This window comes from Manacus vitellinus, unplaced genomic scaffold (assembly GCF_001715985.3).
Source record: "Manacus vitellinus isolate BGI_N305 unplaced genomic scaffold, ASM171598v3 scaffold_4_pilon, whole genome shotgun sequence".
Taxonomy (NCBI): Eukaryota; Metazoa; Chordata; class Aves; order Passeriformes; family Pipridae; genus Manacus; species Manacus vitellinus.
In genome coordinates this window covers 4935696-5079874 of record NW_021940604.1, presented here as the reverse complement: position 1 = coordinate 5079874, position 144179 = coordinate 4935696, and the positions used below count along the sequence as shown (strand labels likewise).

At 39.7% G+C, this 144179-nt stretch overlaps 1 protein-coding gene across 2 annotated transcripts; it reads left to right on the top strand.

Moving 5' to 3' along the window:
• Positions 1 to 38961: 38961 nt before the first annotated feature.
• On the top strand, positions 38962 to 96868 carry CNKSR3 (CNKSR family member 3). Of its 2 annotated transcripts, none has more exons than XM_029962713.1 (13): positions 38962 to 39105; positions 69726 to 69889; positions 77291 to 77493; positions 78817 to 78904; positions 82063 to 82104; positions 83936 to 84055; positions 85768 to 85827; positions 88487 to 88555; positions 89309 to 89455; positions 91124 to 91248; positions 93614 to 93822; positions 94292 to 94381; positions 95881 to 96868. In XM_029962713.1, exons 1-13 carry the CDS (start codon positions 38964 to 38966, stop codon positions 96177 to 96179), a joined length of 1758 nt encoding a protein of 585 aa, XP_029818573.1. In that variant the 5' UTR covers positions 38962 to 38963; the 3' UTR covers positions 96180 to 96868. The 2 variants fall into 2 exon arrangements, with proteins under 2 accessions (XP_029818573.1, XP_017933568.1); XM_018078079.1 differs by lacking the exon at positions 38962 to 39105 and adding an exon at positions 39413 to 39473.
• Positions 96869 to 144179: the final 47311 nt, after the last annotated feature.

Here is a 144179-nt window from a genome sequence, read left to right as displayed (position 1 = left end):
TAGTCCCTCCCACTAGAGGTTGCAAAATTCGTGTTTGCCTACACAACTGAAAAGCTTCATGCAATTTCTGTCCCAGACAAGGAGACTAACTTTTTGTGAGGTTGAGCTGGGAGGCACTCATAGAATTTAGGAGGCACAGAGCTGTCTGAAAACCGGCAACCTCCTTTCTGTAAATGAAAACATCAAAACAGGGACATCAACTTCCTTGGGAGAAATGTCAAGCATTCATAAGTGTTGCTGATCTCCATGGAGATGGCAAAGGTCTTGGCAGTTCTTGTACAACTGTTTGGTAGAAATAATCTGCATATATTTCAAATGGCTCCAATGGTCCAACCATCATGCACAGAGTCTCAGGTCTTGGGAAAATCCAAGTGCATGTCACTAACAGGACAGAGGAATGTACCAGGAAAAGACAAAGAGAGAAATAACTGTACTTGTTCCTGTGGTAGTACATAGAACTGTGGTCAGCACTCTGGAGTAGTTAGTCTTGACTTCATCTTTGGAAAACTTTTTTTTTTTTATTTCAAGACAAACCCAACAAATTCTAAAAGGTGGCAGCAGTGGAGTCACACCTGTCCTCACCCTCACTGTGTAGTGTGTTGGTTCACACCATGCTGATTCCTCTTCACACACCCTATGTTGCTGACACCTGCAAAAGCTTCTTTTCTAGGACAATAATCCATGATGTAATCACAGTGGATTGTCATTTTAATAACCGAATGACAGACGAATAGAAACACCTCTTCATGCCTTCCTTTTCCAGCTGGTAGGAGAAGACATAGTCTTCTCCTGAACTTCTCACCCTTTAAGAAGAGGAAATATTTTTTTTCTTCTCCTGCCTAAAGGCTACAGTAAGAGATCTCTCTTTTTCCCTAGTGAATTTGTGGACATCCAGAAAGGTGACCTCTTTTTGTCTCCCATTAACGCTCCCTTTGGGAGACCTCATCCCTCTCGGGGGAACCCTACGTGCTCCCAGTTTCAGATTACATCTCAACTTTCCTGCTTACCAGCAGGGTTAACTCAACAGGCCTAACTGGATTTGGCACATACACACCCTTTATTTCTGTTGTGACAGTAGTTAATTGAAGTGACTCAGAAAACAGCTTCTCCAAAACAAAGTCATATTTATTTGGCAAAAGAGTACCCAAAGAAGTGGCCTAAGCAACAAAGAGCCATAGCTTAGCTTGACCTGCTTGTAGGTCTGGCTCTGCCCCAGCTTGGTAGGGAAGCCTGATACCTGCTACACTGCCTGATTGCTGAGAGCTCCTCTCTGGTCACTGTTGGTGGCAGCTCATCCTCCTTCTTGCCTAGTCAGCATCTTTAATGTGTAAAATCCACTTTGACCTCAGCTCTTGGCCTGAAGAAGCACCAGTGCTCTCTGCCTGAAAGGAGTAAGCCTGGAGTAGACCTCTTTTCTTCAGAGGCACTCACATTGCACCTTCTTTCTTACTCACTTATTAACAGCTTAATTGCATTTTAGTTTCTGGTGCAGAGCAAGAATAAGATACTTCAGACAAAATAAGACCTACATGATACATGCAAAACTGTACATATCTTTCTTATTCAACCCAGCCATGTAAGAAAAAAAGGCAATGCCTCTCTTTCTTACTTTTAAGATAGGTTGAAAGATGTAAAAACCACCATGTAAACAACAAAAACTCTTGAAACTGAACCTCTTTATACTTATATTCCTGTAAATACCATGGAGCCAGATGAACTCTCTCTTTGTACCGTCCTTTAGATCTGTAAAAGGTCTGTACAAGTTTGCTAACATAGCAGCTGGTCCTGGGAAATCCCCAGTAAGTAGCATTTCCACTCACACAGCATTGACACTCATGGGACCACAGCAAGAAGAGTTATGACTAAATCAGAGTCACCCAGGAGCGTGAACTTACTCACAGGTATTTACAAGATAAAAATCACCCTTCTGTATTTAAGGTTTCTCTAAAAGACTTTCATGTTAGTGATGGCCACAGCCTCTAATTCTGTGTATTTGACTGCCACACTTGTGGCTATCACGGATAAGCATAGAAACTGAAAAGAAACATCCCCTATTAATTAGGAAGTTAGGGTGCCATTCCTAATCGCTGTACAAATAAAACTAATCATAGTACAAAAAATGCAGTTGCTAAAAGAAAACATACCATTTCCTCCACATGGAGAAATTAGGTCTGAAAAGTCATACAGGTACTGTTGAAACTGCTTTGACAATTGTTACTTCCACACATTGTGAAGTAAGCAGGTCAGAGGCTGTGGCTTAAAAAAAAAAAAAGCAGGTTCACTAAGTTCTTCTTGCAATGCCTATCTAGACCTGTGAAGCTTTGGGACAGAAGTCTGTAGGACCAAACTTTAGAAATATTTCTGAATTTATAAAAGGAAAGGTAAGACTTGTGTTTTCTGCTCTGTTTATTCAGTAGGATAACCAAACATGATGCGTGAAGGAAGTAGAAACAGAGACAACAGGTAAACCAAAATCCTTCAGGTGACTGAGAAAGAAACACTACAGGCATGTAGCAACTTACTGGTGATAACACATTTGAGGTTCCAAAACTATTTCTATGCTTTACAGATAGTTGATGCATGTTAATGAATTAATAAGTCATTAAGAAACTGTTCTCTTTGTCCTTCTTTTACATAGTTTCCTTGGATACTTGGCTCATAATTTTTTTTGAGAGAATGCTTCATCATATTAAAAACCTTATTTCAATTATTAAAAGGAAAAGCATTTTTCAGCATTTGCCTTTTCATTCATTTATTGTTCTTGGCATATTTTCATTGCTTACACTTTTTAAGCATTAAGGCCAGATTACGAAAGCAAATATTCTTTTTATATTCCAGTAGTTTAAAAAATGCTGTTTATTTTCTTCCTTTTCATTATTGTTTTTTTCATTATTTGGTTTTGGGCACAGAATATATGAAAACATTTAGTTGAGTATCTAAGGCATTTTAGCGTTCCTGATACAGTTGTTATATAGACAGAGTATAATTCTGTATGCCCACTATTAAAAAAAATTAGTATTTGCAACATTCACATACTACTTCCCTGAAATTGTGACACTAGGAATGCTTGAGTCATGATTTTTTTTGGTAATGCTTCCACCCTTGGTCCCTCGAAAGTCTAAAAACCCCTACTTTATTGAGGTATTAGGGGATGCTCAGAATTTTCTTGAGCCCCAGTGGCAACTAAAACCCACTGGGGATATGATAACACTCTAAGAATAGATAAGTTTAAGAAGAAAAAACCACAGTGGAATAATAATTTTTGACTGTGAAAGAGATTGCATACCTTGACTTGTAGACAGCAATTGCTCTATACCAAGTTTACTCTGCTTGTTTGGAACCTCAGAGCAGTATTTGCTTATGGGGGAATGAAGCATGTTGCAGGATCTTGGGCTAATTTCAGCTTTAGTCTCTGAAGCAAGGCTTTAAGTAATTAGCTTGTAACTGAAGTTTATAGGTTTTGGAAAACAATGTTTTAATCTATTTTTTTACAGTTTGCTTTCCTACTAAAATGTAACTAAAACTTGTACCCTAAGGGAGCACTGTTGAATATTAGCTCCTGATTGCCCTCTGGTTCTAAGGAAATTACCTCAGGACTCTGCTGGCATTTTAAATCACTTATGAGGTGATGTAATTTGTCTGAGAAGAAAATAATTCTTACCTGAAATGTGACATGGGAAGTGCTGCTCCTGGAAAATTATAATTTTAATGTATGGACTTTATTTTCATGTTGATTTTTTAAAAAAGAAGAAAGTAAAGACAGAAATAACAAATAAAACAATTATTTATTTTATAGTTCATAAGAAATAGCTTTCCTAGAAATTGAATGCAAAATTGAAAGTGTGATATGGTGATCAGCAAAGGCTGATTCTTAAATGACCCCACCCTAAAAAAAACAAAAAAAAAATCGAAGCAGAATAAGAATTGTTTAAATGCCTTAACTAAAATTTTATCTTAAAATGATCAAAATTTAGTTTATCTTTTTGACAGAGAAAGAAGACGCCCTTCCTCAGTATCTTGTGATGCACACATTTCATGTCAGGACAGCTTCCCTGTGTAGGTCAGTGTACAGCATGCATTATTCTCAGCATGTAGATAAGATGAAGGTAAGTTAAGAGACTTGCTACATCTTAAAAACATCTAAAAGTGAAATCAGGAATACATTTCATAAAGAGATGAGATGTCCTGATCTCCGTTTTCTGCTTCCCTGTTTCCGAGCAACTGCACAATCATTTAGGCTTCCTGATTGCCCAAACGTTAACTACAAACCTGTAGCAAAGCTGTTGAGATTTAAGCATTTTAGACATCTATTGAGATATCTAGACTCCTATACAATTCCACTCTAGCATAGAAGTCCCATGCTTAGACAAGAAAACGACAAGGGGGATAAGATGGGAAGTATGCAGCAGCAAATCAACCTCTTTTCAAATATTCTTCATAGTTTTCAGTGATGAGTGTTACTCAGTTTGTGTTCATGTGGATGTGCTTGCATGTTCATGAGTTTGTATCTATGTACACATTAGATATTATTTATATATTAAATATTTCTCACTTTGCTATAATGTGCAGTCCCAAATCAGTACAGTACAGAATTTTTCTTTCAGAATTTATTGATACTCTGAAACCATTATTGGTAATTGGAGGAAGATGCCATTCTCCCATTCCTTACAGTTGTCCTTTACAGTCTGCAGTGGATTAAATTTGTTATGGTAGTGGCCTGATAGCTAAATTCTATACTTAATCATTTAATATTAAATTTTTTGTCAGACAGTTACAGTTTTAAAAAGGTTTCCTTCCCTCCTTGTGTCAGGAAACTTCTCTGTCAATAATTTTAAATACCATTTCTGAAATAGAGTGTAAGCAAAATATCATGTTTGCAGTAGAAGACCTAACAGTTGATCTTAGCAGATGTTTCTTATGAAAGTTTTCTGTTTGCCAATTTCAAACTCTCCTTCTAGAAGATAGCACTGGGACAACATCTCAGTGATATTTCAGTTTTTGGTTGGATTGTTTATTTATTTACTTGCTTTCTCTGTACAGAAAAAAATACAGCGAATTCTGGTTTGCAGAAATATAATTTAAAGAAAATGCTTTTTTTCCCCTTATCACTTTAGAAGTAAACCAATTTTAATTATCCATTATTATTTGTAAATCATAATAGTAATCAGAAGATCAATCTTCAGAAATTAGTTATTTTATGTGATAAAGTTACAGAAAACTGTTTGGGTTTACTGGTCTTTCAGTAAATGTGTCAGAACTGGCTTGTAAGAGCTGCTGTTCATTGTCTCACAAGGGATATGAGAAATATTTTTCTAGCAATTTACATTCACTCCTAATGTAAGAATTATGCCAACAATAACTCCTTTTTCCCCGAGAAAAATTCCTCTGCCTCAATTCCAGCTAATATTCCAGCGGTGTTAGCACCGGTGGCAGTAACAGAAACCAAGTTCAGATGGTTTCCAGTGCTTAACTTAAAACATTGCCAATATGTTGTCTAGATGGGCAGCTCATCACTTGTAAATAATTCTTCTTTCATGACTGTTAAGTAACAGAATTGTATGTTGTAAGCATCACAGAATCATAGAATATGCCAAGTTGGATCACTGAGTCCAACCCGTAGCCTTTGCGCAGTACCATCCCCAAGAGCCACACCATGTGTCTGACAGTATCATATCCATGTTGTAATGATCTAAGCCTGGTTATGCTTTGCTATGACATTTTCAGGGACAGAATTTAGAGCATTTTAGATATTGATCCAACCTGGTTAGAAAACTGTGACATTTTGCATCTTCAGTTAGTGCCTCGCCTGTGCATCTGTCATATGCATGGTCTCCAAAGGCCTGCTTATGCCACTTGGTAACGTAGGGATCTTGACTGGCAAGGGAAGAATTAGGGACATACTACAAACTTTGCAATATATAAGACTTAAAGCTGATCATGTAGTGTTCTTAAATTTAGAATAATAAGATTACTGCATATTTACCGCAATAATCCGTTTACCATAAGATTAGGTAACTACCAAAAATGTAGGGAAGCATTTGCAGGGCAAAGAGGGTGGCTGAGTTATCTCTGGGAGACTCTGAGGACATCACCTTGCTACAGTTCCAGCTCTAAGGCACATAGGTTTGTCCTGGTCTTCAGGTATCTCTCACAACACAGAGAAAATATTTCCATTTCCAGGGAACTGATCAGCCCCATTGTTTCTGTCAACAGATGTGAATTGGTGGGATTTAACCATGTGCTGCAGTACAGTTTGTACTGTAAACTTCTTGTTTCTAGGGTTCAACAGTAATGACAACGCATGTTTATGCTTTGCTGTCTTTATGGAAGCTTGAAAATATATTACAAAAGACATGTCACAACCTTTACAAAATACTCAAGTGTATTATTATTGCACTAGCAATAATGTCCCTGTGCCAGCCTGTACTTGTCAAGTGATGGTGAGAAGTGTCAAAAACCTGAGAGGTCTCAGAGTGCTCTCAGCATTTGAGTGGCTCCAAGCTGTCCCCCAGAAGGCAGGAGTCTGGATTTGATCTGATAGATGGAGTTAACTGCGCTGTCAGGGGGAAATTTCCTTGCTGAAAGCATTTTTTAAAATAAAATCTATTGTAATTTGTGACTCTTTGGTTTACCACTGAAAAAAGTGCCTACTCAAGGATGGTGGAATGGACCACCAGCCCCACCCTGCAATTTGTTCTATACCTTCACCTGCAAAGACATATTGGGGAGTACAGTGGGGACATCTGCAAATCCTAGAAAGACAAAGCAAAATGCAGTGAGTCAGACTTGTGCTATAGTGCAATGTGGAGACTCCAGGCAATTGGAATCACCAGTTTTACAATATTCACTCCTATTCTCAATATGCCAGTGCACAAAGAAGTATTTCCCACGGTTGAGTGAGATATTAATATCTGTGAGGAAGAGCAAGACATTGTGGGAAAATATGCATCGTGTCACACACCTAATACTTGGCAAGTCTGAGGTAATAGTTATGCCTAAGATAACAGCAGCTAGCACAGTGGAAATAGGTTGAGCATGCAAAATATTCACTATACCCTGAGGTCCTTGAATGCTCTCGTGATTAGATACGCCTACCCTCAGATCAAGTAAGGATTAAAGGAAAGGTGTAGCTGGCACATGTATCAAAAAGGAAAAAAACAAAAAAAACCAAAAAATCCCAAAAAACCAAACCAAAACACAACCCCCCCCGTCCTTAACCTACTGGGTTCACAAGCATTGGGGAATAAAAACAGCAAACTGAAACTCTTCCAAAAAGGACAGGTGTGTGAATAGTTCCTGCTGAAGGGAGGTATAATGTTGTTTACATTACTGCTCTTCAGCAAGACTTCACTTCGGCACCTCCCAGAGCATAAATATTGAGATTTTTAACAAAAGCAGCTGCAGGACATCTAATAACAAGAATAGTATCTTTGGATCAGAATATATTGACACAGGCTATGTTAATCCTGTTAAGTCAGGAACAATTAGTGAAGTAATCTACTTTTTCTATTTCTGTACTCAACAGAAGAGTTTACTGAGGCAGAAACATTTTAGATTTTTTTCCCTCTACATTCTGATACCTTAAAATATATGCAAATACATAGTGACTAATGTGGGTCAAAATGTCCAGCTGAACAATTTGGCAAAGCTTGCTTTTAGTTAGGTCCTTCTCCCTCCAATTTGGAGGAATCTTCTGGAGAAAATAATGGCAACAAGCTAGTTGCTGTAAGCTCAGTAAGGACTCTGGTTAATCAAACATGAATAATGTCTTGAAGAGAAACCTCTTAGGAAAACAGTCTCTGTGTTGAGAAGCTGGAGTTTTATGCAGAGAATGCGACAGGAAATTGCATTTGTAAATAAACAAATACAGTGAACTTGTAAAACCAGAAAAATTAATTTCTGTACATCTTCATCCACTGTTTACAAGGTGTAATATCCAGAATAACACTATAATATCCAGAATAATACCATAGAATACAGTTCATAGATGAAGCAATTTAGTAACCGATATTGTGGTTGAATTCTACCAAGTTGCTTACGGAACCTGCTGTCCCAACCAGTCGCAGCCCATCCTTCTTCCCAGGGAGGTGTCCAGTGCCCGAGCCTGGAGCTGTCCTGGTGCCTCTGGATGCTTGCTCCTGGCTGGGGCAATGGGATGGGTCCTGACTGCTGAGTCCTGCATGGCCTCCCCTATGGGGAGCTGCCAAGGTTCTGGACACCCAGCTCCTGTGAAACTCCTTGGTGCTGGAGTAGTGCTACACTTATTATGAAAGAAAGGAACAAACAAAATAACTTATCACGAGATACCAGAAATGTCCAAGAGAGATGAAAAACTACTGCACTTCCAGTCCCATGCAAACTAGACAGCCATCTCCATTAGTTGTAGCCTAACAGCTGTTCCCTTGTCAGTGGCAACAACTATGTTGTATCAGACACTTCCAATTATCCTCTAGTGCTAACTATGGAAATCTTTTAAATAAAACAGAGTGCTTGAGAAGGTATGAAAATAAACCCTGGAATTTTATTGAATTACCTTTATTAGTTCTTGAGGGAATGAAATGCTTGTGCTGATCATTTTGGATCAGTTGTCAATGATGATCAGTTGTCAGTGATGAACGAGTACTCCCTTGTTTACACGCACCACTATAGAGCTGGCATTAGCAGGGCAGAAGAGGACTTGACTTCATGTAAAGCAGATCATACAGATCTGACAAGAGATTGATAAATGCTAATTATTAGGCAAGAAGGACCTGTGACTGCACCCACTAAAGCATGGCCTATTTCTTAATCTAAGATGCATACTTACCTTTTCTTTACCACAGGAAAAAAAATAGACTATGTAAGCTAAACTAATATTGAAATCAAACAGAAGTACTTGCTTCCTTATGTACCCTGAAGGCAAGGCATAGGCACTGTCTTATGGTGTAGCTGCCTGGGGTACCTGACAAGCATAAACTATACTTCAGTTAAAAAATGATGTAACTGCATTTTGTTTTTCTTAAGAACTACATGTTAATATAATTTTTAAGGTGAGGGCATGAACCAGGTGGGACATTTAAACTCAAGTCTTCCAATTTCAACGAAACTATTACCTTTTCCTTTTTTTTCTTTTGTGTATTTTTTAATAACATTCTAAAACTTTCGAGCCATTTCAGACACTTTGAAAAAAAGGCATAAAGATCTCAGAGGTATGAAACTTCTACACGTTTAAGGAAAGCCAGTGTTTGGAGAGTGGAATAAGACTGGGAGGGGTGTCCCTGTTGAGGAAAAGGAGCATAAGCATGTCTATTGACTAATAGTGATGTGGGTAGCAGCTGGTAGGCCAGCACAGAGACAGCTCAGACCAGACATGATACTCCTGCCCCTCTACACCTATTAGAGGCAGAGCATGGTTTTTGAGATGGTGGGTAAGTTAAATGGTAACATAAAGGCTAAGCTGTAAAAAGTTGTCTTGGAAAAATGCAAATTTAAAAAGAAAAAATGTGATTCAGCTATTTTCTCTTAATGAAATCCTTACTTTTTGGTATTCAAAAATATTACAGTGCAGGAATTATTAAAAAATTGCTCTATCTGACAGTGTAGCACATTATCAGACAAAGTTACCATGCTGCCTGAGCTAGCAAAAAAAGTACTTTTTGAATGACTGGAAGTTTCAGAGGACCATGATTCACACTGAATTACAGTTCAATTTCTTTTTGAAAGGAGCCTTTCTCACAAGATTCCTGGCACTTCTTGGGTACAGCTGGATTAGAAATAAAATACAAATAGCCTCTCTTTGAATTCAGTGTTTCTTCCCTGGCCACAACATCAAATAGGAAGTCAGCAAGGATGTGTACGTGTGTGGGTAGATAAATGAATAAGTAAGATTACTTTAGTTATTCCCATAGCTGCCACCTTTGTGACAATGACACTAAACATCTATTTCCAACCTCTCCCACTTTCATATATAATACTAGACATGTCACTGATGTCTTCCTCAATCAAATCTCCTTTATCTCAGCTCTTCCCTCACCCCACCTGGGCTCTTGCCAGGTCACATAGCTTCATAAAAATCCTGAAATCCATTCCCACAGCCACTGATATGATTCATCCTGTGACTCGTTTTTATCTCGGCTGTTGCAGATCCTTTTTCCCTATTTGCAGTCTGTAAAGCCTGCATTTGCACACTTAGTCATGTTATTTATAGGCATTAGAAACATCCTATCCTTTCACTGACAGATGAGAAGGGAATTGAGTGCAATGAAATTGCCAGTTTATTCTTTTTTCACCTTTGAGAATCTAGTCAATTTTATTGACTTGATTTTCTTAATTAATGCAGCTCAGGGGGACAGAACATGAACAAGCTGATGTAGCCTCTTCATATTTTTATAACATCAGGTCCGTTGTGGGAGGCTCAGATTTACTTCCCATCCAATGGCAATAGCTTGTGCAGCTCTAAATACCTCTTTGATTGACAGAGGATAGAAGACAGGATTCAGGGGTGCTATGCTTGATACTGTATTTCTTTAAGGAAGAAAAGGGGTTTCATTTATACTCACCCTCCAACTATCTAATAACTCTCTTTTTTTCCCTTGCTGGGCACCTACAAAAGGAAAGCAAAAAGCATATTCACTCAGATACTCCTCACTGAAATGATAAACACTCATATCCAATAGAGAGTCTTCAATATGTTTCTTTAAGTGGTGTTCGGGAACTGCTAGCAAAATAGTTAATATACATTGTACAGTATTTCCTGAAGATGCTAATGAAGACCATTTTGTGTTCAACAGTGTTCACACGTCCAGTATCTCCAACGAACCTGTCATCTGAATAGCCAAATCAGATAGAAAGACAAGGAGCTGAAGGGCACTGCTGAGTTAGGCACACCCCATGGTTGACAGTTCGGATGAGGAAAACCATGATCACCCAAATCTCAGTTCCTAGCTTTTCTACTGGCCCATTGTAATTGACAGATGATATGGTTTACAAATCCCTTTAAAAAATAGAGAGAGACAGATGGAAATTGCATTTCAAAACAAGCCCATAATGGCATTTTCAGTCATCCTTCCAATTGTCCTGTGATACTTGTGGGGTTAAAAGACAAGAAAAAAAAATACACTAAGAGACAAATCCTAGTATTTATTTTCAGCTGAGGATTTTGGGTAGAGCTCAGGACACAGACCTCAACTTGCCAGGTTGTGAATGAACCTATTTTTTTCATGCCTGTTTCCTGCAGCAGAGCACAGGGAGTGGGATAGCAAACCATAGAGTGTGCAAACCTTGGACTCAAGCATAGCACTTCCAAGTGCCTTTTTTATGTGGAAGTGTCTCATTGCTTTGAAAGGGTTATAGTCCTCTGCAGACATTGAACCCAAAGACTTGGCTTGGCCATAGATCAAGCACGTGAAGAACTTGTGACCTTCTCAACACAAAAAAACCTTTGTTGTGAAGTGAACTCAAGTAGCAACACAGAAAGTTATACTGGGAATAACTAGAGCCTCCCTGCTCCTCCCATGAAGAGATACGTGGTTCAGCCACTGTTTGCAAGTGGGAAAAGAAGAAGATCTCACAGACAATTGTTACTTTTTTAACCTAAATTTTCCAGGGTTCTTCTTGAGTCCATGGGGTGAACAGTTATCACCACATAATGAGAGGACATTCAATTGTTCTCAAACATAGGGCCAAGGGAGGAATTCACTGTTTCTTATTGCTTCATCTGCTTCCATAGGCAGGCTCTCCCCTCGGTGATTGAGATAATAAAGTGTTGTAAAATCATCATTTGAAAGCGTAAGGGCAAAAATCTTATTACTTGAATCATCCTCTCTGACCCCTCCAATGCAACTGTTAACATCTGGATGTAATTTTTTGCCTCTTTAATGAGACAGGTTCTGCAAAGGAGAAGGATTTCGATGCTGTGATAATACTGACCTGCAAAAGGTCTGTATGAAAAGCTTCTGCATGAAATTCTAAAACCTTATAAACATTAATGAAAAGTATTTCACAACTTTCTTGTCAGGGAAGTAGCTGTTGTCATCATTTGATGTCTGCAAGAACCGGGACAGAGACTACAAGAGCTGCTCAAAGTTAAGTCGCAGAGCTGAGAACAGCATCCGGCTCCCTATGTCACAAATATATAAAATGTGGCTGATTCCTAATCCATTTATTTCACAAACAAAACTTATAAATGTAAAGATGAGGAATAGAAAAATCAATTTTAATCTTAATGGTGACATGGATAACATTTTTTTTTCAGTAGGAACTGTATGAGAATGCTTCAGAGAAGCCACAGCTGATACAATGGGTGATGTGTCTTGTACAGTGCCCTTGTGTAAGTGAGAACACTGAGACACTGGGCTTCTGTTTCTACATCCTGTGTTGATCTTCTGGTGAAAGCCTGTGCTTATCTGTGCAAGGGTGCACTAGTCTAACTATTGTTGATCCTTGCAATTGCTTAAAGTCTCTGCTGCACAGAAGTACCTTTCTGGCCTTTAAACACAAAGCAGTTACTGGGCTGGATGTTCTTCTCCGTCTTCCTGTGCATCAGCATGTTGACATTTCACTGATGACATGAATTTTCCATGTGACTTCTATTTGATCATTAAAACCTGCCTGCATATAACTGTTTCAACATTATCTGCTCTTAGAATCATTATTATGCTTTAAAATGCTTGCAACTGTGAAAACCCATAGACAGATGTTTCCTCACGAACAGTGTGTGCCGTGGCCAGTTGCCTGCGAACAGCAGAAATATGAACTTTTCAAAACAATACGCATTTTGTGGTTGAGTTTCTCCAAAATAGTGTACCCACCAATAGATGTTTCCTGGCAGAACATAAGGGTACGGCAGCTGTTTGAATGAAAAACAACCCACCTTGTTGCTGGGATGGTTTTGTATCTCCTCAATAGATTTTTTTTTTTTAAACTACCCAAATTGACACTGGGAATTGACAGGTAACATGCAGAAAAGGATCCTTCATGTGCATTAGGTACAGAACATCACTGCATTTCTGGTGTCTTTATTTCTGTATGCCACAGGCTTCTTCTTTGGGAAGCTGAGTGAAAAGTTACTTGTCTAGGAGTCAGGTACATTTATCAGAGGAAAAGATGCTTTTCTGAGTCCATAGTTCCTTAACAGAGTAAGCCTGACTTACCTGAAGGACCACGTATATTCAGATGTCATTAAATGAACTAGAAATATTCAGCTTCTCAGCTATTTCTTTCTAAAAAGCAAAATAACCAGAGGTGTCAATTTCAGTCAGAGGTATATTTTTTCACAAACAATTTTTGTTTGGGTGCTTTTAGATATCATTATTATATAAAAGAATGTTAAAATTCATTTCACCTATCGTTAATTATGGTCTTTGCCTATGTGTTTGTCTTAGCTTCTGTATTTATCTCAAAACATTGATAAAGTCAGTGTATTACATGGGATGCTTCACTGATCATCAGTACTTTCCTATTATTAATTAATTTTATTTTCTTATGGGAAAGAGCAAAAGGCATACACTATGTTGGTACTATGATGTTCTAAAACACTGGCTGAAGGCATTCCCTTTACATATACCGGAATTTTACATATTTCTAGGGTTCTTGGAATAGAGAGGCTTTGGAATTTTTTTTTTCAGAAGAAGGGAAAGATATGTATTTGTTTGTCTTCTGTAGTCTATGATGAACCTAATAAGGAAAACAGATTGAAAAAATAATCATTATGCCTCCAAATATATTTAATATGTATGTATTTGGATACATATTATTCACTTTTATATTTGGTTTATTACTTGTTTTCCAGAACAAAGAAACTCATGAAGATGCAAGCCAAGGAAATAGCATGTACGAGTGTATGTGTCTGCATAGAATAATTTATATACTGACTACATTATGTAGTAATACTAACCATCTAGCCAGCCATGTTCCCCTGCTTCATTACACTGTGCACAGAAAAATTGAGCTTTATGCTAGAGATCTTGTTGTATTCATTGCCCTCTGAATCTTATGCCTCTTTCATTGTTCTGCTCATCTCAATTTAAAACACAGTTCTGATTTTGATCTCAGAGTACTTTAAATCCAAAATAAATCCAACAACTTCAAAGAAGTTTATTTCTGTTTTACATACTTATAACTAAGATAAAAATCTGGCCCATAGGCATATTCATTTTATAGCTAGTTAAAACGTGCCCTTACTTTTGGCAAGTCCTTAAGGTTAACAGATATACATGTGCTGCTAGAATAGCAGCTATGGTGCTGCCTTTCTTTTTTCTTTTTTTTTTTTGCATCCAGAGCTATTTTTGGTTCCTTCCCCTTTGACATACATTCCTGGTAACAACTAAAAGCAGCTCTTCTTAGTACAAAATAAAGTTGATAGCTGAACCCTTTATGTATCAAATACATTTTCTGTTTAGCTGATGATTGTCATACATGGAATAGAAAAGGGAGGTCTGATTGCTCTTTTTCTTACAGTGACGTAAAACAGCAGAGCGAAAGATGGATAGAAAAAAATATTCTGGGGTTCTACTCATGTTTGATGCTTGGCTATCAAAAGAAGAAAGTGATGCAGAAACAGGGATTGCTTGTGCCTTTGTGGGCTCTGAATGATCCCTGTCCCTGCTTGTGGAAAGTCTACTTGGAAGGAAAAGCAATGCACAAAGTCATTCACAGCTTTCCCCTCTGAAGGAGCCAGAGCTGACACCACAGGACATTGCACTAATGGCATTTGCCTTGACCTAGTTGGTGTTGTGAGACTTGCTGTGAAAGGCTGCTACCATTGTCCCTACAGACTATCACAGTGGAGTTACAGGTCCTGTCTGCCCTTTGACACAGCTGTTGTCCTTGCAGATTGAGACAGACTTGCTATCTGCTCTGTCTATGGATAGACTCTACACCAAAGGTGAAAGGAGAAGAGGATGACCTTGTCCACCACAAATTCCCACAGCCTTAACCCCCAGGTGCCCTCACTGACGTAAACTACTGATTGCCCCTGCATCTGACTGATTTCCTCCAGGAACTCAGGGAAGGTGTTTCAACCTTTTTTGGTGTCAATCTCAGGGACTCGGAGCATCCCTCCTTTCATAAGACCTGGGCTAGCCCATAATATTTCCTGGGATGATTCTAGCCTTACTCCTCATGTTTCAATGCCAGGTGCTGCAACAGAAGGTTCTTAGTGGAAAGTCCCTGGGGTGTTAACTCATTTCGTCTTTTTTACCATTAGGGTCCAAATTTTCTGACTTTCAGTGTGCACAGCCAGAAATACTTAATTTCACACTTCTTATGCCAGCATTCCTGGCAAAATGCCAGGACTTTATTTTATCAGTGGGTGGGGTTGGCAGATGGTGACATGGGGCTGGATTTTTGCCATCAGTTGGCAATTTCATTTGTTTGTTTTTCTTTAACTGTGCACTCTCCCTACACATGGCATTATGATAATGGGGGAGAATAGCCACAAATAGTGATGAAGGGGGTCAGCTTCTAAGAAGACCTCCGTTATGGTGAAAGGATGTTAAACTCACAGCCTATAGTCATCTGCAGGGACTCTATGCAGCCTATTAACCCAGCTCAACATTTTAAGTTAGTCAAAGTATCAAACCCCTGCTCAGGAAAGGTTTCCCTTCAAGGACAGTATGAAGGCTTTAAATTTAAGTCAGTGGAGTTTAAGCATATGGTTGTTTTCTGAAGTGGGACTTTGCTAAGTTTCATTCCTTCTACCTAAGCCACAGCATTGCTGTCTAGTCTTCAGAAAGAAAATGCAACCAGTTTTCAATGAGATTAGCTCTTGCACCCGGAGTCACTGGGTTTCCAAGCAGACATTTGGAAATGGCCAAAACCAGGGGGGAAGAGACCTATTTCCAGTGTGGTTGCTTGGAAAAATGCTGACAGTGTGGTCACCAAAGGATGAAGAAGACTTGCTGTCCCCTCATGATGTTTTGCCAAACACACACTTCAGTGTAAGAGCATAGGTGCTGTATAGTAAAGACTATAAGAATAATTAACGTGTTCCTATAATAAAGACTAGATTAGTTGTAGGCAGGGAACAGTGTGCAACGAAAAGTTTCATTCCATGTCAGTAAAAGAATGGCTGGGCCTTAAAAGCAGTATCTAGAAGATGGGAAATGCCACCTGTATCACACACTTCTATGTCATTTATCCTCTTGTGACATTGCCTGAAATTGCTCAAGTGTCTGCAAGCTTACAACACTCCAGGAGACTGGGGTGTGTACAGCAGCATTGCATAGAAAATGATGTGACATCTGCCCAGGATGCAAAAGGCTGCAACTGATGTTTCTTAAAATGCCATCAATGCCTTTATCAGGGCTACCTTTTTAGGATAACATATTATTGTATAAAGTTGTTTGTTAGAAAAACTCACAAGGGAAAAGCTTCAACTCAGCCTTGAAAGGGCAGACTCATGTGACCATTATTGTCATATGTGACAGTCTGTGTTTGAATCTCAGAAACTTCATGGTTGTTTTTTCTGAGTGTTGCAGGAGCTCTGATCATAATTCCTGTAATACTCCAGCCCATAAACACTCAGTATGGTATGTAACCAACACAGTTTGGTGCAGCTGAACCTTGTGTTTGCCTCATGATAGTTGACATTCATTCCATTTTGAAGGGCCAAACTTTCTAATTAAGTTATACCTCTCAGGACAAACTCTGTACAAGTGAATTCTATGAAGCACCATGTCATACAGTCAGGTAATGGCTGTTTTGCATCACTGAAGATGTAAAACCTCAGCATCCAGCACAGACCTAAGACAGCAAGGTTCTTGGTCTAGAGTTCATATGAGGCAATTTGCTATAGGAAGGAAAAACAGTTTAGCTAACTGACTTAAAATGAAACATCTCAAGTCAGTTCAACAACTCAAAATACTATTTTCCCCCAAAATTATATTTAAATATAGTTTTCCTCTGGAAAGCAACAGTTTTACGGGAACTGCATTTTCTGTTGGTAAAGTATTGAGAGTACAATGTACAGTGAGAGATCCTTGATCAGCTCTAATAATTTAAGCACTGTAGCTTTATGGGGTATTACTGATTCCGGAAAGTAAGAAAATATGTCCTTTGCTCCTTTTTTATTTTTAATTTTTTTTTTTTTTACCTGCGGTGCCCTCCTTTCCCTTCATCTGCTCCCAATGCATTGGACCTAAAACATTGACTAGACAAACAGATCTCCTGACCTCACCCAGCTAGTTATTTTTCAGCTAATTACTTTGTGCTCCCAACCCCCAAGCAATTTTCATGTAAACATGTTTCAGGAAATATGTTTCATTGTGGGTAATTCCCTTGCCACCCTCAAGTTCAGGCAGGTGTTTTATTTGTTTTTGTACAGGTTCTTATTCTCTATCATTAGTCTTTGTAAGTCATAATTTTTGTTTTAACAGCTTTGATCTATTCACTAACTTCAAACTAGCCTAAGTAAAAGTTGACTCCTGTGTGTTTTCATTGATTGATTTTCATGTTATATTAACGCTGCTAAACACAGTTTAGTTTCATTCAGCTTTTCATCTGTGCTCAAATAAATGAGACTTCTGCCACAAAATAGGACCCACAGACCTTTCTTTCCCAGAAGAAGAAATAGAGATTATCACATAGCAACAGCTCTCAGGTAAAACTTCAGCCTACACCTCACTGAGGATGCATGTACTGTGGAGAACTGCAGGAGAACTCCTGTGGCTCTGCAGGGTATTCAACTGTGGCAGGTCACACTGCAGAGGTCCAGATGCTTCAGAATAATACCGAAGATATCCAGAATGACAGCCCCACTCCCAGTGGCAACCTTCAGCTTGCATGGTGGAGAGAAATGAGCTCAGGCGAAGCAAATTTATGTCCTGAAATCTTACTTACCTCTGATTTCTGCCTTTCATCTCTCATCTCTAGCTGTGACTGAGTTTGGCTTACCTTTAAAATAGGTGATGTTACTTGATGATTATATTGATGTATGTAATTATCATTCATTATTCTCCAGCAGATGACTCACAGTCATGCTCCTGTTTTCTTATAAGTAATTGAAAAAATCACACAATCTTAGAGGAAAGGCAGGGTCTCTCCTCAGGAAGGATATTGAGGTCCTGGAACAGGTCTAGAGGAGGGCAACTAGGCTGGTGAAGGGACTCAAGCACAAGTCCTGTGAGGAGAGGCTGAGGGAGCTGGGGCTGTTCAGCCTGCAGAAGAGGATGCTCATCACTCTCTACAACTAACTGAAGGGAGGTTGTAGCCAGGTGGGAGTTGGTCTCTTTTCCCAGGCAACTATCAGCAAGACAAGAGGGCATGGTCTCAAGTTGTGCCAGGGGAGGTTTAGGTTAGATATTAGAAAGAATTTCTTTACAGAGAGGGTGATCAGACATTGGAATGGGGTGCCCAGGGAAGTGGTGGATTCACCATCCCTGGAGATTTTTAAAAAGAGACTGGATGTGGCACTTAGTGCCATGGCCTAGTAACCGCAGTGGTAGTGGATCAAGGGTTGGACTTGATGATCTCAGAGGTCCCTTCCAACCCAACTGATTCTATGATTCTCTTGATATACACATCTTATGAAGAAGAGCAGGTGAATATGCTGCCTAAAAATGAGTTATCAGGTATCAAATCAAAAGACAAAATAGTCTACAGGGCAGTAGTTTTTTGAGGTAGCCAGTGAACATCGAGGCTTCTCTTTCAACAAGTTGAAAGCTGAGATGTGTCAGAGCACTTCTGAATTAATTGGAATTTTGTGTTTGATTTACCCAAAGTCCCTCTAAAACCAGAAATAAAATAGTATTTGTTTCTTTAAAACTGCTGAAGGGAAGGTGTCAAGCTAAAATATTCCCAACTTTTATTGTATTTAGTGAAGAACATAAAGAAAGGATGCACAATCACTGAGAGAAATCATAGTATCTATCTAAAGCCTTTCATCTCTACACCTGGTCTAATCAGGTATACATGAACCTGTATCAATGCCATTGTGCTTGTTCTTCCTGAAATGAGATAGGTGGCTTTTCCCTGTTTGTAAGACAGAAGTACAGGAGAATGCTTAGAATAAGAGTTGCCCATCATAACTTATACTGGTAACATCTTCCTTGAGCCCTGGTGGGAAGTCCCTTCAATCCATTGCGGAAATCCTGTTGGCTTCAGGGGGCGCCCCAGACATTGCAGGTTTCCTAGATGCAGCTGCCAAATACAGCTAGCAGAAAGCTATAATTTAGAATTTCCTCTCTAGGGTTTCTCGGTACAGAATCTAAATTCAGAGTGTGGTTTAGGGAACCCACATTCTCCCCAGGGAGATAAAACAAACACACCCAATAGTCAAAAAATAATCTGTTCTCATAGTATTTCTTTCTTGTTTTCAAACCAGCTGGGATTTCCATGCTGTGAAACTTGGATCCATATGCAAATGACTGTATATACTACTCTGACCCTAATTTTACTTTCAAACTTTAGAGTTTTGTCCACCTCAGGGAATAATGCAAATGGAATCAGGGTGAACCTGGAGAAATAAACAAATTTGTGCAACACATTTGACTTCACAGTTAGGCATTCTTGCTGCTAAAGTTAGTCAACAAGTCATTCATGGTTTTCATGGGAATTTTTGCTTCTTGGTGCAAAGCTAAATAGATGCAAATATTTTTTCCTTCCCAGAAACAGAAGTTATGTGGGCATGAATTGACTTGACAGCAAAAATAGTGCTGACCTAGCTATACCACTGGGGTCTAATGGGCTAAAATTTTAATTCACTAAACCACCATGTCAGCCTGGCCTTTTCCTTTCCAGCTGTCGTGAAGATAGAACTACTCTTCTAATTTCTTATGCCAGCCTGGTCAATGTGTCCTTTGTATGAATGTAGTGGACTCCAAGGCAGACTGGTACATATTTTGTTGTCACCATCTTCAGATTAGTTAAAAAATGGAATTTGATGTCTTTTTTCTTTTGTCTTGATGCTATACAGCGTGTCAATGTAGGTTCTGACTTTCTTGCTGTAGGATGCAGGTGGATCTTTTACAGGTAAGCATAATAACTGTCTTTTCAAAGCATAATAGAGAGTATTGCCAATGTTGTTTGTTAGTATAGGAGTAGCAACAATATATTACTAGAGCTATGATAGTTGCAGATATGAGAGGGTACTTTCCCAAGTGCTTTGGAAGCTTTGGAAGGGCTTTGGAAGTAGGTCCTCTACCTACATCACACAAATTAATCTTTTCCTGCAATGCTTACTCATGTTTGTTAGTAACCTTACTGAAAATGTCTACATAAATTCCTCTCTATCTAGGATTTTAGTTTACTCCCCTTTCTTAGGCTCCTGAAACTAATTAGGACTTAACTAATTATTAAATACGGGAACTCTTTACTTCCCCCTCCACTTGCAAATCTGGAAACAGATTTGGCTCAGTGCAATCTGTAATATTACTTACTTTCATTATCCCTTTTTTTCCCTTGAAATCTAGTTCCCTAGGGCTTACAAATCTGGAACAAATTGTCTGATGATATTTTTCAATTATTTTTTGATGGAAATGGGTGCAAACTGATCCATGTAACTGAGTAAATTTTAACATAAGTCTTCTATGACATGCAAAGACCTGTTTTGTCTTCACAAAATTAGCTTGTTCTTGTAAATAGGCAGTACTTAAGAGAACACAAAGAATTTTAGTATTTAGTATTATAATGTAGTGTTGTAAGGTCATAGCATCAGAGAGTTGCTTGAACTTACTCCAGATGTTGCTACAAAAAAACCTCAAACTGATTTTTTGGCAGATGATTGAAAATAAAATATTGACCAAGACAGGTAAGTACTTTTGAAAATGCAAGTCTCTGTTATAAAGTTCTCATCTACGTGCAAAGTCTCTTTGAAGTTATTTGGTACAGCAGAGGAAAATTTGCTCCCCTATTAAGGGTAGTTTCTATAAATGAGCTCAACTGTAATACCAACCACTAGAAAATGCCACATGGGAGACAGATGATGGAAATTCAGAACTGCTCTGATCAGACACTGGTTACAGAGGAAATAAATCACATGTCATACACAGACAAAAGAAACTGATCTTCACAGCTCCTGCTACCAACTAATCTCTGATTTAAATGAACTGTGTTGCATGTATCACATGTAGAAATTTTATTTTGATAAAAACAGAACACAAGTGGAAAGTTTAGACTGAAGCTTAGAGCAAGACAGTTGTATGGGATGCTAGGAATCTAGAACACTATTTAGCCCATTTTTCATTGTTTTTTTTTTAACTGTATGAAACCTATAGAGCACCCTGTGAGGCACTTCTGGGACTGACACTATCATCAGTTTCCATGTTTCCAGTCTTCACTTAAGGCTCTGACAGATGCCTTGCACTGAATAAATCTGTTTCCCCTTTTGTCCCCCCATCAGCCATCCACTACACCTTTCTAGAGCTTATCTAATCTGCTGCAAAGTTGCCATGCCTCCTGAGTGCTTGTGCCTGGGCTGTTCCAGAGTGAACAAGGCTTGAACTAGGGCTGAGATGCACTTCAACGTCCTAATTTAAACCATTGCCTATAGTCATCAGCAGATGGTGGCCACTCTCATGAAATAAAGATGATTTGTCTTCTTTGGTCTCTTGAAGTCATGACTGTGTCTGGATGAGGCCGGAGCCTGAAGCTTTTTTTTTGCTGACTGAATGGGTGCAGAAGTCTGTTGCGGTGCAAGGTTCATGAAGTTCCCTAGCAAATTAAGTTAGATCATGATTCAGAAACGTGCTTAGGTATTTTCCTCTACTTTGAGCACCTGATGTTCAGAACAAACTTTCACACTGAAACCAGACATAATCTCCAGTGTGTTCGTGAATCAGCAACATGGTTGTTGCTGCAGCCAGAAAATGTGAGCTCTGTGCCTTTCTCTGCTATTGATTTTTGAATGGTTGTGCATGAATCAGTCAATCACTCTCTCTACTCTCTGAGACTCATTTAGTTATTTGTGAACTTCCTTCAACTCCTTGGATGAAACTCTATGCAAGGATAAACAGATCAAAATACAGTATCATTCACCAATTCAGTGAAAGGAACTGAAAGTGATTCCTTCTGCCACTCAGTTATTTGTGAACTTCCTCGAGCTCCTCAGGTGAAAGTCTATGCAAGGACAAATCAAAATGCAGTATGGTGATATAATTCAGTGAAAAGGACATATTCTTTCAGCTTACCTTTGCCTCACAAGATCATCATTATATTTTTTCTTTCCTTTGGAAACCAAACTTTTGCTAATGTCAGTGAGACCTCAAAGTGCTTTTTGCAATAATGCTTTTGAAATATCTTTTAGCAATAAAAATAATAAAGTTGATGTTCTGCTGAAAGGATTGATTTCAGCAGATGATCTTCATGTTTGTAATGTCAGAATAAAACAGATGAACCAAAGTCCTCTTTCTTCTTACTAAAATATATGTGACATTGTGATTATATGAATCTTCTTTCTTCTCTGCTGATATACATGTGATACAGATGTCCATCTCAACTTGTTGGATAAGAATTTGCCTGCTCAGTTTCCATTAGCATAAGGAATTCCATGTATTTATTTGGCAGTACAGATTTTGGTCTGCGTCAACACTGCTAATGCATTTTGAGAGAAAAAAAGTGGATAAAAGCCATTGTCTTTCTATTTAAACTTAGACCACATTCTGTCTTGCATCAAATGACAAAGCTAATTATATTTCACAGGGTTGCTGAGCCCAATATGACAAAATTACCTCTGAGAAAAAACTGAATATAGACAAATGTTCAAGGATAATGACAAACATTATTCTATTATCTACTTTATCAAAAAGCAAATTCTCCCTGTGGTTCTTTTCCTTCCTTTCTCTGTAAATTTTTTTTTCATACATTTTTAGAATTATGAGATGTAATCCAAATGGCTAACTTGCTCACTCCTCATACTCATGAGTCATATACATGAGTGGGAGCTTTCTAGAGACTTTTGTATTATCTTTGCTTGAGATTTGGAGGACAAAGGGCAGCTATTGGGAGATATGGAAATTTAAGTTGTCAAAAAGCAGGCATTGCAGGGCCCAGGTGCCCTATTATAGGTGTTATTAATTTACTCTGCAGTATTTGTGATTTTATTTACATGCTTTTTATTTGCACTCTTTAATGCGTTGACCCTGCTGCTCTTTTTCCTAGAGTTTCTCCATTCCTCTCTCCTGCTGTCCCTGGCAACCAGAACACCCTTTTACAGTGATCACCAACCCCATGAGCCTTCATTTCCTTCTCTAAAACACACAAATGTTACCAGGTACCAGTACCAGCTCCAGTGTACTAACCTAAACTGAAAAATCCTGCCTTCTTCTTTGGACACCTCCACCCTCAGGAAAACATAACTTCTCTACTGCAATGCTAGGCAAGTTCTTGCAGTTTGGTGGTTATCTTGGTCTGGTTAGAAGAATACCTTGAGGCACAGGGTAACCTTAGGCTATCTGTATCAGCCCAAATACACCACTGGCACATAGCACCATGTAATAAAAGTAACACCAGCCCACAAAAATCAGGAACTATTATGGTGTTACAATCTTTTCAAGCTGCAGGTTACAAAAGTAAAGTGCTTAAGGAATTGTGAGTCATATTGAAGGAAGAGGAATAAGTCAAGTTGAACTGATTTTTAACATGTATGGAGAAAATATATAAAAAATGAATATAAATTCATCCAGCTCCTCAAAGCTGAGTACAGATTGCATATACATTGCTTGCCCTGACTGACTCATTGAAATACTTTGGCTGCCTCAAGTTCTTTCTTTTTCTTTCTCTGAAGTGTGTGAATAGCCAGATATTTAGACAAATAAAAACAGATCAATCCTTTACAGACTTCCAGATAAGAAGAACATATCAGGACTGCACAGGAACTGTCTGGTTAGAGATACTGTCACTTATATTTAACTCCTAAAAAAGATCTGCCATGTCCCTGCTGAAGCCACCAAGAAGACTGAGGTAATTATTGTCACCTCCCGTTTTAAGCAAACTCTGTCATGGCTAGGCTTCGTGAACAAAGATTTGAGAAAGGCTCTATCCACATTTGTCACAAGCACGCTGGTGGCTAATAAGGCCAATATGAGATAGACATGTCCGATTGCAAAAGGCACAGCAGAAAGACTCCTTAGGTGGTATATTCTGCAAGGCACGATTCTTTCTGCGTTGTCTTTTCTCCTCAAGAGTGATCCTGCGTCCTTTCTCAAAGGAAGTAGCAGCATTATAGATAGTGTGTCTCCAGGCCTCCCAATTTGAGGCCAGAGTGGACCAGTTATGTTGATCAATATGGCCAAGGCTGAGATGTTGTTTCAGGGAGTCCTTGTATCTTCTCTTCGGGGCTCCTCTCATGAGGCAGCCGGTGGCAAGTTCACCATAAAGCAAGATCTTAGGGAGGCAGTGGTCCTTCATCCTGGAGACGTGCCCTGCCCAGCGCAGCTGTGTTCTCAGCAACATGGCCTCAATACTTGTGACTGCTGCTTGTTCTAGAACAGATGTATTGGTCACATAATCTGACCAGTGGATGTTTAGGATTGTACGGAGGTAGCATTGATGGAAGCATTCTAAGAGTTGCAGGTGGTGGTGGTAGATGACCCATGATTCAAAACCATATAAAAGAGTAGACAGCACAATGGCTCTGTAAACACTGATCTTTGTACTTTTCTCCAAGTGTTTATTACGCCATACTGTTTTATGGAGTTTTCTGAAAGCTCTGTATGCCTTTGCTAACCTGTTGTCTATCTCTCCGTCAATCTTACCATCCGAGGAGATGAGGCTACCTAGGTAATTAAACTGCTGGACTGATTTGAGCTCTGATTGGCCAATGGTGATGTGGGGATGATGGAAGACTTCCTGAGGTGCTGGTTGATAGAGAACTTCTGTCTTCTTTAAGCTGACTTCCAGCCTGAAGAGTTCAGCAGCGTCTGCAAAGCAGGATGTTAAACGCTGCAGAGCTGCTTCTGTGTGGGCGACAAGGGCAGTGTCATCAGCATAAAGCAGCTCTTGGACAAGATGATTTAAGGTCTCAGTGTGGGCCTTCAGTCGCCTTAGGTTGAAAAGGCTTCCATCAGTACGAATGTAGATACCGTCCTGATCATCAAGGTTTGCCATGGCCCTTTGGAGCATCATGCTGAAAAAGATTGTGAATAGAAGCAAACTCTCTACCACAGTTAAAACCACAAAAGTAATACATCACAGGCAAAGTGAAATCAAAATCTCAATAGATTTGGAAGGTTTTAATATCAGTTATTGGCCAGCTATCAGAAGACTAAAGAGTTAAATGGGGAAGATAAATAGGTGTGAAATCCATAAAGATAATTAACCAATGATAGCTAAAGATTCCCAAAATATTCAGAGGCTCCATTTAGTTCACAATATAAACTCTTAATAACTTGGTTATTTGGCTATAACTACCTTTTGAAGTCCAAATTGCTCAATTTAATTTTATTTATTTTGAAATCAGTGAGAGATCATTCACTGATTTTCTATACAAAACACTCTTTTGTGTCATCAGAGACTACCATGAAATATCCTTACTTCAGCATTTGAAATACTGATGTATGCACTATCCCAAATTGTGACAGCAAATGTCACAATCACTACTTACAACTTTGACTAAGTTTCAGCAGATTTTGACAAATACCAAGACCAACATGGGATATCTGAGATTAGCACCAAATGTGGCTTAGTTAATTTAAAGGGATCCAAATAAGGCCATTGATCTTCAGAAACAGTATTGCTTAGTATTTTAACAAGGGTCTGTATACCCAGGATAGTCTTAACAGGGATCTAGATACCCCAAGGACTCTACATAGAAGTTGCCATAAACCACATATGATATTTCAAAACTGCCTGTACAAGCACAAGAACACTGAATGTTTAAATGGACTATGGGAAAATTCAATGTAGTGGTATATATTTGGGGAAGAGTCATCTGAGTTTCAGCAGATTTCATCATATTTCTGTTAGATCGATCAGTTAAATGCATCAACAAGAAGTCACTCAAAGGTTCCAAATGTCTTAAAGACTCCATAGGTTCACTTATAAACAAATCTTCTGAAGTAGAATTTTAGAAGGTAATAAAAAAAAATAAGTAAAGAACTGAAGAGAGTAGGGGAAAAAAAGAAAAAAGAAATAAAATGCTATTGCTCTGCTGCCATAAAAAGAAAGGATAAATTAAACTCAAAATGCCACTAGCTCCACGGACACATTCCTGTACTTTTGGGTTTTTTTAGAGAGGTTTGTGAAAAATAGCCCCAAATTACAGCCATTAGAGACTTTGGTTTACTTGGCAGAGGAAGACAGTATTACTTAAACAGGCAGCTTTCTCTTTGGTTTGTTTTGGGGGGTTTTTTTGTTCCATTTTGTGTTTATTGTTATTGTTGCTGTTGTTCATCTGCATTTTTTGTTCCTGCAGCTACAATGTTAGGAAGAGCTACCTGTTGTAAATGGCATTCATGGAAAAAACACACAGTCAGAAAGAGCTGGGAATGCATTACCTGTTTTTGTTTCTGAAATATTTCTATAGAAAAATAAATACTAAGAGTAAAATGCCCTCTCGAGCCTTATCAATTTCGTAAACATTCTCAAATGTAGTGCTAAGAATTGTTTACACAAGTTATGCCAGCTGCTTAATAGATAAGATGGTTAAAGACTTTACCTTTCTTCACACTGAAGCAGCAGAGAAGACAAGATATAGAGGAGGAACTTGCAATTAGGAGTAACATAATAGAACATCTAAAGACCATCTGAAAAATTTACCTGCCAATGGACAAACTGCTGATGAAGGCTTCAGGGTGTTTAGCACCTAACACCCAACACTACACTATGTTTACAGAATTCATGGACTTAAGGGCAAATTATCTGGCATCGATACTTTCTGCTTGGCCTTCTGTGTCACTTAAAGCCATGAACTTACATTTCCAGAATTGTTTGTTCACCTGAAGTTAGATAAATTCATTAATCAACCATGAGAGAGACTTCCCTTGAGAAGTTAATAAGATATCTCTAATTTACATTGGTCATGTTTTAATTCTGCTTATGGGGTTGAATCCTCTTACACCTTGTATTAATGATATTACTGAGGTTTGTGCTTCCTGACTTACAACTGTATGGTCAACTAAGAGAAGTTCATCTTTGGAATTTTAATAAAAGCTACTGTTTGATGATTTATCAGGAAGTGGGAATATTTTTCACATATATGATGTTTTCCCTTAAATGAGTCACCTCGGTTTAATCCACAGATTTAGGTTTGGTTTCACAAAGTACTTACACACAAGAGTAACTTTAAAGGTATGACTAGTGATACTGTTTCAAAAATAGCTCCATCTGTCACGCCCCCAAATTTACAAATGCTGAGACCTTGTTGAATCAGCAGCTTCAGCAAAATTAGCAGACTTGTGATGCTCTGGATCACATTTAGTTTTCTTTTTTTTTTTTTTTAAAGCATAGGTCTTCAAAACAAGAAAATCAGTGGGAAAACTCCATGATTCAACTGACAGGAAACAGAGGGCTTAGTCATAAACAGCCAAATATATGGTACTGTGAAACTCTGTCTATTAGTAGATAATTAAAGAGATAGAAAAAACCTCAAGCCTCACCAGTCAAGTGGTCCATTTCTAAACCTATTTTGTTCAAAAACATTAAGCAGCCTTAACTACAGATTGAGATACCAAACATATAATAGTGCAATAAAACCAGAGCAATCGATCACAATAAAGCTAGAATTTTATCAAAAAATAGAAAAATTTTGCTATATAAAAGAATTTTTCAGTACAGTGACACTGAATGAAAAGGGAGTCACGAAGCCTTTGGGATATGTGTTTTATTTGTCCATTGAATTTGGCTCCTTTCAGAACATAAACAAAGGATGCACAGCGCAGCCTGCGTCTCTTCTGCTTTTTCAGGGAAAAAGGTTTCTGTTGATTGCCTTCATGTGCAGTATCTGTGTTCACCTTTTTAAGAAGAGGTTTGTGTTTTGACGCACCCACTGCAGAGGAAATTGCCAGGGTTCCAGAGGAGGCAGGCTTCATACAAACCTGCTGTAGGCAGTGAATTAAGAATCTATTCATGTTAGTGTCTATTAGGCCTTTATAGGGCAAATTCTAACCACGCAAAGGGTCAGTGACTGGGAGAAGCTGCTCCTGGCCTCCATATCCAGAACTGACCCTGGAAAGCTAATGGGAATCCTGCAAGGAAATATGCTCTTTCCACTTCTAGTGCTTAAATCTGGTAGTATCTTTTTGATCATGGTTAAAATTACCTCTGATTTGGTCCCAGGGGAACTGAAGGTGTTCACCTTTGAGATATCTGTTCACTCTTTCTATTTGCAGTCATGGAGGACAGAATAAACAACATAGAGGAACATCAGCTTCACTTTCTTCTTACACAAATTTTTATCAAAATCTCTTTAGTTCTCCCTTGAAACCATCAGAAAATGTCCCAAATTGAGCTGTAAATTAAAGAGAAGTATTTCAAGAACACTGGAAGGTCTTAAGTGAACAAATTTTGCTAATTGTTGACAGGAACTATGCATATAAACCAGTGGAGGAGGAATTCATTCCACTCCCTTTCAAACAACACTTTTGCAAGCTGGTGATCTCTCCCCTTGACTTCAGAAAGAGAGGGGAGCCATGAAGAAAAGCTGACCATAGGTGAGATCAGTCTTTCTCTTGGACTTCTTTTGAATACTGATGTTCAGATGCTCACATAAGATTTGGTAATAAAATGAGCATCTCCCAGTGGCTGGATCAATTCCCCTCTGTTTCCTTGAAATGGTATATCATTTTGGGAAAAACATAAGCAGAGGCCTTTACAAATAATTGTCTGTACATTGCAGGGCTGTTGTGCTTTGGCAAGGCTGTGTAAGGAAAACAGCTTTGACGTGAACCTGTGACAAAGGCTCCCACTGTGCTCATCACACCATATCTTTCTGTGCTTCACTCGGTTAGGGCTTTTGGTCTCTACATCTTCCCATGACCGTGAAAAATATATAGTTTCATAAGCTAAACCCAAATCACAATAAAAAAAGTAGGCTCCAAACTAGTATGTTGCAAATAGCTCTGTCTGTGTGTGAGGGATGAAAAACTGAGAGACAAATTCAGATTCTTGTAGTGCTGTTTCCCTTTCAAGGAGCATGTGAGAGGTGCCAGACTTCCAACAAAACACTAAATTCCTAAAAACAACAACCCCACTCATCTAGTGTCTGGGTTTGAAGAACACACATCAGCCCATTTTCTGGTTTCTGACATCATCTTGTACACACAGAAAGCCAAATAATTTTGTGGCCTCAGGCATAAACAACAAACAATGTATATTTGATGTACTGGCCTAATTTCTGTCCACTGAATCTGCTGTTTTAAAGCTGCTTCCATGACTTCTGGTTTTTTTTGGTTATGTTCAAATTTTCATATGCCCTGGTGTCTTTTTTTATACCTTTCTCAAGTCTTCCAGCTTCATGTATAGGATGCCGTTACTGAGGAAGAGGTGAACAAAGTTCTCTTTTAGTAAAAGATGACTATAGGCATGATTCTCGCAGAAACACTATTGCCATATAGTTGCTTTAACCTTTCTCATATAATTTATAAGGTCTTCCAACACTTGTGGTACCAACATTTGTGACTTTTATTGCTTTCAGAGCAGTTACTAATTCAAAGGACAGACCTACTATTTGGTCTCTGAAAGCCATATTTTCAGGGGATTAAATGACCTCTTTTTCCTCTCCATTCCTCATTTCTTCTTTTCCCTGAGGCTTCATTGTGCACCCCAGGCTCAACACAACCAATGAGTCAACTCTTTACAGAAGCAAGAGTAATATACAGTCTAAGGAAGCATTATACATAATGCAGTAATTTATTAAAGGAACAAGCTTGTGGTGAATGTACAGGAAATATTTCAATGCTGTTCCTTGATGAAGGAATGACAGGTATACACTTCTCAGCAATGATGATAAAAAAGCTGTAATTTTCAAAGCAAATTGTTGAGTGTGATTTACCATTTCATTTTCAATCTGTGATTTAAAATAGCGGTACTTTGCCAGTACCAACAGCACTTGCTGAAAGGGCAAGGGTCACAGAGGCATGTGCTTTCTCCTCAGATTGCACAGACAACATGTGAGGGAAGCTGGCCACATACAGGCTATAAGCCACGGAATCTAGAAAACTTTGGGAGAACTAGCTGAGCCAGTCTTTTAAGAGATATTGCTAGGGCTAGACCGGGGAGGTGAAACCTATAACTATAAACGGGCCCTGGAAGCAAATCAAAATCCTGTGGGGCAAAGCAGGGAGCTGAACTGAGATGCCCCACAGCCTGGGTGAGGTTGCGGCTCACCCAGTTGGTGGATGAAGCCCCAACATTTTCACCTAACTGGTTTGATCAGACCTACTCTGAATATGCCTATTAATTCAGAATCCCCACGTGCCACAGGGAAGTGAACAAAGTTAGCACCTGAACTCAGAAAAGCTCTTGGTCAAAAGACAGTCATTACTCTGTAGAGCTTAGTCAAGCCTGGACGGAGGGCCTGGGCAGATGTGTGACAAGACACCTGTGGCAGTAGTTAAACAGTCATGCTTTATGATATTATTGCTCTCCCTCCTACCCCTGCTCTGTTTCTTCCAGCACATCCTCTGCCACAGATCCTTCCTCTGCAAGGAAGTATGTGGAATTATTTTTGGAAGCTCCTCAGGTGCTCCAATGGACAGTTGGGGATGAGGCTATTAGCAGCTGCAGGAGGGTTGTTTGGACTTCGAACCCAAAGGTACCCTTAAATCCCCTTAATCTGAAAACATTTAAGCATGTTCTTCTCACTATATTTATCAGAATTAGTCTCATGCCTAATCATAAAGCACTTCAGGATCAGAGTCTTTCTTAGTCTTGCATGAGCTGGGCTATGACAGAGCAAGGCTTTGAACCTCTTTCTTTTGAAATTGTGTTGTGCTGTCTTAACCACAAGACCACAGGTATTTTGTGAGACTGCTTACTAATGTTTGCAGTGTATTTTAAGATCTGAAGATTTGAGAATTCTATGAAAGATACTACAACAGTAGCTTGCTTTTCAGCTTTCTAGAGAAACTGTTGCTCAAGTTACTGGGGTCTTTCATTCCTGATTAGGTGGATTTTCTTAACTACAGTAACCAACTGTGATACTGCTGCCAATTCTACTTAAAAGTTTTAAATACATGATACCTAAAAAAATAAATAAATAAAAATCAAACCTTCTGTTCAGATTTCAGGTATTATATTTAAAGTTAAGCAGATATTCAAATTAATTGTTTATTTCCTATTACTCTTTTTGTCTTCCAAAAACTAGTTTCTATTTGCAAGTAGAGCTCTAGTAAATAGAGCTATTACACCTTTCTTACATTTCAGAGTCCGCAGACAAATTTAGGCTATTAAGAAAAAAGGTCAGATTCAAATATTTGTGTACCTAGTATCCTTGAAAAAGAAGAAGCAAGAGGAAGACTGCAAAAGGGAGCAAGAAATTCTATCTTCTTGTTAAGGCCACATAGCTTTTAAAGAAAAATGCTTCTAGTTCGTGGTTCCACTGCTGCATGTGCACATTCAGCCAGCCTGGCTTTAAATCCCTTTGACTATTTGTCCTAGTTAGAACAGCTGAGACCAGTTCATCACTGGATGGGTGTAACCCAAAACTGTGTATTCTATAGCCTTCCATGCTATTTCCCAGAAACTGTTATCAATGAACCATTTACACCATCTGCACATAGAGCCTGACTCTTCAGGCTACAAACTAGGTGTTAAGAGGCCTTCGAGATAGGAGGATGCTCTTGTCCTCACACCCTTTGTGGAGCTCCCCGCCCTGAGGGAAGTGCTGGGCATTCCTGCCTGAACTGGAGAATATATAATCTTGGAGTCTTGGAACTTTTTTAACCACTCGTGGGATCCAGAGGAAGACTGCAGACCACCACTCTCAACCAAACTGGAGACCACCACTCTCGACTGGACTGCAACCACCACTTTTCAACCAGGCTGCAACCATCACTCTCGACCGGACTGCAGTCACCACTTTTGACCAGACTGCAACAGCACTCTCACCAACAGGTTTTCCCCTCTCCTTTTCCTTTGGACTCAGGGGGCCCAAAGAACACCACTCTGTTCATGCCCCGGGGTGCTGGGTTATATATTTGGGTTTTATGGGTTAAAACCAATTGTTTGTCTGTATAATCGTACTTATTGTATTATTTTATTAAATTGTTATTCTGACTTATAATCTCTCTTTTGAGTTGAGTTCATTTCCCCTGCTGGTTTACCTTTAAACCAGCACACTATTGCTTCCTCATGTCTCAAGATTAAAGTAAGAGGGTGAGGAAGAGTTAGTGTGATTTAGGCAGAACATAGGCTTCTTGAATCAGGGTCTTTAAACAGGACATACAAAGAAGTATCAGCATGCTCTGTGTAGGAATAACTCTGGTTTTCCTTCTGTAAATTCATAGCTCTTAGACCTTATTTTGAGCAAGTTTCCAGGTGAATGTGGAATAGGCTGTAAGGACGCCACTACTTACATATGAGAGACAGTCTTGCCTGCCTTGGCCCACATGTAGCCCTTCAGCAGGAGGAGGAGGAGGTTTCCACTATCCTTATGTGACTTCAGGAATGGTAGGGACATCCCGTCTGCTCTGGTACCCCTTCTCCTTCTGTACCACCTGCTGTCGCAGCTTCCCTCCTCACTCTTCCTCAGCCTGGAGTAGTGTGGTGCTTGAATGGTGCTTCAGCCTCTTCCTCTACTCCTGAACCAGGAATTTGGCTCTGCCATGTCTACTGCACCACATCTCTCTCTCTCCACCTTTCTAGGTATCAGGCAACAATGGGTCTGATTCTGCTTCTGTGTCCTTCTGTAACCTGGGACATAGCTCCGGTGGGTGGTAGTAAGTCTGGCAACAGGTAGATTGTGATTCAGCAGCCACAGGACACAAGCAGTAACTGATGTGAAGACAGAACTCAGTCCAAACTCACTAAACTCTAAACTGTTCAAGGAATTTTGATGTGTTCTCACTGCATCAGCAGTGCTAGATCAGCCATAGTCTCTCACCCTCATGCTAGTTTAAAATTTGAATACCATCCTTGTTGTCCACTTTGGTTAATTTGTCAAGAATGTGACCACCTATCTGTCAAGCAAAATTTGGATCTAAGCTGGTGAGCTGGTGGCACACAGATTTGGTACTGAAAACTATGAACTATGGCCTAAGAGGCAGGGTGAACCAGACTATGTGTGCCTGTGATAAATGACAGCTGGACAAACATCCGCAGCTGGTGGGGCAGATGCTGCTTCTGCGAATTTTGCAAAGTGCTTTCCCTGCTCTACTAGCATAAACTTCTCCTTGCTAGTGCTAAACTCACAGCAGTTGTTTGGGAGTGTAAATCTTCTGTATCTGACCAAACTGTTCAAGACAAATCTTTCCTCTTGTATGCCATTTGGACAGCGAAATTAGGACCAGGTAAAATCATTTCTCAATTTCTCTATACCCAAATATTGTCATTTGAGTTTAAGTTTCACTTTATACATTGATACTGGTGAGTTTTGTAATTTCACACAAATCACTTCTGTGCTTTGCTTACCTTAGAGTCAGATAGTTTCCTAGCCAGGTAAAGGGACCTGAGGCAGGTAAAAATCAATTTATAACCTAATTTCTATTAATTATAAAATACATTTTTAATTCATTTATATTTTGCAAATGGTTTGCAATCCTCTTCTAAAACATGCTACCTTAGCACAAGGTGCAGTAGAGGAAATGATTTCTGTGCAGTGATTTGAGATTCACTTAATAAAATCACGTAGTAGATTAAAAGCAAAAATATATGGCAATTCAGGTCCTATTTCTTCATTCTTAAAGGAAGAAAATATACTCCTTAAAGTTTATAGGATTTTGCTTTGAGGAAAAACTTCAGAAGACCTTTCTCCTTATGGCCTGTCTCAGTTTAGCAAAGTGTGATCAATGTACATATATACAAACATATACCTATATGTAGACATATATATATATATATACACACTAATAGCAGCAGGCAGTGGCAACTTTCACCCAACTAGGAACTTTTTGTAGGTTGTTTTAAAGCTGAATGGAAGAAAACAGGGACAATTCAAGTACAGGATTCAATACAGCTCTATTCTTAGGAAATAAGTAGTGCAGGAACCTTATTATGGGGAAAAATAATAAATATACAATAAATCTGATAGAGATATTATAAATAGAGCAATATATGGAGGTCTTCTTAACATAGCTTTGGTTACTGATAAACCAACCATAACCATAGCCCTCTTTATTCAGTATGTGTTGTATTATGACCAGCTGTAGATACACATAAAGTTAAATGAATTTAGCTAAGTCATTAGAATCACTTTGCATCTGACTCTTTGCATCTGTCTCTTCATCTATTTTTTTCTTACTCCTTTCTACCTAAAAATATTCCAGGGCTTAGAAGTATTTTCAGTAACTTGAGCTGGCAATTTATTTTTATTACTATAGCTATTTCAGTTATTTCAAAAGGATAGATATATTGGGTAAATAAAAGTAGGGTATTTGTCACCAATGTAAGATTATTAAGCTTTGTCTGGTGAAGAGATGAAAATACAGAGATTAAAATATTTGATCCAGGTCACCAAGGGAACTAGCACAAACACTGGGGCCTGAATTTATACCTTTCTCATGTTTCCTTTTCTTGGCAACCAGTATTTCATCTAGGGCAAGACTTTTTATATACTTAGTCCGATCTGAAATTACTGTTTTTGTTTTACTGAAGGGGAAATTTAATTGTTTTATCAAAATCATCCTGAATTCATTAGAGTATTACATCAAATGACACTACACCTTGGTCAGTCTATTCTCTCTAGCACACAGTTGGAAGCCATGGCCAGTACACTGTTTTACCAAAGTAAGTGCTCAAGCCAGGAAGACCCCCCTCAGCTATTCTCCTTACCCAATCCACTGAAAAATACTCCCTTTGAATACATTGTATTCAAAATAGGATTAGGCAGACCTATTTCTCTCATCAGGCTACATCAAGATCTCCCACGCTGTCATATATTGAAGAGATCCATCACTAACAATACCAGTATCAAGGAGAGAAGTAGGGTGTTGATTCTTGTGCAACAAAAGTTTTTCATTAGTGTGAATTTTTTAATTACATGCTGATAGAACCAAACCCAGTTCTGAACCTGACTCACTCTGACTCAGTTAAGTTAACTGTTGCAATTTCCAAAAGAACTTTAGTACTCACTGACCTTACTGGGAAGCTTTCAGTTAGTTATGTGGGGTAAAATTCTCTTGCTATTGTCTAAAACGTCCTATTGACTTCTGTGCCCTGTGTGTGTGACTAAAGTAATGCTTGGAAATTCATATGTAAATCTTAAATTCTTTTGTAATGAAAGTAGTACTGATGGACTCTGAAGAATGGTTAGTTACAAAAAGGCAGGGATGATGGCCTAACTGCTCATCTGTGGATTGTCAATAGAGTTAAACGGTGGATTTTCAAGCATATACTGGCTTTTGTTCCTCGTACTTTAAATTTGTCAATTTTTACAGCTTTCATCTGCTAATATTAAATAATAAATCTTAAGCCTTTCATGAATGATGTAATGAAAATGTAATGTAATGTAAAACTTTCTTAGACCATGTTTTGCCAAACAGCATAATCATCCCTTCCACTCAAAAATATGAACTGCAATATGCTGACCCCTCTAAAAAAATTGATTCAGTAATAAAAATAACTTTTTGTGGCCCTGAACAGAAACCACACTTTTTGAACTTGGTATGTGACCTTTGGCTAAACACTTGTTTATTCATCCCTCTAGAGATGAGTAACAGCAGTTACCTCTCAGAGAAAGAGGCTTAAGACTCAAACCTGCGTTCATGCAGGCAGGGAGCTCTGCAGCTGTGCAGTGCTGCTGCTGCCTGTGCAAATATGTACAATGCCATGGGACCTGGGCCATAGCTCTGGTGGGTGGTAGTAAGTCTGGCAACAGGCAGACTGCAATGCAGTAGCCAGGAGACACATGCAGCAATGGATGTGAAGAGATAATCCAGTCCAAACTCACTAAACTCTAAACTGTTCAAGGAATTTTGGTGTGTTTGCTCTGTATCAGCAGGTTTTGGGCTAGATCAACCATAATCTCTCACCCTCATGCTAGTTTAAAATTTGTTGTCCACTTTGGTTACTTTGTCAAGAATGTGACCATCTATCTATCAAGCGAAATTTGGATCTATGCGATGAGCTGGTGATATTGAAATCTAAGGTCTAAGAAAAGGGGTCAACAAGACTGTGTTTAAATAAAATGGTAAATGCAGTGTTAAGCCAGACTAGAGTCAATCCAGCTGCTGAAATGAATCTAAGTCTTTCCAATGATTCAAATACACTTTTAAAATTTTTTTTTCTTGAAAGGATAATTTATGCCAGCAGACTTTCTGTTATAAAGAATCATCTGACCTCCTTTTGTTAATCAGCTGCCAGGATAGAAACCTGAAGGTGACAAACACTGTGTAACTTCCTCTACCAGCCTGACAGGGTATGGCTGTGGATTTATGAACACTTTGTCATTCTGCTGGGGTGATGGGAAAGTGCAGGGTGCTGCATCTATGACTCTGAAACCATGATCCTGGTCCATGGTGAGCTCTGTGTTGTCAGGTTGCCCGTGCAAACTAGCCTGATAGCCCTTTGAAAACCTGACCTGAAAGAGGAAATAAAGAGAAGGAAAAAAACCAAAATAGGGAATCAACAAACAATTGGTCTGAATCTCCTTATCAAATCACTTTTATCACTATAAAATTGTAACAAAAGAAAAACTAACTCACAGAGCATCTAAAGACTTGCAAAGGAGCAGTGTTATTTTTTGATTTGGCGTTGCTAGAAATCAGACAGAGGTTTTTTTTTATTATTATTGCTTTTGTCAATGAGTATTTTTTTTAACAAAAATACCTTATTCTGTAAACAGAACTTCTAATTGCATTATTCCAATTGACTACTAGTTAATCTCATCTCAAATAGACAAGTTCGAGATGAAGAAATCACGAGAAAAATCAACTCAAAGGCAGTTGCAATCTGGGTTTGGAAAAAGTAGCACAGGTAAGCAATATGGCTGCAAATCCCTTTGAGTAACCATTGACACATTGCCTTCCCCAGTCAGTCCCATTTTATGTGTCCAGAGCAGGCTGTAAAGCAGTTGGTATGGGAGGATATCATGTAATAAAAGAACAGAGAGTCACTGCAATGTTGTCTTGCTTAAAAAAATAAATGGATTTGTCATTTAGAAAATTACAAAAAATATTAAGAATTAATAATGGAATTGTTGGATTGGCAATTTGCTAGCAAGTGACCATCTCAGCATGCCTTACTCACTAAATATGGTACTTATCTGATCCAAATCAGGCAGAGGGACTGGCCCAAGATGTGTGACAGAGAAGGATGACAGCAGATGACTGCTCCAAACACCAACCGGGAGAGACATTTGCTTTCCAGCCCGCACTGTTGGGAAGTGTCATGTGTAGTTAAGACTGAAGCGTTGTTACATTAACCCTTGTGAAACCATTAGCAGGGCACATAGCAAGGTCCATCTGTTTACTCAGGCCTCTAAGAGGGGGGAGAGTTGCTTTTCGGGTGTTCTTTAAGCATGAACGGCACACAGTTCAATGAGGAATTAGGAAACTTCTGGTTGTTGTACCAATATTAAAGCTGTGAGGAATTGCATTTTAATCTTTCAAGTAGGCAGAGAGGTTAGCTGATAGGCTTTATACTTCACAAACTAAAAAGTAAATAAATAAATCAGCTAAAATGAGTTGACCTTATAATAAAGAACTAAAACTACACTTTCAATCACTATGTAACAAAAAGAATGAACAAATTATTATTTTTTAGATATACATGCAAAGAGATAATTTTTTTTAAACTACTGATTCCCAAAACTAGAACTAGAATTAAAACTCTTCCTGATTCCATGCAGGAGCCTGCAGCAGTGTGTGTGTCAGAAGGCAGCTGTTTGTGCCATGGTGGGAAAGCTGGGTGCTGCACCTCTGGGTGCTGCACAGCCATGCACAAAACTGACAGCCGCTGTCCCAAAGAGCTTACATTTCAAGTACATGAGTAGGGATAACAGATGGATAGAGATGAGAAATGATGAAAACAATGGGATACTGGAAAGGCTGAAATCCCAGCTGCTTCCTCGGTCTCTAATATTGCCAAGTTAAAATTTCACAGTCTTATTGTCACAGCAGAGTTTACTCTGTTTTTTCCCACTGAGGAAGAGGAGCAGTAAGACCTTCGTGCATGTTACAAAAGGGCTTCAGGCTGGAATTTGCTGCTGAACCAGATAGTATTGTGATAGACCCAATAAAAACTGGTTTCTCCACGTCTCCTGTCGCTGCTTTGTTAATGGAAAAGTGGTTGTAGGCAGAGTTACATGCTCAGTGGTACAGAACGGTGGAGGTTGGTGTGCTGGGTACACAGTTTGGAAGTCAGCCCTTTAATCTCTGAGCAGGGGCTAGCTTTCAGTGGAAGCTTACATGGGCTTCAGGAGGCAGACAGGACACAGTGACACATTTCCCTTGAGGAAAGCGAGCCTGAGATACAGCTGATGGCTTAATACAGCTCCCAGCCAAGAGCAGCATGGCAGAAGTAACCTCTTACGGTGAAACGGCCTCCACACCCAAAGACGCTTTAAGAGAGGGATTCAGAAATAAAAACCCCAAATGCCAACACTGGGACAAGTGTGGTTGAAGGCAGTCCTCAGTTGCTGCTAAGCTTGCCACAAGGTTGTGACTCAGAGCCACCACTGAGGCGGGGTGAAGCGCCCGGCCGCCGCTCCACCACACGGGTCGGCCGCCGCTCCCAGGCAGGATGCTGGGAAAGCTTCCGAACCGCCGCTCCTCTCCGGACCTGTTGGAGCGGGAAGCCCAGGAAGTTTCTCCTCGGCACTTTCCCAAGCAAAGAGCCGGCTCGGGGCGGGCGGGGTCACAGGCACTTGGGGGGCGAGCGGCCAGCGGGGCGGGCCGCGGCCCGGGCCGGCGGGAGGAGGGGACCGGGAGGGGGCGGCCGGAGCGGCCGCCGCCGGGATGGGAGAGTGGCGGGGGGCGAGTCCGCGGCCGGAGGAGCCTGGCTGCGGGTCGGTCGTGGGGGCTGCTGCTGGAGGGGCTGAGCCCGCCATGGAGCCGGTGACCAGGTGGAGCCCGAAGCAAGTGGGTGACTGGACTAAGGGTAAGAGGGCGCCGGCCCTGGGCGCCGGGGGAACTTTCCGGCGATTGGCTCGGGGGTGCCCCGGTGCCGCCGCGGCTGCTCTGCCCGGCGGGCCAGCGGGCCAGCGGGGCCTCGGCCAGCGCTAGCCCCAGCGCCAGCCCCAGCCCCGGCTGCGCGGCCGCGCCCCCGGCTGAGCCCCGGGACTGCCCGGCGTGGCGCTCGGGAGTCGGCGGCTTTCCGCGCCCTCCTGCCTTGGCTCCCTACCTGTTCGTGCGCTTGTGCCTGCTTCGCCTTGTGGTTTTGTTGTTGTTAAGTTTTGGTTTTGTTTTTTACATGGGAAAAGGGGAAGGTTTTGAAGCGAGTTTTGCAAGGAGGATGGCTGACTCGAGGTACGCGTATATACACTGGGGTCCTAACTCATGGCTCGGTCCCCTTCTCCTGTGCTTATGCTGGCCAGCTTGCTTGCATAGACAGGGGGTAACTGTGCTCCTTCAGGCAGGTAAAATCGCGGAATCGTAGAGGCGTTTAGGTCTGAAAAGCCCCACGTAAGTCAGCTTTCAGCTTCTCAAGGAAAACCCATTCACGGTTCGAAAAAACTTCAGGTTTGCAAGTTAAGCTAAAAGTTTATAAAGTAGCTCAAGGAAGCGAGGACTCTTAATACTGTTTAACGGTGCTGGGATTGAAACGCAAGACTCCCGCTCGGAGAGTTAAATAGCGGCCCCTTCGTCCGTTTGTCCGCCCGTCCATCCTTCCCACCCCTCATCTCTCGCATGTATGCTTGTGTCTCTCCCTCCCCCGCCTACTAAAACTTCCTCCTCTGCTTCGAGGTTTGTTCACAGTGTTGACGTAGCTGCGAAAGCCTCAGCGAGACCGAGGTGTGGAGCCTGCCCGCCCCTGCGCCCGGGCCCCGGGGTCTCTGATGGGACGGAGGCGGCGGGACCAGGGGTCTTCGCTCCTGCCGTGGGGATTTCGGCAGCGTTGGGTGTTATCGGGTCTCTCTTTGAAGGCAGATTAATCCTCCTGCTGTCAGTTCTGGTTGGACCCTGCTAGTGCTTTCCGAATGACGATTGGGGTATTGCTGTTGCAGTTCCCGCTCTACTGGGAATGAACCAAAAGGGAAATAAAGCTATGAATTAGGTGAGGGATTTATGACTTCTGAAGTGTACGTCTCCTTTTCTTGTAGGACTAGATTTAGCGTGATCCTCTTATGTTACACAAAGTATTTTCACAGGCGTCGTTGGAGTTGAAGTTGATGAGAAGTTAGGAATGTTTTCAGAGGTGAAAGTTTCCTCGCATAAGAAGCGGCATTTACTTACAGCAGCCATTACTGCTCTGTCTCAGGACCATAATGCTGATTGGAGTGCATGCCTGTGGTCAGCACTTGGCAGTAGTGCGGCTCAAAACTGAGGCAAATTTGGAAAGCAGACTCATGTCTTCAGACAGAGAGAGATGGATACTCCCAGCCCTCCTGAGAACGTGAACATGTGCGTGAAGGAGCCGGTGCCAGTGAGGGACCTTCCAAGTAGCCTTTGTGAGGAGAGAATTCCACACAAACGTGCTGTGAAGTTATGCGTTAACATATAAATAACTTCCAGAGAAAGATCTCTCTCCTTTTTCCTTTATGCTTGGTATTGGTTTAAACAGGAGTGCATTGTTCCAATGTAATAAGCCTTTTGCTTTGGTATGTGCAATATTTATATAAAGCTTTTCCCTCATTGTATTTTTTTCTCTTGGGTGCTGAAAGTTGGTTAGCTTGCCAGATCAAAGAGTAAACCTGCTAATCATTTTAAAAGCCTTTATTATACTTAAGCATGCTTGGCTTCCTTTCTTGCATAATTTATTTTACTCGCAGGTTCCTTGAACAGGTAACTCTTTAGCTGGACCCTAAATTAGTGTTATGGAAAATGATTTGAGGGCTGGCCGTAGTTGGGAGGTGGGTCTTCTGACTAATGGAAACACGTGTCCTTTGAAATGTAAAGAAATAAATTGAAGACTGCTGATGACTTTTGTTTGTGCTGTTGTTTTTCAGTTTCTGGGTAAGCTTTCGACCTCTTTGGTGCACAGAGTCATTTTATGTCACTCCCTGCATGACAAGACTGTAATAAAGAAATGAGATGTGGAAAGTTTTTCTTTATGGTTCTGCTTTCATCTCTGCACATTAAAATAGACACTTTAATAGTTAACTAACAGCCTTATTAGCACAATGTTTCATAGTTTATTTTTAATCTGAAATAGCTTTTTACTGTGTAGTTCACAACCACTGGATTTCATGTTTGACCAAGACCAATATTCTGTATTTTACCTTATGAATACTACATTTAATTCTGAAGGTTGGTTTTATAAAACAAGCGGTTGGAGGGGAGCTTATGCCATTTGCTTTCTTGCACATATCATCTCTGAAGAGTGATACCGTGATCTTCACTGAACTGGTCAAACTCTAGGGTAAGGTATTTGGCTGGTGATATCCACTACCAGTAGTTAGTGCTGTGGTACCATGGAGATCTTTTTTAGGGGCATGACGTAAATAACTGTGGTGGGATATGCCAGCTCTCAGTAGGGAGATTGGTTTTGCAGATAATGATTCTTGCTTATCATACAATGATAAAAATATCTTGGAGAAATATAGAGGGTGGTGAAAATTAGTGGTCTCAATCTGTTTTAATGTTCATCGTGAAACTGAGAATATTTGTCTAGGACCTGTTTTTTCCCTCCCTTCCAAATCTTTTTACAGTCAAACTTTGATAAATTATTTTTAATAACTTTTCCAAACCAGAAAAAATATGGAAATTTCCCCCTGTTCATAAAACAAATCCCTGAAAGTAAAATCCTAAAGTAGGCTGTATAACTACTTCTGGACAGCTTATTTGCTCTTGGTCAACTTACCTTTTTTTTTTTTTTTGTTTAGTCATTTGGAACTAACTTTTTTTTTAACAAGGTAATTCTTATTCTGATGAGTTTTGCTCTGTGATTTTGAGCTGTTCACTCCTTGGTAAATACTGTAAATAGCATTTATGTAGAATTTAAAATAGAACCTATCAAAAGTTAGTAAGCAGAACATAAGTATATATTTGTAGTCAGGTTTAAAATAAAAAGTGCTCTGTTCATTGCTACCAACAAGAACTGATACAAAACACAGTTGCTTGTTTTCTCTTGCTAACTCAGACTAGAGTGCTGCTATTTTTTGTGAACAAGGGTGTTTTTTCTGGCACGGTGCACTGTATTGTCACTAGTGGGCTGTGCAACTGGTCTAGTTAAATTGAAGCTGCAGAGGAAGAGTTGTGCTTTTATTGCTAGCAATTTTCTTTGTACATGAAGCATTTATCAAGCTTTGACCAAGGATGTCATAACTTTTTAGCTACAGCATCAATGTTTGAAAACTATACCTGATTTTTTTTTTTTTCTTAAACACCACCTCAATTTCTGTCTGGAAGGAGTGATGATGTAGTTTTAGGTTTCTCTTCCAGTGCAACAAATTCAGATAGTATTTAGAGGTCATATTTAGCCTTGAAAAGGTACATATTTGGCTAGGATGCTGTGATGATTTACTTCTGGCTGGATTTATGCTCTTTAAACAATATTGTCTGCACTGTTTTCCTGACTATACTGAGAAGATGTGTTTGGGTCTTGATTTTTTTTTTTTTTGAGTTGGTGGTTCTTGTTGAGGTATAAGCTAACATCTGGATGGTGTTGCAGTTGACCTGTGGTCTTGCTTCTGTGCAGTCTAAGATGCCTGGGGGCTCAAAGCCCTCACCTGTATCTTGCAGCACTCCCTTGAGTGCCCACAAGCCTGAATTCCTCCAGAACTCCTCTAGAGGTATTCCAGGAGTTATTCAGGTGGTTGTGGAGCAGGTGAGTGGCCATGGAAGTTGTAGGACATCTGTAGTACACTGCACAAAAGTGACTTAGTTTTACTGGTGCAGCAGCAATTTGAAGGAGACAGAGGGATCTGATGATGCAGAGAAACTTTTTCAGGCCTCGGAGTCCCCTGGCTGCTGGAAACCCCTCAGCTACAATCATCCCTCAAAAGATGTGAGGAAGACGAAAGCTGCATTTGGCATAGAGGCTCCTGTGTGAGAAATGTCACCCTTGCTAGGGAACATCACTGTGCCTCCTCTTTGTTTGCTGTAGCCTGATCTGTCTCTTCCCCCTACTCTCAAGCCTCACATACTTATGTGAGTTGTAACTTCAAGCCAAATTTTACACGGTAAGAACAGTTTGACGCGCTTGTGGTTTAGAAGCCTCTGTTGTTGTGAGGCTCCATTACACTCTGGCCCTTGTCGCTGTAGCTGTAGTCTCGGCTGGCTGGGGATCACGCGTCTGCTTTGGCCTCCTTATTGCACTCCAGGTTCAGTTATTCCCTTTCTTAGTAGTTCAGGAACATTACTTATTCCTGCATCTGTTATGTCATGAAATGCTCAGATTTCCATTCCTGGTAAAGCTGTTGGACAACTACACTTATAGGTATGCCTGGGAGAAGAGGGAAAAATATGCTAATTTATTAATAGTTAGCAATTAATCGTGAGGGTCTGGTGTTCTTTTTTTAGAGCTATCTTGCTTATCCAGGGAGATTTCAGCAAGGTCAGTTGTGTTAACTGTGTGGGCTGGGAGCTGCAAACCATAGGTGGATTTTAGAAACAGCTATGGGTGATGCTTAGGATTGGAGTTATTTTTTTAGCCTTCCTTTTTTTTTTTTTTTTAGGCACTCTCAAATTAATGCTATGGGGTTAAAATTATTTGGGAAAATCTAACACTAAGAAACCTCCTGGTTATTTTTTAATACAGGAGTATTTTCCTTTCAGTGGGGAACAGCAGGGAGAGCTGCCCATAACTGGGGCAACAGAAGAATCCCTTTCATCTGTTTTCTTGGTTACTCAAAAAATACTCTATATGAGTGTTTGTTAAATAGAACAGAAAATAGTATTGAATAACCACTCTTTGCAGATCTGAGCTGAAATTCTGAATCTAGCTGGCCCATAATGTTCTACTAGCAGAAGGTGAATATACTACATACATCTATTTATACTTATTTGTGGGCTGAAACAAAGTAAAAACTTGCACAACAAGCTTGTATTACTGCAGTCTTAAAATTATTCTTGCGTTGTCATTAAGATCAGTGAATGCATATGAAAAAATAAATCAAAGTTGGCCGCTGTGTTCACGTGTTTAGATCATGATTTCGTGGTTTTTGCTGTGTTGCACTTTCTTGAGCTGCTTGTGGGTTGTGATTTTTTTCCCCCCCCCCTTGATCTTTTCATGTTCACAGTCAGCTCTGTTTATTTGCCATTAAGTTGCTGTTCAAACTACTTTAACTAAACATCAGAAAGTCTAAAAGTTGAATGCTGTCAGGATAATATCTGGAAAAGCAACATTTTAAATGCTAAAATCACAATGGGCATTAGTGGAAAATTGATTGCAACTTTATAGAAGAATGTAGTGAAACTGATAATAAATTTTAGGTATGCAGTGTTCAGAGCAGAGATGCCTGCTCAGGATTAACCAACAAAAGCTGTAAAATGGTATGCTCATGAAGAGACATTTCTTCTAACTGCTTATCCAAAGGTGCAGAGATTGGCCAGTGGGTAGGTTACTTTTTTCCTTCTTTCTTTAAAACCTTTCCTTGAGGGACAGGAAGTAATTTGTATCTGTTGTTGGAGATTTCTGTAGAAAAAGCCTCATGTTTGATGAAATATTGCTCCAGATTTTCAGAACTCTTGTTATGTGTTCATTCCTTGTACTTCCACCTGGGACCCCATGTTTTCAGCATGTAAATCTTCTTGAAAGCAAATCATGCCTTCCCGTTTTTTTGCTGTTTAGCACACTGCAAGAGCTAAGGAAAGGCAAAGTGCAGGACACTGGATGAAAACTATGTTGAAATTTGTAATGATGTTTTGTTTTCTTAAGTAAAAGACCTAAGCAAAAAGCTGTTACCCAACACGTGGTACTCAATGATTTGCAATTATGAGTGATGTATGTCTATAGCCTGTTTTCAAGTATTCAGAAGTATGTGGGTTTTTTTGGGTAGTGTTTGTTTGTTCCTTTTGATTTCTTAAATCTAAATTTTTGGATTGCTTGATTTAAGTAATAGAGCTACTTCTATGGATGTCAGACACATGATGACTAGTGGCAGGAAATTGCAGAAGAGGTGGCAAAACTGCTCAGTCTTCGGTTTGCTGTATCAACTTAGAACAACATTTTCACTGATAGGGAAGCTTCACACAGAAGGTGTGTTCATGAATAAGTCTAAACAGTACCTCTGTGAATTAAGTTGAAAAAGTTGATTATAGTTGTATTTTTTTCCATAGAAGTGATGATAGTGGTTTTCCTAATGGTGTCACACCATGGTGACACACAATGGTGCCTTGTCTTCCACATACCCAAAATATATAAGTGCTGTCAAAAGGAGGAGTTAGTGGAGCACTGATGATTGCAAGGCACAGTTGAGGAGTTAATAGAACTGGGGCCTCTACAGCAACCTCTCACATACTTATGGTAGTTCTTCAGCACCCAGTTGCTTGTTGTTGTGAGATTGCCCAAGACAACACACTAAAATCAGTAAGAGATAGGAGATTAAAATAAAAATGCTGTTTGACCGTGTATCTCTGACTGATGTTAGGCATAGTATACAATCCTTCTGTCATTTGAGCTCTCATTACATGATTGAGATGGCTTTGGAGTCTTAGCCTTTCATTCAGATCCCTGGGCCATGCTTCCTCTGCATGAGGAAATTGCCTGTAGGTTTCCATATGCCCGCCTCCAACTTTTCAGAGTACAAGCAATAACATTTTACAGCTTGGAGGATCTGCAGGAGGTACTTTGAATCAGCCTGATCTGTTTCACTGGCTTTAAACATTCACTACCTATTAAAATAGATATTTGATGAAAATTAGCTGCATTTCATAATACCATAAATATCACACACACCGGACAAAACCAAGCATCTGTTTTTAATTTGGTGAGATCAAGTCGCTGACCTTCAACTTTGGTCTAAAGTCATGCATTCAGCATCTGTCTGAATTCTGTTATAATACTGCATCCGTGTTGTGTTAAAGTAGTTTCTTACATGTGTTTCTCTGAAATACCCTTTTATATGAAGAATGTTTTTTATCACTGTAATGACAATCTTTTTTTTTTGACTGTTTCTTATACTAGTAGTTAGGTGTAGGTAAGCAAGGTGTATGGTGTGCTGTTGCAATCAAAGCTCTGTGGCATAAGTGTGATCTTATCTTGCTCTTTGATCAAAGGGAAGAACTTAATTAGTGCTCATTAAGAGCTAAGGCTTCTGCTAAAGCAAGTGTTGGTACATGCTTCTAGGCTAATCATCCTGATGCCTCTGTCTTGTGTGTGCAAAATGAATGTTGCTTAGGTTGCCGTCCTTTTATCGTTATCTTTCTTTATCTCACAGAGTCTTGTTCATTTAAAATGAAGTTCGTTGGGTGAATGCTTTATGAAAAGGTCTGCAATATGCCCATTTTGTCATTAAATAAAAGATACCTCATCTGATACAGGTGATTTCCAAGCCAGAAGAGAAAGACAGGGCTCAAGGTCTTGATTCCTTTGGATATATTACAAGTCTAGTGGGCCAGTGAGGCAGACTGGTTTAAGGGCTTCTGTTGGGCTTTCTAGCTTCTGTAGCTTGTAAAAGACCCTATCTAATAAGAGAGTATTTCTGCCTTCTGTTGTGATATTACTGCTATTGCCTGTGCCAAAGATGTTTTGTTCTGAGCTGTGGGTCTTGGCAGTACTTTTTTCCTCCTCCTGAGCTAGCATCGTGGAAGAGCTCTGTCCTTGCTGTGATGGCCAAAAGGCAACCCTTTGGTGACAAGTACACATGTAAATAAAAGAATGAAAATCTATCAGTTTGTTTCATTGGGACAGCAGTATCATAACTTCAGTGCCTTGAAAATTTAATTTAGAGTTGGCTGCTATCCCACTGCTGCAGGAGGCAGAACGCTGTACCTGGACAGGTATCTTAGCACTGCACTGCTGAGAAGATGTGTGCTTGGCCATGGGGAGGGGAAGGGGGAAGGGAAAAATAAGGGATGAAGACTTTTTTTCCTCTCCCCAGCCCTAGTATGTAGGACTTGCCCTGAGTAAGGAGGGCTCTTGAAAACAAGTTCAGACATGCCTGAAGATTGTGTCCCTGGTCTAGGGACCAGGGGATGGAGTTGTGCCCAGAAAGTATTGCAGAGGAAAGGTGGGAACCTAGTGAAATTTTTATTTTATTTTTGTTTTCCTCCCCCGATTATTCTAGTCATGATATGTATTCTAGTCATGATATGCTTCACTCACCCATCCTTTGCAAAGTGTAGGATTCTGTTCATATTCTGTTAGTTTCACCAAACAGAATTTTAGAAGTATTATGGCAAAACATTAGATTTTACTAAATTGTTGGCATTCCTCAGGCAAACTGTGGAAGAAAGAAGAGACCAAAGATAACTAGGCTATAAATTCTGTGTGTTTGTATTTTTTTCTTCAAAGTTTGTAGTATTTCATGTAGTATTTGGACTTGGGCTGTATTTACCAGAGGGTGTATATTTCACCTCTTGTGAAATATAATCCCTATGTCAACATAAAAATATTGTCATCTTTCCTTGTATTTTGAAAGAATCCTTCATCTTTTCTCTTAACTCACGCTATTTTAGGCAACAACACTAGATAAACAAATCTATGTGTGATTGAAAGAAGAACTTGGAAATCAAACCTGCCAATAACATTTTTATTTCTTGCTGGTTTATGTTTTACCCCATCATAATGTTAGGCATCACCACATTAAAAATAGTTAAGAGCATATTTTGCCCTCTGTTATGTTTATAATTTAAAGATAATCTTGGAGGAACATGTGATATTGGTATTTGACTGGGAGTGAGTTTTCATTGCTTATTTGTAAAGGTAGGTGTGGGTTTGATGATGCAGTGCCAAAGCTGGATCATTAAAATGGACTGAGATGGATGCTGTGCTTACTTGGCAGGTTCTTGCTGGCAGTAGGTACTCTGAGTAGTGGGGGGATCTGTTTTTGTGCTTGCTCTTTTGATAGTTTCATGCTTATTAAATGTTTTGTTCCTTACTGCTTTATGAGACTATGTGTACCAGAGTGATGCTGACTGGTAGGATTCTGATTAGTTGTACTTGTATTAAGGTTTTAAAATATCAGGACAAGATGACTGGAGCAGAGCCTTGAGAAACAAAGCTTCTGGAAGTTGATGAAATGTTCTTTTGGCGCCTTATGTAATTCTTGTCTTGATTTAAACTTAACGCATCATCACAGAGTCCCTGCTGTTAGAGTCTTTATTCTTTCAACACATCTCTCAGTAGGAATTTGCTGTTATTTTAAAAATAAAGATTTGTGAGAAATTTGGGATGTACCTACCTTACATAGTACAGGCCCAACTAACCTGAAGTTGGTTATCTATGTAGTAGAAACTGTATCAGTGTGATTGTATTGGCTGTTTTCGGCTCCTAATGCACTTGCGTTGCTTATAAAGTCCCAAAACGTCTGTTTGGGCTATTTCAAGAGTCCACTTATGGCTCTGCATTGTGGGGCTTGTGGTAAAAGAAAGTGATTTGCCACTGGTCATACAGTGGATGACATTCAAATGGGGATTAAGACATGATTAATTTAGATGTCTGTGCTCCTGTTATAGTCACTGGAGCTTAGAGAATGGCTCAGCAGATCTTGTATTCAGTGTCTGTTTCAGGGGGAGTTGAATCATCCTCTGGGCTCCACTGAGTGCTGAGTAGGTCTCTATTGAGTATCCTGGGACTTCAAGCATGGCAGTTGCCAACTGGGTCCATCCCATGACATCTGCAGCAGAGGAAGAAAACCTGTGGGTCCTGGTTCAGTGTTGTATTGACTGGATTCTCCTTTCTCCAACAGTCACCTGAGAACTGCTGGGGTGCAAGGGTTCATTAAAAATTACGTGTATGCTTGCTTGAGAAAAAAAGAGTATTGCTGCATTTAACGTTGTTGGAATACTATTAGTCAACAAGCATCTGATATACAAGAGTTGTTGAATGTAATCAGTGTAATCTGTATGTTGCAGAGCTGTAACTACATCTTGTGCTGGTCATCATCTGATGAAAAATTTGGTATATTTTAACACATAGTTCTTAAAAAATTGCATGAGAGTTATAGCAGATGCCAGTGTGATAATAACTGATGACTTCTGGCCTTTCTAGTTTGCATTGTCTTCAATCAGTGGGCCACCTTGTAATGCTACGTAGAAGGATGAGCAGCAACACATATTACTGCATGAAAAGGAGGCATCTGACAATTATAGTAGAATTGGGGGTAGCTGATACTTTTTAGATCTTTATGGTATATTTATAAACACTTGGTGCAGTCTTCTGGGGCTACTTTGGATCTTTTTACAACAGAAACCCCCCCTATCTTAGAGTGCTACTCATGGTGGGAAATGAAATGGAAAATTATGTTTTCCACTGATGTTGCTGCAAACCTTTGGTGAAGTAACTAGTCTTGTATATTTTGGGAAGCTGTTTAATATTTTACCTTCGTAGACCACATCATGGTGGTCCTATGCTAGGCATGCCTGGAGACTTTTGTTGAGCTGTCATTCACAGAAGTAATAATTTCCAAGATTGTCAAGTTGTATGTACACTTACAGGTTTGCTCAAATTAATATGTCTTGGTTGTTGCAGAATACTTAATGGACTGTGTGGTTTCTAGAATATGTATAATTGAGCATAATGCATATAATTTATTGTCCAATATCATCCTCAGTTTTCCAAGGGTTAAGAGAGTGTTGAAATAATATCTGGAAACTTAGTTAATTCTCTCTTGTGGCTTTACTGAAATATATTTTTCTTTTTAATATTCCTTCCTATCATTGGGTGTTCTCAAAAATACGTTAACTTCTGAAAACTAGTTTTCTGTTAAGATTTAAACTATTTAAACTATTTTCGTTCTGCCTGCAGCATCCCCCTGGCAGCTTTGTTAGCCATGTATACATAGCACCTAGGAATGCTTCTGGCACCTAGAAATTATGCACTGTCTGGAAGCTGCACCAAAAAAATGTATTCTGTAACAGATCTTGGAAAAAAAAAAGAAAAAAAGGCCAAAACCAAACCCAGTTTAGCTGTGAGAAAGCATCAAATATCCATCAGTCAAACTGATTGACTTCCCTACAAATATCTGATGGTGCTTTGCTGTGGCTAAAAGTATCAGGGAGACTTGCTTGGAGCTTAGCAGAGGGTCAGAAATATCTTGATGCCACCCTATGAGGAGGGTAGGTTGTCTGCTTACACTCTTGCCTTTTCACCATCAGAAAAAAATGAAGATGTCAGATGGAGTGGCTGGAGTATGTATAGGGCTCTTCTCTGCCCTCCTCTGTTCTTTACCTTCTAGGAAGAAGGTAGGGCTCCTGGTCAGGTTGATGATATTTCGGACTTATGTGTGATTCAGACAGAGCCCTTGGTCAGCTTTGCCTCTGATGATCTTAAGATGCCTTTATTATGGTCGGGGTGTTGCACTTGAACTCTGATGAGATCTCTGCTATTTTAGGAAGTAGATTCATAGCTAGGGCTGAAAGGCAATGTGGAATAATGAAAATGCGTCAGGCAGGTAATTGTTTGAAGCAATTGCTTTAGATGTTTAAAGTGATAATAAAATTATGGAGAAGTTGAAAGATTTGGTGCTTGACTGCTCAGTTGACAAACCTTGTTTTTTGTCTCAGTCGTGATGTGCTTTAAAATGCCTGTTGTATTGGGTGCCTCAAGGCAGGTCTCTCCTGTTGCTGGGACAACATTATCAGCGTGTTTTGTTTTCCTAGCTAGGTATGTTAATCTTATCAGTGTTTTCTTCCCCCCTCTCTGCTGCCACCTTGATTGCCTCAAATGTATGCTGGCTGCTTTTGCTCTCAGAGATCTTTGTGACTAGGCCTTCTCCTAGCCTTGCCCGGCACATCTTCCCTCACCTGTTATTGGGAACCCAAGGGCTACTTTAGTGGAACACCTTTAAGCTTAATCCTTTTCATATTGCTGTGAAGCTCTCCAGAGCTGTCAGCTGTGGTGGCATCAGTCTCTATAGCCCTTTGCAGGTGAAGGGCAATGGCTGGTGCAGTGAAATGGTTGCCTGTCCAATGGGTTTGAGTGTCATTATCTGTCTTATGTTCCTCTCTCTTTGTTTTGAGCTCCTTTTGGACAAGAGTTGGGATTTCTGTTATTTGGTCTTGAGGCTCCTTTTACATCCTAGCACATTGGAAAGGACTTTCATTGCTATATAAAAATTCCTGATGCAAATGTTGTGGGGCTTTCTAATGTGAAGTAATGTATTCTCCAAGTAATGGCAGTGTCTCCTAGGAGAATCCAGTAGTGTCTCTGTCCATGATAGAAAGATGTATGCACCATCAGCATTTTTCTGTTAATGTCATTCAGCTTGCTGTGACATATTAATGTCATTAGCAGGTGCTGATGGCTGGCAATTCTCATATGCCTCTATGTATTCCTCCCTGATGACTGTTGGACTGTAAGATGCTAGACATCCGTGTTTCATAACAGTGTAGGAGGTTGTCATCCAAATGGTTGGCTATCTGGCAGCTACATCAGCTGTTGCGCTACAGCAGACTCTTCCCTGACTAGCTCATGGGTGTAGCAGTAATCACAGAGTTTGCAAGGGTGCATACACAAAGGAGAAGCAGCTGTGAGTAATGGACCTTGCTGCAATCAGCCAAAACAGTTCCACATGGTGGTGCGAGAAGGCAGCCAAACCAGATTAAAGGTATCACCCCATTTCTCCTTGGGAGCCAAGAGGCAGGCAGTTTTGCAATGTTTCTTCTTCTTCTACTGTGGGAACAGGCAACCGAGTGTTAATTGCTGGAGTTCAAGAAAAGAAGTTCTTGTGACTAATGAACTACTCCTTCAACCACAAAAACCTTTTAACTTCTAAAAGGCAAGCTCTTAATTACATGTTGGCCTTGGGCAAGGGGTTGTTACTTTGTATTAAGCACATAAAGTTATCAGGCACACAGGCTTCATGTACTAGACACATAAGTAATATAGAGTGTACTGTTACTGCTTTTGGAAAATTAAGTAACTTTGTGCTTGACCTGTTGAAGGATGGTGTTTGTTTCAGGGCCAGCAAAGGCTGATGATGAGTATAAAAATTACTCTTGCTGCAAAAATGTTGACCTATATTCCTCCTGGAAGAGCCATAACCTATTACAGTTGACAAGCCATGGAGGCAGTCACCTTAGGAGGCATGTTTTGAAGGGGATAGTGCTTTTGTGTTGCCTGTAGTCATTGTGTGAATACTGTGATTAATAATAATATTAATATTGCATGTGATTAAATTTTGTGCTCATACTTACTTCCATTTTATTCCTTTGGAAGAGTAATTATCTATGCTGCTGTGAAGTTCTTCTCAACAGTAAAGCAGATGGGCAGAGGTTTGGTAATGAGATATATGGACTAATGGAAGATCCAGCTCTAAATAAAATGGGTTGAAGGTTTACTTTTTGTCTCCAATTGGGATGGGTTGATTGTTTTTTGAGTTTTGCTTTGTCAGGAAGTTTTGCTGTGCAGTCTTCTCTAAAGGCTTCCCTTGCTGGAGGTTTCAGCATCGAGGTGGGTGGGGATCTGGCTGACCCCTCTGTCCATAAGCTCTCCAGGTCTGACCAGTTTCCCCCTCTAGGAAGAGGGATTGAGCTGTTGCTGTCAGCTCTGGTCTGCAAGTAAATACATGGTTTTGGTATCTGTGGCTCTCATTCCAGCATCTTTTCAGCAGGATTAGTGTGTGTGCTTGAGAGAGGGAAACAGTAGTTGAAGTTTAGTGTCTGCAGACCAAGAGATTGATGACAGTTTTATATTTGTCTGAATTGAAAACATTGGGAGTAAAATAAATGTTGTCGTATTTCATGAGTGAAATGGGATGGGATGTCTAGAGAAAGTACCTTCAGAATAAGACGACTTCTGTGTTGCCCTGTTTATTATATACTCATAATGCCCTTCTGTGGATTGCTTGCTTTTGAGATACTGCTACTTCTGTCAATTTGAAATAAACGGTAAGAGAGGAAAATAATGCAAAAAAAATTTTCTGCTTGCTGCGGTTGAAGCAGCATGACTGTTTAAAGGTCAGTTAAATGGTCTCTGTTGGGTGAATGTCTCCAGTGAAAACTTTCAATAGTATTATCTCATAGTCTTTCCTCTTGTGGCTGCATTTCCCTTTATTCCTGGTATTTTCCTGTTAATGTGATCTTTGCCAGGTGGTATTCTGTCACACTGGTCTTAGGTAGGAGTAGTCTCACTGTCTCATGGCTGTTTTATAAGTTTTCAGAGAGTTTTGGACTTTTTTCCCTCAGTAAAGAAGAACATGCTTATAGAAGTGACAAAGAGCAGCAAGCTTTTTTATTTTTTTAATTTTTAAAAAAATTTTTAAAATTTTTTAAACTTTTTAAAAATTATTTTTTTAAATTTTTTTTTTAATGGCATTAGCCCTTGTGTGGGGAGCCCTCATTCTTTTCCAGCTAATGGTAAACAGAAGACAGGAGTGCCTGGTGGCTTCTGTGGTGACAATAAGCAAATAGAATCATAGAATCAACCGGGTTGGAAGGGACCTCCGAGATCATCAAGTCCAACCCTTGATCCACTACCACCATGGTTACTAGACCATGGCACTAAATGCTGCATCCAGTCTCATCTTAAAATCCAATGTCTGATTACCCTCTCTGTAAAGAATTTCTTCCTAATATCTAACCTAAACCTCCCTTGGCAGAGCTTAAGACCATGCCCTCTTGTCTTACTGATAGCTGCCTGGGAGAAGAGATCAACCCCCACCTGGCTACAACCTCCTTTCAGGTAGTTGTAGAGAGTGATGAAGTCTCCTCTGAGCCTCCTCTTCTGCAGGCTGATAAATAAGTTGTTACTTCACAGTTTTCTTCTTATGACTCTCCATTACTTGTGCAGAGAGCACTGCTAGAGTTGGTGCATTTTCAGGAAGTTTTAGTGGAGAGAACATGGGGAAGGTGTTATTCTCTCAGTAGTGGTCTCTGTTTGGGGTTGTGAAGCCAGTTCTGGGTAAAGAGAGATTATCTGTCTGAGACACTTTCTTTGCTCTTTTGGTAAGTTCTAAATATCACTAATGCCTTTAATTTAGAAAAGAAACCTTCCCTCTTTCTCTTCCCCACCCCTTCCCTTCACTCACCATTCCCTACCCTCTGTAAGACCTAATGATTAACTTGGGTGTAAATAAGGTCACTACAGTGCCTGTAAGAGAAGAATAAAGATGAAGAGTGATCAAATAAGCTTCCATAAATCACCACCTTAAAAGTCCATCTCTGGACAGTTAACAAATAGGGATAGTCTCAGAGGTTAAAGAGGATCAACCTGGTTGTGTGTTCTCTCTTCCCTTACAAAGTATCACGCTAATGTATTACTTCTGAATTTGTTTCCAAATAGGTACTTTGGGCACAGTGAACAATTTCTTATGCTTTGGAAGTTTGAAAATTTGATCACTGAATGGAGTTGGCCTCACAGTACTAATCATGAGGCAGATCAACTTGCAGAAGTCCAAGCTGTGGACTCAAAGAGGTTATTTTATCTCTTTAGGTAGCTTGGAAATAAGGTGCAATAATACCTGAGATATAGTATTCATCCAGGAGAGAGGCTGCTCAGGCAACTTTAGGTTGGTCAAAACAAACAAATAACTGCATTTAAATAAAACTGATGATATTTCTTCTTTGGATGTAATATCTTTTTATTAGTAGGCAAACTGCTGCTTCTAAGCTTCCATGCCCTTCAGTTTCAAACAGCCTTTATGCCCATCAGATGACATTTTAAAAAAATAATGCAAATATTAGGATAAAGAGGCTAGGTTTCTTCCAATATTCAGTATTTCAAGGACAGGCAAGGCTTTGAAAATTTTACAATGCTGATGAAATATAACTTAATTCTTCTTTCTAGCCCATTCTTCAAGTATAATGTTAGTCACAGAGATATATAAAGCACGCAGTTTCACACAAAACCTTGTATTTACTGCTTCTCATTACTTATAGTCTTGGTACTGATTTGCAAAAAAAAATCTGAACACTAAGAGGATATCTGAGGTTTGGTTTTTTTTTTAAACTTAGTTGCTATTTGAAATGTAAGTAGTGGAGCAGCAAGTAGAAGAAAAATAAGAAATTAATTTCTAGGTGACCGTAGAAATAGAAATTGGGAAGTGGAGCATATTAGGTTTAAAAAAGGATGTAAAAATTATTGTACCCATTGTTTTTAGGACAGCATTTGCATCCATCTGTTTCTAGCCTGTTTTTCACGTGTTTCAGAGACTTCTGACATACCTTCCCCGCTCTTGCACTTTCTCTCATATGCCTTCATAACCTAGACAAGGGACATTGCATTGAAGAGTTATCTTCTGTTACTGGTGTTCAACTAAATAGAAATATCCTTGTGATTAAGTTCTTGGGGCAGCTAGAGCAGGTTCTACATTCAGGAAACTTTGATATCGTCTGAAGCATCAACATAAGTGTACAAGAAGTATAGGTGGGGTTTGTTTATTTATTTATTTATTTATAAAGAAAGCAACTAAGAAGAGTGAGGAAGAACAACTGGATTTGCTAGGAAGCTATGAGTGATGCAAAAGTTAATAAGTGACATTTTGGTCACTGCTTTTAATGCAACAGCAGGACAGTAGGTTAATTTTGGTGTTTAAAGTAATGTTACGGTTCAGGATCAGGGCCTTATTGTAAAAAATTGCATGCAGTCTCCCACAGGCACGTACACATGTAATGTGCTCCCAAAGGACTAAATTGTGTCAGCCATTAAGAATGCAAACCATTTATGGGATTTTTGTCCCTTCGTGCATCTGTTTTGCAAATACAGAACTCAAAGCCTTAAGAGGAGATAGTTCACTTAATACTCTCTTAGAATTGGGACTGTTAAGTGCTTATGTACCACTTTCACAAAAGTTATCCATTTAGTCTTACTTAAAATCCAATTTAGAGACTCTTTCCCTGTGGTTACTGTACAGCTGTTGGTTGACTGGTGTGAAGTTTGACAAACTGAAACAGAGAATTCAAGTAGTTTTTGGGATGCAGGAGAAATATAGTGCTTACAAGATGGATTAACTGTTGGGTTAACACTTTTTCTGCATGAACAGCTTGTCAGGTTTTAGAAGGTATCTACCAGGTTGTGCCTGTTCTAAGGGTTTCCTTTATCTACCAGTTCTCATCCTTTCAGCTATTGAATTTCTGTTAACTGAGACAAGGATGGGAATGGTGGTTTGTTTTTTTTTTTTTAATTTATCAATTTGTTTGGTATGAAAGCCAACCCTAATAAAAAAATCAACATAGAGAAAATAAGATATTTTGCTAAAACAAGCTTTAAAAGTAACATTTTTCTTAAAACAAAACAAAAAAAAAAACAACTAAAACCCATAAAAATTCATACCAACCAAACAAAAAAAACGCACCCAACTGTATAGGGGCATAGAAAAATCTCAGTACGAGGAAAAATTGATTATTCCTAAGAAATCAGTGATGCCATGTAGACAAAGAGAATAGTTAAATGCATGAAAATAATGAGCTGAAGAAGCATTACTTTGAAGTGTCAGTAGGCAAGATAACATAGGTGGAAATAGAGGTGACTATTCTACTCAGGTTAACTCTCTGTGAAACAGAAACACTTCCTCTTCAGACAACTTTGAATTTTTGACACCTTGAAATTTCATCTTGTGATGATGCTGGTATAAACTGTGTGTTACTGTGAATGCAGTAAAATTACAATTGAAATACCAAGACTCTATAAGTGAAATGGCTCATTGAGTTGTCCGCGAGTGCTCCCATGTCTAGTGCTGTTGTGAAAATTGTTTAAATTTGGTTGTGAATTACTTTAAAGTATAGTAATAATGAAGTTAGGAAAACGGAAAAGTACAGTGGTAGGGAGCTGCCTCTTGGAAAGTTTAACTTCATATGTCTGCTACTTAGAAAACTGGAGCAAGGAGATGTGAGGGTTGGAGTGGAACATGCTGAAGGACATACCCCTTGGTAAGAAGTGAAATGTTTTTTCACACTTTATACATATTATGTCACATATTATCCAAAATGATGGTAATAACATCTGGGTCCCAGAAGACCAATCTGACCAGCAACCTGGGATACTGAGGTGGCACAGCATAGCCAGTTTTGAACACTCAAGCAGTAAATGCACTTGATGTCTTGAATATTTTGTATCAGGGGAAATGGCAAGTGCAGTGTTATGCAGGAAGGACTGTATTGTTAATGTCAAGTATTGACACTACAGAGACTTTCTTCATCTACATTGTGTGTTGTCCCTTCCAAACAAATATTTAGAGGGTCAAATGGGATTGTTCAGCTAACCTGTGCATGTAGGGCCATGTATTAACATGCTATCTGTGCAACCCTCTGCCCCACACCACACTGTATTCCTCTCTGTCCTCTATGTGTTGTCTTTTGACCAATGTCCCATCAGTCATTAAAGTGCCCTCTTATATTCATGAAGTCCCTGGTGCCAAATACAGTCCTTTGACTGGTTCCTCCTATAGAGCATCTGTGATACATATCCCAAAACCTATGCCCAAACCTGTGCCTTGCAGGCTGTCATTTGATGCCATGGGGTACACGAGTGTGCCAAGGAAGGTGTATGGTTGGCCCACAATATGGAGCTTGTCCAGCCTGCTAATTGCAGTGTTTCTCTGGTGCACTGACATGCCTCCCAGAATATGCTCAGACACAGCCAGAGCACATGATGGGGCCCCCTCTCCACCCGTAGTTTTGCTCTCTTTTGCTTTGTCACCACTTTTGTTGAGGACCTGGAATGTTTTCTGGCGAGGTGCAGGCAGGTTGGACTAGAAGACTTTGCTGTGGTCCCTCTCAGCCTTACCCATTCTGTGATTCTGAGGTGAGTAAGAAGGAGATAAGGGTCAGGAGAGAAAAGTGAAGTGGATAGTGGGAAGAGTGAGACTAAAGAGGTGGTCTTCAGCTATACGTCATGATTTACAGATTGTCCAAATTCCATAATTTCCACAGCTTCCAGAGTTTTTACCTCTGGGGACTGAAACAATTTCATAGTCCTGCTATGGATTAAGCTACATTATGTATTTCACTTGAACAATAAAACAAATTGTTTCCCTTAAAAAAAAAATCTGGTTCTTGTAATCTTGTGAATGACTCCAGAGCTAGCATTGGGACTATTTTATGTTCAGTGCTATTTATACTTCTGAAAGCAAAATGGTAAAGTGTTTTAAAGGCTTGTTTTGAGTAAAAGTTTTCCTGTGAAATGTGTGTGTTAGAATAGTTATATAAAAAAAGAAACCACACGACAAATTCAGCATGGTTGTGTGAGTTGGAAAATTCTGGGAAATGCATTTCCTCTGCGGTTGCATTAGTGTAGGGAAAACATCTGTATCTGTTGGTAGCAGCAATAAGATTTCTTTTGGGCTTCTCTTTGGAGCTATTAATGAATGTGAGGAAATACATGTCTCCAAGTGGGGTCTGCAGCCAAACTAACTGAAACTCTGTGTGGGGTCTCACGAGGTACAAGTCAGGTCTCAGACAGGGGAGCTCTCCTGGCCATAGTTACGCCATTTTCTGCTGTTTATCCCCCATTCCCCTGCGTCTTTCTGCCCTTGTCTTCTGTCTGCAGTAATTCCACAACAGAGATGGCAGACTGGTTTGTGTCCTCCTACATATTTTCGCAATTTACAACCCATTTTACTAACTGAAGCTGCTGCTGAAGTTGAGCTTCTAAAGGTCCTATTGCAGTGGTGGAGGCACAGGGGCATCTGTGTGGCTTGCCTTCTGCTGTAAAGATGTTGATATGAGGTGATTGGAACAAATTTCTTGTGTGGGCTAACTCTACCTCAGTTTTGGGTAAAAAAAGTAAGTTTCCAGTAACCAACTATGCATCTCCTTGTGCCATATGGGATCCAATGAAGTGAATGTTTTGAGGTTATGTTGTCCTCTTACATGTGGCCTGTTTACTAACACAGTGAGTCAGGCTGCTGGATCAACCTGAAGATGAAATGGTGACTGTTCTCCCACCTCAGTTCCTGTTGCCACCTAGCTGCCGAAGAGACAAATGCTGTGGTATGCATTTGGTGGTTTGTTCTGAAGTAGTCATCCCATGTGCTCTGTACTGGAGAGAGCACGTGAAGTGGATGGATTCCCTACAAAGCCTAGCACTGTATGGAGGGAGGGACAAAGGTCTAGTGTGTAGATTCTTCTCAACTGCAACTTTCAGTAGCTGGATACCACTGTGCTTTCATTCCTGCCAAAACCCTGCTGTGCCTAGGCAAAGCTGTTATTTACATTAATGAAACAAACAATTTTTCAGTGAGCAGACCTATCGTGACTCAGAAGTTGCTAATTCCTGTTTGAGTACAATTTAAAATGTATTGACCAGGAGGTCTTAAAGTGTACTTAGTGTAAAGAAAAACGAATACTGGAATCATCTGGTTTTCTCCACTTTTTGGTTTTGATTTTACCACTTGCTTTTATTTCTGCTGGAGAAAGATTTTGTGGTTCTTCGAGCTGTTAGGAAACAACGTGTGAGCATCCAAGAGGAGTGTGGTTTTCAAGGCCAGAGTGGAACAGATTCCCCACGTTGGAACTTTGGTGAAAGTTTCATTGTCAGAATTTTGACACAGTACATGAGGATGATGCATTATGTTGCTAATAGCCTGTAGGATATGTTAATATATCCTGATGGATGTGGAACCATTGTGCACTCATTGCTTGGGTGGAATTAATGAAGCCACTCTACGCTGGTGTACTAAAGTAACTAACTTTTGTTGACGCCCTGTTTAAACATCTTTGGATTAGTCATGTTATCAGTTGCAAGTCACTAAAGAAGAGAATTTTTTAGGGTGTAGGAAGAAGCTGGCAGTGCTTCTAGACCTTTTAAGTCCTGTTGCATCTGTCTCTCAGCACAACCATTTAGTTGTCTTTCTTGCCTCCTATAATGCATATATGTGACTTTAAAGTCACACTGAGTGATTATTACTGTGCTAAAAGCTCTGTATTTGCTGACCCTGTCAGTTATGTCTTCACTACCAAAATGATTTTATTAGGTTGTGACAAACATTAGGCTATGTTCACTGGACATGGTGACTGTCAAAAGAATTTGCATGAATTAGTTCAAGAACGATCTTTATTTTAAAAAAATTATTAAAAAATGTGCATTTTTTTTACTGCCAATGCAGTAGTCTACTACAATATGCTGTGCCAAGCTCTGTGGGTTTAAAATAATTTTTTTGGTGGGATAAGTTGATTGCTAGATTTAATAGTAAAAAATTAGGGCGAGAAAGAATAATAAGATCTGAGTCATGCTTGCTTGCTGAAGCACTACTGTGTCAGTTGAGAGCCATTCTAAACCCATTTAATTACCAGTATTTTAAATGCAACCAACACGTAAATAAGCACACCTTTGCACATATTAGTGTATTGGGCAAAGAGATGTTTTCTTGTTTCAGTTTGGAGTTTATAGTAGTTCTTAAGTGACACTGGAGCAATAAGTGTTGACTAAACAAAAGTGCCTCATTACAGCTACAACATACTGCCATTTTATTTGGTTCATATTTCCTTGCTTATTCAGCACCCAGCAGAGAAACACAAGTTGCACCTTGCCACAAGTAGGATATTGTTTTTACTGTGAAGTCGGGGAGGATGTTGTCAGAAGCGTCCCTGAAGACATCCTGTGGTATTGGCTAGGAAGCTATTTGGGTTTGTCTGCCTGCAGCAGGTGTGTTCTCTATTCTAATAAATGTGTTTGCACGCATTTGCTGAATGTTGACTTTCATCGCATATTCTGTTGAAATTTAAGAGTGCCAGGTCTGTCTGCACAGAACATATGGATATGCTTTACTTCCATCTCATTCATTTAGTTTGCCAAACAAAATCTGTTAAAGCATGGAAAGATTGGTTTTGCAAAGCATAGCTGGTCAATTGAGATGATTCTTAAAAGAGAAAACCAAAGCCTGAGTGTTGCATTGTGTGAAGCTACTTCGTCACGTGGAACTTAATCCTTGATGCAGAGAATGTACACCAAAGCCAGCAGGAAAAAATGATGTGCATCAGTTTTCTTCTTTTTTCGTCCTTAATCTTTTTGCAGTCAGCAGTCTTGTTATGGTGGTAGCTGGGATTAGCAGAGTTATAGCTGAAATTCTACCAGCAAGATATCATGCTGCCAGGTGTTTGAGGCCTTGAATATGAGCCCCTGTTTGTGGTTCCAATTCTTCCTTCTTGGAAACCCATTTTTTCTTCTGATGAGTATTTGGGGTACCACTGTGGAGTCTGGCTGCCTGGGGCTGAGTGGTAATTCCTGAACAAGGGGATGTCTCATGTCTTCCCTCTTTTTCCCAGGTGAGTCAAAATTTCAACCTTAGAAGCCAAATGATACTTAGTAGTCTGAATATTCCCAAGAGGAGTCTGTTGTGTTCTCTCAGGGAAGTGGGTGATACCAGTGAGAGTGATGGCAGCAAAGCCACATGGGATTATGGCCTAGGGAGTGCAGCAGGGCCCCATAGCTTTACACAGATGTCCAGTCCAGTTCTGCTCGTGAAAAACGTGACTGCATTTGTGTTCTGACACCTGCCTAAAAATCGGGAATATAATGAAATAGGTTTTTTTGTTTCCTGGTATACTTTACTTTTCATGTCTAGGGGGAATGCCCTGTACAATTGGACAAGGCTTTCATTTCTTTCTGTTTGGTTCTGGCACAGTGGTCTACTTTTCAGTGTAGTGAAGTGATTTTGACTTACTGTCTTCATGCTTGTGTTTCCTTTATAAGGGGAGATTTTTCTGGTTAAACGTGTATGTTATTATGCTGTGTCCTGATTATTTTTTCCTTTTTTTTTTTTCCTAGATACATGAGATGCCATCACGACTTGCTTTTCTTTATCTTTACATTTTTATTTTGCCTTTAATTTGAAGCCTTAGAGCTATGTCATAATAAGAGCTCTCCTATGGAAAATGGTAGAAATGGGTTTCTCTTCCCCACCCTATTTTTTTCACGAATTCCCAGAAAAAGAGCTATTAAAAAGAAAGAAATTTCAAATTTGAGTTTTAGCTGAAAATTTCAAATTAAATACCATTAACTTTTCAGCTATTACAGAATAGCTTTCATCCCAGTTTATTGTATGCTACTATTCATTTTTGTTAAACGTATTTTTGGAGTTCTGATGCAAGTTCACTCATTATCAGCTGAAGGTACAATTTCTAAGTTAATTTACTCTTACAATTTTTCCATTTGATGTTAATACCTCAAGCTGGATTACTAAACTCATGGGAGCAGCTGTGTGATTCACTGTGATCTATTTTCTAGTATTACTAGAGTCTATTTTTTGTTGTATTTTTTTAACCAGTCTGCAAAAGCTTTGGTTGTGTCTTTGGCTGAAATTGATACCACAGTTCAATATCAGTGTATAGCTTTTTCTTCTTTCCTACTGCCCCTCCAACTCTAATTACTCTATATAGAGTTTTGTATTTTTTTTTTTGAAAATCTTGTGTCACTATTGCAGTAAATAAACAGTAATTACAGTAAAACCGATAGCAGCTTTCACTAGCAAAGAGATAACAGTTTTCTTAAGTCCTAGGATAAGATCTCACCCTTACTGTGAGAGTGATGAGGCACTGGGACAGGCTGCCCAGAGAAGCTGTGGATGCCCCGTTCCAGGAAATGTTCCAGGCCAGCTTGTGGGGCTTCAGGCAGCCTGATTTAGTGGAAGGGATCTGTGCCGATGGCAGTGAGGGGGCAAGGAAGGCTGTGGAAATAGATGACCTCTAAGGTCCCTTCGAACTGAAACCATTTTATGATTCTAAAAGTAACTAAAAGGGAAACTGCCATGTACATTATGGTGCTATGTGTGGCAAAGCTGTAGAAGTTCTTTGTTCTGTGCCAACTAGCTAAGTGTTCTATCCTGAATGTTTGCAATAAGGGGTAAGGTAAGCAGTCTCATAGGAAAGATGATACATTGTGTTTCCTTCTGTAGGCTTCCTCAAGCCTTCAGGCATTTTTATTTGAGTCTTTCAGTGTTAGACATGACTTTGGTGGCACTTTCTTTCATGAACCTGTTCACCTTTCCCTGAACTTGTATGGATGCTGAGCATTCATTACATACTGCTGGGTGAAGAATCACTCCTTTATTGCTTGTTTGGACCTGTTACATGCTCGCTTCATTGGCTCTCCCTAATTCCTGTATTGCAAGAGACAATATACAGTATTCTTTCTGTTTTTTTCTATGCCACTTCTGACTTTATAGGCCTTTATCGTGTCCTTCTCCACAAAATATTTTCTTCTCTTATATGTACCCCATGTCTGCTAAGTTTCCTGAAAATATTTTGTGAGGAAAAATACGAGTAGGTTTTTCTGGTTTTTGTAGGGAGAGGTCTTGCTTTATAAAACTTTTGGAGTATTGGAAGGATTCGGCAAGCTATTTTGACTCTTCCTGATCATACTTCATGATTGTAAAGTGCTAAAGTTTACAGTTGTTCTCAGATTTACTGTCTGGACCATGATAATGAGTACTGCCAGAATGGTCTCAATCAGTGGCTTTGTAGGGAGGACTGATAAAAAGTGTAGCATAACACAAGGCCTGTCAGTCTGAGATTGTATCTACACAGAGCGACTAAAGGTTAAACAGAGTCTTTGTAGCCCTTCTGGTCAGGATAGTTTACAACACAGATTCACCTGCAGTTCTTTTATTACAAGGCAAAGCTTTCAGTTTTGTGTTAAAAAAAAAAAAGCTAAGGGATTTATGGATGGATTTGAATGGAATGAATGGATTTATTTTGAGGCAACGTGAATGCATGTGTATGTAGTCTGTTTTTCCAGGCTAAATATATTAGTTGGAAATACTGAAAATAGAAACATGTTGCAAAAGCCTTTCTGTGCAACTGTCAGTCAGAGGGATTACAGAGGGGACAGTAAAGCACTCATTATCAAGGTTGAAGGCTTCACCATTTCCCTCTGTCCTGCTGTGACCTTAGTGAGAGCTGCCCTTTGCATCCCTGCTGGCAGGCAGAGCCCAGCAATTTGTCTGGTACCATCCCAGTGTGATGCGGGAGACAGATAAGAAACTTCGCTACTATTCTGGCTATTCTAGGCAATGCCTGTCCTCAGCAAAGCTGTACTTAGTGCCTGGTGAGGCAACAGGTTGTGCCTACTTAATTAGGGTGCAGATGCTTAGACAAAAAGGTAGAGGAGTTGCTTACTGCTGACATGAGAACTTACTTTATAAACAATCTGGTTTGTATAGGAGACATTTTTTGATGCTGATAAGAAGCAGCTCTTGCTCTTGAATTCTTTTTTTTTTGACAGTAATTGATACTTCACGTGGTGGCAGTGTTATGAGCATCTGTGAAATTACTCAGGAGTAAAAAAATGGGATGAGGAAGATTTTTTTACCTTTGTACTGGATGATAATGCGAAGTTCTCTTGAAGGCTTTTGTTTGCTTCGCAAGCTTAAGACCTTTGAACTCTCTTCTGGCCCCTAAAAGTGGCTCACACCAATTGATAACTAAACTTTTGTTTTAGAAACTTTTGTACAGATAATTGCTAAGAAGCATGATAGGTAAGAAACAATCAAGCATGTGGATCCTAGAAAGTCAGTTCTTACCTAGGCTCAAATTATTACTGAAATAAGTTTCCACTGACTGCTCTAGAGTTATTTCTTTACCATCCTTTTAAAGAACCTTTGAATTCCTTTGTTAAAGTCATCTCTGGTTCTGTTTGTAATATTGCAGGAGGAGAATGGCATCTATGATGTTACAGTGTAATGACCTTCCCACTGCATTCTATATTAAATAAAGTTATATTTGTTTTCTTCTTGAATTTTTTAATATATTTCCTTTCACCCTGTAGCTGTCCTACTGAGCTACTTCAGCTTTTCAGAGCTGTCTTGCAGACCCTCCTTACTTTCATTTGCCTTCTCAGGGGTTGATTCATCTGCTTATGAAGTAGCTATTTTCTCTTGCTAGTGTTCATTTGCTGCCTTGACTCCCTTCTGCTTTTTCTTGAAAATGATGGGAGGAAGCTATTACAATAACCGTTATAAAATAATGTGGAATATAAATGATAGTATAATGGCACGTACAGTGAGGTGTGTCAAAGATTCTCATAGAACTGATGATCTTTTGAAGCTTGGGAAGGATGGATTGAAGCTGATGTGTGCAAGGAACCTTGGAATACTAAAAGTGGCAACTGAATAGACCCTGGAGACCAGAATAAGAGTGAACTTAGGTGGGAAGGCCAGTTTTAAGGTGATGAGGCAAAAAAGGCTTTGGCAGTCCTACTTAACCAGCTATCCAAGGTCCAAGGGAGCCCCTCAGTGGGATGAGAGCTGTAGTTGAACCTCAGTTTTACACTGAGATGCCAGGTGCTGTCTGTTAGAATTACCCAACATGATCATAATAATAAGGCTTTATTATCTTTGACACTGAGCAATGATTCCTATGATAGTGCTACGTGAAGGAAAAGGTCTTGTACTTATGAGTTCTTCCTCTCTTCAAGTGGCTTGTGCTCCTGCTTCCTCGTGTCAGCTTCTGACATTTTATGAGCTATCCTGAGAATCTGTTCAAGTTCCTGAACAAATAGAAAGTAATCCTGTGCCATTCTAGTTTCCCCTAGTCAGTCTTTCCTCAGTTTCTTGCCCTATCTATCTTCCTTGCTCTCTGCCTCCTCTGCCCCCACCATGTTGGAGTATATAGACTCTGTGTAGACTCTCTGGTATCACAAGAGAAAAGAATGAGGAAGAGTGGGATGGTGGGAGTGAAAAAGAAATGGTGAGTCAGCTGGTTTTTGACCTGTGGCTGTAAGACATTAGTTAACTGTTGCTTTACGGTAGGTAAATTCTTTGGTAGTGTCCAACACAAGTAGAGCAAAAGGTGTGAAACTGCTTAACAAGTCTACTCATAAAACACACTTCTCTAGTTCTTAGGGTGCAAGATATGTCGAATGGCTGACATCTCTCAACAATAGAAATGCTAATTCTCTCTGAATACTAAACTTATAGTTACGGCTTAGGCCCAAACTTCCCCCTTAACTCCCTCAAAGTTGCTCTCAATTCTTACCCAAAATAACTTTCTTAATCTTGGAAACAGACTGAGATTGGTATCAGTACAGATCTGTAAGTGTAAGCTCTCTCCTAATGTTTTTGCATGAATGCAACGTATTGAATGTCTTCTGGGGTGCTTCGCGTGATGGTTATTTTAGACAGAAAAGTCTAGACAGTTCTTAGGATCTATTGGACATCTCTACACTTCCCAAAATTTGGGAGGGGGTTTTGTTCAAGTTGCACTGTGGTTCCTTGGAAGAATTTTCACAGTATGAATAACACTACCTAGACTAATCTCTCTCTCACTCGCTCTGCCTCCCAAAAAAATCACTGCTTACTAGTGTTGTAAAACCTGAGTAACATTCAGCAATTGCTATTTCTGTTTCCACCTTTCCTCATTCTCTAGCAATTACGTAGGTAGCAAGGACCTTCTTTCATGCATGGTTTTGATGTATGTGCAAGAAATAATATAAAGAGTTTGCACATGCAGTTAAACCAAGTGCTTTTTAAACACACTTTGAGCATAAAATGAATAGTTTAGCTTTCAGAAGGGCTTGTCAGTGAGTAAAGGAGATAAATATAGATACCTTTTCCAATGTCAGTCTTAATTGTATTTTTTTTGGAAATAGAGAAAACTACTTTCTTGCTTGAACCTGCTAATATTGCACTGTTGAAAATGATCTGTCATGTAAGAAAGTGTCTAAGTAATGTAGACTTGCTTTTTATAGTCTTTAATTCATCTAAGTTTCTCAAAAATATCCAGACAGTGCTAATGGGCAATACCAAATTTCCATGAGGTTCCAAAGTTCATGAAGAAAATACATGGAAAGAACATAGATGTTTGGAAGAAGGAAAAAATGAGCAATTCATTTAGATTACTAGTGACATTTGAATGCTGACTTTTAAAACTTTATTTAAATATTATTAAAATTTCTTGAACTGGGTTATGAGTCCTTTTTCCTCCCTCCTCCCTTCCCTTTTTGAAGTTTTGTTTGTGTATGGTATTTAAACATTTCATTCATATGATGGAAAATTAAACAATAGGCTATAAGCGTGCTTGCAATCTCAATTAAAATGTTTAATATTTTACCATATGTTCCTTAGTAAACATAATAGCGCTAATGTTAGTAAGCTCATCTTAAACCATCAGTGAACATGAGTTTGTGGGTCTGTCTTCACTTACTGCTTTGCATAGTTTTGGTCACTTAAAAAAATGTCTAGTTGAGCAGCTGTGCCACTGTGTTGGCTGTTTTGAGTCAACATTTGTGCAATTTTGTAATATTTTATATTGCAAAATATAGTCCTATAGTGTCAGTCTTGTTTTTAAGGACTCTTATTTAAAAAAAAAATTTAGAGGTAGCTCTTCAAGTCTTAATAGGCCTTCAGGCATAGGCAAGCATGAATTAAAGAAGTACAGGCAAGCTGAAAGCCATAGCTGTATTTCTGCAGGAGGATACATACATTTCAGTCTCATGTTTTAGCAGAGAATGAGGTTCTAGAAAGTTGAGTCAACACACAAAGGATAGTAGGCATCAAAAAAACTTAAAAAATAAAAACTACACTGAATGCTGAATGAAGTGTTTTATTTTAGGTGTTTGTGTAATTTGTGATGGAAACCATGGGCTTACAAGGGCAAATGATGGGAAACAGTGGTCTGCAAGGCAGCAATAAAAATTAGGAATGCCAAATATGTGAACTGTGTGTAGCCTTGGTTGAGAATTTGTTTTGAAAAAATAAATTGTTAAACAATGAAGGCCAGATATTTTTTATTATTTGTCCTGGGAAAAGAGTTTGTATAGATGGAGGCAGAATTTGGTGCCTGTGGGAAAGAGAACAGTGGACTCAGTTTTCAGAAGTTATGCAGCTTTGCCAAGACAGATGGGAAGAAACAAGAGTGTCCCCAAACAACTGTAGCCCTGGGAGACCCTGCTTATCTTGCATGCGGGTTTTCCCATTCATAATTATACTTAAAAATCAAGCTGTGTGCACTGGTAGCTCTGCATGGCAAAGAGTCAAGCTCACCAAGCCAGATGTTGATTTACTGTGATAATTAAGCTTGCCCAAGACGTGTAAAGAGGCATCTGTCCTTATTAACTTCTGGGTGAGCGTTTGAAAGGCAAGTGATGTACGTTAAGTCAGCCCATGCTTTTTGGAGTCCATCGTCTGCGGGTCTGCTGTGACTAGGCACTGCAAGGTGGCAGTGACTGCTCATGCTGCTGTTATGAAGTGAATATATTTCATGTGGCTCTGAATTCCCCCTGTGATCTGCATCAAATGTTTTTTTGGTGGTAGAGTGTGCTGGGAGTACTTGTTTTCCAGACTGCCACTGCAACTTCATGAGTGGAACTGAGTGCTTCTCTTTTGGCTCTCATTTCTTTGTAGTTCAGGATGCTGTTTGTGTTTCTCATCTGCTGCGTTCGATATCCTGTCCATCTCAGTGGTTTCCTTTTGAACAAGCATAATGGATAAACATCCTTTATACAGCTAAATGTTGTACCTTTTTTTTTTAATGGAATGGTGAAACAATGTAGCTATTGTGGATGATACAAAGTAGATGTCAAATGTGTTATTTGAATTTTTGCTCAAGTCAACTGTTTTCAATGAACATGGTGTATTTCTTTAAAACAGATCTATTTGGGTCTGTTCCTTTTGCTCTAGCCAATATGTTGAAAGGAACAGAGCATCAAGAGCACTGCATCATCTTTAAAGTAACACATCCATCCAGATTTTCCTCCCAGATTGTTGCTACTCACAGGATCTTTAACAACAGAGGAAATGAGCAGAATACCCATGAAAACAGAATTAACACATGAAGTTTAGTTAAATAAGATGAAAACCAGAAACCCTTTCTGTAATCACTGGGGAAAACCTACTGCGGAGAACGGGATTATAGAATCACATTTTAAAGTGGGGATTTGGGGGATGTTGCTGGGACAAAATACTCTAAGCTGTTTTAAAAATACTTCTAGATAGAAAAATGAATTAGATTTCTTGTTTGTACGTGTTGTTGATCCTTAGCAAGGGGAAGGAATGGCTGCTTCAGGGAGCTGCAGGGTCTCATGAATCAAGAGAATAATGAGATTTGAGCCAAACATCATTTTGATTGCTTTGCCTTTGATTTTTTTCATTTTCTTTCTCATCATTTTGTGCTTTTGTTGCTTTGCTTGTTTAACTAGGCTTTGGATAAGATCTTTGTTCTTGCCTTGACTTGGATTTTTTTTTTTTTGGTCACTTGTTATTTTTTGTTGTTGTTGCTTTGGATGCCCTTCAGGTTTTTTGGTTACCCTGGTACCTGACTCTATGTATGTCCTTTGGTCACTTTGCTTGTGCAGACACCAGAGGCATATTCTTAACTGCTGAGTTTGATCCACAAGGAGCAGGAAGGTTGTGCATTGACTTAGGTGACCCAAAGTTCCACATCACTTATACGCTCAGTTTGTATGCCCCTTCTATGCAACACCCTTAGGTGCAGTGCAAGATTCTTTCATAATTTCGCATTGTATATTGTATGAACTTGCGATTTCTGCCTTTTATAGGGTGGTGGGGTTTTTTTTTCTCTCTTTTTGTTTTGTTTGTTTGATTGGTTTTGATGTCCCTTTCTCTCTCTTTTGTGTTTTGGTAGGCCTGGATGATTGCCTGCAGCAATATGTCCATAAATTTGAACGAGAAAAGATTAATGGTGAACAACTCCTACAGATTTCTCACCAGGACCTTGAAGAGTTGGGTATCTCACGGATTGGACATCAGGAACTGGTTCTAGAGGCTGTGGATCTCCTGTGTGCACTGGTTAGTTAAGTGGTGAACTGACATGTAAAGTATTTCTTCCAGTGCTTTTTTGGGTGAATAACCAAGGCAAGACTGATAAAACCAGAATACCTTTGTTCCCTGGTTTCTGTTACAAATCACAATAAAAGGAAGCAGTAAGAGTTTGTTTAATTGTTGCAAGTTTTGTATTAATAGCTGTTTAACTTTTTCCTAATAAGAGGGAACTTTAATTCATTTGGTTGCACTTCCAATGAATGAAGTTGTCCAAGTGGCATTGTTAGGTCTTATGGCTCCTGTTAGTGAACAGAGTGATTAAAATTGCTAGAGTGAGTTTGTCTTAGAAGATAGATGGCATATTGTTGAACAGAAGCCAGAAGTTCCTCACATCAGTTGAAATAGGTTTAGGGCAATTCTGTAGAAAACATATGAAGGGAAGAAAAATTAATTCTTGAAATGAGGGATGTTTTGCTACCTCAGTTACAGTCTAGTTGAACACTCATTGGATTCAGAACTTAAGCTGTTCCTTTGTCTTAGTCCTGATATATCACTGCAGATACTTTTAAAACAAACACTCTGTAGAGGATAAATATATTTTGGATTGTCTCGCTAGTTCAGGCTTTATTTAAAAGCCATAGTTTTGACACAGTCTTGAAGGCATATTTGATGTAATCCTGTCAGTGAGCACCAGAGGTATATATATAATTACATCAAGGAGGAGGGTGGGAAGGCCTACCCAATGATTCCTTGGCCAGCACTGGCTCGTCTTCACTTTGTTAGGCAAGGCTTGCTGCACTGAGCATACTCTTCTTAAAATGGAGGGTCTTTATTACCTGTGTGATATACTTTATTTGCTGCAGAGGTGCCATAAGGATCATTCCTACTCTGTGACCAGGAACAAATTGGATAGCTTGTACTGAAAGAAGTATATTTAATGAGATCTCTTCATACAATCTACTTGTTTTGCAAAGAGTTGCTCTTATATTTGAAAAACATTTTATTTCCTTTACATATTTGATCTGTCAAAAATTAACATGTACTTGAAAATCTAATAGAAGAACATAATTAGGCTGAAATGCAGTTTATGGTGTGGGAAGGGATAGTCTGTTGGGCAAGTGAAGGGGTCCAGTGAGTTAATAAATGTACTGTGGGTTGTATACAGTCCTGACTGAAGTAATCTATGTGGCAGTTCCTGAAGGCACTTTTTTCTTTTAAAAAATTAGAATAAAGTGAACAAAGCTGGACAACTGCCAGAATTTAAAGCTGTGTTTTATCTCCTACAATTTCCTTCTAATTTCCTTTGTAGACAAAAGTTTTGACCTCAGACCCATTTCTGGAAATCCTTTGTGAAATGCAACTCAAGTTAATGCATTAGACAGCTATTGCATATTACAGCCTTAACATCCTTGTTCCCTTTTTCAGAGGTGGAGAAAGAATTCCCATGTTTTAGGTATGCCCTTTGCCATCTTATTGATGTCCCTTCCCTTGAATTTTTGGAATTGTATAAAATCACTGTTGATTTTCTTTCCAAGGGGACGCTAAATTTCTAGTGACAACCAGTTTTTTATTTTGTTCTCTCTTGTTTTTGTGTGTGAATAAAGGTTTCTGGATTCCACCTGTGTTAGTTCTTTGAAAGTGGGAATGTGTGTTATTTAGTGTATGGTGTGAGTACATATCATGATATTTCCGTGACTTCTGGGGTCTTGAAAGTAAAGGAACTATTTTTGGATTTTATCTTTTTTTCTTTTTCTTTTTTGTCCCCCAGCACCCCCACTGTGGTATTAGCTCACACTCTGGAAACGTGGCATTGGCTGAGCCAGTCGGAGGTCACACTTTCAAAAGTTGTTGTTCTTGGCAGAGAAGGGCTGAGAGGGGGGTTTGGTAGTTCCCCAGACCTGGCGTTCTCAAGAAGAATTTCCCTTTTTATCTAGTTTTGCCTTGGCAGTTTTCCAAATGAATTTCCTTCAGATCAGTGCTTTGGTTCCCTCACACCACAAGAACACGTGACTCTAAAGCTACCAGCTTATTTGGAACATCTTTCTCCTGTTGAATTCTTTTCAAGCATTCACCTTACAGACCTCTGTTTCAGCCTCAGTAGATCAGTCACAAAAATATATGAAGTATGAAGGTAGTCCTTTCCTTGAGGAAGGACACCAAATACACCTGTTTTTTTTATTTAGTTTTTATGGGGTTTGAATATTATTTGTCAGTGGTAAGGTGAACATGTGTCTGGAAGTTATGGTGTGAAAGAGAAATTAATTCATCTTTCTCTGCTGCTTTGGTGATGAAACAGTGTTCCCTCATCTCCTCATAGCAGTGGCCATATGCACAACATCCTGAAGAGGTGGCAGGAGAGTGTGGGCTAGGATTAAAAAGTGAAGGTTTCTTCTGAGCACACATTTCTGTTGCTCTCCAGCTGGTTTGACAGAGTTTTCTGAACAGATATTGAAGACATATTTGAGGAATTTAGAGGATGTATCAAAGGATCTGAATTCTCCAGAGGGAGAAAAAACCCATCAACTTGAGTGCCTCTGTCTTTTTGTCAACAGTATTTGCTTGGGGGGGGTCAAGGGATGGAAGAAAGACATTTCTGAGTTGACTCCGAAGTATTTGGGGAAGGGGGGAGCAAACATACATAACTGTGCTTTTCAAACCACAAAAACAGGGAGGGTAATCCAGAAAACAAACTTTTTGGGGCTTAATGCTTGCATTATTTTATATTTGTTAACAGGAAACTATGCAAATATTTTCACTTTTAATGTGTTCTTTGGATTTGATTTTTGAATCTTTACCTACACTATGTGATGTGAGAGTTTCAAAGCAAAAAAGCAGTGGATTTTTCTTGAGGTTAGAATTAAGAGATACTAGCTTTATGCAATTAAAAAAACCCACTAGAAACCTCATAAACAAAAAAGAGCATAGTTCTGCCTTTGATAATTTCACTCATAGTAATGTTCTGCCAGCATATTTGCACTGTAACAAAATATAACATCACGACATAAAACATGCATACATGATGACTTATCCTTGTTAAAGGATATCTGTGCCCTGCCTCATGAGATTTCAATTTTCTAGAGGTTTCAAATTGAGTGCTGTTTATTAGGAGATTTGTTACTCCAAAGGATTCTTTAGGATGCATTTTTGTTAAAAGGACAAGAGCAAGAATGAGTGACTGTGACATTACCTTGCATTAACTCTAGTGTTTATATAGGCATGAAGTGACTTGGATCAGCTTCTGAGCAGGCATTCAGTCTGGTTTTATTCATCTTTTTCCCAGAACAGGCTTTCAGTTGGATCAGCCAGCAGATCCAGCTCATCACATTGTGGGATATGAACATGGCTGTAAAAGGGCAGGAGATGCTGTCCCTGGGCAGTGACAGGGCTCTGTATCAGCCCAAATCAGCTCTGACACAACTGCTGTGCTCCTTTGACTTCAGTTAGCTACATTTTTTATTTACTTTATGCTAGCTGCCTGACCTTGAGCAATTATTTGATCAGATTACTTTTTCTCATTAAATGTGGTGGAACTTAGAGCATGCTCTTGTGTGCATGTGCTCTCTGGTGCACGTGTGGGTGCTGCCTCTCGCTCCAACCCTGCATGTGGCTCCCCAGGTTAATGAGTAATAACCTGGGAATGTTTGACATTGGGTGCTCTTGACTGCTGGCTTCAGCCTGTGTTTTGATTAAAACAACTTTGATGTTTTAAATCAGGAGCGATAGGAAAATGTAACCTGTTTCTTTCGTTCGTGAGCAACATCTAAAACCTTTTAGTTGCTTAAATAATAATTTGCTAACTATTGCAGCCTCAGTCCTGTAGAAGTATTTCAAGAAAAGCCTGCTGAGCTTTGCGCTTTGACTGTGTGTCACTGTGAAGGCTGTTTGGTGTGCTGCCACGATATCAACATTCCTATCTGTACTGAGTCGAGGCTACAGTTCCACGAAAAGTTAAATTAATCCAAATCACCTACTGCCTCCACCACCTCCTGTCCTCTGATTAGTGATCTGTGCTTGCACTCACCTGACCCTGAAGTGAGCTACTTCAGGAAGCTAAACCAGAATAAAGGTAAAAAGGGATTAGATTCCTTTGAGTGGTTTAGATCCCTAGACCAGCCCTCCCAACAGACTGGACACTGCAAGTGAAGAAGCAAAAAAAGAACAGAAATAGTTGGTGATGTGTGAGGTGTTCAAGACAGCGTCAGCTTGGATAGAAGCATTGCTATATGATGAAGAGGCAGAATGCTTTCTGTTTATTAGAGCAGATAAGTGAGGAGACTGCCTTGCCCCTGGAGCAGAGGTGGCTTGGGTTGTGATGATGCATTGTTCTGGGGGAGTTCATCCATCAGGGCTGATCAATAGTTGGATAATTTGGTTTCCTGATACTGAAGAGCTGCACGCTCCCTGTTGTGCTGGATAGGCATAGTGCTTAGTCAGGACCTTTCCTAGAGCACAAGCTGCTGTTTTACATATCTCTGGTGCACTCTGTAGACTCTTTGGGGGAAGTTGTAGAAGAACTTAGAGGGGTGACTGTTAGAGCTTGGCTTTGATGTGCTCTTGATAGTCTGTTGGGTAGACCAGTTGCAATTATGAGCTGCAGCCCCTGCATCTCTAGAGGCAACACTTGGGTTGATGAAGTCTACCTCAAAACTGAGGTAGAGAGATTTATTTAAGACCTACCTCATCTGGAAAAGTTATACCAGACTCAAATGCTGTGTAAATAAGGAATTTGAATAAGAGGTGTGATAAGGAGTATGTGAATGTTTTAGGGCCAAAACCAAAATCTTACCTGGTATATCAACATGTGTCTTCTTAAATGGTGGTGCCGTCTCTAATCTCAAATACCTAGAGATGGTTGGCATAATTCCTGCATCCGAATGACAGAAAGACCTGGAGATAATTATATGAAGACTCAAGTTCTGATCAGAGTTATTACGTGGTTATACCTCTGCACAGAAAAGGTATTTTGTATTTTCTGTCCCTTTAAGGAAGGAGGGGATCAGTGTACTCCAAATCCCTAATTTAAGAGGGGATTTTCTGATGTGTGACTACTTTCTTGTGGTCATAGGAACTTGCCCCACATCCAGGCCTGTTTGTGAAAAAGTATTTCTTCAATGATAGACTAATATGTGATGTTCTGTGAGGAGGAGAAACCTGACTACAAGAAATGCATTAGAAATGATACTCTTGTGGTGTTTTCTTCTTTTGCTGTTGTTGTTAAAATTAAAAGGTGATAAGTTCACACATGACAGTGTGCAAGTACTTTAACGTTGTTCAGTAATACGGATATTTCCCTTTCTGTGATCCTGGAAAATTTAAGGATATCCTTTGCTGTTGCAACAGTGGTATTTTTTTGAATTGGACATATCCTTTCAACCCCTACTCCTGGCTGCACTTTAGGGTACTTCCTTGCCAAGAGCCCTGAGGTGGAGGAGGGAGGCACTTGTGTAACTTACACCCACTAGAATCTTATCCATAGCAGGCATTTTAAAGGTAGCCGTGTAGCTGAAACCTCTCCATACACTGGTGTGTTTCTTTGGGTCAAAGATTCAGTCTCCTCTTTTGTAAATTACTTAAATCTAAAATATTCCAGACTCTTTTATGGATGCTTGACTGTGGAGGGAATGGAGCCTCAAGCCAGCAGTGTGCATTAGCAGCATCCTGCTCTGCATTAATGGTTAACGGGAGAGGGAGGGAAGTGATTATCACCCTGTACTAGTCATTCATTAGTCTGAATATGCCCCCTGCCCTAAGACAGGAAAGATATAGAGAAACCAGAGCAAGCTCAGTGGAGGGCTATCAGGTTGGTCAGGGCTGGAGTACTTGCCCATTAGGAGAGTCTGAGGGACTGGAACTTCTTCAGCCTGGGGAAGAGACAGTTCCAGGGAGGCCCAACAGGAGATCCCCAGCACCTACCATGGTGTGAAACACAGCTGGCAGGATGACAGATCTGGGCTTACATGGCAGGAAGATGAGAGACTTTGGGCAGAAGTTGAAATGAGGTTCAGGCTGGATATAAGGGAACATTTGCTTACTCTCAGGACAGTCAGACGGTCGATCAAGTTGCCCAAAAAGGTTGTACAGTCTTTGTCCTTGGAGGTTTTCAAGATCTGACAGGATGAAATCCTGAACAAGCTGCTCTGAACTCGCAACTGAGCCTGCTGTGAGCAAGAGGTTGGTCTGAAACCTCCAGAGCTACCCTTCAGCCTGCATATTGGGAACCCCTGGAAACTAGGTGTTGAATGGAATTAAAATTTTCTTTAGTTGTTTTATGTTTTTGAGTGGGAAGGGGAAAAGAGTAGATAGTACAGCTGACTAAACTATGGAACTTGGAGGTTGTTTGCAAGAATCTGCAGCAGCAAAAGAACAGAGAAAGGCAGGACTTTTTTTTGTATTTTTGGGTGTTTGTTTTGTTCTGGTAGGAGTGTCTTTTTGCTTTTATGTGTTTTTTTTTTTATTTTTTTTGTTTAGTTTTTTTTCCCTGCCTTTTCTCAAGAAAAGAAAGAATTTTCATTCTAAAAGAGCTAAGCTTTACCTGAGACCTACACAGAAGTTTTACAAGGTGGAATAACACAGAAGCACAGATAAATACATATTGCTACATAATTCATACATTTGCACACTAACAGTGAAAAGAAATTCTTGATTACAAAACTGAGTTGCCTTCAGAAGAGAGAAGCACTTCTGACATGTTTGGAATGAGATGATCAATGCGTTACTTAAAACAATTGGGGTTTAGTCCTATGGAATGTGGCTTAGTTGTATTTGAATTTATAAAGTTGAAGTTACAGGCAAGACTTAGAGAATTTTTTAGGTTTTGTAAATTTTTGTAAAGATGGTGTTGAATGAAAAATGTCTAAAAATGGTTTTAATTAGTATGTGTAGTCTTAATGGAGTCCTCAAACTTGCAAATAATTGCACTGTTGTAGTAAAAAAGCACAGTTCCTGAAAACTTGTGATCCAAATATTTACTTAAGATTTTGATTGCAAAATTACATTTGCTTCCTGTTGATGTTTTTATCTCCTACCAGATTTAACTTATCTTTAGTTGTGAATGAAATGTTAGTTCAGTGTTTATGTACCACAGTATAGAAAACATCTTAAGAAAAAAAGTGTTGACTTTCCTTTAACAAAAATAAAACCAACACAATCCTGTTATTAACAGGTAAATGACATGTGTTAGGACAGTGGGACTTCATTCTGATTGTGTCCTCAAATCTCAATGTCAGAAACTGGGGGTGGTATTGCCAAAAGTATTCTTTAGTGGCTATAGTGTAGAACAAATCTTAGAAGGTGCTTTTGCCAAAAAAAACAGAAGAAAACTGTGTGAATCTTCAGACTTTTCATCCCATACGAGCTTGCAACTTATTGTATAAATAAACAGGAGAACTCAGTGAGGTTATTTATGATGCTTAATAATACTGCTTGCAGAACTATGGCCTTGAAACAGACAACATGAAGAATCTGGTTCTCAAGCTGCGAGCGTCATCCAACAACCTGCAAAATTACATCAGCAGCCGTAGGAAAAGCTCAAATTATGATGGAAATACCTCTCGCAAGCCCCCCAATGAATTCCTTACTTCTGTGGTAGAGCTTATTGGTGCTGCTAAAGCCTTGCTTGCATGGTTGGACAGGTAAGAATAAAATCATTATGTTTTAGTTTGCTACTCTAATGAATTGCTTCTTCTTGTAGGGCAGTTCCTAGATGTCTGGGTGTAAAGATCTCCATCTCAGTCACTCCTTTTTTCATGTTGCCAGAAGGCCTCTAGCGAACAAATTTAATCTGGGGTAATCTACTCTTGCACTTCCACTCTTGCTAAAGTAGCAAAACTATTATATTGCACACAAACTGGTATTTATAAAAGTAGGAGTCTTCCCTTTTAGGTCATTTCTCATGCATGTGACTTCTTCTCTTTTCCCCTTCCACCTTATAAATTACTTGCCATTGGCAAGTCCCTATCTAAAAGAATTTTTAATGTTCTGCTAAAATCATGACCTTAGCTATGTTATTTGAAAACTGAGCAGTGGGAGAGATTCTCCTTATGCTTGTTTTGTTTTCTGGGTTTTTCTTCTTCTTCTTCTTCTTTTTTTTTTTTTTTTTACTTATTTAATTCTTTTTTTGTCTGGAAGGAACCAGAGTTGTTTTGTGGCAGCTATAGCAGGTCAAGTCCTGGCAGGGATGCAATCCATGATAACAGATGAACATAAATTCTCAAACCCCTTGCTAACTTTACTGAGAAGGAGGAGAACTGCACAGGGGCTGACAGCAAGAAGCACTTTTATCCTTCAGTATCCCTGCTCTCAAGCAAGGAATTGGTCTGTGTCCAGACAGTGACGTTAACAACTTGTACCTGTCACCTGGTCCTCTTCTTTCACTATGTTGCTGGCAGCTCACCCTAGATTTTTTTCTGTAAATCACCATCAGGAAAGTTGCTGGCTTGTCCATTTCCAAACCCACTGTTGTTACTTCTCAACCCCTCTTCTAGCTTTTGCAGCTGTTCTGAGGTAGTACTCTACAGGCTGTAAAGCTGCCCTACCTGTAATGATTCTTCTTAAGTCTCACTGTATCTCTGTGTGTAAAATGTGAAAATCCATTTTTCTTCTTTTAGAGAATTTTTTTTTTCTTTGTCCAGTCAGAAAATTAGAGGTCTACTCACTGGCAAAGCCAAGTGTATGATTTTTACAACACAACGTGACTTGAGCTTGCAAGTAGAGAGAACTGTAGTTTGGAAAACTGACCATTTCTTCTGGTTCTGTTTTTTGAACTTGCTTACCACAGGGATAGACATTTTCCAGTTTTGGTGCAGTCAGGAATACTTATGTTGTAAAACTGTATCCTCATACCCATGTGAGTGTCAGAGTTTCAGGGTGTACTCTCATATGCTCTTTGTCACTGATAGGATAGGATTGGAAAAGGCTGGTCCCTTTGATCTAAGGGGAATTTTCTCTTGTTGCAGGACCCCATTTACAGGTATTGCTGACTTTTCATCAATGAAGAACAGAATCATTCAGCTCTGCTTGGATCTCACTACTACTGTTCAGAAGGTCAGCTTATTTCTTTTTGCTTTCCAAAAGGGAGGGGAAGGGGGTGTTTGGGGAAGTAATGTGCTTGCTGTGTGCTGAGTGCTCATGAAAGGCAGATCTGGGAATGAGAGCTTACTTAAACTTCGAAGGTCCATGAAGGTCAGTTTCAGTTGTTTGTTTTTCTGAGTGGTGGGAGTTGTTTGTTGTTCCTACCCCAATTTCATTGCTGGTTATACCTGAAGTGACTGCAGTTTAAAGGCTACTTATATTTCCTTGAGCTTTATGAGAAAGAGGGTTAGTTTTTGAAATAGTTGATCTGCATTTGAAGATCTTCACATTCCAAACAACATGTTCATAAAGAGTTATCAGTGCTAACTCTAAACAAAAATATGGCTCCATTGATTTTTACATCTGTACTCGCAGGCTTCATAGGTCTGGTCCCATAACAGAGTGGTTTAGCCATCAGATGGGAAATGCTGCATGTAATGAAAGGAGTTGCCACCTTTACAATACAAATTGCACTAACCAGGCTGCTTCTGCCAGTACTCCAACACCACAGTATTTTTCAGAACTTTAATTTATCAGCTGTGTGAGGAGTACTTGTACAGATAATAGCTGAAAGGACATGCAGCAATACGTAGCATCTTGGCAAATGACCTTTTTTTGCTCTCTGAATAATACTGCCTGTCTTCAAAGCTGTTCTGAGAGCATACCACTGCTTTGGCCGTGAAGCACTGTGTGCACACTTCAGTTACTGCCAAACTTGCTCATAACCATTACTCCATGGCCATATATTCTTCAAACTCTGAAAGACCATGTCCTGTGACATGTGTGATTCTCTCCCCATGTTGAAGGGATGGTGTCAAAGGACAGAAACATCCTATGAGTTGTCAAGCTATGATGACACCCAATTATGTCAGTTGTATCATTGTCAAAGGATAGTGTCTGGGTACTGTAAATTCTAAGGTGCATAGGTTTGTCCTGCTGCTTGATGCCCTTCTTGCTTGAGCACTGTGTTTGCAAATGCACAAAATCTGTGATTTAAAGCTACAGATTTGCAGATTGTGCAGTAGAACAATAAGTGTTTCTAGCAGCAGATGGTGTTCACCCAAAAGTGCTACAGGAACTGAAATATGAGATTGCTGAATATATTAAACTGCTAAAAATGGTGTCTAATCTTTTGGTTAAGTCAGCCTTTGTTGGCAGAGGAATGGAAGTTGGTGAATACTACACCCTAGCCTTTTAAAAGGCATCAAACTACTTCTCTGCCAATTTGATAGGAGCTATAATAAAGAATGGGATTGGTACAGGCAAGAATAAGCATTAATGGGGGAAGAACCAACACTGTTTTGTACTGGGACACTGCAGATATGTTAGAATGGTCTCAAGGAGTCCACTGATGTGAAAAAGAGAGACACAATCAAAAAATTTTTAGGAGGGCTTTTAGATTTCAAAAGTATTTCTTATTGGAGTATAAACTATAGGAACAAATGGTCAGTTCTAATAGTGGAGAAGAGACCAGGATGGCTCTCATGAAACCAATGGTGCTCTGCATAATCATAAGTGATGTATAATAGTGGGTGAATAATGAAGCAAGGCAGGAATGCAAGGAGATTCTAGTTGACTTTAATGATAGCTATAAAGACTCAAGGACCAGAGCTTACTCCACTTAAAGTTCTGTGGCAAACTTTAAGGTTGAATGAGTAGGAGCAGTAGGACTTTGCAATATTGAGAAACTGAGCTGCAGGATAGGTGACATTTCCTCTTGAGTCATGCAGATGTATTTAACCGAGAAAGGCAGAAGACGGTCCTCCACAAACTTCTCCAACATGACTCCTTCCCACGAGCTGCACTTCTTGGCAAACTGCACCAACCTGGGTCCCTCCCACAGGGTGCAGTCCTTCAGGAACAAACTGCTTCAGGGTGGGTCCCCCATGGGGTCACAAGTTGTGTCAGCAAACCTGCTCCAGCATGGGCTTCCCATGGTGTCACAGCCTCCTTTGGGCATCCACCTGCTCCAGTATGGGGTCTTTCACAGGCTGCAGATGGATCTCTGCTCCACTGCAGACCTCCATGGGCTGCAGGGGGACACCCTGCCTCACCATGGGCTGCAGGGGGACACCCTGCCTCACCATGGGCTGCAGGGGAATCTCTGCACTGGTGCCTGGAGCACCTCCTGCCCCTCCTCCTTCAATGACCTTGGTATTTGGAGAGTTGTTTCTCTCACATATTCTCACCCCTCTCTCCTGCTGCAGTTACACAGGGCTTTTTTCCCCCACTTCTTAAATCTGTTATACCAGAGGTGCTGCCACTATCGCTGATGGGGTCAGCCTTGGCTAGTGACAGGTCCATCTTGGAGGTTGTTGGCACTGGCTTCATGGGGAAGCTTCACAGGGGAAGCTTCTAGTAGCTCCTTTAGAAGCCACACGTGTTGCATCCCTGTTACCAAAATCTTGACATGCAAACCCAATACAAATGTCAAAGGCAAATATCCTGGAATTTAACCTTGTTAAAATGCTTGGGGTTTGGGGGTTTTCTCCTTATAGATCCTATAAATCTTGTTTTGTTATTTATCTGCTGTATTAACTTTTTAATCTGAGCACAATATTATTCCGCAGTTCAGCTCTTCTTGCAGAAAACAGTGATAATTTCTGTGGTTTCTTACATGAACTTGTTTCAGTTCAAAGACTTTTGTACCTGGGCTGTGTAAACAATGCCTTGTGTGCAGTCCTCTGCTCTTCAGGAATGTAATCAATAGCATATTTAAAAAAAAATCACTTTCCATTCTGTTTTCAACAATATGTTTTATATACATTTTGATGCCTGGGACAGAGGAGTGCCTTTACCAGTGTAAGGCAAACTCATATGCCTGGCCTTGTGAGAATACTTTATTTTGCATGGTTCTGCAGGGTTCTACTTCTCTGGAAAAGTCAGCTGCTGTAATTGAATCCCACATTCTCTTAGTTTTCAAGGTTTATTATTGCTTTCTACCGGGGCCAGAAAATAGTTGCTTAATAACTATTTGAGCCCTACTGGGTGAAACTAATCTGATTAATCCCTGCAGCATGAATAACTATTTCTATTCAAGGTAAAAATGGCAGTTTTGCAGCGTTTTCAGAGATGGTTTGTTTACATGTTTATTGGTTAATGCAGGGCTTTTGTTCTTGTTTTGTTTTTAGGATTGCACTGTGGCTGACATGGAAGATAAAGTCCAGACTGTGGTAAGTTTATGTTTCTGTTGAAACTCAGCTGTTTGCATTCACATTTATTTCAGTTGCTCCTATTCTGACTGTACTGACAACAGCTTTTCAGTCCCAAATGTACAAGCATATCATGCAAGTAAACATTACTGTGGGTTGTTTTGTGAATATTCTTCACTGTAAAGGAAATCAATGAAATTGGAACAGATGGGTGGTGTGTGTAATAGCATGGAGTCAAGTATTCCTTCAAATTTCATTCCACAGCTATTTTTCCAAGAGGATTTAGGCCTCAAATTTTCAAGGGAGGAGTAGTACTGTAGAATGTTCATAGGCTAAATAAATCAATTATGCCTGTGAAGTGCAGTTAGTACCTTAATAAGCAGACACTATGCCTTATTACACTTCTTCGTGTTGAAGAACTGCCCTGCCACAGAGCTGAAGTTCTGTTTCTGTTTGTACTTGAGCTTGAGTTTTCAGGGTTGTTCGAAGCAGCCTTGTGACCAAACGCGGAGTGTAATGGAATGCTTTTTATATTTTGTAACAGTTAATCATCGCTTCCTGCTTTTGACATGAACCAGGCTGTGCTCTTTGATAAGGCCTTCCGGTAGCTCATAGATGCTTAGGAATTTAGCAGCAAAATAACTAAAAATAATTTTGTCCATAAATACTGAGACCACGTAAAAGGGAGTTTTCTGCATCTTTCTTTTTCCATTTGTGCACACCCACTCTGGAAGTAGGTATTGTTGTTTGGAATCTCCTTGTTTGAGCAGTTCCTCGCATTCACACTTAAACATTGTTTTGATTTATTTTATTGCTGCTCTATAAATCTGACGTAAAACAAAACAGAAAACATTGGAACTATTGTTTCCAGGGACCATTGTAATCAAAACCACTGTCTTCCTATGACACAACTCCCCTCATCCTGTAATTACATGTGTCTACTTTGACTGGAGGATTCAAACCCCTTGTGAAAGGTGACTTGCTGGTTCCCAAACTGTTTATAACTAACTACTATACTGTACTAATCCTCTCTCCCTTCCTCTTTTAGCTTTTGCAACTGACTTTGAGTTTCAGCATTCCTTCAGTTAATGTCAAGATGGAAAACACACTGTGGGAAGTAGTGAAATTTGTGAGTGTAGAGAGGGCACAGATTTTTTTGACTTTTTTTTCCCCCTCATGTTTAATTAGCCCTTCTAATAGTTAAATGTTCTACAAGGCAAAGCCATTCTGCCTCTAACTATACTGACACACACACACCAAGGTCAGAATTAGCCTTTAGTTATAATGTTGGCTTAGGATCAGTTATGTTTCAGTCAAAAGGAAATGTGAACCTTGCCTGCGTAAGCATTCCAGAAGAGGTCAGTTCAGAGGCACAGTGGAAAGAAGTACTGCTGAAACACTTAAGTTCTAGGTGTCCTACCTTATACTGTAAAGCTTTGTGCAGTTAAGTCAGTGGCCAGCACATCACTTTTTGTAGCACATGGCCAATTTTATTCTCATAGCAGAAATAAAGAACAACATGAAAAACTGTCAGTTGTTCCCACAAAGAATCATCAAAATGTTTCAATATTTTAGTGGGTTGTATTTTGGTTAAAGCAAATAAGCCCCTATGCAATTTTTTGCTATATTTTCAGTGTTTGTTGTTTAGCGATGGGGAGGTGGCACTAATGGAAACAAGTTGTTTTTACTGTGTCACAGTAAGAATATAAACATACTGTAAAATAGATTTGTACAAATGAATCTGCTATTTCAGTGGTTTTAAAACTCATTTCCTTTACATCTTTTGAGAACTGGAAGAGGAAGAAGCCAGGGGAGAATTTTCCTAACTGTTTTTTGTGGGTTCTCATTGTAGGCCAAGACTTTAAATGGCATTTGTGATAAAGCCATTCGATCAACTACAGATCCATTGATGAGCCAGTGTGCCTGTCTGGAGGAGGTTCACTTAACCAACATTAAACCTGGGGAAGGCCTGGTAAGAACTGGAGTCTCCTGATGTCCCTAGTGTTTTATAAAGTAGTCTTGTGAGCCAATGCAAGTGTTTATGTATAGTAAGTTATTTCAAGACCAATAATAACCTATGGAGAAAAGAAAGAGGCATGGGGAGGAACTCTAAAGGTCAGGTGGTGTGCTGGAGTGGCTGCCAGAGACAGGTATGCATGTTAATAGGTTTGATCCCAAATATAATTTTTAATGATAAGTTGTTGAAGATTTTTGTCTTAATGAGGATATTGGAGAATTTACAAATGCTTGTGAAATTAGTAGTTTTATTTTTGCAGGTTACTCTATCTAGTTGTTTTTCTCGTAGGGCTGGGGGAGGGAGAAGGTAATGAGAAATTATGTTTGCGTTTTGAAAGATGTGGTTTTATTTGTTTTTGTAGCAAGACTGAGAAGAAAATGAGAATTTTTGAGGTTTACCTTTAACAGGAATATGAAAACTTTTTAAATGTTCAGTGACTGACTCTTGTTCATTCAGTGGATTCTGCTTAGCTGAGTGCTGGTTATGAGAAACTTAGTTTGAAATCTTAGTGGCTTTTCTGTCTAGCAAACAGATGTGTTAGAATTAGTTGGAGGGAATTTAAATTCTTAAGTGCATTTGTGTTCACCCCCTGGCCCTGAAGGCAGAAGAGATGAACACTTACAGAGAAAGCTGCACAGTCTTACTATGCTATATAGTTTTACCTACACCAATGGATTTGACTGAATTAGTCATGCATTCTTGAAATTATGAGGACCTCTGTTAAAGTGCAAGCTGCAACAAAGCGAAGTCAGTCTAGCTTGGACTAAGTAAGAAATGAAGAGGTAGGTGCACACAATTGGAAACTGACAGGCAAACAGGGAAGGAATTGGCTGGATAGGAAGGATCAAAAAAATCTTCTATTTTTCCTTGTACTTTTAAGCTAAACTACTTTCAGCTCCAGAATAACATCCAATTCTATACTGCTCAGCATGAGTGCTTTTAACAACAGATGTAGATAGGAAAAGTAGGTATGTATTTGTTCATAAATGATGGAACCAATGTACTGGTCACCTCTTGTGGGGAAATCTATGTAATTATTAGTTAATAGCCGGCTTGTGATTTTTAATTTGGTGTTCTTATGGTCAACACCCACTTCATCTGAGTTTGTCCTCGTATTCACACTCAGTGTTAACATACCAAGCCACAGACACTCTGCTGGAGCTTTTATTGCTTATGTCAGCATTGTGGTTACGGGGTAATCTGTGTATTGACTTGCCAAGAGAAGCTGGAAAAGAATATGTCTGCAATATTTGTAGCCCATCTGTGTAAGTGAGGTTTGTATGGGGAGAACTAGTGGCTACCTAGTAAAACCTGTAATTCTCTAGTGCAGACTGGGTAGTAAGGAAATAAAGGTTATTTTGAGGCCAAAGACTGACAAGGCAGCAAAACGAGCAGTGTTTGGTATTACCAACCAAACAGTGTTTCTAAGACACATTCCATATATTTGGTGTTTTAATTTATAATAAATATTATAATTAATTATAGTAAAAGTGATCTGTGAAGAAGTTTAATGTAAAATTAGACCACACACTTTTTTAGGGAAAATATATGAATTGTTAACTGGTTTTAATAATGTTTTGAGTCTATTGCCAGGAGTTGTTTAATCAGATAAGTTATGTGGTTTATGTTGCCTTTAAACTTGTTTTTCATTTTTTCTTTATATTTAGGGAATGTACATAAAATCAACTTATGATGGATTGCATGTGATTACTGGAACTACAGAAAATGTAAGTGAAGTAAATGTAGATTAACTCAGGCAGTAGCTTTGCTGAGTTAGTTTGACTTAGTTTTTGTTGTTTTACATATGACTTGTATGGTATTACTGCTTCTAATACTGTGTGATACTTTGTTTGTTTATCCATAATTTGTAAATATTTTGTGTCTGCATGTTTCAGTGTTAGTCAAATTAAACCAGTTTCTGCAAGTTACATGAGTTAGTTCAAATGCTTGGCATTAAAATAATTACTTTCATAAGATATTGTATCTGCTGTTCCGAGCCCTTATGGTATCTTGCTTAACAGTCTTGGATGTGTTTGCTCTCTGCTGGCAAAGACAATCTTCCCTAATGGGAGCATTTAGATGGTAATGTGCTAAATTCAGTAATAAGTAATGAAATTAATGAGCTGTCCCGGCACAACATTACCTTGCAGAGTAGAAAGACTATGAACAAGTAAGACTTTTAAGAGTGGTCAGCTGGAAGGAAATAGTTGGTAGGGTAGGCAATTAGTTTTTTCTTCTTCTGTTTGTACACTGTGAGTCCTTTGTAGCAGAGACTTCATTGAAGGCTTCTGGGTAACCATGGAAGGAGTGGACCTCTAGCCAGAAGCTGAGGCTGGCAAGTGATGTTGTGGATCACAGCATCAGTCAAATATGCTGCTGTACGGGAGCAGTGACTGAAAGAAAGAAGAGCAGAGAAACTTGGCTTTTGCAGCAATGCTTTTTTTTTGTGAATAGGAAAGAACCAGTGGTTCTAGTTGTTACCCCTGCCAAGTCCAGGGACCAGGAGGAGAGCGTGGAAATCTGTGCTTGCAGTTCAGAGTGCAGAGTGAAAGCTTTTATAGCTTTTATGCTACTGTCATGGCATAACTCTGTATAGAATCTGCCACAAAGACCAGGCCCACTTTGACAGCAATTTCAACATCCGATGAATGTGAAAGAATGTCATGATGACTGCTGACAAGCTGCCTCTGCATGTGGATCTTATTTTGGGGGCTGTATTTCTTCTGTAGCTTTGAGTGTTGACTTAAATGTCTGCTTTTTTTATCAACACTGATTCTTCCTTTGGAGCAACAGAACTTGAAGTGACTGAGATCTGCAAACAACTGATGTCTTTATGGTGGCATGGTATTGTTTAGATGACCCAGGCTGGGTCTTAGTTTAGTTTTCTTCATAGGTTTGGAATGGTATCTTAGTAGCTATTCCCAGAAGCTGGTGTATGGGAATGCAGTGGAATTGCATCCCTAAACTGACAGTACTGAACAGTGGAAGGACTGGGGAGGTCTGTTTGGTACCAGTCACCCAAGATTATTCCTGGTTTGTGCCATCTTACGTGTGACTTCCTGTGTCACATTGACCTAGATCTGAACTTTGTTCTTTCCTCTGTTTTCACATGTGATCCAAGTGTCTGTGCTTTGACCTGCCACTTGTTGTAAGAGTTCTCTGTTCAAGGGTCCCCCACCCTCCCTCAGATGAGCTGTTAGTCACCCAAAGGACAATTTGAAATGAGCTTTATTTTTTCCTAAACTTGATTTTGGCCCATCATTTTTTCATGATCTTGGTTGACTCGTATATATGCAGCTTTCCACAGAGGCATTTCCTTTCAGAGGAAGCAAGAAGACAATTAAGAAATGGGGTTACTCATGATAACTGGAACCTCCCATAAATTCCCACACATTTTCTTCCCTTGTTGCACTGTTTATTCTTAGTTCTTTCTCATAAGAAAGTTATTGGAGCTCTAAAGGTGTGATAAGTCCTTAATCTCAGTGCTTAGTGCTGGAGTCACTAGGAAGAGCTGGACTGCTGACAGGTGGTTAGTCATGGGGTGGGGGGAGTGGGTGGAGGATTTGTCCTGTGACAGGGGTGCAGTACATACCAAGGTTTGTGCTTTGGTACCCTTTGTACTTTGGGTGTTGTCAAGGCTGATCAGAGTTGGTGTGTTATAGCAGTGAGACTGTTTTTAATAACTGCAGCAATAGCTGGTGCATTACACTACCTCTTGATAAATGTAAATATTGACACATTTATCTCTTCCTTGCTGATGGTTCCCCAGAGCTTAGGTTTTGTTCCAGGAAACTTGTATTTTAAGGTGTATTATTATTTGAAAAATACTTGTCTATGCACACTGGATGTGTGCAAACATATATTTTTATCTGTTGACCTTGATGCTGGCAGGCAGTTTGACATTAAAGTTGGAAGCTTTTATTTACATTAGGAAACAGAAAGGAAAAGTGCAATGGATCTGTCTTGTGGATTGGACGGTTTTTGGTCCTTTGTTCTGTACATTCAAAGTCTTAATGTATTTTTTTTTAGATCAGTGTACATTTATTTGAAAGCCGTTTAGGATAGTTGCTGTATTAGGGCAGAAAACCTCTTCAGTCCTCTCTCACTACTGTCTAAAACTAAGGTACAAACTAGAGGCAAAAGGACAGTAGAGACTGTCCCATGACTTAAGTACCATTTGGCCTGTAACAGATGTAGGCTACTATGCCTTCTTTCTCAAATAAATAATTTGATGAATTAATTTGCATTTTTGAAGTCATCAGCAGATGTGAAAATTATCTATACTGAAGAGCATTGCTAATGCAACCTTTGACTTAGCATGGTGGGGGTTGTTATGGGAGGGATGAAAAGCGCTGAAGCACATGACTCTTGTTTTCCTCTTTGTAGTCCCCTGCTGATCGCTCTCAGAAGATTCATGCTGGCGATGAAGTGATCCAAGTTAATCGGCAAACTGTGGTTAGTAACTAACAATGTTACCAACCTTCTCATATCCTTGCTCTGCAAGGCTTGCTCTCCACAGGTGCTGAGGGGATGGGATCAGGAGGCGGTTCTGGTGTTTTCCTTATGAAATATCTGAGGCTTTTTAATGTTTTGTTTTCCAGACAGATTTTATTCTTTGGAATATTTTGATAAAGTAAATATGCAATATTTCATGTTTAAATGCTGTATGCATCATATTAAAATCCTTCATGTTGTATTTAAGACCAGTTTTAAAATCTTCCTTAGAATCCACTGAAATGCAGATAAAACCAGCTAAAAAACCTCCCAGTCATTTGCAAATGATTCTCAAATCATTTGTATTTGGGAACTTGGATATAATGATTACATTTTTGCTTCGCACAGGTAAGCAATGCCTTTCAATGGGAGAAAGAAATATGGCAAAAATAGTTCACTGTGAATCCCTGTGTTAGTCAATTTGAGCATATCCATGCATCCTTCTAGGACCAGAACTGAGGTATAAAGAGCATTGCTTGATACCTCAGTTTAGTTTACAGCTTAAGTAGAGAACTTTCTTGGAAACAAAAATGAAGAACCGTGCAAAAAGGAAGCTTTCCTTTTTTTTTTTCTCTTAATTTTGACTCTTTTTGATGCCTTGTATATCTTCCAGGTTCATATTAAAACAGTTTGACTTGGGGAATTTGGGTTTTTCTTGTTTGTTTACTTTCAGAGAAGAAATGCCAAATAAAATATGTCTTTATTCTCTTCCAGGTTGGATGGCAGCTAAAAAATCTGGTGGCAAAGTTGAGAGAGAATCCTGCTGGAGTTAGACTGCTGCTTAAAAAACGTCCTACTGGCTCTTTCCATTTTACTCCTGCTCCATTAAAGAACCTGCGCTGGAAACCACCCTTGGTGCAGGTGAGAGGCTGCCAGCTCCACTCTGATCTCAGGATGGGAATGCCTTGGTTGCAGCTCAAAAAAGAGAAATCCCAGAAATGCTCCCAGGTACTCAAGTTTAACTACAGATCAAGGAAGGTTAGGTGAAATGGCTGTCCTTTTCTGATTCCTAGATAAAAGGAAAATGTTCTTGCCTTTTGCTTTTTTATTTTTTCCTCTCTTTTCCTTAAAAACAGATAATGCCCTCTTGGTACACAAACGGACTAGGTGTGCTGAACATTTTAATCAGTCTACGTGTCACTGGGAGAACTTATCTGAGGAGAAACTGCTGAAACTGCTGATATGTATGGAATTCATCAGCATGGAGCAATAAAGGCTTTCTCTATTTAGCACAGTAATAAGTTTTTGCCGAAATAACTTAGATTATTCCATATATTTGCCCTCTTTTTAGATGGGAGTGTTTGTCAAGAAGTCATTTAAACTACGTGTTTAAATAAGATTAGGTCGTTGGGAGATTCCCAGATTGGCTACTGAGCAGACAAAGAAAGTGTGTTAATAATTATTAAATAACCATGTTGAGGAATGGCTTGTTGCATTAGGAAACTTAAGGTTTAATGCTTATAGAAGGAAACAACTGAACTGAATTTAAAGTGATTACGTGAAATGAATAAAATCAGGGAGAGTTCCCATTCCTACTCCTGTTGCGATACAGGTCTCCCTACAGCTGTGAGGGTAATTTATCAACCTATGAAATACCGGTGGCTATGACAAGTCTTGATGAAGGCAGATTTCTCTCAAACTGAGTAGAAGATGCGTACTTGACTACTTTTCTCATCCTTCCTTTCACCAATGCCTGTGTCTTGTTTTTGTGGCATCATGCCTGACATTTGCTACCAGTGTGAAGAGCTGAGGTGGGCTGGCTATAGGCTACACCAAGCGGTGTTTCCTTAGGGGAATGAGAGATTGGAGAAGCCTGTTGGGGTTCTGCACACTGACCAGTAAAAGGCGGGTGCTTGTGCAGGGGTGCTGTTAACTAAGTGGACAGAGTGAAAACCTGGACACGTCCTTACAAAAAAGGGAGAGTTCCCTTGCCTGACAAAGGTGAAAGGGTCTTTGAAGCCTTTTCTCTCCTGGAGACAGACAGGAGCCTGGCAAGATACTGAGAATATATAAGTGAGCCACAAAGATGAGCAATGCCAAATCTATTTTTTCTTTGCTTCCCTGACTGTAGTTATATCTGTTGATCCAGTTTATGGTGAACTTTACCATATTCCTGTTTATACCTCAGGCTTTGGACTGTATGGGATAAAGGTAGCGTGGGCTGGCTTTGCAAGGTTTGCCAATCACATATTTTTAAAATAAATTATGTTCTTTTAATGCATTTAAAAATAGAAGAAGGGGTTTTGTCTCAGTTGCTTTTTTTGGAATTTACAGGAAAAATATAACTGGAAACAGCAAAATATTCTTGAGCAGTGGATTACCCAGGATAGGACTTCTGCAGGAGGGACTGCAAAGCTATCCAAAACTGGGGGTGAAGGAAAATGTAACTTCTAGGAGTTTTTAATGTGTTCATACAGCATGGAGATAACAGTTCACTAGGGGATGAAAATGGTACTATTGATTATTAAATTATCTTTTTGCGAATGATAAATAAATGCTCAGATGTCTGATAGCTCTCTAACATTTCAGACCAGTCCTCCACCAACTTCAACTCAGTCACCAGAAAGCACCGTGGATACCTCACTGAAGAAAGAGAAGCCAGCCATTTTGGATCTGTACATACCCCCTCCACCAGCTGTTCCATATTCTCCTCGGTATGCAAATAAACATGCACTACTGAACAAAAAACTCCTTCATTACACTTGTTTCTGAGCTGGCTTGCTATTACAACTCTGTGCAGATTAGCTTGATGAAACTGTAAATCTCAGACTTTCTTCTAGTTGCCTGAATGAATTGTATTGCTTAAACTTATGCTTAAATGCATACACTACCAGGACTGTAATAGGTTTTATTGCTAGAAGATTATTGTGTGCCACATAGATCAGAGTTGTTCCCAAAACACGAACAGATGTCACCTCAGGTTCTGTTTAAATCCACCGCAGCAAGAAGTAAATTTTATCTGTAACTTTTTTCACTGTTGAATATTTTTTCTAGCAGGTTAGGTAACTGTTGTGGGAGTTAGGATAGAAAAGAATGTCACGTTAAGATGCGTATAACATTAAATTGTTAAACTTGCAAGTTGTTTAAAACAGGAATGTTCCCACTGAAGGGAAGGGAGAGTCAATACATCAACTTTTATTTTTTTATGCTGTGGTGTAAGCTATAAAACTGCAGACCTGTGTACCCAGCAGGCGGGGGGTGGTGCGTATGGTAAGGCTAACTGTTGTTTGTTCTCAAGTCCATGTTGACTCATGCCAGAACCCTGCCAGCTGATCTTGGAAGGTGATGGAAAAAAAAGTTTTCAGGCAAGACATGAAAGGCAGGCATGCTTTCTGACCCGTGCCAACACTTTAGGTTGCATGTAGACAGCCCAACACAGGAACTCTGACCTTTTGCTGCAGGACTTGTGGGAGGGCACTTGCCTCCTGTCACATAAGGGCTGTGAGAGAGACAGAGGTTCTATTACTGCAGTCTTTGGGGCAGGACTGGGAGGAGAGTTTCTCCAAGGTAGGGTCTCTACTGAAGTTGGATACACCTTGACATGCTCTCTCCCTGGTTTTATGGTTACGCATGTTCAGTTCTTTTAAAAAAACCCAAAACCTCAAATCTTTTGGCATAATAACAAGCATATAGATTTAGCAGATGAATGTCTTAATCTTTTCGTTAAATTTCAAGCACATTGGTGAGCATGTGTTTATCTTTCCTAAAGAGGCACAAAATTATATTGAGCTTCAGATGCCTTTAGAACTGAATCTCTGTTGACAAGGAAGGAAATAATAGTGTGAGCTGTAAAACTTATCCTGGATGATGCATGGAAAGGGGGCTTAACTTTGACTTTTAAAGAAAGCAAATGTGGGAAGTTGTGGCAGGCAGGAAGAGGAGAAAGGGCAATTCTTTTGCTTTCTGTTTGGCTATTTATTTTGACCTCTGCATGTTTTGATTTTTTTCTTGAAATGGTGGTGCATTTGTGTGGTGGTTGCTTTCCCCCTCTCCTCCCCTCACCATCATCCTGTTCCCTTCCCTTCCTGGTGTGGATCTTCTCTGGTCCATGCTGGGAGGCAGAGAGCAGTGTTTGGTTTCCCTCCCTATGGCACAGTCTCCACATGGTGGTGGTGTAGGAGAGCTCTCCATAGACATACAGTTGTGATGTAACATTTGAGTCCAATTTGCAGTCTCTGAATTTCCATAAATAGCTCCTTCCCATTAGTGGAGGGCTGGAAAAGTGGTATGTGTTGGCTGGGGGCTGCTGTGAATACTGGGGTATATATGTGCTTAGGCAACCAGCTGTGTACTTTGATGCCTGACTGGGCTAATGGTTGCTTCAAGCAATAGGATTGTAGCATGTACAGGGAAAGGAAAAAAAAAAACCCAGGGAAATCTTAAGTTGGAGGGTAGCTTCTCTTGCAAAAGTACTTGTAGGGACATGTTCTAAAAATTGCTGTTCCTGGCCTTGGGAATGAGAGATTGCTCTGGGAAGGGAGTTCCTGCAGAATTTAATCAAAATCATATATGCGTATATATGTATGTATGTGTGTAGGTATATATATATGCACACGTATGTATATATGTGTATATATATATATATACACTATGAATCTATTATTGGAACTCTCAAGGAGGGAGAGAGAAAGTGGTAAATATTCAGTGACAGTTATTGGTCTCCTACAGTGACTGAAAACCATAGTCCCTCAGAGGTGTTGCCATGACACAGAGATGGATAAATTTGTGTAGCACTCCTGATTCACAGCTGCATACTGAGCAGGCAGTGAATAAGGGGCTTTGATGCCCTCAGGTCAGAAAGATCTCATTTATCAAAATCTTTTGCATGAGTGGAACCTCTAAACTTCTCTGTGTGTTAAATTCCTGGCTCGTTAACGGTGAATATGGCATAAGGCAGGTAGCTTTCTCTTCTGACTTGCTTTTTTTCTTTTCCAGCTTGTTTAGAAGTGTGTTTCAAACCTAGTCATGTCTGTAATGTTAAACTCTTAAGTTACTAACTGATGTGACATGTCCTTTCAGAGATGAAAAGGGGAGTTTTGTGTATGGAGGAGGCAACAAACACAGTCAACCATTAGCTGGGTCCAAGGGGGCCGAGTCTCCCAATTCTTTTCTGGATCAGGAGAGTCGAAGACGAAGGTTTACTATTGCTGATTCAGATCAGTTGCCTGGGTATCCTCTGGAAGTAAATATCCTACCAGCCAAGATGAGGGAAAAAACACAGTCCTATGGTGAGTTTATTCCTCTCTCATTATCACTGTTATGATAAGTGCTTTGGTCAGTTTGAAGTGATTTGTGTTAGAAAACTGTTCATTAGACTTGGTGGGTGGGCCTTCTCTACAAATAGTAATTGAAATTACACATCTGAAATAATTTCACTTAAATACCGTTATTTCTGTAATGAGTGTCGTTCAACTGGGCTCTGCTGCTACAGATGGCCATTTCCATGTGTGTTTTGGTTATAACATTATGTCCTCTGCTGTAAATGAGCAAGTGTGTTCAATCAAAGCTGTTCAATCTCAGCACATTGATCTCTTATTATTGATACCACCAGTGGAAGTATCTTCAAATATTTTTTTTCTGCAATTTGAACTCCTTATTGCTATATCTCTCCCTTTGTTTAATTGTGAAAAGTATCAATTTAAAAATTGTTTTCCTTAACCTTTTGTAATTCCTCATAACCTTTTATGTTGCCTCTAGGAAAACCTCGTCCATTGTCAATGCCTGCTGATGGAAGCTGGATAGGAGCTGCAGAACGCTTCTCTAGGCCACGAGGATTAGGGAGAAAAGGCAAGGTTTTAGGTGTCATCCCTCCTCTTCCCTTCCTCTCCAAAATTTCCTTGGGGTGAACTGCATGAAAGTGTTTAAATTAGGAACGGAGGACTATGGTTTGCATATTGCTGAGCTGATCCAAGGTGACAGTTGTTGGTTTTAGCAGGAATGCCAGATAGTAGTTGTGAAATTTGTGAGGCTATTCAGTGCTGGGACTCAAACTTTTTCCTGTCTTGGAATTCTTGTGAGCGTTAAAAGTAAGCTAGAATGACTAGGGCAGATCTGTACTTGTCTCTTTATAGACAAGTATTGTTCTTACGCAAATCTCTTTCCCTTTCTTCTGAATTTAATATTGATTGTAAAACTACTTTTTTAATAAATCTTTCTGATTCTTTAGCTCACTGTGGAGGCTGTTGTACAAGCAGGCTTGTTCTCTAAATGTAAAATGTAGGGCCTTTTAGAAGTTGCTTTTTACTGTGACTCCTGTTAGAAAACAACATATTCTGCAGACATCACTGAATGGGAGAGACAGAAGCTCATAACACTGGGTGTTAGGTTGGGTGGCTTGTTTTACTTGCTACACTGTCCTTCTCTTCCCATCCCCTTTTGCATCTGAAGGGCTATTTGAGTACTATTAGAGTGGGAAATAAAGATGAGTAGTTTCTTCTTGAAATGGGTTATGAAGACTAATGCGTAATTCTGCGTAAAATAGATGCTGAATTCTATTATTGTAATGCAAAAATAGGAGTCCATAAGCAGTATAAACCTGGAGGGATATTAGAAGCAAGCTAAGTAACAAGTCTAACAGAGCAATCACCAGGTGGCAGGGCTGGTTTTTGTATGTATGTTTTTTTGTTTAGTTTTGCTTTTGGTTTTTTGTTGACTTTTTTTAATACTTGAAATGTACCTAAGTGCTGAAGGCTTGTATGTAAGCTGTACTGAATCACATCCAAAGGCCTGTCTAGTCCAGTAGGATGCCTCTAGCAACAACTGCCACGATCAGCTGTCTAAGGAAGAGTAAAAACAGAGAAAGCATCACAAATCACTGGTCAAAACCAATTATCAAAATTAATTTCTTTTGTCCAGAGTAATATTTGTATCTTTTAAGTTACTCATGAGTTACATTGAGAAAAATATGGATTCAACTCTGGTCTCTTCAGCATTTTGAATAACATGTTACAAGACAGTTTGCTAGGTCTCACCCATGATAATGATTTGCATGATGGTAGTCTGAACTAGCATTTTTGGTGTGTGTGAATCTGGAATTTAACAGTCAAATGGTATCTTCTCTGTATATGGATTTATTTTCTTGTTATTTGTGTTACTTAAAAAAAAATATTAAAGAAGCAAACAGCTATAAATCTATTGATAGCTGCTTATGTTGAGGTGAGTTATGAAAAATAACCAAAATCTAGGGAATTTGAAGTGTAACCAGAATATTTTTTATAAAAATAGAAAGTGTTAATAGAGGGGTTTGAAGTCATTAATAATTGTTTTTCCTCCTCCTGTTTGTACAGGTGAAGATGTCCTCTGCAGGTACTTCAGTAATGAAAGGATACCCCCAATCATTGAAGAAAGCCCCTCCACGCAGTACCCCCTCTCCAGGCCAGTGTCCGACAAGCAGTTAGCGAAGGGAACGGATTATATTCGAGGCAGCAGGTGTTTTATGAATACAGACCTCCACAACAGCGCAACGATTCCTTTTCAAGAGGAAGGTGCTAAAAAATCGTCAGTTACATCATCCACAAAACACTCCTCTGCAGAACCCTCGCTGCTGGTCAGTTGGATCACAAGACTGAAATTGTTGACTCACTGACTATTGTCCACAGTACTGTTACCAAGTGCCTTTGCTCATCGATCAGACTTCTCTACTTTTCAGCTTAACTGACGCATAGTGACTAATGCAGTGTTCTTTTCCTGGAGAACCTTACATTTTTGCCTTTTTGTGACTTTTGACAGATCAGAGGGTGTCATAGTGCAAGGAGGGGAAAAAAGATAAAGATCAAGTTCCTCTTCCTGGCCAAAAGCTGAAGGCGTTTATTCCCATGGAAATAAGTAGAATTCAGTGAGACAGAGGCCACACATGACCTGGAATGTGCATAGTGACTCAGAAGAAAGAATTGTGTTACTGTGAAGTCCAGTGGCACTTTAGTTGTCTGAATGCTCAGAGACTGGTGTGACTGGCTGGGTGTCAGAGTATGCAGAGCTCAGCACAAGTTGCGTTGCATTACTCTCCTGACCAGGAAGGATAAGCAGAGAAACAGTGGTTTTGTGCAACTTACTGATGCTGTTGCAAATACTGCGTGAGATCAACCTTGTGAGGAAGCAGTAATAGTGTTGCTGTTCTTTCTCTGATACCAGAAATTCTATGAAGGCTTAGGAAGAGAGTTCTCTCATTCAGAGATTTTAGGAAATTGGACTAATTTAATTATAAATCAATCCAACCTGATATATAAACTATTTTATTGAAATCACAGTAGAAATAAAGTGCACTGAACAACTGCAGTGCTTGTCTGTAAAGGTATATGGATTGCTGCAACATGCCAAGGAAATGCATCTGTAGAGGTGGTAAAAGAATATATATTTTTTTCCTTAATTGTTTAAGAATGATTTGCTGTTAACCAAAGTAACCTTTTAAAGACAGTCCTGTTGGACTTATGAGAACTTTTACAATGGTTCAGTTTTTGAATGATGTGTTGTTTTTATGAAAAATATGTGCTATCATACACTACAATTGTAAGACATCTGCTATTTTCTATATAGCTCAAATCTTTACACCTCCAGAATTTTGAAATAGCATTGGGTATTTTGGGAGGAAAATAAAACTTGTTTAACAAAAGAGGGTGATATTAAAGAGGTATTGTTCAAAACAGAATGTACATAGGACTGCTAGTATGCAAACATAAAAAAAGTTTAAAGTAATTTAAGTGTTAAATATAGTTGTATATATTTTTTACACTTAAGCAGATACTGTTTGTACCTTCCTGTATTGCAGCACTGGGCACAGCTTAGTCAAATGAAAAGTTTTTGTGTTCCCTGCTAATTATAAGACTAGCTATTTTTGTAGATGATACATTGCCAACAGCCTTTACTCCTTTGGTCTTGCTGAAAAGAAGGATTTGTATTTAATAATTGGTGGGTAAAGAGGGGAGTTAAGTACTAGTTTTCACTTTGGACTGGGGCAGGAATCACATGCGACAACATGAGTGTTAAAAACACTATAATCTGACTGTGAACATGTGACCATTCTGTTGCAACAAGTTTATGAAGTTGTGCTACAGCCCCGCAGAGAGAGACAGGGTGTTTCAGTTCTCAATTAATTATGTTTGATTGTGAGTGGTGATTTAGGTGGGGGCTGGCTTGGACCTTTCTAATCAAAGCAGATTATAATATGTCCATCTTGTGGCACTCTTCTCCACTGCCTGAGATGGCAATCTGTGCTAGAGATGTGACCAAACACTGCTGCAATGCAGTCGAACCCTAGAATGGTTTGGTTCTGCCTCCAAGAAGAAGGCTGAAACTGCCATGTTGTGGGCACTGTGATGTAGTATAGTCCAACCTCAAATTGACTGAACTGTTTTAAAGTAAATCACAGTTACTAGATCAAAGATGTTGTCTAAACAAGACTTTTAAAATGGAAATTTTGCTCATCTCCAGTGTCCTGTTTTCCACAGTTTAAGAGTGCTCTATAGTTTAGGGGTAAAAAAAAGTCCCACAAATCTAGGAATAAATCACAGTCAATATCTTTCTGGCATAACCTGAGAAAAATGTAGGTAACAAGTTAGAAACTGCTATTATGCAGAAACCTGGCTTATCTCTTGGTATCAAAGGTACATGTATCTATTCTATCAAAAACTATGCCTAAGCTGACTTCCCTAATTAGTACAACATACATATCCAGATATCCTGTCATGGTACAGCAGTCCACACTACTCTGAATACTCTGTCACAGCAGCAAAACAACACAGTTAAATGGATCATAAATCCCATGAAAATGAAAAAGAATATTTAGTACTCCTGCATATATGTATAGTGAGGAAGGTGTACTTCAGAAATAGAGAGCAGGCTTCTATTTTAGTCTATAGAGTATTTGCAAGGCAGTACCTTGAATGTTCCCTTACATAACTGTTGCAAGAAAATACTATTTTAGATAGTAATGTGCAAGAGGAAATAAGACATAAATATGAATACTAATGGCTTGTAGAGACAGAGTTCAGGGCAATTCTTCAAGCAATGTGTTTCCTCTATTATTATGGATAATTAAATTAATCAGTGTTTGAATTCTGGATGACCAAAAGAGGTGAACAGACTACTGTATTATACTAATTTTATGCTAATCAATTAACCTTTTCTTCCTCATAAGCAGGGCTTGTTTTAAAAACAACATATTCCAGAAGGTGTGTGCTCATTGAACAGAAAGAGAGGAAAAAATAAAAATCTAAAACTTAGCCAAACGAGGAAACAGATGATGAAGACTAGTTTTATAATTGGAGAGGATAAAGAATTTTCTTCTTGCATATTTTTTTTGTCCAAATCTTATGTCCTATTTTATTACATTGCCAGCAGACAGCCTTCACAAACTGCTCTATACCTGCAGCCACATCCTGAATAAACCAAGTTAAACACCTCATCAGGCTTCAACTTAGACTGAGCTCAAACCTTTTTTTGCTTCCCTGGGAGTTTTTCTGCATTCATCAGTCAATTTTGGGAATATCTTACACATGATGGACAGCAGGGCTCTTGTGTGCATGCATATGCAGAAATGCCTTTGCCAGCAGGATTGGTATCTTGAAGGAAGGTGTTAGTTGTTTGTGTTGCTTGTGTTTTCTGCACTTAAATAAGTGCTACTTCTCCTAGCTTCCACTCTACGTCCTAGTGCACCACCTCAGAGTGTGAGTTAGAAATACTTGTGTACAATTGGAAACAAGTGTTAGGTCCTTTGGAGTACTCTGACTTTGTCCTGCTGTACAGCTGTAGCTTCTTTTTTCTATGTAGCCCGAGTTTTTCTTTGCACATGCTGTGGTGATGGAGCATGTGCTTTTTGAGGCAATCACATATGAATGCTTTTGTCACCTTGCAGAATGTAAGGTTTTTATAATGGACAAGAGCTCTCAAGAAAGCCATTGACTTACACTAAAATACAGAAAGAGCATTCCAAAAGGACTCAGCTTGTAGAATGAAGAAAGATGGGCCAGGCTAAGCTACATATATTGGTCGGTGCTGTGTTGAACGCTGTTTCAGCTGCATGGCAGTAACTCTCAAGGAAAGCAACTCACACAAGTGCAGCACGCATGTACTTCTGCTGCATTTGTATGATGCTAGAATATGAAACAGTCATTCAAAGTAGTTATATATAGTTCCACACATGGTACTTGAGCTGTAATACGTATAACAAAAGCAGTCAAGAGCTGTTGTCAATATGTAATTTCACCAAATTCTACTGCCCACACTGCTGCTGCATCGGTTTAAAATAGTATGCCCTCTTTATCCTGTTGCCTGCACAATGCAGACCCAGCTCTCTGGCAAGTCCCTAAACATCAGTTTTGTCTTCTTTTGTGATAGTGGTGAGATTGTGTCATTCCCATGGGGCCTCATGCAGTGATCCGAAAGCTTAGTTTGGGTTTTTCTGGACTTAGTCCAAAAGTGGAAGGTCAAATTTAAAAACAGTATTACTGAACCACTATTACTTTGAGTTGGGATTTCTTTTTTATACATACTAAATATGAAACAGGGAGGAGCTGTCTGTTGCACGTACTTTGCCAGAAGGAGGAAAAATAAGGATTACATATTCAGTGGAGGTAAAAACTCCAGATCTTTGGGTGTCCTCCAGTTCTTGCCAGTGTGAGAAATGTGTTTGTTTTAGCATGACATAGAATAGATGTAAACATTTCTTTTTAAACCTCTCTGTGTGGCCACCTCAGTTGTTCAGGATAATGTAAGCCACTGACTTTCTCCCTTAAGTGGTTATAGAGTTAGCCCAATATATTTTTTTGGGAGAGGACAAAGATACCTTTTCTTAGACAAATACATGATTGATTAACTGGGTATGGAGACAGAGGAATTAAGCATAAAACTAGTGCTGGAGAGTGCTGATTTATTGGGAGAACCCTTGGGATCAGTTTAAGACTCTGGTTCCTGTTTGTTCCCTGGGCTCTGGTGAGGATGAACGGTTCACTGTGCATCTATGCAGGGTTACAGTTTGGCAGCTAGGCAGCCGCCAAGGAATCAGAGAACAGCCCAGTCCAATTTACTGTGCCATCTTCAGCAAAGTGGGTTAGTTGTTTGGGCTTCTTTGGTTTTGATTTTTTGGTTGGTTGCTTGTTTCCCTTCCCCTGTCTCCATAAGTGTAGCCCTCCTTCAGTAAAAATGGGCCAAAGTAGGAACTGTTGAAATGTACCTGTGGAGCGAACACAAGAAGATCCTGATGAAGCAGTGGACTGTGCTTGCTGATGAGGCCAAGCTGCCATGTGTTTAGATTTGCTCTGGGAATGCCTTTGCAGGTAATGAGCCTCAGACATTGTGACTTTTGCTTAGGGACTTTTTTGTTCAGGTAATATTTACTGAGAGGTGTAGAAAATGCCACAGTCTAAACTGATATATGTATTTAATGTTCTTTCCCCAAGTAATCATGTGTCTCAATGTTACCTAATAATGGGTTTTCCTCTTCCATCCCCCATTAGCTGTTTTCAGTACAAATCTTTCTCAGGAAATCCTCCCATATTTCCAGTGTAAATGTTAATAATTCCAAGTAGTCACAAATGGACTGTAATATTTTAAACTGTAAAAAACAAAAACAAACAAAAAAACCCCCAACCAAACAAAACCTCAAAACCAAAACACAAGAAGAAACACTTTTTCTACCTTGTGAATCACAACTTGATGAATAATAATGAAACTAAGGATTTTTACTCAGGTGAAAGATCAGCCAGACTTTAGTGGCTGCATCTTGGGTGATTTGTTTGATTTTATTACATGATAGTAGGAAGTGAGGCCTGTAGTTCAGGTATTGTAGATTCTTGCAGAGCAAGGTGTTTAAATGTGTCTCCACAGAACCTGACCAAAGGCTTTCTTAGGTGTAATGCAGCTTCTCATAAGACTGTCTTCCCCAAGCCCACTGAATGTCCCATTGAATATGCAGAAGTCTTAATATCATCTGACATAGTTCTTGACCATTTGTGTCTGGTGAGAAGTTGATATAAGTTGCTATAAGTGAGTAGGATGAGAAGAAAATACATGATGTCCAAAATTAATTATTTCCCTTTCTGTATGTCCTTCCTCTTTGACATTCTCCTCCTTACACTAAGGCCAAGGGACTTTCCAGGAATTTATTGCACAAACAAAGAGCTATAAATCCTTTTAATATTTATAGCATAATCTAGTTTGTTTTGATGTCTGAGATAGTTTTGGCCAGAGCTTTCCAGTAAAAATAGCACAGCCCACAAGACAGTATTTCCAAGCTCTTGATTCTTTTAAGAATTCCTCTCTGCTTAGTAAACTGTTGGCTTATACTCTGCTTTGAAGCTGCTTAGACCACCCCAAGCAGTCCTTGGCCTTTTAGGTCCAAACACATTGGCTTATCGCTGGACAGGAAGAAAGGTCTGTGTTTTTTCCTTCTTGGAGTTTTTTAACTCTGGATTTGCAGGTCACATTGGAGAGATGGATGCAGACCTACCACAGAGGTCTTCTGTCTTTCCCTGCCTGGCCTCTCCTGCTGTCTGTGCAGTGGCTAGGCGGGATGGAGGGACAAGAAGGCAAGGAGGAATCCAGAAGCTAAAGTAGCAGCCCCTCTCTTCCCTTCTTCCTGCTTAGGAGATGAGTGGCAGGCCTCTGATTCACCTCTCAAAACATGTTTAGAAAGGTTTTGGTTTTGGTTACAGAGGAGATGAGTAATTGTTCAGGTATGTTTTTAGAAGTAATAAAGACAGGAAATACGAATGTTTACGATCAAGTGGACATAATTGTTTCCCTCGGGATGCTGCTGCGTGGGGCTGGGCATTAACCCTTGAAGCAGCAGGCTCCATGGCGCCCTCTCCTGCTGTCACTCGGGCAGCTCTGTAGCTTTTTTTCAGGGATGGGCTGGATTTTTTACTGACAGCTTTCTGCTGCCTTGTAGTTAAGTATGGGATTTCCTTCCTCTCCCAGTGTGGCTTTTTTGTGAGCTGGGAGCCAGGTGAGACTCTCTTCCCATTAGTAGGGAGAGAGGAGAGCCTGGTGTGGTGTGTTAGCTCATACACCTGGTTCTCATTTCTTGTGGTCGATAAGCTGTACTTGATTGCTGTGGCTGTGGTCCCAATGAGTTGTAGGTCAGAACTAGCTTAAGGGTATACTTGAATAGCAAATGAATCTGGGACTGGAAAACTAAAAAACAAACAAACAAAAAGAACCCCACCCGAATAAAAGGCTAATGTGACAAGATACATGAGTTGTTCTTTGATTTGCAAACTTTGTTTTCTTCTGGAAGTGTGAGAACATTGTGGAGGGATGAATGTGTTGCACAGTGTTACTGCAGAGGTAATGTGAGGGAGCTGTTGTTTAAAAACCAAAAAGGCTTGGCAGAACATGAGCTCCAGGTATGGCACAGGCAAGTTTCACCTGGTGCTGCACAGAGAGGCTTTTATTAAGGTGAAGTGGACCAGTAAGCTGGGCCTATCGGAGACAGGCAGTGAGGCAGACACCCCAAGGTGCTCACTCCCTGGTGAATCTGGCCACAAGAAATGTGTTTGACATGCTACTGCCTGGGGCTGGCTGCTGTCCTTGGAATGGATGTGGTCTCTGTGTGGGAAATAAGGCCTCTAGCAGAATGTAGAAGAGGCTCAGGTTTTGGTATCATGACTCATTTTCCCAGTGGTTGACCAAAGAGCAGGGGGCGTGATGGGGAGCTGTCGTGAGATATACTCCTGTTGCTATTAAGAAATGGCAGGGATTGAAAACATATATCACCAGAAATTTGAAGTTCAGAAAGCCTGAACCACCCACGGTAACCAAAGCACATGACATCTCCCATGGGTCACTCCTGCAAATGGGAATCTTTGGTCTAGTTTGCAATGAAATATTTGATGTTTTCAAAATGTAGATGATTTCGGGCACCCTCTGGTCTCACTGTTTACTGCTCACATAGCTGGCTGTGAGAGGAGACATCTTGGCAAGGGTGGCCAACTCTGGTAGTGTTGACTCAGGGCAGGAGCTGTGAGGTGAGAGCTGCATCAAGTGGATTAGTTTGATACAAGCTTTTCAGGTTGGATGTGTGGAACAGATCTACATCTTAACAGGAAGTGGAAGTCAGTTATAAAATCACAAAAAAAACGTACAAAAACCATTAGTAGAAGAAGAGATGCTGCCAAAACATGGTTTTCTGTTGCTTTCCAGTATTCTTGCCTAGCTTGCACCTCTAAGACAAAGTCCCAGGTGGTGCCCTAATGAAAAGTGGCACACTAGGTGACCCCCTTTGTTGTTCAAAGCACCAGGCCAAGCAGTGTTTCTGTTAATTTTCCTGTATGTCTTGAGTGACTTCCAGTGATGACCAGTCCATTCAGTCTGTTGCCACCTTTTCCTTTTGCTCAAGGTGCCCTTGCTGAGCACCTTAGAGCAGTTTCTGCACTGTCACACTTGTGTGCATGCAGAAGGCAGTGTTGTGTTCAACGTGCTTGTGCTGCTTTTATACTTGAGTATAAATAAACATTTCTTCTGCTAAGTTAACAGGGCTTAGCAGAAGAAGTCTGCAGCACTAAGTCTGATCCTTCTTTCTACTTTTTGTGTCAAATCTGGTTAGTTTACTAAGAGCTGTTTCTGATTTATGACTGAAGGGGTGAAATGAAAATAGGATCTTGTTGATGAAGAGGACTCAAGTGAACATTTGAACAAATGAGTAAAGGCCAAGGAAATTAGAGAAGTAAAACCAGGCACTAATTCTTTATCTTTGAGCAGTGTTAAACATAAAATACACCGAGTAAATGTGTATGTGTTTTGCATTTGTGTGAGTTTTTTATCTCAGCCTACTCTCTGGAAACTCTTAAGATTATTCTCCTACAAGTTTCCAGACAATGAGCTGCAGGTAACTGTGGGAAACTTATGATCAAGCTGTTCCTTATTGTGCTGTTGTATTCTGGAAGAGCAGACTTCTTGCAACATTTGGCTTTTCTGTTCCTTCCCAGCCCTCCCACTCTAAAACCAGTGCACATCAAGTCAGGTGGCTTTCAAAATTATGAGCTTGTCACTAGATCCTCTTTTCATTGTCCTGTTTGGTGCAACTTTTGAGAACAATATAAAATGGATTTTTAAAGGCTGCAGGTGCTGCAATACATAAGCACTGGGAGATGTAACTATACAGGTTTGAGAACTGGAGCCATTGTAAGGTAACAGATACACTGCTTTATTTAAGATGAAAAGTTGTTCTTCGAATAGAAATTGGGTTATGTACTTGGACTATTAAATACACATTTGTTTCAGAAATGCACAAAGTGCCATTTGTGTGCCACTTAGTAAAGTTCACGTGGAAAAGCTGAATCATCCAAGCCATCTGAATGATGCACACTATTCAGTAGTTGTTTTCTTCAGCAGGCAGCTGGTGATCTCTCTTCCTGTATTTGGGGCTTGGGTGGGGGAGGAAAAGGAAGACAGGAGTCTCTGTGGGGGGGAGACCTATTGGTTCATATGTGCAAACTTTATGATTTTCCTGAGAGATCTCTAAATTTGTGGTAAGTTAAAACTATATTTAGAGAAATGAAGAGGCAATATATGTTGCAATTGTGTTATAAAGTGTTTTATTTTAAAGTAATAATGCTTTATACATTTTTTTAAGCATGATTTGCTTGTTATATTTGAAGCAGTGTTTCATGGGCAAGACATGGGAGTTGTGCTAGAGCTGGGGATTGTTCAGACTGGATGGCTTCTTTTCCTTCTGCTCCCCTCTTGAAATCAGGAGGTGAACTGTGAGATTTGATGCCTCAGTCAGCAGCCAAAAAATGGTAACTCAATTTATCTCTCGTGCTGCCCCTGTTGTAAACTTTTTAATACCCAATTTACATGTTTACCTACTGAAGCTCAATGGTAGTGAAGGGCTGTTTAATGCTGGAAAAACTCCCAGCTAATGAGTTGGGAGTCTGTCTGAGACAGACAGGTGACAGAGCTGGGGGGGAGCAATAGTTTTGCAGACACCCCCACACATAATCCCTGCAGCTACATCTTTAGTTTTCCACATATAGGATGTATCTATTTTTCTATGGGATATTTTCTTTATATTGACACTGGTGAAGAAGTAGGTTTTTTATGATCTACCCCTTTATAACAGTCTGTCTTACCTATTTAGATTGTAAGAAAAATTTTTTTGTACCAAACCACATCTTGCAGTTGTAACTTCCTGAGCATGCTGGGTCAGGGACTTAATTGACCTCTATTGTATTTAATAGTACAGTTTGAAGGGTCTGAGAGCAGCAGAATGGAAAAAGCAATGCAGAGAGGCTTTACTCAGATCTCATTAGCCTGACTTTTCTTTCTTTGTGGTTGTTTTTTTTTTTTTCCCTAAAGCTGAAGAGGAACACAACCAGCAGGCATTCAAATCTTCTTTTGAATCTATACCAAACTCTGTGATTGAAAGAGAAATGAACTGCCTGGGAACTGATGGCAAATTACTTGTATTTCTAACCAACACAGAACAGAGGAAAAAAAAAGGGTCAGGGCTCTTGTTCTCATCAGATTCTTCAAGAGAGCTTCTCATTGACTCTACTAGGGGGGCACTTCCATTCCTTTTGGTGAGTGTCGCTTTAGGACGGGCAATGCCTGCAATAACCTGAAGTACAGGTAGTTCTAATTAGGGGGAAATAGCCCCCTTGCTTAGAAAACATTGGCCTTTGAGGAAATATTAAATCAAATTATGTTGCACAGTCTTACGAAAAGGTGACTGCATTGGTGTCTTAAGAACAAACATTAAAGATTTATGTAAGAAATTTATAGGACCAGTTTTTATAGGACAAGAGACAATAGGCTTAAATTACAGCAGAGAGATTGAATTTGGTCAGAAAAACTAATGTCAAGGAGAGTTAAGCGCTGGCTTAAGATACTGAAGGGAGCTGTGGAACCTCCATTATTTGATGTCTTTGAGAACAGGTTAAGCAGCCTCTGTATAATAGCCTGAGTATAATTGATCCTGCTGGGAGGAGCAGACTTAGTGATCTCTTGATGTCTCTACAATCTCATGAATTTGCAGAGATGTGAGTAGGCTGTATGTAAGTGCATCCTGGTAGAGTTCATCAAGAACTTTCAGGCCCTTCTGGATAAAAGTCACTATACACACTTCACCATAACTGTAGTGAAGTTTTGATGTGTAAAGGAGATTGAAGCAATCAAATGAATGCATGAAAAGATTCAGTTCAGTGACACCACATAGGAAAAAAGGATAGGGAGCAGTAACATACAGAATTATTAATTTTGCGGTTTTGTAGTTATCTAGAATAAAATCCTCATCTTCTTCAATTATGATTGTCATTCCTTCAGGTGAGGTACTTGCAGAACACTGGAAAAACATAGCTATTTATTTTGAAGAACTATGGGGTTTTTTCCCTTAATAAAAGGAAAGTGTTAGGGATGCCACTACACTTCTGAGTTTTAAGGGAAAGCACTTTGATAGATCTAAAAGATAGTTTAGCCTTTGAAAATGAAAACAACAGATTTATAAAATCTGCTCTTTTATACTGCTTCCTTTGAGATGATAGAGTTGAAAGACACATTCCCATACCCTTGCCATTTCTAATATAATCCTTAATTTTTAAAAAGGAAAGTAACTTGCGGACAGACAGGTTAGTTCTGTGCTTTTGGAAGTATCTTGTTTGTGTACATAAGTTCCCTGTTAAACTGTGAAGCAGAAGAGTACCCACCTTCATCTTCTTTCAATCAGTGGGTGTCCCAGGGATATGAACTTTGGAAAGGCACACAGAGTGAATTATACCGAGAAGTTAATTTCTCACAGAGTGTGATTTGTCAGTGGCCAGTCTCCAGAAAGCAGCACCAGATGCCCTGAATATTTTGGCATTCAAGTCTGTTGAAATCTCCAAAGAGGAGGAAGTGAAAGAATGGTGGCAAGTCTCTTTCGAGCAGTTTTGGGGATGTGGGACTTCGTTTGCACATGAGTGCGACAGCTCTCTTCAACAAAAAACAGGGTGGGAAGTGGGATAGACTGTATCTCTTCTACCACTCAAAGGACTGAGCCATCTGCTTTTCCATGTCATCACGAAACAGTGTCTGGTCTGCTGTCTTATCTCTTCTGTGGACTATTTATTCTTTCCATAAGTAACACATATGCTTCTTTGGACCTGTCACTATTGCCCTCACTACAATTCAGTGCACATGTAAAGCCAGTAGTTATTTTAGGAAGCAATAGCATCAGATTTCAAAATATATTCTTGGCAAGTTTTCAGATAATCCATTTATATGCAGTTACAGTGCTTTGAAGATATAAAGTGCCACATTACTGATAAGTACTGATTAGTCATGCAAATAAATGGAAATATTTTAATTAGGGCATTTTCAACATGACTCGAACTGTGGAAAAGAGCCTATATAAACATTAAATAGGTAATTTATTAGTGAGAACAACCTGTGATTAAGGGTGTTGTGTTTTAATTTTTTGGGGGAGAATAATATACATAAAAAGCAAAGTACTAATGCAAGAGAGTAGCAGCCTGATAAGCAAAAAACCAATCACTTATAACCTACGTTTTTCAAAGTATGCAGAAAGCTACAAATGAGATGTTTGTGTCTCTTCACGTCTGCTTGAACCACAGTACAATTTTGAGTAAGCTGGAGATGCTTAAATATGTACTGCCTGAAATGTGGCAGCCTTTCCAGTTGGTCCCTTTTAGAGTCTACCTGCATATCCTATGGGACTATAGTAGCTTTGCTGTAGAATTTGTCATCAGTGTTCTACAAGGACCTTTCCTTCTTGCAGTAAGGCCATGAGGCCTTCTGGTGTCTTGTAGGAGGTGTGTGAAGTGTTGCGAGGTCATTCTATATCTACTTCATAGTCACTTTTGTATGTATGTGCCATTATGTGTAAGGTGAATAGAAATGGAGGCCAGGATTAAGGTACAGTGTTATGCTATATTTGTTTAGGAAGGCTTTTGAGAATTATAGCCAGATCTTTTGTGTTTTTGAATGCAGTTGCACACTACACTGTTCCTTACCTTGGAAAGCAGGATTGGGTGCCTCTGTGATGAGGAATGGAGCAGAATATCAGACTATTGTTATTGATATGTGTGTTTATCACCTTGACAATATATTTGGGCGATGTAAGTGGTGGATGTTTGATGGACTATGGGAATACATCCATGAAACAATTCCTTGTCTCTTTGTTTTTAGTGCCAGGACTTGTTTATAGTGGAGTGTGCCAAAGTTTACCTCCAATTAAAAATCAGGAGAAGCAACAGTTTACCCCATGGTAAACCTTACTATCTGCCAGTTAGTCACAACACCCACAGTCTTTTTAATTGATGAATAAAATGCAAAGTTGTAATGTAACTGGATTTTCCAGTCTGATTTCCTAGTTTCAGTAGAATTTGCCTGAGCTTTATAAAAGTATGTAAGTATTTACATGTGTATATGTCTGAGTATATGCATATACCCATGTATTAAATTCTGTTTAAACTACTCATATAATATTTATCAGAGATGTAATGACACAGCTTGTCAACTCTGTCTTTCAGAGTCAATCTTTTACCTTTGCTGAAAACTTTCTCAAAGAGATTAGACTTAAAAACTCTAGTCAAGGCACACGAGTCTGCTGTTGCCATATTTCCCTGTCCACACAGCAAGTCCCCTTACTAAGCAGATAAAACCAGGCACAAGTGAAAGCTTTAGTGATGCAGCTTGTGTGTAACTTGTCACTTTATGCTTATATAAGACGTATATTTCTCTTGGTTTTTTTTCTTTAAACTGAGAATATACAACAATAAATTTTCACAGTCATTGAAGTTATGATGCCTGTTGAGTAAGTATTTAATTCTTTTCATGTCTGTCTACACAAAGTTCAGTGCAAAACCTATCGTTGATCATTGCTGTTCTCTTGTAGTGTAAGCTGCACTCTGAGTTCGGCTGTGTCTGTGTCTGCCTTTCTAGAAAGAGGTCAAATTAACATTTAGAGTTGTGCTTTGAAAAAAAACTGCAGTGACTTCATGACCTTTCTAAAACTGGTATTCTCTACCTTTTAGAGACTTTCACTTGAAGGAATTTACAACAGATTTTCTTCTCAATCCTTCACACTTAGATCCTGGCCTCGTTCCAGAGTGTAGAAACTAGATTTGTAATTGCCTTATTTACAAGATAGTCTCCCCCTCTCTTTGTTTGCTTAACTTGACAGATTGTAGACTATCAGATGCCACTTAACCTTCTTAAAAAATGTTTTATTTCAATTCCTTTTCTAATAAGGATCCATTTATTCTCCTGAGAAACTATCATCAGAATGAACAGAAAAAGTGGATTTTTCTGAATTGAATTTGTAATACCAGAGGATTGTAGTTCACAGGAAAGAGAAAGATGGCCTGAACCAGAGAAGGTTTGATGTCTGCAGGGTCCATCCACACAGCACTATCGTCGTGTGAGGTGAAAGCAGGCACAGTGTGGTACCACCACTGAACCTCCCTCCTCCAAGATTGGTACCAAGTGAATTCCCAGCGTTGGTGCCTGGCAGCATTTTCATCTGTGGCACTGGTCAGAAGGTCTATATGGGAAAGGTCTTTTTCTCGGATGCAATACTGCTTGGTATGTGCCTGATAGAGCCTCCTTACCCTTTCCCCTCCACAGAGCATATGGGGATGTGAGCGGTACAGCTGGAGAGGTCTAGTGCTTTTCTGCAAACTGCAGCATCTCCTATTGGAAACCCTGACAGATCCTATGCCAGTCTCTGTTGGTTTTGGCCAAGATGGCTACTTCTGTGTGAGCATGCAGATGGCAACTACCAAAATATGTATTATTTATGTAGCATATTCTCGTTTCACGTTCTCTAGATTTATTTCAAATGGATCCATGCAAAAGGCTAGCCCTCATCTGGAATTTCTAACAATGTTGTGTTGCTGTATTATTTAACCTTTTTTTCCAGTACTGTGTAAGCAGCTGGCGCTTGCAGTCTGACTGGTGGGGTTATCAGGCTTTTGTCTCTATGACTCTGTGTAGGAGGACACCACAGTAACTACTCAACTAGCTGGGCTGCTGAGGTGTTGTCAGTGATGACTAACGCTGGTTGGATTTTCTGGTCTGCTCCACCCCCTCTTTTTTCTTATCTCAGATAGATTGCAAAAATATTCCAAATGGTATAAATTGACTTGTTTGTAACACTGCAACAAGCAGATAATGTATAACAGCCTGGCATACAAGTCCTTTAAAAAATATTTGCTTCCATGGTTTCCTATTTGGGTTTTTTAATGATATTTGACTGCCTGGCTGAGCTGTGTGTGTGTCTGCTCCCTGACAAGCTTTTGCAGTGGGAAAAAGATGTTTTATTGTCCTCTGTAGGTGAATGCCAGTATTCATACAAAACACAGATTGTCCAGTCATGCATGTAAATAAAAATACTTCAAGATAATGATGATGAAAAAAGAACATACATAAGTCAAAGGGATCATTTGCTGTAAATCCAGACAATAGTGAGATCTGTAGAGTCTATTTAATTTAGGCCCTGGTCCTGCAAGCATTTTTCAGTGTGTGAATACATTTATGTAGCACTGTTGACTTTTAGGACTGCTCAAGTTTATAAGATTACTCCAAAGACTAGGGAACACACAGAGTCATTTTGTGAAATCTCATCTAGTTTAATATGTAACCATCTTCAGGCTGTGGTCATATGTATTTTGTATTTCCTAGGCGGGGGAAGGCCATCCCAGAGGTGAGTAACTGGGAACTGGCAAACTGTGAGTGCAGGTCCCAGGGCTGCTGCAGCCTGCCTGCCTTCTTGCATCTTGACCTTAGGAAAAGGAAGGTCATGGTGCAGAAAGTAATGTTTAATATTGTAAAGTCTTGTAAGAGTGAATACTTTCAGAAGTGTGAGGCAATGAAGAACTAGCTGCGGCTCTTTGTGTTTCCTGTTTCGGGTCCACAGGGTGACTGACTTTTTATACTGGATGTAGCTTATGACAAGGTTTGGGTGCAAAATTTCTTATAAATGCCTTTGAGTTTACCATCAGGAATAAAACTTAGAATGGCTTGTTTGGCCTCATTCACAAGCTAGAACAACCAAATAAAAAGGTTTTTGCAACTAAATCACTGTTAAAAATCATTCTGGTGGAAAAAAAAGATTTTTTTAATTAATTGCCTTTTTTTTTTTTTTTTTAAGAAAAGAGACTTAAAGCATGCATATGTTCGATATGATGACAAGGAGCATTGATAATGTTTTATAACTATACTCCTCTTTTATACCTTGAAGGCTTGTAAGCTGTGGTCTCTCAGCAGACACTGAGCAGGAGCATGATGCTCATTCTTACGCCATCATTGTTGTTGAACTGACTGAAATGTGAAAGTCCAATTATCTCCTTAGGCGACAGCCTCATGCTTTATCATGCGCATGTGTATTATCAAAATTCAGGTTTGATTGATTCCATACCAGTGAAAAATAATGTATAGCTGAGTTGTGAAGGAAAACTGGATACAAGGAATAACAAGGGAAGAACTTGAAGAGAAAAAATGAGAACAGGAAGCCTAATCGTCAACTTTTCTATATATAGAAAACACCTCAAGGGTAAGCACATACGGTTTTGTATAAATACATTTAAAATGTGTTTTGTAGGCACATATTTTCAGAGTGTTGTCATGATAAGAAACACATGTAGACCCTGAAAAGTTATGTGATGCCTGCAGAGCCCTTGCTCATGCACATAAGTAAAAGCTATGCATGGTGCATATGTGTGTAAATATTTAGCTGGAGGAACAGCCACATAAGAACTACTTCAGAATCATCCCTAAGTCAGGAAGCCACAAATTATAGGCCTGAAATTTACCACATTGGCATGTCTACATAAGTAAAACCAACTGGAAAGATAGGAGAGAGGAAAAACACATTTACAAATAATATTAGATTAGAGAAGAGGAACCATACTAAACTCTTTTCTTGGCTCTAATCAGAAGGCAGGAAGGTTATTACAGGCAGGAGCTTGCAGACTTCAGCTAAACAACTTCCTGGTGCTGAGTATGAGTCTTGAATTTTATTTACGTGTATGCATACAATCAGGGCTTTACACATAATCATTATTTTGATAGAGGCCAAGAGGGGGCATGGTTGGATTTGTTTTTTCCCTTTCCAAGTACATTGTCATCATCTTACTCCCTCTTTATCTCTGCCAAGTCTTTGGGATGGGATGATGTCATATTCTTTATCTACCTAGTATCTACCATGATGAGCCCTTGATCCTGACCAAGGGTGTTGGCTGTTTCATGAATGTTGAATTGAGAAGCAGCCATAGGAAACCTGAATTTCTATTTCAGACAGCAACACTTCAGCTTGAGTAAATACAACTGATACTTGTAAAACCACCGAGACAACTGCTAGTTGTCACAAGGCCTTATGCAGGCATTGTTACGTCACTCCTCTTCCAGTCCTCCCACCCTTAGCCTACGCCACAGCAAGCTCCCAGAGCTTCTCTCCCCACTCAGTTGTCACACTTACAACTCAGACTGCTGCAGCTGAGCTAATGGAGGCTTGGAAAAAGTAGCTACCCTGAATGATTGGCTGCTTCTCAGACCCAGATGTTCCTGGAACTGGAGTAAGCATAGCAGGTAAATTGCAATCCTTGGAACTGCATAGTAAGAAAAGAGGGTGTCACTAGGTCTGAAGAGAGAAAGCAAAGAGACTATATATGTTTGTCTGGTGTTGTCCTTTCTGTCTCTCTGAAGAGACTCACTGAGTAGAGGTGTAATTGGCTGTCATGTGGAGCATCCCCACGTGGTAGAGAAAGTCTGGCACTCACCTCATCTGCTCAAGTCTGGGAGGTCTGTAGCACAACTGGTGAGAAGGTAGCAAGAATTGCTGCTCTTCCTAATGCAGACTTCTTGGAGCTCTGCCCACATCCTGTGCTTGGTCAACTTGGAGTATGTAAGGGAAGAAGAGGAGAAGGGAAAGCATTATGTAAGTTGAGGAAACTTCCTTACTATCTATCGATGTCTGAAACTTTTACATAGCGGGGATAAAAGGAAGAGTTTGCTTGAGACTGCATGTTGTGAAACTAGAATTGAACACGCAGGTTCAGCTCTGTCACATGGTTTCTCTGCAAAGAAAAATATGAGGAAGTTATTCTGTAGTGGAGGCTTGGTGTAGGAAACTCTCTTTCTCTGGGACCGAGATGGGTAGGTTTACAAAGTTTAGTTCTGTCCTTAGACTCTGCTGTCAGGTCATAAGCGGATGCTTCATATAATCCTAAGGAAAATGACTGTCAAGAATACATCGGCACTAATGTTGGAGAATTGGTAGCACCTGGACCAGAGGTGTTTCTGTGGGAGAGTATTTCCTGTTCTTGCTCCAAGAGCTGACTTTCGTGTCATTGTAGCTATGGCATTGTCATCAGCTCTGTTAACTCAAAATTATGAGAGCTTGGTCAGAAATTTGCGGTCTTCACATACTTTTATTTCCTCTGGTTGAAAGGCCAACTACTGCTGTTAATGGGATAGATTGATCTCAATTGGCATTTAATAACCACTACTGATTTTGGATACCTGGGTTGAACAATCCCCACATCTGGGGAGCAAAGTTCCCTAGTGTTTTGTGAATTTACATCTGCTCTTCACAACACTTCCATCTGCAGGAGAGGACAGCCATTGCTTTCCTTGGGTGATATGAGGAATGAAGACAGAGGTAAACCAAGCTTGCTCAGCACTGCTAAACAAATAGGGGAATGGAAAGCCCTTGAATTGTAAGCAAGTGCTCTTCTGCAGCTGGTCGATTTTTCCTGCTGTCAATCTCCTAACTATTCAGTGGCTGTAGACAGCTCTGTAGTACATGGCAGTGGTCGCTACCAGTTATTCAGTCTTTGAAATGACCTCTGCTTGATGGGGTTCCTGTGCCTGCAACAGACTCAACTGAACTGTATTTAGTGAAGAACATGAAAAAATTGCCTGCAAACTGGCCCTGAGAAAAACATCCAGTTGGATATTTCTCTGATCAGAATGAGTTTAAATTTTCTTTTTAAGATTTTTAATCATGACTCTGATCTGTTTGGAGTGATTCCACTTTCTTTTCATGGTAACAGAAATGGTCAGTGTCTAAATCTTATTTGTTGAATTCTTCTGAATTAATATGTGCAGTTTTCTTCACTAGAGAAGGGGAAGGAAATGGTTTGAGCTGTGATATGGGAAAGTTGTGTAAAGAGAGGCTTAGGGTTTGCGTTTTGGGGTGTTTCCACTGCCCGCTCCATTGTGTGCATACAAAGCATGGTTTCTTTGGGGACAAGATACCTGTACTGTTGTCACCTTCTGCAGCAGAAGGCTGAGCAGATAGCTGCAGGAGGAGGAGCCTCTGGTGAGTGTGGTCATTGAAATTAAGCTGTCATCTCCTACAGATTTTGGTAGAGTCAGATTTATATGTGGCAGTTCTTCTAAAATATCTTCCTTCATAGTTCCCAAAAGCTTTTTAGCTATATGTTCCTTTTGGATTTCTCCAAAAGGAGAGAAATATGTGATAAGTCAGGATTGGTAAAGGACACTTAAATATTTATTTGCCTACTATTTGTGGGAGTAAAAATTGGTTATAACTAGTGCTTTCTTGAATACCTTGTATAACTGTACTCTCTAACATTTTACTCAAATGAATTCTGTTCCAGCATAACCAACTTTTGCTGTGATTTGGTTATATAGAGCTCATGGAGTCATGCACAGAAACTAGATGTCTTATTAGACTCTCCTTTTCTTGTCTCAGAGGATAAGAAGTCCAAGGGAGCCTCTCACTGAAACCTGAGTCCCGCATGCAAGCCTAGATCCCTGCTTACCTCTGCTGGAGGAGAGCACTCCAGCTGTCATGTTCTGCTCCTTAAACCAGCACTTCATCTAACCCTAGCACAGTGGCTGGACAAGAAAGAATGCTGCTAATAAAAATCTGCTGTGGTTCAATGAGTAGTTAACAGTTAAACACTCTGTGAGCTGTGGAGGCTGGGTCACACTCTAGTTCAGATACTTTTATGTGGAGTTGGTCTTAGGGAAACCTCGGACTGCTACAGTTGAGTGCTTCTGGCAGACAGCCTAAGGGGTGGGAAAGAAAGGCTTTTGTAAATTCGCTGCTGTATGTTTAACGTGTGCATGCATACCTAGTATTTGTTAAGCAAGTGGGTTTTCTTGGCAGGAGAGACAAGCAGCTGTTCTGTATATGTTTAGGACATAGTGCTGCTCCCAGCAGTTTGACCCCTGTCCTCTCCTGCCAGGTGTCACCAGCCCCAGAGCATGGGACAGCAGTGTCCTGTTACTCCCTGCAGCTTCCCTGGCCCCTGCCTGGCTTTGGGGTGAAATTGTTATTGCTGCTTTTCTTATTACTGTTAATCTTTCAGCTCAGGATTTCTGTGAAAGCTAATGTCATAGTTACTTAATCTCTAGGGCTTTTCCTTCTGAGGATGGACAAAAACTTTTTAGTTACAAAGATTGTTTAGTAGGAAGTGTTTGTCAAAAAGAAAACATCCTGGATACAATTTTCATTCCATCTGTCAGAGGTTAGGGAGAACAACAAAGAAAGCATTGTATCTTTCATTTTGATTAAGTTAAATAAGTATAGGAAACTACAGTGACTTCAAATTTCCCTCTCTAGTCTGCCCTGGTGTGGCCTCACCTCGAATATTGTGTGCAGTTTTGGGCACCACAATATAAGAAAGATATTAAGCTGTTAGAGAGTGTCCAAAGGAGGACAACAAAGATGGTGAAGGGCCTTGAGGGGAAGCCAGATGAGGAGCAGCTGAGGTCACTTGGTTTGTTCAGCTGGAGGAGACTGAGGGGAGACCTCATTGCAGTCTACAACTTCCTCATGAGGGGAAGAGCAGGGGCAGGCACTGATCTCTTCTCTGTGGTGACCAGTGACAGAACTCGAGGGAATTGCCTGAAGCTGTGTCAGAGGAGTTTTAGGTTGAATATTAGAAAAATGTTCTTCACCCAGAGGGTAGTTGGATACTGGAACAGGCTCCCGAGGGAAGTGCTCAGCATCAAGCCTGAGAGAATTCAAGAAGTGTTTGGATCATACTCTCAGGCACATGGTGTGACTCTTGGGGATGGTCCTGTGCAGGGCAAAGGGTTGGACTGGATGATCCTTGTGAATTCCTTCCAATTTGGTATATTCTGTGAAATTCAGCATCAATGTGGTAGTTAAGAAATCAAATATAGCAACTTTAAAAAGTGGACTTAAATGATGTGAGAATGTGTGTTGAGAGGAAAATAAGAGGAGCAGCTAAAAAGATAAGTTATTTGAAATGGCATTAAGGCTGTTTAATTCTGCCATTAGTAGAAACTAAGAATAAATGTTTATCACCTGTCAAGGAAGATTTAAAAAGTACCAGAAGTACAATGAAAAAATGATATATGTAAACATCAAATTACAACAGTCTATTAGAAATAAGATGATGCTTGTCAGAAAATGGAAGTCATATAAAATAGAGTAATATGGAAAATGCTGCAAGTTCTGATAAATAGCTAGTCTTTTTCATTTGATTGCTGAAATCATAAAAAGTGGACTGGGGAGGGGGTCACACCGAAATCCTTTCAGATCACTAGAAACAGAAACCAGAGAAAGATTTTGATACTGTTTGAGTGGTAAAAGAAGGAAAAAAATGACAAGACCATAAGAAACAGTATTAAATGAGCCCTTGGACCAAATGTTTCTAGATGAGAGCCTTTTTTTGCTGGAGGACATCTAAAGAACTGTCTCAAAGTGAACTACTACAAGAATGTATTTTAAGACAAGTAAAAAAAAAGCTTGTAGATCATCAGCACCTGACAATGTTTGTGGAGAATTCTGAAGCAACTGGGAAAAGGAAATACTAAAGTAGATACTATGGCATCTAATTTATTAGCTGAATTAGTTATAGGGTACCAAAGGAATAAGAAGAGACAAATTAATAACCAAGTGAATTCACAGGTATTAAGAGACACTAATACCGACTTTGTTTTTTGGGGGGTAAAGATGACACTTCAGAAACCCAGCATTCTTTGGATTTATGAGTTCCCCTGGTCTGAAGGTACATCCAGTTGATAGGGGATGTTGTGCCATGGGTGTGTTAATTCAAGTAAGGAGTGCACTTCTGAAGCAAATTTCAACATTATCCCCACTTATCTTGCTGTAGTTCACATGGCAGATTGATCTTGCCATGACTCTTACACAAAATGAGTCCTTTGAATTAAATTAACCAAGTGTGTTCCAGAAGTGCACTGCTAATCAGTCCATGAGACTGGGCTACCTATACTCATTTCCAATACTTGCGTGCGTGTCAGATCCTTGGCACTGCACATTTTGCTCTACAAATTTGTTGTGAGCTTACTGCACTGCTTGCCCATGCCTGTATCAGTGCAGTGAACTTGGATTTCCAGAAAACTTTAGACAGGGCTATTTCTAAAGGCTTGTGACAGCTAGGCAGCTACAGGTCTTTTGTGGGTTAACAGCTAATTAAATGATGGGAAGTGGAGGTCAGAAACAAGATATAGAAAAGGGGAACTAGAGTTTCAGTGCAAAAAAGAGGATTGAGATGTAATGGAAAAGTTATGACTGGCACAGAGATGGTTACAAGATGACACGGAATGCCTATTTTTCTCACAGGAATACTAGTATGTATCATTTGTTAAAACAAAAAAAACCCCAACCAAAAACCAAAGCCCAAAAAAACTCAACCAAAAAAAAAACCCTAGCAAAAATGACAGTAAATTTAAACTAAAAGGAAGTACTTTTTCACATACTGCACAATTAAATTCTGTGAGTTAATGTGGATTTCATTTTGCTGAATGTATAAATGGGATCAAAAAGTAAAGAGAAAAGTTTGTGGAAGGACTGGTTGTTGAGAAATGTTGCCTACAATGAAGCTCTGCTAATTTTCCTTCAGGAGTTGCTCAGACTCTGGAATAGCAGAATTCCTTATGGAGGCCTCACTTCACATTGTCTCTGTTCCTGTGCTTTGTTTCAGTATTTGCTGTTGGCCACTTTACCTTTACTCTGACATAGTTTGGAGCACTGAATAAAAACGCCACTTTTATTTTCTTTCAAAATCTGGCATGTAATTAAGTTATTAGGAAAAAATAATAATCCATGAGATCAATTTTCTTCAGCTGGTTATTGAAGATACAGGTGCTTCATCTCTAAATCCCCTTGGAACACTCAGATTATTCATATTTGTTATTACATGGCAGCCTTGTTTTGAGCTCTCTAGGAAGTGTCAGGGATGAAATTGGCACACGTGTTATTCTCTAAAAATGTTGCATTGTCTTGCAATATCCAAGAGAGCTTGCTTTAATTCTGGAGATCCTACTGGTACTGTGAAGGTTTGCACAGGGCCTCTCAGCCTTGTGCACCACCTGCAACCTTGCTTGCAGAGTCTTACTGTAGTTTCCAGCTGTGGGAAGTGACTTCCTCATAGTGTGTCTGTGTCAACCTCAGGAACAATGTTGACCTGGGTATTTGGCACAAAGCTCAGAGGTAGCAGGGAAGTGGCACAGGGCAGGTGGAGGGGTGCTGTTCCAAGGAGTAAGACAAGCAAGAACACCCAAAGGGTACCTTCATAGTTTCTGACTGTGGGAAGCACCAGGGGTGTTACAGCTGTGGTTACAGATGGTGTAGTAGGCTGTAGCATGGAAAGAGAACTTCTTTAAACTGGTGACTCTGGAGAAAACATGTAGAGATCCTTAGAGAGCTGAAATTGGAAGACCAGGTGGATGGGTGTCCTGGTAAGCAGAGACTACTCAGGAAACTGTGGAGGGCTCATTAAAATATATGGTGCTCTTCTAAGTTTCAAAGGTCCTTTGAACTTTGCAGTACAGAACTGGTGCAGGCTTTTGAAGAAAACAAGTGTAGCAAAGCAGGAATCTGTACCACTGGCTTGTCTAATCACATCTTCTCTCTTGCCTTCTCACTTCCCCTTTTTCACTTTTCCTGTAACTTTGCCTTTGTTCCCCTCCATCTCTTTTTTGAACAGACAAGGAATTCCTCTATAATGGGCACTGTTGGAACTTACAATACATGAATGTGAAGAAATTGTTGCAGTGCTACGAAGTCCAAAGCCTTACATAACAAGTTGCTTGGGTTTCAGCAGGTGTTTATAGTGGTGGAACAAATGCGTAGGAGTAGCAGTGGGATTGGAGAGCTCAGAGCCCTGCTTGAAGTGTCAAAGGATGTGCGTGATAATATTACTGAGTCATGCTGGCCACAAGGGTGGAGAAGAGTGGAAGGGGTTCTCATCTGCTTTGTTTCCAACAGCTTGAACCTTGGTGCTTTCATAGAATAAAATGATAAAGTCATTTAAGTAGAAAAAGACCTCCAAGGTCATTGAATCCAACTTTTGAGCAAACATCATCATGTCAACTAAACCAAAGCACTAAGTACCATGTCCAGTTCCTTCTCGAACATCTTCAGGGACAGTGACTCCACAGTATCCCTAGGCAGTCTGTTCCAAAGCTCAACTACCCTTCAGTAAAGAAATTCTTCCTGATGTCCAACCTGACCCTCCCCTGGCAGAGGTTGAGGCCATTTTGTCTTGTCCTGTTGCTAGTTCCCTAGGAGAAAAGGCCAACCTGCACCTTGCTGCAACCTCCTTTCAGGTAGTTTTAGAGAGTGATAAGATCTCCCCGAGCCTTCTTCTCTCCAGGCTAAACAACCCCAGGTCCCTTAGCTGCTCATCGCAAGACTCGTGCTCTAGACCCTTAACCAGCTCCATTGCTCTTCTCTGGACATGCTTTAGCACCTTGTCTTTCTTGAAGAGACCAAAACTGAACACAGTACTCGAGATGTGGCCTCACCAGTGCTGAGTACAGAGGGATTTCCCTAGTCCTGCTGGCCACAGTGTTTTTGATACAAGCCAGGATGCCATTGGTCTTCTTGGCCACCTGGGCACACTGCTGACTCATGTTCAGCCAGTTGACCTGCACTCCCAGCTCCTTTTCCACTGGGCTGCCACCCTTCCCCAGGCCTGTTGCACTGCATGGGGTTGCTGTGACCCAAGTGCAAGACCCAGCACTGCACCTTATTGAACCCCATCCTGTTGCCCTCAGCTCATTGATCTGGCTTGTCCAAAACCCTCTGCAGAGCCTTCTTACCCTCCAAAAGGTCAACACTCCTGCCCTACTTAGTGTAGCCTGTGAACTGACTGAGGGTACACTTGATCCCCTCATCTAGATTGTCAGTAAAGATATTAAACAGGACTGGGCCTTGGGGAATTCCACCTGTGACCAGCTGCAGCTGGATGTAACTCCATTCACTACCAGTCTCTGGGCCCTGCCATCCAGACAGGTTTTAACCCAGTAAACACTGCACCTATCCAAGCCGTGGGCTGCCAGTTTCTCCAGGAGAATACTCTGGGAAACAGTATCAAAGGCTTTACTGAAGTTAAGAGCCTTTCCCTGATGCCCTACTTGATTCACCTGGCTATAAAAGGAGATCAGGTTGGTCAAGCAGGACCTGCCTTTCACTAAACCTGTGCTGGCTGGGCCTGATCCCCTGGTTGTCCTGTACGTGTCTTGTTTTTGTACTCAAGATGATCTGCTCTATGACCTGCCCTGGTACCAAGATCGGGCTGACAAGCCTGTAGTTCCCTGGATCCTTCTTCCAACCCTTCTTGTAGACAGGCATCACATTTGTTAACCTGCAGTCATGTGGGACCTGGTTAACCATGACTGATGATAAATGATGGAGAGTGGCTTGGTGACTCCTTCTACCAACTCCCTCAGTACCCTTGGGTGAATCCCCTCTGGCTCCAAACACTTGTGTCTAAGTGGCTCAACAGGTCACTAACTACTTCCTTCTGGACTTCAGGCTGTTTTTTCTGCTCCTCATTCCTGTCTACCAGCTTAGGAGATCTGGTTGCCCTGAGGATAACTGGTCTTTCTGTTAAAGGCTGAAGAAAGGAAGACAATAAGTATCTCAGCCTTTTCATCATCCTTGGTGACAATGTTCCCTTCTGTGTCCAATAAAGGATGGATATTTTCTTTGGCCCTCCTTCTGTTGTTAATGTATTTATAAAAACCCTTTTTATTATCTTTCACAGCAGTGTCCAGATTGAGTTCTAGCTGACCTTTTGCCTTTCTGATTTTCTCTCTACATGACCTAAAGACATCCCTGTACTCTTTCTGGATTGTCTGCCCCTTCTTCCAAAGGTCATAAACTCTCTTTTTTTACCCTGAGCCCTGTTCAGCCAGGGTACTTGCAGAGGTGCTTGACCAAAGATTGTTCAGCTCTGGTATACAAGGAAAATAAATTTCTACTTATGATGATGAGCCTGAAAATTAGAATTGACAATAGAGTTGATAACACTGTCTTTTTAACCAAGGATTATTTGGAATGCTCCCTGAGAGCTCGTTAAGCAATTGCTCCTTCCTACAGAGAGGAACCCTGTGGGATATCCTCAGTGTGCCTGCATGAGAAGTTTCAGCACCTTTTACACAGAATTGCTGTCACTAACAATGTAGAAGTGTTGGTAGATGTGTCACACAAGTTCTTAGGGGTTTGTATGGTTTCGTTTAGTCAGAATGCAATCTTGTCATAACATTTTCATGTTCCTCATGTATACAATGAGCTTAAGACTGAGCTGTCTTCCTTATGATGTTTGGAGATTTCCCAGCTTAAGTTTTTATTGAGGCGAAGTGCGCTGTTGAGGCACATGTGAATCTAGAAAAAAAATGACTTGGTGAAAAAGGAACAGAGAGTCCCAAATGTATTTCTTGAAGCCTAGTGCTTAGGTACTAATATAAGAGCCTACTCAAAACAAAGAGAGAGATTTTAACCACTAGACCACAGTGACTCAAACATTTACTGAGATGTATCGCAAAATGCTTTTATTCCCTTGTCTCACCTTATTATGACTGATTGCCAAGGATGAAAAATGCAAATAAGCCAGGGAAGTGGAATAAGGGTAAAAATCATAGCTGAGCAGAAAGGATGACTGGAGAGCAGCCTTCAACCTCCTTACCCTGATAGGTTTGTTGCTGTGCCTGGGACAAATGCTGTGGGGGAGGAAGAGAGAGAAAGAGGAAGTAGCAATCATGGATGCTTTGCAATCTCAGCAGAAAATGCTGATGAGAACTGGCAAACACGCAGCTGAGGCTGGTGCTCTTCCTTGTAAACGTGTTGGCGTTACTTGATGACCTCCTTTGGCCCTTGGAGGTGTGAGAGCTCAGCAGTCAGCTCCCCTCAGCCCAAAGTTGCCCACAAAGGAAATAAGCTGAGAGAGAACTTGTTTGGGCAAATTCAATTAATCCAAATGAATACAGATTATGTGCATATACCTAATGATAGTGTAATTTGAAAAGCCATTATTTGACAAATAGATGTGCAAACGGCAAAAAACCCCAAGCAACTGAAACATAGTATGCTAGGCCTTATCTTACCAATGTTTAAAAAATTGACCTTTTGCAAGTTACACATTTTTGAAGGCTCTGCATTTCAGACAGCTGTATCATGACAGTGTTTGAATTTAAATGGAACTCATGTGACCCTAAAGCATAATTTAATTCATCCACTCTCAGTGACTTTTATACAAAGTGCTTAAAGTTTATCAATGAATTGCTCATGAATTGTTGAATCTGATACTGTAAGTCAATGGCTGCATTGGCTTTTTATCTATTTATCTTACAGCTGGAATGGGGCATCCATCTTTTGGGTTCTTTATAAGCAAGTAGATGGGCTAGCCTTAGCAATTTTAGAGCACAACCCCAGAAATATTTGAAAAAATAAACTTGAGATATGTGACAAGTTTGTTTTTTTTTTTTTTAAAGACTTGCAAGCACTTTAAGATATTTTCATTTTCAAGAAATATAATAGTTTTTTTCCTTTGTAATTTTTGCTTAGCCTAAATGACTCTACATTTGAAATAGAAATGGTTGAGTGAGAATGCAAAACATGGACATGCTGTTGGTTTATTTTTCCTGCTTAAATTTTTTCTTCTGAAGGAAAGTGTTACATCCAGAAACTCTCCTCTTTTCTTGAATAATTTTTTAAACATCAAATAGTTGGATAAAGGCCTTATCCCTTTTTCTGTGTGTGAAAAAATATATTTAAAAAACTTTCAGTTTGGATGACTTGACACAATAAATGAAATATATGAATGAAGTTGTGTCCCTTGATCTCCTGGCAGTGCTTCTGTCTATATAGCCTGCTGGCCGTCTTGCAAGCCAACCACACACCCAGTGCATGTGGAACACCCAGTTTCTGTCACTGGGTTACCGATGAAATTGTCCATGTCAACATTTACAATGGGAAGCTGTTGTAGGCTCTCTGGCAATCATTTTAAACATATACAGCCCCAACAAGGAGCAGTAGTGTTAATGTGACAGGAACTGCTGAAGGCTTTTTATTAAACATGAAAGGAAAGCAGTGGCATAAGGCTGTTTAGTAAATTACTTTGAAGCAAAGGGTGGGATTTAGGATTCTGTACAGATTTAAAGTCCTTGATTATATAGTGCTGCAATAAAATTAGTTTCTAATGCTTACCTTTGGCAACTGTTTGTTTTCAAGATGTTTAAACAATTTTCTGGCCACTTTAAAGGTGTTTTTCTTTTCTGATAATTCTGTTCTTATGAGGGTAGCTCATACGTGTCCCTCCTGTGAAGCAGTTAATCTCTGAAATTCTGAACACTTTGAAGGAATTAATTATTAAATATTCATAAAATTCCTACAGTATTGGTAATCGCTGTATACCTCTTTTTGGAAGTACAGAGGTAAAGCTGTGGAAGAGGTGGGTTCAAAGTCAAGTGGTAAGTCAGTGCCAGAGTCAGAGCTGGAGCCTCTGAATACTCATTCCCTGCTCAAAGGCTGACAGTCCTACGTTGTCCATCAGCATTTTATTCTCAAAGTCTTACACTCAGATTTAGCCAAGTGGTAGAGGTAAATATACAGCCGATTTTCTCCCCTTACCTATAATGCTCCCACAAGGTTGACTTGATCTAAGGAGAGAGAAATACAAAACTGAAGTGCTGTGTATAAAACCCCACTGTTCCCTCAGAGTGTTCAAGGACTGGTTAAAGCTCTCAGTTTCAAATACACTTCATTAAGAGAAACAAGTTAAAATAGAAAAGAAACTTCACAGAGGAAACTGGAACATCTTTACTGCTTAGAAGGAAAACTTTATGGTAGTGGAAGTAAGTGACTTTCAATCATAAATATTAAGTGCCAGCAACAACTGGTTTGCATGTAACAGATGGGTTTGGCAAGTATGAATCATACTAGTTGACAGAGACTCATCTCATCCTACTTGTGGTCTCTATAGCCTGTGGCAGGAGTCATGCAACCAATAGGGTTTGTTGGTAAGTGATATGTTATCTGCTTTCAGTGGCTTTCCCATACCTTTTGGTACATTCATCGGTTATTTAGTTGGCTGAGTAGGCAAATGAAAGTTCAGATGATACCTTACTTCTCTGTCTGAAGAAACAAACACTGACAGACCATTTCTGAATAAAAAAGACTGTCTAATTGGATTTTATTGCAAATAAACTGTGAACTGGTTAATTTTTTTTGTGGTTTTTTTTGTTTGTTTGTTTGTTTTTTGTTGTTTGTTTGTTTTGGTTATTTTGCTTTCAACAATCCTTTACTTCCTCACAGAGACCTTACCAGATAAATGGGAATTGGAAATTCATAATTGTTTTTGGTTCCTCCCCACCACTGCCTTCCTCCCCCAAGTTTTCTTGCGTCCTTGTAGCCATGTTGGCAGGAAGTCCCTTCAGATATCTCTCTTCTGCTCCAGCCTCCCATACCTCTCTGGGTGGAAGCCTAGTGATTTCTGCAGCCTGTATTTGCACAATTATATAAATAAATTTTTTTAACTCTCTGCATCATTTATCTTATTGCAATTTTTATTCCCGTGCTGTGCAGCATCTACCTCAAAAGTTAGTGAAGGTCTCTTACTCTTTGCCACTGCTGTGGCCATAAGAAACTAGTAAAGCTAAGAGAATAATTTTCTTATGCTGTGAAATTTGCCATGAATATTTCAACCTAATGTTATTGGAAAGTACCTCATTTACTGCTTTCTGCATATAGTATTTACCCTGTTTGACAGAGTAATATTTTCAATTCTGCACCAACTTCCACTCTCAGTTCACTGAAGCAGTGAGTTCCAAATAGTGTACTTGAACCCACTTCCTTCTCTTAATTTTACTATCTTTCATTGTTTGTTCCTTCCCTTTTTGTTTTACATGACTGAGAAAGAGTTGTGTTTTCCCTATATAAATCATAATCTAAAATATTTATGTTGAATCCCTTATCAGTTATGCCACACTACAAAGCATTGTTTGTATTAAAATCCATGTTTGTATTAAAATCCATCTTCCTACAAGAGCTTTTTTTCCCGTGGCAATTCTTGACCATTCTTTTCACTCTTCGCTCTTTAGTCTTCCAGATTCTTTCTATTGTTTGTTGGTGATGGTTTTGTTACATAGTATCCCACACAAAACTGCCATTGATCTAAACAAAAGGATTCTTAAATCCATTATATTATTCACTATTCCTTTCCTTGTTTGTCTGAACATTTTGTTCTGTTTTTGACCACAGCTGAACATTAAGCAGAAGCTGCCTTTGCACATGTTGTGCACCTCTTCTTTTTAAGTTCATTTGCAGCAACAGAGTTATTAAGTAAATCAGTTGGGTACTTTCCACTTTAAATGTTATTAATGAAAATTTAGCAACTAAGGTGCATATACTTACTTTTGTTTTACTGTGCATCTTGAAACGATACATTGGAGAGAAATTTTTACAGATATTGCATTTGCTATTTTCCACTAAGAAAAGTGGAAAATTACTCTCTTGGTAAAAAGAAAAACAAAAGATAAAGCAACATAAAGTAAGCTTATTGGTATATTCTGAAGGATACAAGAGTGCTTCCCAGTGTTGATGCAAAGTACCATATGCATGCAATGCAAATACCAGTCAGTGATGTGCCATATATGGATCATACATGATCCATAGCTAAAAATTAAATTGAGAATAGAAAAGTTAAAAAAAAAAAGAAGAAAGTGTGCAACTACAATGGAAACTTTCCTTAGATTCAGCTGTTCTTAGTTGGAAGTGTTTAAGGATGTGGCAAATCTCTCCTGCCTACACTGGCACAAGCTCTGAGGTGGATGGACTATGAATGCATTGTACTGGCACATCCTCTTTCCACAAAAGATTCATCTTTGTAGCAAAACATCCACTTCTGGATGTCCTGAGGTACTTAAAACAATGCATATTTAAAACAAAGTTTTCAAGTTACTCCCTGGAGTCTGACATGAATCATCTGGCTTTTATGTTCCTACAGTTCTGCCAAGACAACTAGAAAGCCCTATAATTATAACAACTGGCATTCATGGCACCACCAAGGCCCAAATTGATTTTTTTCTGGGTGTCCTACAGGTGGCACTGTAATTTCAGTATCATGAATAGTAAAGCATTGAGATCTCTGGATGTCTTCTTTACTCGACTTTGTATCCTGGAATTTTGCTGGGAGACAGATCTGAAGAAATGCAGGAGAATCCCTAGGCAGCAGAATCTCTCCATCCTCCTTTGAGGAAACTAGTCTATAATATTCCAGTGAGTCAAAAAGGAAAAATTCGCTTCAAAGCATGCAGTGACCTGCCTTATTTTTAGCAATGCCTATCACTTTGAAGAAGGATGAAATGTAATAGACTGCCTGCTCTGTCTTTATAAACTAATGTGATATGTAAAATAAGTAAAGAGCTGTGTGGACAAAGCAATGAAAAGTTATTTAGATGTTTGTGCTATAGTTAGATATTTATTCCTTCTTGAAGTCCACATACCTGTGGCTGAAGCTGTTGAATACACAAGCCAGAAAAGTACCCAAAACTGCAAGGCCATGACTTCTAATTTTGTTTGGTCCCCAAGCCTAGCAAAAATGTGACTTACAGAAGCATCTGTCTCATATTTTTAATAGGGTTATTAATTATGGCTTACCACTGCATCAGTTAGTCAAAAAGGAAATGTGGGAACTAAAGATGGTTCATTTGAGGCCATTAGACCCAGGTGCTTGTCTGCAAATTTTACTGTCATCCATGCTTGGATGGGGTTTCCTGGGACATACCTTGCAGGTGACCAAGAAAAAACCAAACTGGCAGCACTTAATGCCCTGTCCTTCCTTTTGTCCAAAGGGCTCCCTGGCCTTGGTGTTACTGGGTTCAGGCAACATCAGTTCTCCCACACCTTGGGGTCCAGGATTGAACTCTGGGGTCTCCCAGGAGACTGTGACTGGAGGGGTGCTCTGAGGAATGTGCTAGCAACAGGGGCTTCACTGAGGCTTGGAGAGTGCCATTTGTTATAGGGTACCTATAGTATGCTTTCTTCTGTCTCCCACAATGCACTGTCAGCCTCTTCTCAGGAACGTTTTTTAAACCAATTTTTCATTTGTGAAGCAAACATAAAAAAATATTAAAACTAGCTATCTGGGAATATTTCTAATATTTTATTACCATCCTCTACCCCATTTCTATATGGCTTGGTTCTAGCATTAACAGTTCTGGCAGGCATGGCTTTTAGCACCTGCTTTGAAGCCTAACTTGTGGTTTGTGTAGTCATGGTTTGTAAAAGAGGCATCAGTTTCCTCTTGGGCAATTTCAGCATTGCAACTGCTTTCTGTAAGTGTTTCCTCTCTGCTTGTCAAGGTATATGGAGCTGACGGAACAAGTGCAGCTGTTCTTCAGAATTCCTCGCTGGTAAGGCTGTGGCTTCTTTCTTTTTGCTTCAGTGATGGGTGTTAGTTATGTCTGTCTAGTCAAATCTATTTTCTTTTTCTTTAAAAAAGACAATATAATTTTAGCTGATGAGAAACAAGGCTCACTTGATATAACTCTGGCAAGTAATTGCCTGTTTTTAAAGGCCTGTGTAAAAGATCTCACGTTTCCCCCTCTCCCTGCCTTCCACTTTGGCTAAAAAATGCAAATGGATCACTAAAAAATAATGAAATAATTAGAAATAATGAAGTTTGTTTGTTGAGTGAGGACAAAGGACAACATGTATATGAATGATTCTCTTCTGGACAAGTTCAATATAGTTATGTTTTAAGATCCATCAAAGGACATGGTGACAGTCTAGTCATGACTGTTTTGTATAAATCAGATATTTGTGAAGACAAATATTTAATATGGAAATTGAAGCAATTCCTTTATTGATTTTAGGTTTCTAGAAAAAAAGTGAAAATCTAGTGTCATGTAATGAGAATTTAAGGTGCAATACGGGAATAGACTGTAATGTGCTGTGGTGACAGCACTGAGCAGAATTATTTCTGTTTTCAATGTAAAAAGAATTTTAGAATTCATTAATTTTAATGTTTCTCTCATACACATGAAATTGAATGAGTAAACATGTGGTAAAAGTACTATGTGAATGGGCTTACAAATACTGTGAACAAAAGGACAGCTGGAATTAAAATTTCCTGTCCTTTGCACTGAAACAGGAAACCCAGACCCCTGGCTTTTTAGCTCTGGATTCAAGTTTTCCTCAACAAAATGTGCCTTTAGGGAAAACAGAGATTAGCAGCTTGTATAATCATTCACTTACCTACTTACTTTCAGCAAGTTCTTTTTGGAGCATAGGGTGATATCTTTCTTTACTGAGCTTAGTTGTATGAATTGGATATCTTAGAAGGTTTATTGTCTATGCACGGGAACTTCAGTTCAGTTTGGCAAGATTTTCCTGTCTGCCAGTTATGCCAACATTCAATAACTCAAAAAGGGAGAGAGAAACTATTTTGTAACTTCTTACGGAATGGCCTTTCTGTACTCCCCCTGTGATAAAACTGTCTGGGGGCAAAAACTGCCTCTCTGGGAAGGAGATTCCCACAGTGACAGAGCTGCATGCGGTGTGACCAGGTAGAAGTCCGGTGGGATGAGGAGGCTGTGTGCCTTGGGTCAGGGATGCTGAAGCTCTCTGCTTTCAGATGCTGCATTGCCTTGATGCATTTGCCCAGCATGCTGCCTCACTGCTGCCTCTTTTCTATCTCAGGGTGATGGAAAGCTCTGTTTCACTTCACAAATGGCAAGAGACATTAATGCCAGGCTATTAATGTTCATGTTCAATTTTGGTGCAAGTTTTTTGCTACTTGTTCCCATGCATACTGGGAGACGTGATTTCTTGCAGAGCTGTCTGGTAGCCAGAACGCAGCATTTGCATCTCACTTCTTTGAGTGTGTTTCCTTGAATAGGTAGCTGGGGGCTGAATGCTCAGCATGGCATCCTCTCCACCAGCTCTGTGTAGTCCCTGAAAGGTGACCGTGGAAGGCATTGAGCCAACACAGATTAAAGGCTTCCTCATTTTTTAAGATGCTCTGTTTTGTCCTTGTTAATTCTAGATGTTTCTGTTTGTCCCCCAAATCCATCACTTACACACTCCCTCATGATCTACTTAAACTAATAATGACGTGGTAAGATGAGGACCAGTTTGGATAAAGATGAAGCAGAAAATGTCCTTCCTGATGCGTCACTTAATGCTGATAAAATCATGCTGCATGTTACACAATTGCTAGACAGGGAGATGGGCACTGAGGTAATGTTGCATGTGAAACTATACCTATTACCCCTTTCTGCACTGCAGTTTCCTTCTCAACTGGAGCAAAGCCACATTTTTCCCTTAAGAATTTCTCTGAAAAACAGTACATGAAACTAAAGACATAGCTCATCAAAGTGTGTGCACTGTGTTTATGCTTTAGTGACATATATTTTTAAAAATATTTCCCTTTTGCAGCCTCCTCTACTCTTTAATTGCTCACTTCTCTTTCCTATCATCAAGTTACAGTCTGGCTGTCCTCCAGTGTCTGTTTCTTTTGCATTTGCTGTGGGGCATCTATGGCATGAGTCCTGTGAATAGACTGTGTCTGTCCTCCTCTAACTCTGTACCCTGCCTCTGGCTTAGCTGAGTCACGCTTTCTGTGTGCATATGCTTTCGGTTTTCTCCATGTTCTTGTCACCTTTCTCTCCAAACAGGTCTTGTGGATTGCTTCCAAGAGGGAAGAAAAAAACTAATCAGCATAATAACATAGCTTTGTCTCACCTAATACTTCTTTAACTGCTCCTCCTGTAGATATGCCTTCCTCATCTGGATAGAGCTCATCTTCCTTTGACTTGCCTACCTTGCTTTTCTCCAGAGCCTCCTCCAGTTTTTCTCTTTTTCTCAGCTAGTGTGTTTTTATTTCTTCTGTTAAATACAATCAGTGGACAAAACCCTCTCTGGTCTGCCATAATTTTATTCTGGCACTTACCTTCAATTTTATCTGAAAATCTCCTCTCAAAACCTTACTGTCTATAGTTCTGTCTGCCAATGGTTCTCCACCTGTTTTCCCAGAACACTTACAAAATGCCTTTCAGAAGGTTGTGATATACCTCAAAATACTTTTTATGGTCTAATAAATGATACTGTCCTCTGATCCATTTCTCTTCTGCACCTTTTGTCCAAGTAATTTTATTCACAAACACCAGCATGGCTTATCCTCCTATGAAGGACAGATCTACTCCTAAACACAGAGGTGTCTTTTTTTTTAACCAAATGTAGAGTTTGACCTGTCTCTCTGATATGTCATGGCTCAGCCTTTAATTGGATCCAGCCAGCATGATCAACATCAGCCTTTCCTAAGTCATACTTGCTCATTACTGACAATGACATCGTGGTCTCAGCAGTTCTGTGTCCTCATTTGCAAACTATTGTTTAAATTTTGAACAAACTTTCAAATATCTTCACTCTCCATACACAGAAATATACTGTTATCCAAGTTGTCATTATCTCATCTTTTACTGATATCTCCTATTCTCTGGCATTAACAAAAGAAATTCTACCACCTCATATCAATTCAGAAACTTGCTGCAAGATTAATTTTCTTGCTTTGGTTCTTTGATGAATCTCCCATCTTATTTATTTACACTTCTGAGTAGCATTAAACACACTAAGCCTTAATTCTCATTTTCAACTCTCTGGGATCCTTCCCTCCCTGACATCCCTCTCTTAGTTTTACAAGCATTTGAATGTATTCTCTTTCATTATTTTTCAAAGCCATTTGCTATAGGACTAATGCACACCTTGACAATGTCTGTCCTCAAGCATGCTGAGACCCAATATATGATCCTGCTGGTTGTTGTCTCGTTGTTATCCTGGAGTCTGTCTGCTTCCTGTCTACATCCTACTGTTGTATCCTGTCTTATATTGGAACCTGCCAGGACCAGGTATCTTTTCTTCCCTGTTACTACAGTACCTGACACACAGCCCATTATAATGGAAATAAGCACACTGCAATCCCTGTTGCTAATACTTCAGAAAAGTTTCTTCAACAATATTCTGAGTGGTAATGCTGTAAATCACTTTGCATATTTCCTTGCTTTGCTACATTCTGTAGCTCTTTTTTATCCTTGTTCCTTGCAAGGTCTCAAGAGAACTCATGCTCTTATTTTGTGGTGCATTTAAGTCTATAAAGTTCTTCCAGGAGCAGCTTCTGGGTACAAGCACCATCAAAGTATCGTACCAACTGAGTCATATTAACTGTGCTTATTTTCTCTTAATCTAAAGCAAAAGCAATTGCTAGGCAATTCAGTTCACCTTACAGGTCTTTTGTACTTAATGTGTTTCAGCTGACACTCAGTAATTTGCTTATGTGTTTGAGTTTTCTGTAGCTCCCTAATACAGTCTTTAAATGATTTGTGTGGATCTTACAAAGTGCAAGGGGAAAGGAGATGGTGTGAAATAGTCAAATTTTCTTAGAAAGCAACAGTGTGAAGATGTTTGTACTTAATAAGAAGCAGCATTTCCCACATTGGTTGTTTAACATCCCTTTATATAAGAGCAAAATAGGAAATTGGAAGGGAAGGGAAGGGGGCTGGAACGGAGAAACAAAAATTATCTTTATTTCTTTATTTATTTGCTAGAATTTAGTGCACTGGAATTGTCACTGTTAATGTCGAGGACGGCCAATGCAACATAGGATCTTCTTCCAAAGCAGGGACAGGATTACAAGAAGGCTGTAATCACTTTATTGTAACAGGTTGCAAACATTTATACTTCTCACATATCACACATGTCAACTTTCTATTGTTGCCTTTCATGTAAGCATATATCAGGCCATACACATGTCATCCTGCTATTGGTACATATAGATCAGGCCATCAGGTCATCCACATGTCAACCAGCCATTGGTACTTTTATGTATACACACACCAGGATTGGTTGCAAAATAGTAAACACAGTTTTTGTCGAGGCATCCTGACTTGTAAAAAGTACAGGAAGTCCATTTCTGTCTTCCATCTTCTTCCTGTCTGAAAGTTGCCCACATTCTTCTGCATGCTGTGTTCTCCTCCTTTCAGGGGTATACTGTTATCCGGTTTATGTCCACTGCTTCATCGATAAATGCCAGGCTGCTGACAGGCTTGCTGTGAACCCTGACATGGAATGGTTCTTTTCAGCTGTGATTTCTGTGTGTTTTCTCTATCTGGAGTCTTGTGGGTTGCACCCAAGTGTACTACCAGAACACTTAGAGCACTTTTCTTCCTGTTGAGATGAAGATTGAATCTGTATTCTGAATTGCTGTGCAGTACATGCCACTGCAGGAGTAAGCAAGATCCTCCAGCAGTTTTCTGTCTTCTGAATGTGTTGTCTGCACCCAGCATAAACTGCGTTTCCAGCAAAGATACATTGTGAAGATAAAATCTTAGAAATATGGTGAATCACAGCTATTCAGTTCTGGTCTTGGGTTCCTGAAACCACAGAACAGACATCTTGGTCTTGTACTGGTTAATTGCTGAGTCCTTAGGGCTTTTTCCAGTTCCTCCACTTTGATGATTTCTGATGAGATACACTTTCAGATGGTGGTTGCGTTCTAGCCTGTTTGTGTCCTGACAGAAGCCTTAGTACAGTTTTAGAGACAGCTACTTAGCATGTTGAGCTATTTTGCTCCTATTTTTGGGCCATAATATAACTTCATACTATATCACATGTTATTATATTTGGGTCCTATATTGCTGCCTGTAGATGTGCAAGGACACTGGGTTCTCAGTTAGAGGCCATACCTTTCCTCTGCTTCTGCTTCCCCTGCTTCCACTTTTAATGATGTGTCACAGTAGGAACATATTGGTTGCACATGCAACACATTATGAAATATGCTGAAAACTTGATTGACAACCAGTTGAACAGCTGTTCAACCTTCTGGCCTGACTTCTAAAGCTCTGTGGAGTTTCAGCCTTGGCTACCTTGAATTCAACATTTCAGCATACTTTTATCCTATTACTGCGGTCAGCTCACTTTCTTCTGCTAAGAACTGGGGCTTAAACGCTGGATTGGCAGACATTTAATAAAAACCAACAACACAAGCATATTGAGAGTGAGTATTCTGGTGTGGTTTGGAATGGCATGGATTTTTTCTCCCTCATTTATCTCAATAAATCACAGATTGATGGTCAAAAGTCTGTCCACTTCATGAGAAGTGGGTTTCTTGTGCCAACCTTCTTATGAAGTTGGGTGAATTTTATATTATTGCTTAATTGAATTTAAGTTATAAAATTGAAATTTAAGGACTGTAATATGATTTGAAAAATAAATATTTAAAATCAGGGCATAATAAACTTTATGTCATACCATGATATTAAACTTTCTGTCAAGCCAGATGATATTGTGGCTTGATTCCATTTTATGTTTTTGTCATCCTATGTTGGGCTATAGGTTTCAGCAAAAATAAATATTAATGCAAGGAAGGAATTAATATTGTAAAGAAATAAAACAGGAAGAAGTATTTTTGTCTAAATAAACATTTAACTGTTAGACAGTTTATCTAATTTACATTTTCATTTTAAAAAATGTCCTTTGATTTTCTTTCATGGTAAGAAAACAAGATTTCAAAACTTCATAGTTTCTAAAAAATTTCGTTATATATTCTATTATAAAATCTCTGTGGAAAGCAATTTTTTTTTAATGAAAAAATTGGTTTGTCTGAGATTTTCCGAAGACAAGTACAAAGGAGAACTAATGATAACCTGAAGTTGAGAAATCTGTGGTCGTGGTTATGGTGTTAACAACTTAGTGTAATGTATCTCACATTAGGTGATGGGATATAAGGTTGTCATACTGGCATGTTAATGGCATCTAAGCATGATGCTTATCCTGTTCACGTTTAGACTTACCTCAAGTTTTTTATTCATCCCTGAAAAAAACAATGAGGGTGGGCAGTAATAGCTCTTTCCCAGAAAAGCGAAATGCTTACTGGTATTGAGTGGGACTTCAGTATTCAGATGGTCCCCTTGGACCTCTATGTTCTCACTGAGATGTTTTTGGTCATGCCTGCATGTCTAAAAGGCACCACCACCCAGCATGAGGTGGAAATTCAGTTGTGTTCTGCCAGTGATGTGCCTAGAGGAGTTGTATCCAAATTTGTCAATGCTCTTTCAATCTTTCCAATCTTTTCTAAGACATTAACAAGACAGGAGTATTATAACCTTGTTGTGCTTGAGAATTCTTGCAAAAAAGATGTGCTAATTTATAATATCTGGTCAGAAGGCATGAGAACAACAGAAACAGGATGCATTTTGGTGCTTATTTGAGTAAAGCCTGAGAGATCAGCTGGGAAGACAAATACAGCATTTCTTCCAGTGTCAGAAAAAGTCTTGAAAGTTGTGCCTTCAAGTGAGTTGATTTAAACCAGGACAATTTAAATTAAAGGCATTTCTAATCCTTCTGGTAGCCTCAGACTCTTTAACTGGTATAAATTAGAGCTCTGCTGCAATGGGAAATACCAAGCGTGGGGTTGATTTTCTCCAAGCATTTACCTCTCATTAATTATTTTTACTGCTGTGGGGGTTCTGTTGCCAAATTGCAGATGGCATGAGAGGGCAAACTGAAGTAACAAGTTAAAATAATTTATTTAAAGAGGATAATAAAAGTGAAAGTAACTGCTGAGGCTGCAGTTACTATGAGATATACATTGCCATTAAATAGGTGATAATACTAAACTTAATTTGTATTGATTACTATTTTTTTATCACTGAGAAGCCTAAACTTTATTTTGACTATTTGCTTTTCTTATATAAAACTGGAAAAATATGCATATAACAATTACTTTAAAAAATGGAGATGCTCTATGTTGGAATACACTTATATAAATATAAAAGGAAATAAACAGCTGGGAACATTTTAGAAGAAAAACAGAAGAGAGGAAGTCTCTCCTCAGAAGAAAAATGAAAGACAGACACATATTAACTTTGTGTGGAGTGCTGTGACAACCATAATATGGTGGAATTTAAGGGCAAAAGTTTGGTGAAATACAGCCTATGACATAAAAAAATCCAGATCTTCTGGGAAATTGTTCCTGTGGAAGAACAAGTTCAGATTTTAGTTCTATGTAAATAGCCATATTGATTTTTCCTTTCAGAAAAGGCTCACTGTTTTCGTTTCAGATTTAACTACAGTGAGGGCAACACCACAGAAAAAGAAGTACAGAAAAGTGTTCATTTCTATAAGATTCAAGAAACTAGTGTCTGATGTAGTCAGATCTGCCTTTGCAGGAATAACAAATAGTCATCTCTAATGTTTTATTTCTTTGTGCAGATGTTCTGGCAAAGGCTATAGGGTTTAAGAAGCAAGAATTATAGTAAATCTTGAATGCCTAGAGGCATTGAAGACTGAAGATAAGTACTGCAGCAATCATTTGCAACCAGTCATTGGGGTTTTTTTAAGTTTTATTGCAGCTCTCAGGGCCAACCAGCTTGTTATGTTACCCACCTTGGACAAGACCCCCTTTTCACACTGGTGAGGGGAAATACCTTCTAGCAGGTATTTCTTACTATGCTCTTTTTGTGTGGTGAAGCAGGCTTTCTTCTCTTGCTTATTGCAGACATAAGTCAAAGTAAATATGTCTGGTAGCAATTTAAAATGAGAATTAATCTGCTTAAAAGGAAACCATATCTACTGCTGAAATAGTCTAGAAGAAAGCAAGCCACTGATAATTAAACTGGATTCCAGGGCAACGTACTTCTAAGAACAACTTTTCATCATATCACTGAGCTTTCATCCTAGATTTTTTTTTTTTTGGCCTCTCAAAAGTCCATATCTGCTCTAACTCAGACATATGAGAACAGCACTGGGCTCTCAGTTGCCTGTCCAGCTTGGTGGCCTGCCTGGCCTGGACCTTGGAGAAATTCTGTATTATATAAGATCATGTGGACCTGGATATTGATTGAGGAATGGGCGCTGGTTAAATTTCTCTGGAGAAGCTATGATGTCAGCAGTCAAGTTTTCTCCATTCTCTTGTTCCTGGGGAAATGCCTTTCAGCTATGGGGAAAAGAAGACCACATGCAAATCTGTATGGCTGACCGGACTGCATCGTAGTGCAGAAGCAGTTCTACCCTCCTCTGGTGAAACGTGCCAGGGCAGTTTGTCATTGCTATATCTCTCCCCACTGAGATTGCTCTCTTGCAGAGGTGATGTTTGAGTGCATGTTACTTTGTGTGCTGCGGTGGGTGGGAAGAAGACAAACTCTTCAATGCTCCTGACCTTTTGATAAGGAACCAAACACAACTCTGAAGACTTCAGTTTCTTGAGAACTTTGTGAATGTGAAGGGGAAGCCTTTGATGGAAGAAGCAGCAAGCGCCCCAGCTATTTCTTTCCCATTTCATCCTCATAATCATCAACACAATGATTTTGCTTTATTTTTTAAAACTTGTTTTCTTGGCACTTCCCTGGAAGTGTGAATGCTGGCCTTTTGTATAGTGCTGTTGGTAAAATGAACTGTGCCTGAGTGGGAGAAGGAAGACTTCTCTAAGCTTCAGAGAGTGCAAATAGTAGCAATTTTTGCTGGCCTTTTGGTCTCAAATGCAGAAGTCAAAAGCATACTCCTGTTATACTGATATATTACAGTGCAGTTGTGTCAGTTGTAATGGGACTGGATTTCCTTGTTACATCACTCAACAGGGTGGCAGCTCAGGAAATATTGCTCAGATAACCGGGTTTTTTGGACAGAGGAGAAACCACCATCCACAGTGCCCTGGAGAACACCTGTACACGCAGGAAGAGCTAAAGCTTCTGCTCTAGCCTTAGCTTTGCTGCCTGAAATCAAATTATCCCCACTCGGAAGATGCCTTTGGCAATGTGTGGGTGGGGACTGATCCCCTCCTGGGGCAGCCTGGTAGTGCTGTGAGGCTGTAGGGAGGCCATTCCCCACCTCGAGGAGTCCTGCCTCCCCAGGAGGGTTTTCATCACAATGACGACTGGATGGGAAAAAGTAAAAATTCTCCAAAAGGAAAATGTCATTGTGTTCTGCTGGGCAAAGGACCCTAAAGTCAGTGTATTCTTGAAATGGCACAGGGCAGAGCTGAAATCTGGGGTGTGCCAGGCAACCTACCTATGTCAGCTCTATCTGGTAGAAACTTTTTTTATTAGTCTTATTTTAGGAAATCTGATTCATTTTGATAACAATATCTTTTCTCTTTCTTTTTTTCTTCTGAATCTTGTCCTCCAAACTCACAATTTTTTCAATTTTTAACTTCCATTGGATTCATAAGCCTTCAGCAATGCCATGACAGCAAACGTTTGTCAGAACTGCCTTCCAATGAGTATGTCCCAGGTGCTTGTCACTGCGAAAATCCATGTTTGCAAGTAGTGCAGCAGTTCTGTACCTTTGTGCTGCGGCTAAACGTGCCCTTGTTCTTTCTTTACATGGTGGGCATTGCCGTGTTCCCTCAAAACTGTCTTTGCTGAAAAACTGTTCTGAAAAAACAGAGGAGGGAATGACGGTCCTTCTCCCCTCATCTGTATCTTTTTGCAAGGGATTTGCTTTGAGAAACCCCTTAGATGGTTGTCTCAGGAGGGGCTATAGGCTTTGTACTTTTTTTTCCTGCCTCCCTTCTGTGTTTCATCTTCTGAGGCAGCAGAAATCTGTGCATTTTTGGAAGAGAGCAGAACACCAGGGAAGTGCTTCTCTAGTCCTGGAGTGTTTACTTACACCTTAACTGCACTAACTCTTCATCCATTTCTGCAGCCAACTTAACTTTACCTGCTTTTATTGCATACCACACACACACAAAAAGACAACTAGAAGACAGTAAGAATTGCAGTGTTGCACTCAGTGTTTCTGCAAACTCTTCCTTGGCCTTCAAACATAGCAGCAGTAGGAAACAGTTCAACACTTCAAGGAGTTTGGGGCAGACACACTTTGTTAAGCATGTCATTTTGATTTCTCATTTTGGTCTATGAGGCCACTGAGGCAGCTGGAGCACATATCTTCTGTTGAACCTCTTCATTCTCTCTGGCCCCTCTCCTCCAGAAGGAAGTGAGGTTTGACTCCTGCAATTGCTTGTTCAGAGGAGTCAGCATGTGTAACCTGCTGCTCTTGGGCTTCCCAGCTGGACTGACAGGATCTGGCTATGGTCCAAGCAGGGTGATGACTCCAGACCCTTTCTGTCTCCAACACAGGAGCAGTGATTTTTGTTCCAGTTTTTCCTGACCTTCTCCCAAACAGAGTCAGAAGTTATCTTTTTGAATTGTTTGCAGTTGAGGAAATGCATTTGAAAATAAGGTTATAACCAATGGTATTCTAAAATATAATGGCATTAGATATGAAAAATGCATTTTCTTGCTGTTAAGCCTGTGAAAAGAACCCTTTTGTCTTTTCCAAGTGTAACATTTGTTCAACAAGCTTGAATTTATCCATTGTGGCCAACGCTGAAGGTATACTTCGACAACTATGTCTTATGACTAATCTTTAATGGACTTGCTCTTTCTGATGCTAATGGTGAATCTGTAGTTTCATCCACAGTTTGGAAACACAGAGTCATGTGGACCAGGGTGGATGGGATACATTGTCCAGGATGGGATGGTCCATGAACTTTTGTGAAAAGTGCCTTAACGTCTGTTTGTCACTGCCCTGAGGCAAAGCACAAAGCTTAATATCCATCTTCCCTGGTGAGCCAGTAAGAGAGAGAAAATCTGCAGATTAGAAACTCCTGGTACAAGTTAGACAGCTGATTTAGACAGCTGATTTAGACAGCTGATTAACTGGTTAAGTAATTGACTAGATCTGACTAATTAGTGGTTAATGGTAAGGTTCTGTCAGACTAAATTGATCTCTAGTAAGCCAAAGGACAATTATGAGCTTGCAATCACTCTGATTATTTTCCCCCTGCATTGTTACAAGAACCCCAGTCAGAGGTAATGCAATAATTTAGGACTATTATGTAAGGCTGTCTCCTTGCCACAGGACAGTGCTTCAAGCGCTGCTATAAATTGGGGCAATGCAATTCCTAATGTCTGGTGAGATATGTGATTAAGTAATAATTGATTTTTTTGGGGGAAATTTCTGTAATGCTGTCATTAGTTTCATATTGCCTGTCAATTCATTGCCCATTGAAGTGCAAATTGTTGCAGGCAGCCAAATAAACAGAAAAGCATAGAGGTTAAAGCTGGTGACCAGTGTGAGAAATGTAAACAGAAGGTTTAAAGCTCTTTTTCCAGGTTATCTACAGCCCTGGCTTGGTGCTTGGTAAAGCAGAATTTTTCTTTTTGAGTAGTCTATGTCAATGCCATCAGAATAGGAACTTAGCTACACACAGTTAAGGTGCTTCAGCAACACAAATAGTTTGAGTCAGGTTATGTGTCTCAAATATTTTGATCAGAAGCACAAAGGTGTTTGTCCACTCTGGATGTCATCTGTTGGATGCCTGGAAGGCATGTCTGGCAGGCTTATACCACTATCATTGCATATTGATGTACTCGCTGTAGCTTGTAATTGGTAAGAGACAGCATCAGGCCTTGTGGATTTTGACTTCCCCAAGAGGAATATTACTAATGAAGTAAGATAGATTTTTGCAACTAGAATCATTGGAACCTTGCTGTTTTCCTGTTTTATCTCTTTCCTTTTTTCCACCCTTTCAAATTACCTTTGATCTTTACAGAGATATTTCTATATATTTCCAAAGAGATGATGAAGTCAATTTGACTATCTATGATTGCAAGATATTTCTGGTAAGGCACTTGCTGTGTTTCCACATTTGTTGTGTCAGCCATTACTCATGTACCTACTTGTTTACTACTCTTCTTGGAAGAGCAGGAGAGAAGTGAGACTAATAAAGCTATGCACAGTGATAATTTATGCAGTTGTTAAATCAAAACCAAAAAGCACTCAAAAACTTGATTTAGAAATCTTTTAGCTGAAACCACATTTGACATAATGTATTCAATTAAGTTGGAAATTAAATGAGTAATACTGAGCACCTGTAACAAAAGCCAAAGGAATGTAGGTATGGTTTACAAGCTGATAATGTGAATCCATCCCCTTTGCTTTTATCCAGTACATCCATTGCGTTTTGTCTTCCAGAAAGTGAGAAATACAAGTCTAGTTTATTGTTTATGAAGTCCTTTGAAGTGGGAGAGGTTTTACTGTGCCTTGTTTTATTTTCTCTCTTTGGTTTGTTCCACTTCTCAGTTTTAGCAAATTGAACATTCATTACAGCAGACTGCAATCCTGTTGCATGTTTTCCATGTGGGTGCCTTAATCTATAGGCTGGAGGGTTTTCCTTTCCTTCTGTTCCTAGAATTTATCTTGTTGCAAATGAAGGGGTTTAGAAGACAGTTAGAATCTCACACTCACCTCTGGGGGTAATACCCCACTTCAGTTTCAGTGTCCACCTGAGTCAAGACAAGGATACACACGTGTGTCTCCAGTCTGTAATACAGCACTATGAGTTCTGTGAAATGTGGTGGTCTGGCCCAGGTCTTCTCCTGCTGCAGCTACTCCAGTTAGGACACCCTCCTGATGGTATGAACTCAAGTGTTGTCGCTTACCAACCTCTCACTGGCTTGCAAAGGTCTTGAGCTCAGGTGTAGCTTTTGTGGGGTGGGAAACCTTTCTGCTGGCAAAACTGCCAACCCTGAGCATGCTTCTGGGCTGACACAGTGTGACCACCTACTGCTGCGCAGAGGGAAAGTGAGATGCACTGCTCATCAGGGGATGCCAACTGCAGCCTGTGTGAGGAGATTACTGGGGGTGGGGGATTATGGTTCATAGAGACAGCCCCTACAGATTCATGATGGACCATCCAGTAAGGCAGGTATCAACTAGCTCTATTTGAGTGGCCACATTTATCCAGCTCCTTCTCCTAATTTACCTGACTGTTTAGAAAGGATATATAGTTTTTCCATTGTGCACCTGCATAAAATTGAAAGAGATGACTTGTTTTAATGTAATGTGAAGATAAACAGGTTATGCCCTTCTGAAATGTTAGTTTTGCAACAGTTGAGTATAGTTGAGTGAATATAAAAATCCTAAGGCCATTACACAGTGTAACTGGTCTCACTCAGGTTGGGTTTATTTAGGAGAAATAAATTCAGATTAAATGTTCGAGAGTTATTTCTGTAGCGAACATGTAATTTTTAAAATATCTTTCATTATACAGGGAATAATAAATTATACTCCACTATAATGAGACAGAAGTCAGTGCTTCCTTTGAAAACTGGATTCTGGCTCAAAGACTGCTTGTCCAGTTTCTGGAAACTAAACAAAAGTTTGAGTTAAAGTCACTGAGAAGAGATTGCTGAAATCCATTTCAGGTCCTCTGGCACAAAGCACGCAGGCGGAAATGTTTCCTTGCCAGTTAACTAGCACTTCTCCTCTTGCTCCTGGTACTGTGTCTGATTCAAAGCTATGCAATTCCTCCCCAAACCCAAGGCACACATGAAATGAAGAAACGACAGGGAAAAGGCCACATGTCTCAATAATTACAATAATATGATCTGTTATTCCCTTGCTTTCTGGCTCTGTGTTTGAGATTCAGTGTTAATGTGTTTGTATAACGAAAGGTGTTTCCTCTGCTTGTTTATACTAGATATGATTTCTAAACATCCTTGAAATTATTGGCCATAACATCTCTCCTCATAATGATATTACTTCAACTTGAGCCACTTATGGAAAGTACTTCTTTCTATTTTTGAACAGAAATGACAGAGAGCCAGAAAAATATGTATTTGTTTGCCTTTCTATTTTTGGTTTGAAATTGCTGGAAGCCAGTAGGTGGGTTTTTATTTTATGTAGGAAGACTTTATTTTCAAACTAAACCAAATGTTATGTATGAGGAGTGGCACATAAATAATCGGTTCTAGTAAAAGGAAAAAGTTCTTGTTAGAAATTCTTCTGAAGTGTGGCTCTATTTCTGGAAATCCTTTCTTGCTTGCTTCAGCAGAGTCTTGTATCCTCTTCCATTTCCCTCAATGATTCTTTCACATGCAGAGGGGTGAGTTATATAGGAACTTTGCTGGCACCAAAACATTGGTATGTTTTCCTTCATCTTGTACACTGCACCAATTCATCATCTGTCCATTCTACCAACCAAAGGAAAATCATGTAGAGAGTTGGCTAGTGCTTGTGTTAACAAAATTAAATCACCTGATCTCTCACCTGAATGGATAACCACTAACTTGGTATGTCTTTGGAAGATAAACTCTAGTGTCTACTGTTGGACTACACAGATTTTGGTCTACAGGAAGGAAAATTACAATCCATTATGAGGTGTCATCCCATTCAGGAGAACCAGAAGGTTTCCTAATTTGCATTCCCAGAAAACACTGGGAATAACTCAACCAAAACAGCAATCAAAATCCTATAGATTTCTTTAAGATTAAAAACCAAAATGAACAAAAATAATTCATCCCCAATATTATTTATTCTCTCTGCATTTACCCTAAAAAACCCAACCCCACCCAACTCCAAAAACCATTGCAACCAAGCAAAAAGCACCCCCCCAGCCACACCCATGAGTTTTATTCTATTTATTTCATAGAAGACATTGGATAGTTTTGAGTTAGTGTTACTTACCATTTGTTGACTTCTAAATCAGCAAAATCAGTTCACATAACATAGCCTTATCTTTGGAAAAGTGGGTTTTTTGGGGTTGGAGGATAGAGCTGGCAGAACAAAATGTATTAAAATATTTTTTTTTACTCTACTACCAAGATTTACATTATATGAAAATATAACACAAAGCTGAAGTACACAAAACTTTCTCTTTTTACAGCTGTTCCATTAAGCTTTGAAGCCATTCATGGAAGCTGATGGCAATGTTCTCGTAAGTATAACTGAAGTTATGTCAGAGTTATTGATCAGCTGGAGAGGTCATATCTTGGGATTGTATCCTTGTAATCATAGAGGACTATGAGCAGCATAACAGAATAGCATATGTGGACAGCATCAATATCCAAACAAGATCTTGCTTCTAGGCCAGGCCAAGTGGTGAGGTTACCCCAGTTCTGCTCTGAGAATGAAATGAAATCTACTGCATGTGCCTGATGCCAGGGGTGTCCTCACTTCCAAGTCCTACCCTTCAATGCATGAGAAAACATTAACATAAGATGCGAGCTTAGCAAAGGATTTCTTAGCCACACATCTGTCTAGCCCCTAGGAAGCTCAAGAAAAGTATAGCTCTGTAGAATATAACTGTAGATCCCAGCTGCCTTTGGTACCTTCTCAGATTCATGCACTGTGAGTTGAATTTCATGTGACATGGTGTTCACCGTTAGCCCAATGCCCCTGCTTTTCCTTGTAGAACCAACTTTTTTTGTTTCCTCTGAAACAGCTTCGTATACATATTTCACCCCATTTTTTTCTCCTGGGGACTTTGCATGTTGCAAGCCCTTCAGTCTCCAGGCAGATGCATCCCTTGGTGTGATCCTTGGCTGTTCCTGGCAGCTGCCCCAG

Excerpts from the sequence above, each read along its gene's own strand:
- CNKSR3 (XM_029962713.1), top strand. The coding sequence starts at position 38,964 with ATGGGAGAGTGGCGGGGGGCGAGTCCGCGGCCGGAGGAGCCTGGCTGC. Across the intron at positions 69,890-77,290 it reads TGGATCTCCTGTGTGCACTG|AACTATGGCCTTGAAACAGA; the intron begins GTTAGTTAAGTG and ends TACTGCTTGCAG. Across the intron at positions 93,823-94,291 it reads GGAAAAAACACAGTCCTATG|GAAAACCTCGTCCATTGTCA; the intron begins GTGAGTTTATTC and ends TGTTGCCTCTAG.